Source organism: Triturus cristatus, chromosome 8 (assembly GCF_964204655.1).
Source record: "Triturus cristatus chromosome 8, aTriCri1.1, whole genome shotgun sequence".
NCBI classification, from domain to species: domain Eukaryota; kingdom Metazoa; phylum Chordata; class Amphibia; order Caudata; family Salamandridae; genus Triturus; species Triturus cristatus.
Genome location: NC_140591.1, coordinates 1,518,013,622 through 1,518,157,800, shown reverse-complemented (window position 1 = coordinate 1,518,157,800; position 144,179 = coordinate 1,518,013,622). Strand labels below are relative to the sequence as shown.

The 144,179-nt window shown below is 43.8% G+C and overlaps 1 protein-coding gene across 1 annotated transcript; it reads right to left on the bottom strand.

Moving 5' to 3' along the window:
• Positions 1 to 24,486: 24,486 nt before the first annotated feature.
• On the bottom strand, positions 24,487 to 99,045 carry WDR73 (WD repeat domain 73). Its single transcript, XM_085623351.1, has 8 exons — positions 98,917 to 99,045; positions 96,556 to 96,623; positions 86,415 to 86,503; positions 83,092 to 83,180; positions 79,664 to 79,731; positions 66,258 to 66,422; positions 43,824 to 44,195; positions 24,487 to 24,798 (listed from the first exon to the last, which is right to left on the bottom strand). Exons 1-8 carry the CDS (start codon positions 98,976 to 98,978, stop codon positions 24,563 to 24,565), a joined length of 1,149 nt encoding a protein of 382 aa, XP_085479477.1. The 5' UTR covers positions 98,979 to 99,045; the 3' UTR covers positions 24,487 to 24,562.
• Between the last annotated feature and the right edge of the window lie 45,134 nt (positions 99,046 to 144,179).

Genomic DNA, 144,179 nt, shown 5'->3' with positions numbered 1-144,179 from the left:
AGATTTTCACCATGAAAGCTAAAATCCCCCAACAGAAGACATTTATTTGATGCTAGCACATGCATGGTTATTTGTTCTGTCAGTTGATCCGTGAAATTGGCTCTAGATCATGGAGGACGATATATTACCAGCTATTTGTAGGTGATAGGGTGATCTTAAAAATTCATAATTCTATGCTGTCGTTACTTAAGGTGGAGACCCAGTACACAGTGAGATGATTTCTAAAGGCTATGGCTAGGCCACTCCCTGTTTTCCCTTCCCTGTCCAGATGTAGAAATTTATAGCTCTCTGGAATAGCCAGATTTATCAATGGGAGTGTGAAGAGGCTAAAGTCCTTTGTATGAAATGTGCGCAGAGGATGGGGCTATCAATAGCCCAATGCACTTAGTTGGGGAACTCCAACAAGCATATGCACTTGCAAAAGTACGTGGTGAACAGGGGCTCAGGTTTTGCGGTCCCCAAGAGGGATACTGGCCTCAAACTCGGTGAGAGGGCAGGTCAACCATAAGGAATGTAGGAACCCACCTCCTGTGTTGCTGGAGCCTTCTGAGGTCCTGCACAGAGCCTGTATGGTGCACAGGTGATGCTTTGGACGGAGAGGTAGACGAAGTCGGGCCCAGTCGAAGTCCAGCGAAGTCGAGAGTGTCCAGACGGTCGAAGGTCAGTGGTATCTTGATCAGAATCTTGTCCACGTCGAATCTAGGGTCCTACAGCCAGGTAAGCCCTTTTGTACCCACGGGAGAGGCTTGGATAGATTCAGGGGACCCTCCCGGGGGAGGGTCAGGGCAGTGGGGAGGTTACTCCAATGTCCTTTGTCCAGTTGCAGCCAACGGCTCCCAGGACTGGTTTGAACTGGACTATGCACAGGGACACCAAATGTGCCTCTCATGCAGACTTTCAGGCACTTTGGAAGTGCACCCACCTTGCTCCAATAGACTAAATCCTGTCTGGGAGGCGGTCACACCTCCCTGTGACAGGATGCCTATTGTGCAGCCTTCCTCTGCTCGAGCTTGGCTCAACAGCAGGAGGGCAGAAATGTGTCTCTAGTCGGCAGCAACCATTTTGTGCTGTCCGGGTTGGGAAGGCTGGTACCGGGAAGACCAGGGAACCCAGGAAGCTTGCTTCTGAAGGGTGGAATCATACCTCCCACACCAGTTACTGGTGTGGAGGTCTGATTCCAAGGTGTTTGATACCAAACAAGACATGGTTTGTGACAGCCGTTCTCGAGATGCTATCGGGGTGACTTATAGGTTTTAAGTGTAGTGACCTATAGATATAGACAACCTATATCTAAAGTAAGTGGTACATGCACCATCTTACAACGGCTGCAATGGTAGGCCTGTAGTTGCATTTTGCATGGCCTCTCATGGGTGGCATAATAAATGCTTCAGCCCATGGAAGGCCTCTGGGGTACCTATGCCCTAGGTACATGTGTACCATATACTAGGGACTGACAAAGGTACCCCATTATCCAATCTGGAGTGTACCTAAGTATATAACATAACATTTTAGGGAGAAAGCAGGTAGACTGGGGTCCTGATTAGCAGGCTCCCAGTCAGACTAGTCAAAAACAGTGTAACGGGTAACCATAGGTAGCAGACCCTACTTTCCTACACTTATCATTAGTAGTACGTTGAGGCAGTGCTTGGTGCTAACACCCTTTTGTGCTTATTGCTTTCTATTTTGACAGCTTTGTTAATCGTTTGCTTTGTGTTCTGTTATTGTATTGTCCTCTGTTGTGATTGGCATTTGCTTTAGAGATCTCAACAGAGCAACACATTTTTTTGAAGTTCCAGTGACAAAAAACAATTTACCACTGTCAAAAGTGGTAAATACCATTGTGCTAGTTCTTCTACCTTTTAAAGACACTAGTCAGCTCACTGTGGCCATGATTGCTCTTAAATTAGCACTTTCAGTGCTCACTTTATGTGATAAAGTCCCTTATCTCTGGACATAGAAAAAAGCTTAGCAAGCAGAAGAGAATCACGTTTTTCACCACATTTCCTACATAGCGGACTATGCATAGAGATCTGTCTATGAGTGTGTGCCTCTGTATTGAAGAATAACACCTCACTTCATTGAAAGGAGGTATGGGTGCAAACTGGCTCACCACCCGAGGCCTGTCTATTCTTCCAGAGGAGCAAATCTAGATATTGGAGGGTTACAATAGGCAGGGCAAAAAATAGGTTCTACCCTCATGCACAACACAAAGGCTTCCACAGGGAACCACTATGATGTATTCACTCCCACAAAGGCCAAAATCTGTTTTAGCAGTCTGCAGCTCCCGCCTCCCCCATGCGTGGCACCGCAGAAAGCCAGGAAAACACTAATCTTGACTTTCTCCAACCTCAAATCTCTCTTCCTCCCAGTTTCTTTAAAAACCAGTTAATGCAATCACAGGTCTTCTTCCACCGTGAGTGCCCAACTTCGCAGATTAGCACAGCCTCTCATGCACCAATGAATCATGCAAACACAAACACTTGTATCCTTATAAACTTAAAAGCATGAACTTCTGCATGTAAGATGCATAGCTGGAACTGTTTAACTTCCAAAAACAAAAAGAATAAGCAGAGCAATCTTAGCAACCACAACATGCTTCCCAAGGGGTGCCCTTCATGTGAAAGTATACTTTATTTGCCCAAAAAATTACTTTCAAGAATTCACAAACCTCAGCACAGCAATATCCAAAATAAAAATCTCATATGCAAGACTATTTTTGTCAGTGTTCAAAACACTGAATAATTGAGGAGTCTCAAATATTGATGGCAACTCTTTCCCTTTTGCCCTTTAATTGATTACCCAGTGTCAACCTCAGTCAAGCAGACATTATATTTTACACGCAAAAACATTATAATCTTCAAATGCAGTCTCAAAACAGCTTTGGCAAGAACTGCCATAGGGCTTTCTCATGACCAACAGCACTGAGGAAAAATGAATACTGCCCCAGTTCATTGGCACGCTGCCCCAACAGAAGACACTCCCCCAGTCAGTGCTGCAGGGTAAGAGGCTTCTTCTCTACTGCTGCTACTACTCTGACTCATGCACGAGGCAAGAGTAAAAACCACCTGCGTCTTGCGGAGCTCCCACCTTACAAACCTCTTTTCGGATTGCTCCACCTACGCCAGTGGCTCGGCTTCAGTCACTTCCAGCCTTCTTTAACCGACTGGAAACATACTACGTGAGCAGGCAGATTCCAGGACCACCAACGCATTCCTCGACAGAAACCCTTCAAAACGCATTCGCACTGTAAGCTAAAGTTTGACATGCGTGGTCATCCTCGGGTCATGCTCCCTTGACGTTTCTGTCTCAGCGATTACACCCAACACGACTCTCTTGCACAGCACGCTCTTCTCCTCTCATGTAAGGCAAGGCTCACTGCCAGAAGCTGAAGCACTGACACCAAGCCGAAAGCAGAGTCCACACACAACAGAATATTAGAGTGAAGTGAGGCCTCACACACCATTGCGAGACGAGAATGGGTCACCCCAAACTCTTTACTCGTATTTCTAGAGACCTTAAGTTTTCTACCCATCCTTCTCACTAGGCACCATGTGTTAACAACACATGACAATGCTAAGTGTCAGGCGAGGTGAGGTTGGGTGGTTCCAAGCTAAATTTCCAGTTCTCTGGGCGTTTATCCAACTCTAGACAGTCCGCTTCCTCTGTCGGGAACATCTCACTAACCTCCCCTTGCCCCTGCTGTACCCCAATCCAGCTGCATTTCCTCATTGGTACTTTTTAAATTCTTGCTGCCAAAATGTTTGTGCTGGAGGGCAAGCTTCAGCCACTAAGGTAAGAGGTATGTGTTTTATTTAATGATAGCCCCTAAAATACAGTCACAACAAGACAGAAATAGTTGGAAGACGGAGCCTAACAGGACATACCCGTCAGGCTCGTGCACATCACACAGACCCCAACATCCTGGGTATCATCAAATTCTAACAGCATTGACACTCAACATGCCACAGCATGTCCACTCAGCCCACGCATATACTCACGCCAAGACACTGCAGACTAATACCCAAATCACCAGAGACCCCGAATATCAACAATGCTAAATTCACCTACACCTTAAAATTCAACTACTAATGACCTTACATTCTCTGATGCTCACCTTCTCCAAAACAATGTATTCATTTCCCTGCCACATCTAATACCTTTCCCCTGCATATGCTTTACACCTCCACAGCCATTCAAAGCCTCAGAATGCTCTTTATCTCAGACCTACAAATGTACTCCAACACCGTCACAGAAGCATGATATCGACTATTAAATATAATATGTTTTCACCTTCCGTTGACTACTATTTGTTTGCATATCCGTTAAATAGCATAAAACCAGCACACAACCAAACAACTGTGACACTAGACGCATAATGAAGCAGAAGCAGGAAGGACCGGATGAATGTACGGCGAGCTTTTGAGACAGTAATGGGCGGGTACGGCGAGCAATGAGAAGAGAGCCAGGGTCCCCCTAGGTGATTCAAGCTTACAGTTACAAAGATGTTTAGAGGATACCTATACTGCTGAATGGGGATAGAGTGTATTCGAAAATAAGAAGTTGTTGTTATTTTCTATTAGCCTGTACAAGACGTCAGAGTGTACCCCTGTCCTGAGGAAGCCAACAAGAAATTGGGGGCTGAAACGAGACCGCGTCGACATACAGATAAAGGAGGAGTCCAACCATTCTTTTGAATGAAACATTAGTTATTTTGCGCACATAATTGATTGAGATAGAGGAGTGACACCTCTGGCGCTAAGAGGACTACCTCTGAATGTATCACTTAGATGTAGAAGTGTACATGGTAATGAAGTAGTTAGGGGAATGTATATGTTGTGTATATGATTGATATTGTATATATGTATTTTGTTGTTACTTATGTTTGATTAGTTTTTTTTATGTTTTGTGTTTAATTCAATTTGAATATATATGTCATCTTGAGTCTCGCCAATAGATATTTGTACCTGACAAATAATATTTGAATAATTGTGCTATCATAAATATTATATCGCCAAGGTAATTTGTGGTTCCTTGTGCAAAAATAAATGAGAGATTGATCCCTCTATACCATTTGTATTTTATACTATAGATGTTCTATGCCCAGGTATAGGAGGGTCATTTGGGCATACCCCTTGGTGTCCTGCTGGGTGACACTAAGCTCAGCAAAACTTTATTACACCGCCACATAGTCTCAAAGTTTGCACAAATAACATTTTAAAGGCATGCTATAATGGAATTCCACACAAAATCACGATAAATAGCTGGATGTTTATTGCCACAGGTAAAACACATCCAGTACAGCAGAGGCACAGAGTCAACTGGCAAAGAGAGAGCCAGGACATTCATGACATCATAACATTCTATTGAATTCATGGCATTCCATATTCCCATGATATCAGTCATGACCACATTTCTTCTCCCTTAACAATGAAGAATTGTTATTTCTCTAAATAACCCTGTTTCTTTTTTTCCCCAACAAAATTACAGAGAAAGGTGGGGAGGAATGATACAAAACAAAATGAACTACAGAAAGAGAAAGTAAAAAACAAAGCCTTGAAACTTCTTTGGTTTACATGAGACACGAACACTTTTCCTACTAACATTACTGTTGTTAGATGACATACAATTTTCAATAGTACAGTGTACATTGCCCTTGATCACCATTTTGGACTTCAAGACTGGGATCCAGAGCCACTCGAGTTATGCTTGATCAATATCCATCCCACAGTTTCACACAATTTCTTCAGACAACAAAAGCCTGAAGAGGTTCCTTGGATTTTGACAATCCCTTCTTCACAAGAATAGAATTTTTGATTCGTACCCAATCACCAACTTTCACTCTGCATATTTTTGTACTCCTTCTAGTATTCATTCTTTTCGCACTCATTTTAATAGACTTTTTACAGCCGTTTCCCATAACTCAAACATGTTTTTCTCTTTAGAATGTAACTTTACCCTCCAAAATGGACACAATTCTGTAGAAGCTTTTCTCACTCTCATTAACTCAGTGGGAGTGTTTTCTGTAGCAATATGAGGTGTAGTACGATACGACAAAACAAAGTCTTTGCTAGCTTGATACACATCCATATTATTTATATAGGAAGAGTGAAAATATTATACTAAGACTTTGTTGAAACTTTCTACTTTTCCATTCCGTTGTGGGTGGTAAAGGGGAAATTCTAATATGTTTGATACCACACCTTTTAAAACATTCTTGCATTTCTGATGAAACAAACTGAACGCTGTATCCTGTCATAATCTCATCAGAAAAACCTTCATGCATAAAAATGTTGAAAAATTAAATTACTCTCTTTGTTGAAGGAATACTAATTGGTTCTACAATGGTCTATTAAAAACCTTTGGGGACCGATAGCGCCCAAATAAGCCTTGAAACATTCAAACCATGGATTTCATTTTAGTGGTGGTTCACCAGGTTCTTGGAGAAAAGGAACTGGTCATGTAAAGTTTTGCATGTTGACAACAACAAACAGAATATGCTGCCCAACATCGCTGTTGTAAAATAAAAGCATGTAGATCACTCATAAGATTCTACATTTTGCATGCATTCCTAAAATAAAAACTGATTTGGTAAAATAAATCTTCACGTTGCTGTAATCATTCACGAGTAACATTATACTTTTAAAGTATGCAAATTACTGAAAATCTGACCAAAAACATGACAGGACATTAGTTTTAATGTTAAGGAAGCGTGCCAACCGCTGTGCTATTTTTAAATTAAAATCCACTCAAATGTAATAATTGGCTTTAAATATTGTGCCGATTGTAGTGTACAAAAAATCCAGAAAGATGCAGTAGATGGCGTTGTTGTGCTTTGAGAAAGCTTGTGCCGGAAGATAAAACGAGCTTCCTCTTATTCCAGCGTGGGCTTGAAGTAAAGGAACTGGGAAGACAGCACAAATAATCACCAGTCTCCAAGTTACAACAGTGCGAACTAACAATAGCGCTAAAGTAATCAGAATCTCAAGATGTAAGATCTGCAGCAGCAGCAAACCATCTATCAGGAAGAACAACATCAAGTGAGTCAAGAATTGACGAGCTAAAATGAAAAGAGATTTCGGGTCATAAAGTATGTCATATGATATACACACGTATTTACTTTTGACTCACGTAACATTTTAGTGGAGAAGATGTATTTCAGAGAGGCTGGCAATCGAGTCGAGTACGTTTTTGAAAACATGGGTGTTCAGTCGCGACTGCTACATTTTAAATGCGATGGGGCACATCAAACAAAACCCTTTGAAAATAAACTTACCTTTGATGATTTTTTGCAGCACACATTCAGCTCAGATGCAAATACTCTCGAAGTTCCTCATGCCTCCCACTGCTTCCTAGCTTGATAACAGCATCTAAACCAATCCAAGCACTGCTCTCTTGCTACTTACAATGCTAAGCAGCAAAAGAGCAGAGCTAGGATTGGCTGGAGCAAGCAAACACAGCACTCTATCTTTGATTGCAGAAGCCTGAACTGCGCATGTCAGGCTGGCCACAGTAAAAACACCGGCCAACTTGAACTGCGAAGTTTAGATGACAGCCTGTTTAGGTGCGACAGGGCACGGTTGTGCTGATGATGCAGTACATGACACCGAAGTCCTCAGACTTAAATAGTCCCCAAAGTGCTGAGGGATAACACAAACCAATGACCTCTGGCCTCTGCTATAAGTTATATAAAATAAACCTCACACCCTACGCAGATTTGGAGACCTCGTCCCGGATGGCCACGCCATAAGTGTGCTGCGGGCCACCATCCTGACATACCCACTGCTCCCAGAAGAGCCCCCTTCCCCGTTCTTCGTGATCATTGAAGGCAATGGGAGATGCCCAGTCTCCTAGCTGCACCATGCAAGCGTGGCCATATAGGCCCCTCAAGATGAGAAGCTTAGAAGTTACTGGGAGGCTGAGATGGGACGCCCACTGACTGACAAGATATGTAAGGTCTGCCTGCTGCGCTCAAACACCTCATTTCACCGAACCACTGCCACAAACTCATACACTCCAAATTTCTGCATAGAGCCTAATTGCACCCTGCACTCCGGTTTGACCCCACGAGATCTTCTGATTGCCCCAAATGTCATGCCGCTGGGGCAGACTTTACTCACATATCATGGATATGTGAACATATTGAATCCTACTGACGCACCATATTCTCCCACCTAGCTCAGCTGACAGACATTGACCCTGCTTCCGACCCACTGCTAGCGTTACTGATCTATGTGCAAGACATATAGAAAATGTCTAACATTTTACTGCCATCGCCTTATATCTGGCCAAACGCGGAATTCTCTCCACTGAGGAAGAAGATATTCACAACGGCTAAAGCCTGGCTCAACAGTTTGGTGAACTGCAACACCACCAGTAAATTGCATGCTTCCCTCCAACCTCCAGGTAGAAAGACATATGGCAACCCCTGCGTAACTACCTGTCGGCAATAGAGGGCGAACACCTGTATAAGCATGACTCGTGCACCTTGCAGCCCTAGTCTAATGTCTTGACGCACTTCACTCTCTGACCCCTTCTGGTTGCTTACCACTAATTTCCTCACCCACATTTGTCACGATTCATTGTCTTTAATGTACTGCTTACTATTGTAAACAATCTCTACATTGCACCACTATCTTGTACACACCGCAATACTCCCCCATATGATGGGCTGTCTGCCTTATCTACTGTATCTTGTTAAAATTATAAAGTTTATTAAAAAAAAAAGTTCAATAAAATAAAGAGTCTCGCTCATTTAAACAAAACACTCTCGCACATGTAATTACTCACAGCACCACAGAGCTTAAGCAGGACAGAGTCTTGATCACAGATCGTTGCCAATTTTGTTATGACGCAATCCCACACAAAATCTAAGATTATTAGGTGGATGTGTATTGCCACAAGTAAAACACATCCAGTACAGCAGGGGCCCAGAGTTAACTGCCAGAGAGTCATGACATCATAATATTGTATTGCAGTCATGGCTTTCCATGTTTCCCCGACATCAGGCATCCCCACAAGACACTTATAAAGAAAATAAAAATAAAAAGGGGACAAGAACTCTCGATCAATCATCAATATTCACCTGGCCAAGGGTCCACGGGCCTCGTATCTTCTGATTTTTTGTTTGCACACCCTTTCCAGTAATAGATCTCCTTTTTATATATACTACAATGGTTCATGCCTCCGTCACAGACCTCCAGTGGTGGGGATTCAGTATTTCGCCAATATCGGGTAATGACTCTCTTGGCCTCCACAAACCCACCAAATATCCTCCGATGGCGTGAATCAGTCCAGACCTTCATGATCCCCAGTAAAGCGACCCGGGGGTCTAGACCAGTGGACATGTGGTGCATACTTGCTACAGTGTTATGTATAGGTTGCCCGTATTTTATGAGCATGTCCAAGATCATGTGGTAGAAAGTCCCACTGGGTTGTTACAGTGCATATATGTCATGATAGGGTCTCAGCCCATTCTTCAGGGTTGCTAGGGGCTATAGTAAAACCTGTGGAGGTAACAAATCTGGATCAGTCTTAAATTGGAGGGGGTGGTCAACATTTGGGCTGACATCTTGGACTCCTATCGTCATCATCCATCTCTCCCACAATCCGCTTGCATGGTTTGCAATGGGTCAGGAGTGTTGATGGGGTGGGATTTATAAAGTCCCAAAATTCCCCCACTGCCCAGATGATCCAATATGAGTTTAGCCTCAAGTGGGTTATAGTCTGGCAATGCCGTCAACTCCCTACAGTATGTAGTCTGTGCACGTCAGATTTGGGGATACTGGAAGATCTGAGATTTATGTAAGTCAAATTCTTCAGCAAGCTGAGGAACGGGTAAAATATAATTATGGTCCCAAACATCCCCCAATCTGGAGATACCAATTAGATCTCCCAGACAGAACCCAGGCAACTGTTCCACTTGTTTTAATCTAGTTCAGCGCATAACAAATAAAAGGAGGTTCCGCCTAAATTTATTTATAATGCTAATTTTTGTGGGCACTTTTGCAAAGATCGGAGGATTAGTTTTATAAAAGTGCTGATTTAGTGATTTTTTTGCTAAGCGCGATATCCTGGGGAAAGACTTGTGGCAGCAAACTAGTAAGTCACCCACCATATGATACAACCAGCGTCCCTAGTTTGTCAAGGATTTCCAATTCCAGCCTCCAGGAGGAGTCATGTCAATCACCAAATAACCAGTCACCAATCAGTATAACGTGTGCCTCCCAGTAGTAAAGCTGCATGTCCAGTAAACCCAAGTCTCCCTCATATGCTGAAAGAGTTTCAGCATAAGAAATTCTAGGGACCATTCATTCCCTGAGGAACTTGGACGCCAGTTACGGTAGGTCTAAGGGAAAGTGGGCAGGAGATAGGGATAATTTTGTAGAACATAAAGGAAACAGGGGAGTAGAATCATTAATAGTGTCACTCTACGCATCGGGTTAAAGGGCACGGAAGTCCAAGTTTCCAAGCCCTCTTGGGTATGTCGTAATATCGATACAATATTCTGGTCCCATGCTGTTTGTTGATCCCTTGCACATGCCCAGATATTAAAACTGACCTTCAGTCACCTGTAGGTGGTTGGATTTGGGCAGCAAAGGTGGAATACCCAATTAACCGTTAGTCTGGGCGCGTCACTATAGACCTTCTGTATCAGTCGTGGCAGAAATATTTGTGAGTGCTGGAGATATAGCAGCATATTGTTTGCATCGAAGGATACCCTATCTTCTTAATCACTTAACCAAAAGAATCTGTCCATTTGCACACGTTTCCTAATCGACTAAGCCAATGGCTGGACCACTGGTGTGAAAAGGAGAGGAGACAGCCCTGGCTCATACCATGGATTATTGGAAAGAGGCAGTAAAGCACCCAGTTAACACTCACCTGTGCTCGCAGGACATTATATATGGCCGCCACGTAAACCACAAACCTAGGACGAATATTCCTCTTCTGTAGTACGTGTAACAAGAATGGCCAGTGCACTGCGTCAACAGCTTTTTCATAAGCCAATGTGGGTAAAGCAGCAGTGCTCTTAAGCCCCATATTTGGGACTGGACCATGTGTGACCTGTGTAAAGAGTGTCTCATACCTCAACCAAGCATGATACTGTTTTGATCCTCATGGAGCAAAGTCCAGACCACTTTCTCTAATCTAATGGCTAGGACCTTGGCCAAAAGTTTAATCACAACATTAGGTAAAGATGTGGACCTGTGCGAGGCGCAGTCATCAGGAAGCTTGCTGGGTTTGAAAATTGTAGAGATAGTTGTGCAGTGGAGGTCATCCGGAGGGGAGCCATTGTAATCTGTCTCCTGAAAGAGGTTCAATAGATGCGGTGTTAAAATGGGGAGAAGTATCTAAAAAAAAAAACTACGGTAAAGCCATTGGGCCTCCGAATCTTGCCATAGGGCGAGGCGGCTCTGGTTTTATGGATCTATTATAGGGTTAGTGGGCTGTCTACTTTGTCTCGGTCTGACTGGAAAAGGGATCTCATTGCCAAGTCTCTAGTGATGAGATGCAGCAGTGCCAGCGGAGGAGTCCTCTCTCTATAGAGCTCTCGATAATAATTTTCAAATCCTGCTTCAATTTCAACTGAATCAATAACTAAATGACCATCGGCTGCACAACTGCAGGAACTATACTGGTTCCTAATTCTTTTTGTGACAGTTAGTGAAGCAGCTTACTCGACTTGTTCATAAATTTTGTATTAGGACGTATTCCAGGTGTATTCGGCAGTATCTAATAGTTACCGCTTTAGAGTCTCAGAAAGATCTTCCAACCGCATCTTCACCCCTTCCATCTGCCTTGTGGTGTTCATGTTCTCGAGGTCCTGCATTTGAGTTTCTAATTCTGTGACCTGCCGCTCTCTCTTTAAGGCACACTATGGGAAGTGCCTGACCCCCAATGACGTTTTTCAAAGCCTCCTATAGGTTTATTGGAGAGAGCACAGAGGATGCCTATATTTCAAAGTAATCCCTAATCAATTCTTGAAGAACGTCCACAAATGAATCCTCCCTGAATCACCAGGCATTTAAACGCCAAATGCACATGAGCCACAACGGTAGCCACGGAACAGCAATTTAACAGGCACATGGTCAGAAATACATCTCAAAGAATTTAGACCCCATTATATCTAAACTGTCAGTTGGAACTAGTTTTGTAATGCTAAATAGTATGTAAGGAATATGCTACTTACCAGTATGCATCTGTTCTTGGCATGTAGAGCTGCAGATCTAGACACTTTTGCATCTGGTGTTGGGCCCGGATGTTTGCAGTTTGTTTTTCCTCTTGGAAAGTCTTTGGAAGTCACGAGGTCGGTGACTCCTCCTTTAGATGGTATTGCGCATGGGCTTCGGCTCCATCCTCAGATTGTTGTTCGCCAGCAGGGAAAGATGGAGCGTAGTAATAACAGTGAAGAAACCCATGTGTGTATCTAAATAAGATAAACTGGAACAGATACAGGTAGCCGGGGAGGCGGGTGGGCGTGTGTAGATCTGCAGCTCTACATGCCAAGAACAGATGCATACTGGTAAGTAGCATATTCCGTTTGAGGCATATGAGCTGCAGATTACACACTTTTGCATAGGCTATATAGCAGTTCCCAACCTTAGCGGCGACCACCGGTATCTGTTGCAGTGGTTTGAAATAATGTTTTGAGTACAGCCTGGCCCACACTAGCTTGTTGCTTAGTTTGCACATCTACACAATAGTGTTTGGTTAAAGTGTGCGGTGTTGACCATGTAGCTGCTTTGCAGATATCATCTAATGGGATGTTACCTAAAAATGCCATGGAAGCCCCTATCTTTCGTGTAGAATGGGCTTTAGGGGGAACGGATAGCGTTTGTTTTGCTTTGTGGTAGCAAATCTGAATGCATTTTACAATCCACCTAGCTATCCCTGATTTTGAGATGGAAAGAGACATATAGTTGTTTGGTTTTTCTGAAAGGTTGTGTTCTTTGGACATTGTAAAGTAAGGCTCGTTTGACATCTAGCATGTGTAGAGCCCTTTCTGCAACGGTCTGAGGTTGCGAGAAAAATACTGGTAATTCTACAGATTGGCTTAGGTGAAAAGGGGAAATGACTTTAGGTAGGAATTTGGGTTGGTACGGAGAACAACCTTGTTTTGGTGCATTTGAAGAAAAGGTTCTTGTATGGTAAGTGCTTGTATCTAACTGACCCTTCTAAGGGAAGTGATGGCTACAAGGAAAGCTGTTTTCCATGTGAGGAATTGCAGTTCGCATTTATGCAAAGGTTCGAAGGGAGGCCCCATCAACCTTGTGAGAATGATATTTAAGTTCCACACAGGTGAGGGGGGTACTCTGGGGGGAATTATTCTGTTGAGGCCTTCCATGAAGGCTTTAATGGCAGGTACTCTGAAAAGTGATAGGTGCTGCCTGTTTTGTAAGTAAGCTGCAATTGCTGCGAGGTGTAGCCGAATGGAGGTATAGGCTAGATTACACCTGTGTAGGTGGAGTAAGTAGCATATGATGTGTTGTATAGACACGTCTAGAGGATTGATTGTGTTGTTATGGCAATAAACAACAAATCTTTTCCACTTGGCAGCGTAGCAAGCTCTAGTGGTAGGGCGTCTAGCTTCTCTGATGACGTTTATACAGTCAGGGGGAAGGTTTAGGTACCCAAATTCTAGGATTTCAGGAGCCAGATCACAAGGTTGAGCTGAGCTGGGTCAGGGTGCCTGATCTATCCATAGTTCTGGGTTAGGAGGCATGGTGAGAGGTGTAGCTTTTGGTGTGGTACTACCGAGAGTTCCAGCAGCGTGGTGTACAACGGTTGTCTGGCCCACGTTGGAGCTACCAGATCAGTGTGAGGGAGTGCTGTTGTAGCTTTCGCACCACTAATGGAATGAGTGGGAGAGGCGGAAAAGCGTACGCAAATTTGCCTGACCAGTTCATCCATATCGCATTTCCTTTGGACAATGGGTGTGGGTATCTGGCGGCGAAGCTTGGGCATTTTGTGTTTTCGTGGGTGGCGAAGAGGTCTATCTGTGGATGCCCCCACATTTGAAAGAACGGATGAAGAACCTGTGGGTGAAGTTCCCACTCGTGGATCTGTTGTGTGTCTGCTGAGCAGATCTGCCACGGTGTTTTGGACTCCTGGGACATGTTGGGCTAGGAGAAAGATTTTGTGTGGAATTGCCCATCTCCATATGCTCTGTGCTAATTGAGAGAGCTGTGGAGAGTGTGTGCCGCCTTGTTTTTGAATATAATACATGGCCGTCATGTTGTCTGTGCGAATGAGTACTGCCTTGCCTGAAATCCGTGGTTGAAAGGATTTTAGGGCTAGAAAGATTGCTAGTCACTCCAGATGGTTGATATGGAGTAACTTTTGTTGCGGCGTCCATGTGCCCTGCACTGTGAGGTGTAATAGATGAGCTCCCCAGCCGGAGAGCGATGCGTCCGTTGTTAGTATTATTTGGGGAACCGGGTCCAGGAACGGTCGACCTTTGGAAAGGTTTGTGGTGTTCCACCACTGCAGAGAGTGATGGGTGCGACCGTCTACCAACACCAGATCTGTCAGTTTCCATTGGCGCGCTAAGCACTCTTGGAGTGGACGCATCTGGAGTCTTGCGTGAGGCACTATGAAAATGCAAGAGGCCATCATCCCTATCAGTTGCATAAACACTTGTGCTGGAAGGGAGTGTTGAAGTACGAATTTTTGTTGCAAAGCCTGAATGCTTGCAATCCTGGCCGGATTGGGGTAGGCTATTGCTTTTGAGGTGTCTATGGTGGCACCGAGGTATTGTTTTATGTGGGATGGTGTTAGCTGGGACCTTTGGTAGTTCACCGTGAAGCCTAGTGGGTGAAGTAGTTGGATTGTGGTGGCAGTGTGGTGTACACATTGGTTGGATGAAGTGGCTTTTATCAGCCAATCGTCCAAGTATGGGAAGACGTGAATGTGCTGTCTTCTGAGGTGTGCCGCCACCACCGCTAGGCACTTGGTGAATACCCGTGGTGCTGTTGTGACTCCGAACGGGAGCACTTTGAATTGGTAGTGTTGTCCGTCCACTACAAATCTGAGGTACTTTCTGTGAGCATGGTGTACTGGAATGTTTAAGTATGCGTCTTTCAAGTCCAGTGTGGTGAGAAAGTCGTTCTGGGAGAGGAGCGCAAGTACCTGCTGAAGCGTTACCATGTGAAAATGGTCTGAGTGTATGTATGTGTTTAGGGGCCGGAGATCTAGAATAGGTCGTAGAGTCTCGTCCCTTTTTGGTATTAGAAAATATAGGGAGTAAACCCCCAAATTTTGTTGATTGACAGGAACATGTTCTATTGCCTGTTTTTGTAGGAGGGAGATTACCTCCTGCTTTAGCAATGTGGAATGTTCTTGTGACATTGGGCGTTGCCTGGGTGGAATGTTTGGGGCGGTAGATGTTAATTCCAGGCAGTACCCTGACCGAATTATTTGGGTCACCCATTTGTCTGAGGTGATGGTCTCCCAGACATGAAGGAAATTTTGGAGTCTGCCCCCGACCGGAGTGGAATGGTCTGGGGGGAGCAGGGGAGGGAGGGGGGGGGGGGGGTGGGGAGTCATTGGGTAGGAGGTGTGGCAGAACGGGCGTTACCCCTGTAGCCGCCTCTTTGGTAACCTTTTGCAAAGGTGGTCTGAGTAGGGGACTTGTACGATGTGGACGCTGTGTCTGATGAGTAGCCTCTGGATGCACTCCGAAAGGATGAGCGGCGAAAGGAGCGTCTGGGCGGGTGAGACTGTAAGGCCCCAATGGATTTTGCTGTATCCGTGTCCTTTTTTATCTTTTCTAAGGCCTCATCCACCTTTGGCCCGAATAGATGTTCCTGGTCAAAGGGATGGTTAAGGATAGAGGCTTGTACTTCTGGTTTAAACCCAGATACCCTTAACCAAGCATGACGACGGAGAAGGACGCTGGTGTAAATGGCCCTGGAGGCTTGTGTCTGCTGCGTTTAGGGCACAACGTATAGAGGTGTTTGTGATTGCTTTACCCTCTTGAATCAACTCATTGGCTTTACTTTTATATTTTTCAGGGAGATGTTGCATTATGCTCTCTAATTCATCATAATGAGCCCTGTCATATCTGGCCAGCAGTGCCTGAGTGTTTGCTATACGCCATATGTTGGCGGCCTGGGATGCTGTGCGTTTGCCTGAAGCATTTAGCAGTTTTGATTCCTTGTCAGGTGGTGGTGCATCGCCTGACGCTTGTGAGTTTGCCCTTTTACGTGCCGTAGAGACCACTAAGGAATCTAGTGGCGCTGGTCCTCTAATGGAAGAGGGATCTGAGGGAGCAGATTTGTACTTCTTTTCGATACGTGGGTTAAGGACCCTGGCTCTAACTGGGTCTTTAAAAACTTCTGCTGCATGCTTTACCACCCCTTTGAGCATGGGCAGTATGGAGGTGGACCTCTGTGTAGTATTGAATGTGTCTAGGAGGAAATCTTCCTCCACAGGGTCATTATGCATGTCCACCCCATGATAATGTGCTGTTCTTTGCAGAAGATGGTTAAACCCTAATGAATCTTCAGGTGGAGATGGTCTAGAAGGGTAAATATCGTCTTGTGGGACGTTGGGGATATCTGGTATATGGTAATCGTCCCATGGATCTGGAGATCCTGTAGGGGTGGGGTCTTGTGGCACATCCCCTGTATCATAATATGGGTCCCCATGATCATCATCGTCTGGAGACGGAGTAGGGGAACGATGAGGTGGGGGTGGAGGTGGGGAGGGAGGAGGAGGTGGAGGAGGAGGGGAAGGTATTCTGAATGGAGAGGTAGCAGAGTCCTTCCTCTTTGGAGGTGGAGGCGGAGCAGGCTTCTCCAAATGCCTCTTCTTAGTAGAGAGCGTTAAATGTCCAGTTTTTGGATCCTTGGTAAGAGTTTTCTGCAAGGGATCCGGTGTAAATAACTCTGGTGAGGTAATTTGGTCCGTCGGCGCCGAAGGCGTCGGGGCCGATGATTTTTTGTGTTTTTCCGTGCCGGTTTGATGTTTAGAACCCGGCTTGGGACCCTCCGGTCTCTTGGTCGGCGCCGATATGTGCTTTGGCTTGGCAGTGTCGGTGCCGGTGGCCTTGTGTGGTTTGGTCGGCACCGAAGATGGCGTTGGTGCCGAGGGGCTGGGTTTCGACCCCGAGGGTTTCAGTGCGGAGCTCGGTGTCGAGGTGGAATCCGTCTTCTTTTTCGGTGCCAAAGTGTGTTTCTCGGCACCGCTGGCAGGCTGGCTCGAGCCCGAGCCGCCGGAAGGCTTACTCGGCTTCTTCACCGGGCCCGAAGGTGGGGTGTGTGAAGCAGTGTCTCTGGTCTTGCCTAGGCCCGGAGGCGAAGGCGTGACCGAAGCCTTTTTGGGTGTCGGCGCGGGTGTGGGAGGGGGTAGATTGGTACTCACGACCCTCTGCGCCGGGGTGATGTCCTCCACATCTGACTCGTCGTCCTCGGAAGCGCTGACGAGGTCCTCTTTGGTCCGATGATGTTCTGGATCGTCAATGTCGTCTCCGAAGATGTCGACTGGAATGGACGTCGAGGAGTGTGCCATGTTCCTTCCAGCGCTTCGGTCCCGAATGGTCTTTTTGGATCGAAAAGACTTACAGGCCGGACAGTCTCGAGCCTCGTGTTCTGGGGAGAGGCAAAGGTTGCATACCTCATGAAGATCAGTGTGGAGGAATTTGGACCCACATTGAGGGCACTTTTTAAATGGAGTTCTTTCCATGAGCCGGGACCGGAGCTTGGGTAGGCCCGAAGGCCGCCGTCGACGACTGGAACCGAAGGTTTGTGTCGATGAGGAGGCGCGTTGATTGAAGAGATCGTGATCGAAACAATACAGCGATTGGGGTGAGGATTGCGCGTCGATCGTCGAACTGGAAGCTGTTCGGAACCAGAGCGCGAAGTATCACATCCGAGCCCGATGGCGGAAAAAGCAATCTGAGGATGGAGCCGAAGCCCATGCGCAATACCATCCAAAGGAGAAGTCACCAACCTCGTGACTTCCAAAGACTTTCCAAGAGGAAAAACAAACTGCAAACATCCAGGCCCAACACCAGATGGCGATCTATGCAAAAGTGTGTAATCTGCAGCTCATATGCCTCGAACAGGTGGTTTCATGCAGGTCCCAGGTTCGCTAGATACCCACAAGTTCCATGGAAGACACCTGTTTACCCAAAGCCTGGGGGCCAACAGTTACAACAGCCGAAGTGGTCTAGTACGCTCTACCCAACAAAGCTTTGAAGTTCAGCGTCAGTATGGGGACAATATAAACTCATCACCAGGACGTCCATGGCACATCATAACACATTCCCTCTACATGGCAAATACCATATTTAAGCACAACTGCTCTGAGATGTTCTGATCTCCACTTGCTCAAAGTGCCAAACTTCCTTGTGTACAGTCTTACTTTCATTAACTCCTTCTAACTGTCTTCACTGGATTTCTTGATTTCCATTTCTGAGCTATATATTTATTAAACTACTTCAAATCGATTGCCTGTGTGAAGTACAAATAAACTGAAACATTTTTAATCTTAGTCTGCCTCCAGATTAATGACCACTCCATTGAGATAGCCTCTATTGAGCTACTCACTTATCTGTCAGTGTTCTCCTGCGTTTATCGACATCAGAACTCTCTATAAGCTTGTGAGTTTTTTCCACATCAGTCTCTAAAGTTGCATGATGTAATCATGTGCTATTCTGTGCACCAAATAAATAAAAATAATCCTAAACATATAAAGAGCAATCTAAAAGCCGAAGTTTATACAAAACAGGTAACACATAATCCTAAACAGTTCATTGTGGGATAATCCCATACATTTAATAAACCTATGCAAACCTCCGTAGCCTAAAATGAAGCAGTGCAAACGACATCATTAGCTTAAAGCTACATTCTCATGACTAAGCTTGCATCCCAAAACCTAAGTGTAATTCCCGAAAGCATAACTTAAGCATTTGAGTCTAAATTATGTTAAAGTGTTTCTTTTTACTTAGAACAATAATGCCTAACTTAGACATGCTTAAGTCAGCATGACTAGGGTTCAGCCCGCAGAGGTAAGGAATTTAATAAAATAACTGCTTGTCCATGGGACAGGTTGCTTTATAAATGTGCTTGCCCTGTAAAAACATCCACTTGTACCTTTGGTGCCACATAGTGCTGAGACAAATTATGGCAGAAATATCATTATATAAGAGCTCTGATAATAGCCTCTCTGATTATGCCAGGACTCATACTATAGTAGGGTTTGAATACTAGCAACCTCCTGATTTTGCCATCTTTCTGCAGATCTGCATACTGGGGCAGGAAGTACTGGTAAGCAATACTAGTTGCAGTGTTGGAATGCCTTTTTGAGTCGGTGCAAACCTACTAACTTGCACGTTTAAGGGGTTTTCCCAGCTCTTCTCTAATCATTTCCCATTCTGAGAAAGGTTAGAAATGTACTCCTGACAAGGGCAGAAGTAAAATTCTCCCATGGTTAGGGAAAAAAGTGTTTGGAGGTAAAGTGAACTTGTAAACGCTCAACAGATTTTCGTTTGAGCAACTCTACACAAGCATATTTGCTTGTGCTGAAATGCAGTTCACAAATATGTTCTGGCCTACTTCTGTAAATTCTTTTGAATCTGTGAAAGCCGCAAATCTGCACTGATGCAAGAGCATATACCATAGGTGAACTTATGTGACTTACTTTAAGAATTGGGTCTGGCGTTAACCAAGACCTTTTGTTTTGATTACATTCTCTCTGTATCTGCTGGCTTTACTGTGAGTAACCACATTCTGCTCTTTCACAAGGAGCATATCAGCACACAATGTAGTTTTGTTCAGTGCCAGTGACTACTGTTAAGGATGGGCAACATATTCTGTTCTGTCCGAGGAATTCTGCCTACTACACTTTACTCTTTAACACAGAGTTCTGGCCAAATTCCTTTTGGTGTGTCGCAAAATGTTTCTTCTGTGAGGCTCCAGAAAAATGCGAACTGGGGTCCCCTAGAGCAAATTTCTAACATGGGCGGTGCCAGCGTTCGCAAGCGGTCACGGTCAGGAAGCTCCTTCTTGAGTAGATTTGCAGCTGCTCAAGTAGATCTACTCGAGCGACAGCAAAAATCAACTCGAATGGGCATGCACTCTAGCGCAATACATGGTGCAATTTGTGCTGATTTGCAGCGCTGCCCGCGCTACCGGCACTAAATTGCAGAGCGAGCTTTATATTTTCCGCCCCTTGGCAGATTTCCGAAGAATCTCGCTGAGTTTTTCTGTAACCCCACGGAATTCCACAGAGTGAAACTCTGCGAGTTCCGCCCACCCCTAGTGGCAATATGTGCTTTTTGAGACCAAAAAATATTTTTGCTGTTTGCCAATGTTTGTTATAATGGGGAGGGCTCGGCAGCTCCCAAAAACAATAACATTTTACAAAACTATGTCAAAACAAGACACACATTGGCAAAATCAAAAGGCTAACCACCAATGTCAGACCTATTGGCTCTGCCAATGCTTGTTTAGCTTCATGTTTCCCATTATCTAGTTGCAACTAGTTCCACTGATTTTTCCGTTATGTATATTCTTGGGAAATAGTTGCATCCATTAAACACATTTTACTAGAAATGGTATCTAAACATTTCACAGTAGTTTAGCCAAACATTTCGTTCTTAGTTGCATTTTTTTGTGAACATTTTATTTTGAAAGCTTTAATTTGAAAGCAAAGAATCAATCTTGCTTTCATGCTTCTGCAAATATATGCATCTAATCAGGGAGCATTTTGGGAGCATTAGAAACTTGCGCACACATTTGTATAGTGGAACCACTGTTAGCAGTACAGTCCAAGCTTAATGAACCATAAATACAAGCCAAACAGCATGAACACAAATGTTACCTTAACTGCAGACAATGTCCTTCACTGATTCATAATGTGCTACTGTAAACTAGCGGCCAAAGGGTTTGTGCTGCAGGGGGTCCAGTCTACTAGTCCCAAGGACAAACTAAACATGAAAACCTGTTATCCTTGACCCCACACAATATGTCCTGGGTGTCAGGCTATAGGAATGGCACACCTCTGGTCCAACTTCCATGGTATTTGTAGAAAGAAATGTAGACTTTTTTTATGTGAAGATGCTTTCTATGTGCATGTGTCTCTGTGTGATTTTCCATTTCAGAAAATCTGCAAAATGGAGCCTACTCCAGTCTCTGCACTAAATAAGTGTATTCTTTTGTGTTCCCCTCGAGGGAACCATACTCAGGATGTTTCTGTAACTTTCAAGGTCCTGTGCTCTAGTCTTTTTTATGGACCTTTCATTAGTTAAACGGTCTATTGTATTTCAGTAATATTTTAACGTTGCCATTTCCTATGGAACCGTCCTTCATTACTATGTAGTAGCGTAGGTGTATCTAGATTATCTTATGTGTTAGAATGTTGATTGGCTTACCAGAATGATAAATTGCTAGTTCAACTCTATTGTGTAACATCTCACCAATATATGTGTGTGGCTTTTTCTGTCTAAAACCCTCTAAAAGATTCAGGGTTGTAGACGAGTCAGTCTTTTCACTTATTTCTTAAAAAGCAGACTGTACTAGTCGTTTACTGATTTATACACACTTTCTTAGCCTTTCTATCTGTGCAGACTCTATGTTAGACTGTCAGTTGATTTTTACTTAGTTCTGGCTGCTTTTTAGGTCTCGCCTACGCAGCGACCTTTAGCAATCGGTTCGGCTTTTCAGCCCAAAACGTGCACGCGTTCCATTGCCTTCAATGGCAACGCGTGCACGTCTGGCGATCCACTTGCGGGAGCGAGCGGCTGGCGCCATATGTTATCAATTATCGTGGCACCTGCCGCTCGCTCCCGCAAGTGAATTGCGCAGGACCCCTCCTCTCTCCCCTCCCCCTGCTGGGGCGCGAGGCGCGCGCACTTGTTTTTTCTTGCACAGTATCCATAGCCTCTCGCCATTGGCAAAGGTTATCTCGTCCAGGCCAGAGCATTCTAGTATTAGCAGGAAAATACAAGCCCAAAAAAACAACACAGGTGTTGATGGGACTCACATGGGACAATTTTTGAACGCGATGTCTTCGGAGACAATTGGATCAATGACGTGCATTTCGGGCTCATTTTTCATTGGCGCTTAATGAGGTCTATTGATTCCAATATGCTGAATTACTGTTTTTAGGATCGCCATGTCGCAACATGGAGTCAAGACACCGTGTTTCAAGTCCTCGTCTGCCACTTACCGAGTCATTGCATTCTGGGAGTTGCAGTCTGTGTTTCCTGCAATTGTACCAATTAGTCAAGCACACCTGGTGGTTATGGTTGATACAAGGAACGCCCAGGACTGGAACCGTGCTGCTCTGCCGAAAAAGAGATGCTTGGCGACCCCAGCGATTGACGACTTTGTCTAGCGAACTATCGTGAAGCATATTTTTCTGTCACTACAACTTATGTAGCGTGAGTTTCATTAAGGGGCAATGTGAATTAATAGACTGAACATTTTTAACTTATCTGCAGCTAAATTCAGACACACGCCATTTGGGAGCGCTGCCTTACCTTTTACGAATATGTCAGGACATCTTTAGGGGCTTGTTTCAGGCTGGAATGCACCGTATTCCCATAAAACCCAGTTGGCTTTTTTTTTTTTTTTTTTTTACACGACGACAGCGTAGTCCTAATTATATGTCATCTGCAAAAAAGGTTTCCTTAATTTCACTACACAAGTGATAAAACATCTAAAAGCTATTCACAGGGAGTTCCTCTCACAAGCGGCAATTGATAATTGATAATTTTTTCTTGAAAGTACGTTTTCTTTGACTTTTCTTTTACTGTGCATCGGGTGAAAAATATACACAAATTATCAGTTAAGTGCGCGGATCTTCAAAACGAACCAACTGACGACCGCAACTGGGAAAGCTTTTAAGTTTGCATTGAAGAAGCACCAGCATATGAAGTTTTCGTAAGCTTAATTTAAGGTACATTATGTAGTAAACCTGGAAATAATGTACAGTAATGCGTAGAACGTTTGTAATGAAAAAGAGTTTCACCTAAGGCATAATGTCTTAATTTCCACCCCACTTCTTATTTTCCATCCGCTGCATACCTACTTTGAGTATAGCCTGCTCAGTCAATGGCTGTCTGCCGTATTCTCTAGTTTTGTATCCGTGCAAGTTGCCCACATTTCATTTTGTAGATCACAATCTCTCCTTCTTTGAAACCATTTCTCTGCAGCCTAACAATATTTAATCTTTTCCAGCTTTGTCTATTCATCCCTCCAGTCCTGTGCATGACCTCACATTCCCCTCTGCCCCTTAGTAATCATCGCACCTAACCCCTATTAATGTAATGGTATGTGACATAAATAAAACAAACATTGGCATAGCCAATAGGTCTCGCCTTTGGGACCTTATAAGTGTTTAGCCATGCAACAGTTGATGTTGTTGCACTACGGATATTGTGCTGCATAACTAAATACTTATAAGGTCCCAAAAGCGAGACCTATTGGCTATGCCAATGCTTGTTTTCTTTGGTGTTGGAGCTTATGTTGATCCTCTCATTTTATTTTGATTTACTATTGGGGCATTGATTGCTATTAACTATACACTTTTTACATTCTTTAACAAACAACATTTTGAACACTCCCTTGAGGTTTAAACTTGGATCTCCGTCTCATGTGGGTCTATTTAATGGACTTGGAATTAGAAAGTCCTGATCCTATGTCTTGGTCCTCTTAATTATTTTAGAGCATCAACAATATATATAATCTTAAAAATACCCCTTAAAGCCATATCCCAAAGCCTAAATTGTGCCACAGAGAAAAGGAGATTTGAATGTACATTTTTGAAGTTTGCAAATACGCTTTCGAAGATGCATGTGTGTGGCAAACATTACCTGAATTATATAAGTACTGTTGAATTTAATTCTTCTGAAGGCAAGTACCTGTGTCTGCTTGTTTGACAGTTTGAATACATGTTTGTGTGGAGTTTCCATGGGTGATGTTTACGGGTTCGTGAGACTTTCCTAAGTACTGACTGGGGGTATCAATCCAGCTAAAGGATTAACTGGTTTTGCCCTATTACAAGCACTTGGGCCTTCTGTTGCACTTACAAGTCTCCCTCTCAACCTATCTCCTCTCTATGCACCATAGCCCAAATATGCCACATGAGAGTAGCGAGCCACGAATCGGCTTGTCACAAGTTATTTGCATCTAAAAAATGTGTCAAGTCAAGTTATCCTCATCGTATTCCAAAAATCTTAATGTAAGTGTAACTTCACAGTTCAGTGTGAGCAATAACATGCATGAAAGTAAGTCACACAGGCCACCACCGAGTCTACTATGACAGGAGTTAAATAGTAGTGCAGCTTGCATTGTACATTTAAAAGCAATTCAGAAGACCTGGAGTAACAGTAATACCATCAAGTGAGGACAGTGCAAGAGAAGGAAAACTCGGACACTATTGTAAACAGAATGAAGCCTCTTGGCGAGGGAAATGCGGTGGAGTGAGACTTGGCAGATGAATTAATGTAAATGAAAAATAAATGATTCATCAACAGACAGATAGAAAAAGATTTTAATTATAAAAATGTACACTCAAAGTAAAAATAATATCAATGTCCATCAATAAGAAAGTCTCAGCAAGCACTTCTGCAATCAACCCAGTCCCACACATGCAAAGACCCATCAGTAGCTGCTGATAATAACGCTCTTGGTTTCCAGGGATGCCAAACATGGGTTGTAACTTCTGGAATGTTTCCATCTTCACTCCTACCCTCAATGGCATGCCCTTTGTGCACGAATAATGGCTGCACCTCTATTCCGGACACATCCCAGGACTTTGTGTCATATACCTGTACCGTTCCATCCACTCCTAAAATACAAAATATTTGTGTTAGTTTGAGAAATGTATAAGCCAGTAAGCGGGCTCAATAATGGAAGTACTTGTTCCTGACATATGCCAGTGATGTAAAGGTTGTACCATTACACTTGGTTATAGCAACAGTTATAATCGTAGATCTACAGCAACCTCGCAAATAAGAAGTATTAAGAGTTATATAAAAACAAGATATGAACATCCTCAACCCATTGTTCAATTTAGTTAGCTACTAAGTTTACTAAAGAAGAGGCTGGAAATCATATGCTTCGAGTACTTAAAGAATCATCTAAATCAATACATCTTCTCTTCTTGAACTAACCTCATTGAACTAAACCAGACAACTTAAAATACAATATAGAACTCAGCTAAGCTCAGTAGTTACTTAGAATTTTGCCATGGCTCTGCGTTAAGTAAACATTTGATTGACAGCCCCATGACAGAAAATGAAATAATATTACAGTGTTTAATATTCTTTGAAGTGCGACAGCAGGACTCTAAGAATCTTAGTGCGAGTGTTTAGAATGTACTTCTACTGCAACTGTGAGAAGTGTAACACCAGGGATCTAGGTGCAGTGGTGGGGTAATCATATCGCCCGACGCCCGAACCATGTTGTTTTTATTGACGGGCAAGAAGATTTATTGTCTATTATGTCCGACGGACAAGTAGACATTAATCACGTTAAAACAACAGGCTGTGGGCACTCTGGGGCTCACAGCCAATCCGAAGCTTGCAGAGAGCCTTTGGCGGCATCTCATTGGCTAGCAGCCCATGACTGGGCTCTAGCCAGTGATTGGCTGGGGGAGTGAAACGTCACTCAGCTTCTGCAAGCAGTAGTCTGTGGCCGCCACGAGGCTTGCTTTCAGGTAAAATAAGCAGTTTTGCCCGCTACAGCATTGCTATTATTTGAAAGTGTGAGGTTGGATGCTCGCATAAAACTATACTGTACTTGAATTGTGTGATATTGTGACGGAGGTGCTGCGATTTTCTTTTATATATATATTTTTTAGCAACCGTGCGTGGGTAAAAAGATTAATTAGTACAAAAGCCTAGGCCTGGCCCACCTTGGCGCCTCAGAAGAGGTTGTCAAAAAAGCGTATCGCAAGCAGGCGCGCTGCGCTACCACCGCTTCATGGTGATTGCAGAGGCTTCAGACGTGATTAGTGACCCCAAAAAACAAGAGTTCTTCGACAAGTACGGTGAAGATAATTATGAAGGGCGTGGGTGCCGGGCTTGGTGGACCCAATGGCCGTCATTCAGTTACACTTTCCACTGCGATCCTCATGCTATGTTTTAGGCCGCAACCCTTTTGACACGTTCTTCAGTGCACGGAACGCAACGAGCGCATGGAAGTTGATGACCCATTTGTCAGCTTTGGGATGGGCCGTCAGTGGATTCGGTAACGGGTTTTCGCCGGGTGCGGCTAATCTTCCAGCCATAGGCAACAGAGACTGGCGATGCAGGGGCTCTAAGAAGGGGTGAAAACGCAATAAAAGCCTTGTTAAAAAGTGAATCAATGGTCTTTGAAAGACGTGTGAAGTACTAAGGTGCGACTGTGTGCGTGCCCGGGTAGCTGTCTCAGCTTTGGGATGGGGGTCGGTGGATTCGGTAACGGGTTTTCGCCGGGCTCGGCGAAGACATGATCACTTAATGTATTAAAACGGGTTTCATGTTACGTTTTTATCTACTGGGCCCGACCAAAGTTAGTCTCGGTGTGTGTGAAACTTGGGGTTGCATTTTGGAAAGATGTTGTTTTTTCACTGATATACAGCGGGGTATCATGACACTGTGCACCGAGGGTTAGGTACTTGTAAAATATATTTTAAAAAATTAAATCCGTATTCTTATAGTGCACTTCTGCATAGTGGATAAATGTTTGTTAAACGCAAAAAGCCAGACAGCAGAGGCGCAAGTAGAACCACATTTCGGGGGGTAGGGGGCGGCGGCTAATCTTCCAGCCATAGGCAGCAGAGTGGCGATGCAGGGGCTCTAAGAAGGGGTGAAAACGCAATAAAAGCCTTGTTAAAAAGTGAATCAATGGTCTTTGAAAGACGTGTGAAGTACTCAAGTGCGTCTGTGTGCCCGGGAAGCTGTCTCAGCCCGGGCTGACACACACAAGGGGAAGGGAGTGGGGGCTGAAGCCCTATGACCCCAATGGGCATTGCGCGCCTGCCATACAGGGATACCATTTCTCCTAACTCACTGGATGCAGCTGAGTGAGGGGTGTTCTCAATGAGGTGGGAAAGCACTTATTTGTGAAGTGTCAAAGTCGCTATGGATTAGTTACTTACCTGTAATCCTAGTTCTCTTCCAGGGGTATCCTCATCAAAGTCATAAGCATTAGAATATTCCCGCCCATGTGCGGGATCCCGGAAACAGTATATTATATGTGCCCCACATATATATATCCATACATATATACGTATATGTATACACAAGCAATTGCAGCCCCTAAACCCTAGAGCTGAACCATGCTGTAAGTAATTTCCACTACACATAAGAAAATAGCATTATAAACATGAGAAACAACATTATAACTTGTTTGGAAACTGTTTTAATGCTTAGAAAACAGCAGAAATTCTTAGAAAACACTGAAAGCATAGGAAGCTCCCAGGCTGCATTGCAAATACCCAGTCTAAAAAGACTGAAAAGCTAACTCATAGCTGCATAGCAAAAAACTGACACCGTGCCTTTAAGGCACACCTGACCCCCACCTTCCCATCATGCCTCAGGGGTGGCAGTTAGGTCAGTTGTTCTTTGCGGAGACTGAAAAGTCATGGCACAAAGAAAAATAATAACCTCTGAAAACTAACACACCTTTGCCCGGGGAGGCGGGAGGGTTGCTTATGACTTTGATGAGGATACCCCTGGAAGAGAACTAGGATTACAGGTAAGTAACTAATCCTTCTCTTCCAGGGGATCCTCATCAATAGTCATAAGCATTAGAATAGAATAGCGAGCCTCACCTCATCCCCCTGCGGGCAAAGGAAAGAAAAACAGAGAAGGAACAGAATGCTCAGATAGCTCAGCTACCCAAACAGGTTCCTCAAGGAGGCTTGGCCTACTTGGGCATCCGCCCTGGAATCGGATTCGAGGCAGTAGTGCCTGGTAAAGGTGTGGACCGATTTCCAAGTGGCCGCCTTGCAGATCTCTGCCATTGGAACGTCATGCAAGAAAGCTACTGTGGCCGCTTTCCCCCTAGTAGAATGAGCCTTAGGGGCCAAAGGTAAGGGCCTTTTCGCCAGCTGGTAGGCTAGGGTAATGCAGGAAACAATCCATCTGGAAATGGATCGTTTAGCCGCTGGGAAGCCTGTTCTCATGGCGCCATAGTTGACAAACAGCTGATCCGTCTTCCTAATGCTTCTGGTACTGGCCAGATAGAATTTAAGTACCCTCTTGAGGTCTAAGGAGTGGAGCGACCGCTCAGCCGGGGTCGCTGGATTCGGGAAGAAGGATGGCAGAGAAATGGACTGATTAATATGAAAATCAGACACTACCTTAGGGAGAAAGGATGGATGTGCCCTTAAGACCACTTTGTGCTGGTGAAAAACTGTGTACGGTTCTTTAGTACACAGAGCCTGGATTTCGCTTACTCTGCGTGCCGATGTAATGGCTACCAGAAAAGCGACCTTCCATGACAGATGCTGTAAAGAGGATTTGTGGATCGGCTCAAAAGGTGGGCCCATCAACTTGGATAACACTAAGTTCAACTCCCACGGAGGCGAAGGGTTTCGAACAGGGGGGTAAACTTTTTTCAACCCCTGCAAGAAGTCCTTGACCACCTGCATCTGGAAAAAAGAAGGTTGACTTGGAGACCTCCTGTAAGCTGTAATGGCAGACAAATGGACCCTGATGGATGCATACTTCAAGCCTGATCTAGCTAAGTGAAGGAGGTACGGAAGGATGACGTCCTCCTGCCCCTTTGTAGGATCATGGTGATTCTCCCTACACCAAATGAAGAACCTCTTCCACTTAAACGCATAAGACGCTCTTGTGGAGGGTCGCTTCGCTTCCTTGAGAATATGCATGCAGTCAGGCGGTAGACCTAAATGTCCGTATTGCAGGACCTCAGGAGCCATGCTGTTAAGTTCAGTGAGGGAAGGTTGGGATGCAGAATCCTCCCGCCCATCTTGGACAGCAAGTCCGGCCTGCAAGGCAGCCGCCTGTGAGGTCGAACTGAGAGATGAAGAAGGTCCGGGTACCACCACTGGCGCGGCCAGTCCGGAGCTATGAGGATCATCTTCATGTCGGATCTGAGCAGCTTGGATACCACCTTCGGAATCAGAGGCAGGGGCGGAAAGGCGTAGGCAAATGTCCCTGACCAGTCCATCAAAAGAGCATTCCCCCTGGTCCCTGGACGGTGGAATCTGGACGCGAAGGCGTGGCATTTTGAATTTTCGTCGTCTGCAAACAGATCGATGTCTGGACGACCCCACCAACGGAACAGGTCCGCCACCACGTCGTCGTGCAGCACCCAGTCGGGCTGATCTTCGAAGTGCCTGCTGAGTGCGTCTGCCTTGATATTCAACTCCCCTGGAAGGTGTACTGCCACCACCGAGAGGTTCCGGGCGAGCAGCCAGTGCCAGACCGCCTGCGCCTCCAGGGAGAGGGGGCGTGACCGAGTCCCGCCCTGTTTGTTCAGGTAAAACATGGTCGTGGTGTTGTCGGTCTGCACCAGGACTGAGTCGGTCTCGATTGCTGGGAGGAACGCCTTTAGAGCAAGGTGGACTGCTCGAAGCTCTAGCATATTTATGTGGTAGCCCTGTTCTTTTGCAGACCACTGACCTTGTATTTGGAGGCACCCCATGTGGGCCCCCCATCCTTGTAGCGATGCGTCTGTCACCACCGATTGCACCGGAAGTGGCTGGTGAAACGGGACTCCCACCAACAGATTGTCCTGACGAGTCCACCATGCCAGGGACGATTTCGCTACCTGGGAGAGAGAGATTCGATCCCCCCAACGGCCTGTGGACTGATCCCATTGGTCCTCCAGAGCCTGCTGCAAAGGTCTCATTCGCAGTCTGGCGTGGGGAATTAGAAAAATGCAGGACGCCATGGAACCCAGCAGAGATGCTACCTGCCGAGCTGACGGCCTCCGCATCTGCTGCATAAGCCTGCATTTCCTCTTCATTGAAGATAGTCTCTCCTCCGAAGGATACGCTCTTCCCGCGCTTGTGTCCAGAACGGAGCCAAGGTAGTGGATGGACTGAGTGGGCTGCTGCACGGACTTTGCCATGTTGACGTGAAGGCCGAGAGCGTGCAACTGTCTCAGACAGATTTGGAAGTCTTTCTTCACCTGCTGCTGGGATGGAGCGTTCAGCAACCAGTCGTCTAGGTACGGGTAGACGAAGAGACCCTGCTTGTGTAGGCAGGCCGCCACCACTGCCATACATTTGGTGAAGACTCGCGGAGCCGACTTGAGTCCGAATGGGAGGACTTTGTACTGGTAGTGCTTGCTTCCAACCACAAACCGCAGGTACCTGCGGTGATGTTTCGCTATTGCAATGTGAAAGTACGCATCTTGGAGGTCCACCGAACACATCCAATCTCCGACTTGCAGATGTGGACATATTTGGTGAAGCGCCAACATACGGAACTTCTCCTTGACGATGACTTTGTTTAGGAGACGAAGGTCCAGAATCGGCCGAAACTTGTGCTCTTGATCTTTCTTGGGCACCAGGAAGTACCGGGAGTACACTCCTTTTCCGACCTGCGAAGGAGGAACCCTTTCTATGGCTTGTTTTTGCAGAAGGGCCCTCACCTCCTGTTGGAGCAGTTTTAAGTGGTGAGGACGGGACCTCTTTGGCGGGATGTCTCTGGGGCGCGCTCGAAAACGTAGCGCATATCCATGACGCAGTATATTCAGCACCCAGCGATCTTTTGTGATGCTGTCCCACTCTGCTAGATGTTGTGACGCACTTCCTCCCACTGGAGTGGGCAACGGCCGTAGAGGAAGCCACAGCTCATGACTTTCCTCCTCTTGTGGTAGTGGAGGACTGTTGCTGGTGTCCACCTCTGCCCTTGCCAGACTTTCCGCCTCGAAACTGGGTTTTCCCTTGGGGCTTGCTCTGAGACCACTGAGGGGTTTGAACCCTCTGTTGAGGCCCCTTGCGTTGGGTGGGTCGAAAACGGCGCTTGAATTCCTTTTTCTTCTCCAAGCCCACGGCTTTGAGGGTGTCCAGCTCAGTTTTCATGCGCCCCATCTCCTCATCCGTGTGAGTGCCGAAGAGGGAGTTGCCAGAGAATGGGAGGTTTAAAATCCGTTGCTGTGCGTCTGGCTTGAGCCCTGTCAGTCGCAACCAGGACGACCTCCTGGCGCAGACGCCGTGTGTGTAAGAGTGGGCTGAGATTAGCGCACCATCCGCCGCTGTGCTAATCGACTGATTAGCCACCAGAGCCCCTTCAGTAACAATCTCCTCAAAGTCCTTTTGGTCCTCCTTGGGGAGCTTAGACTTGAAACGCTCCATCGAGTCCCAGAGAGCCCTGTCGTACCTGCCCAGAAGCGCCGCCGCGCTGGAGATTTTGAGGGCCGCAGAAGAGCAGGTCCTGCGTCCCCATGAGTCCTGGGTTCTGCTCTCCTTATCTGGAGGGACGGAAGAGGAGGCCGACGCCGTCTGACCCTTTCTTGCAGCTGCTACTATGACAGAGTCCGCAGGCGGGTCTGTCTTCACAAAGACGGGGTCAGAGGTAGCTGGCTTGTATTTTTTCAGGATACGAGCCGGAACGGCTTTGACGGTCGCCGGGGTGAGAAAGGTGTCCATGACTGGTTCCATGATTCCTGGGACCAAAGGCAGCAGCGGACGAGAGGCAGACTTTTGGTGAAGTGTTTCAAAAATCACCGACGTGGTGACTTGGGGGACTGACATCTCAATCCCCAGCTTCTGTGCTCCCCGCTGCAACACCTCCTGGTAGGTGTTGATGTCGTCTATGGGCGAGACCCTGGACACTGGGCTGCCCGAGAGCGTGGGTGAATAGTCCTTGATGGATGAACTGGAGGACGAGGAAGAGGACGATGATGGAGTCCTTCTCCTCTTCCGGCGATGATCACGAGCCCGTGACCCAGGTGAACGCTCCTTCCGTCTGGGGGAGCGCGATCTGCGTCGCCTGTCGTCCGGTGCTGGCCTGGGGGGACTAGCTCTGTCCACAGCCGCCACCAGCCGTTGCAGCGGAGAATCATGCACTGGACTGATGTATTCCCGCATCCTCCTTGTTGGTCCGGAGTCCTGCCAATGATGTGCTGGCAGCAGCCATCTGGGCGACAGATTAATTGTCTGAGTCTGAGGAGAAGACCTACGGGGTTGAACTGTAGGTTCTCGTGGATTTGCCGGTCGTGGAGAGGCCCCTGAGTGGGAGGAGGAATGGCGAGACGCCGACTCTGTCACCAGGACCACCGACCTGTCCGAGGCCTGTCTCGACGTCGAGCGCGGTCTTGACGTCGATCCGTGGTGTCGTCTCCTTTCTCGCCGGGACTCTCTCGACGTCGAACGACGCCTCGATGTGGACCGATGGCCATGTTCAGTGGGCGAAGCATGCCGCCTCGACGTCGAACGGCGATGTGAAGCCGACGACGGAAGCCTTCTCTCCCTCGACGCCGAACGCCGCGGGGACGCCGGCGGAGATGCTGCCACTCTCGACGTCGACACGGATGCCAACCTCGACGCCGAACGCCGCTTGGAGGACGACGGCGGAGGATCCTGTTGTCTCGACGTCGAACGCCGATGGAGCCTCGACGACGGAGGGGATGGTGCCCTCGACGACGGAGGGGTGACACTCCTCGACGCCGGTCGTCGCCTGGTTGACGACGGCGGAGGGTCCATGCTCCTCGACGCCGATCGACGTCGAGATGTCGACGGCGGAGGGTCCCTGCTCCTCGACGCCGAAGGGTTGGCGACGGCGGAGGCTCTCTGCTCCTCGACGCCGATCGTCGCCTGGTTGACAACGGCGGAGGTTCCCTGCTCCTCGACGCCGATCGTCGCCGGGTTGACGACGGCGGAGGGGTGGTGTCTCTCGACGCCGAACGTCGCCGGGTTGACGACGGCGGAGATGCTCTGGATCTCGACGCCGATCGTCGCCGAGTTGACGATGGCGGTCTGGACTTCGACGTCGACGACGTACCTGCTCTCGACGGCGAGCCCGCTGTCGAAAGCCTCTTTTTCGAAACACGACCTACCGGAACATCTTTTCTCAGCGCCGAGCCCGACGCTGAGGCGGAAGGACGAGAGGACTTGCTTCTAGATGAATCTCTATGCCTCTTGGAGCCCTTCCTCACCGGAGATCGGCCTCTGGATGGTTGTGCCAGGCCATGAACGCGAATTCGCTCTCTGTCCTTCAAAGTTCTTTTGGACAGGCTCTGGCAGTGAGTACATGTCTTGGAATCATGATCCTCCGGTAGACACAGGATACAGACCCTATGAGAGTCAGTCCTGGCCTTCTTCTTGCCACAGGCAGGGCAAGGATCGAAAAGAGAAGGCATTTTAAGATGGAAAAAATGCCCGAAAATGCCTAAAAAAGGCAGCCTCTTACTGACTTAGATGTAAAACGTCGAAGTAAGGGAAAAAACAGTTGAAAAACAGACAAAATTTTCTGACAAACTCAGAAAAAAGTGGAGCTCTGTTGCCAGGATCCTTCCAGAAGGAGCCGGAAAGAACAACTGACCTAACTGCCACCCCTGAGGCATGATGGGAAGGTGGGGGTCAGGTGTGCCTTAAAGGCACGGTGTCAGTTTTTTGCTATGCAGCTATGAGTTAGCTTTTCAGTCTTTTTAGACTGGGTATTTGCAATGCAGCCTGGGAGCTTCCTATGCTTTCAGTGTTTTCTAAGAATTTCTGCTGTTTTCTAAGCATTAAAACAGTTTCCAAACAAGTTATAATGTTGTTTCTCATGTTTATAATGCTATTTTCTTATGTGTAGTGGAAATTACTTGCAGCATGGTTCAGCTCTAGGGTTTAGGGGCTGCAATTGCTTGTGTATACATATACGTATATATGTATGGATATATATATGTGGGGCACATATAATATACTGTTTCCGGGATCCCGCACATGGGCGGGAATATTCTAATGCTTATGACTATTGATGAGGATCCCCTGGAAGAGAACAGATGTTACTGGAAGGGGAGAGGTTTTAACTTTACCATCCTGTGCATGGTCTTTTAAGAGGGTTGGAATGCTTTCCTTTTTTAAATCCTTTCATCTCTGGTAATGTCCATTTTCAGGGCCTTTGTTTCTGTGGAGCTTCTGAGAATCGTGGACCGTGTCTCTGTAAATCTCGCCTCTTGTAAGTAATCTTCTTAACAGTGATTAAAATATTTTTTTAAAGCATTGCTAGAGTGTTCAAAATGTTATTTTTTCGAGCAGATCGCTCTGAATAGAATAGAACTGCTGTGACGGACCGTGTGTACTGGGATACACCCTTGTGGCTGTAGGAATCGCGGGCTCCCATCGACCTCATCGCTGCTATTGGAGCAGTGCCTACTGCGCACCTTTCCATTGGTGGGAAGAGCAGATTCAAACTCCCTTTCACACCAGACGTGTGACAGAGATGCCAGATTGGGCAATTTCCCTCACAAATGGGTGATATTTTTCCCATGTGTGCGAGAAAATACTCAATTGGCCAGTGCCTTCTATTTTTCAAGCTTAATTTGGCTCATTGTGCACATTTTTTTAAGCTGCGGCGGCGCCTCAGCACTGCAATTTATCATTCTTGAGCTGCCAGGCTTGCAAAAAATTGTAAAAGGACACTGGCATTACTGGATAATGGGTAAGAAGGTACCCTAGAGGGAGGCGCAAAGGTGGCATTGCATTTGCGGGACTCACTATGATGATTATGTTTTGAGGAGGGTCCTGTCAATCTGGAACAGAGGCACGATGCGTAAATTGCACCATTCTCATTGTTTGCTCAGACCCAAAACGCCATGGCAGGAATTCAGACCCAGATCTGAATGTGGGGGAAAAATATATTTCTTTTGAAAAGTGAATGTTGTTTTCCATAGAACACAGTAGCTACCTCAATGTACTAATAATATCAAATTCTGCTATTTGTGATGTTGCAGAATTCTTCATGACACAGACAGTCTGGGACTATTTAAGTACTCTTTGTGAAAGAGAACCTGGCTGGATAAAAAAATGGCTTCCATGCTTAATTTGTGTGATCTTAGGCAAATAACTATCTTCAGACTCAAGAATGGAGGCACTTTCAAATGCATGCGTTCAGAATACCAGCCGTACAAAAACCGGTTGTTTTTTAATTAATAGACTACAATGTTCTATAATATTCTGTCCACATACAGTGTTCACATGACAACTGTCTTGCCTCTTGGTTCACTAATGGCATGCACTCAGTGTGGTTACTTACATCATAGAATTTCAAGACTTATGGCGCAGGCAAATCGAGCATGAGGGTTCCGTTTTCTACTTAAACATTTCTGACAAACACAATCAGTGAGATTCTAGCTCCGTGGCAGGGCATGAAACAGGCTTCTGTGTCTGTAGGGAAGCCAAAGGGGGTCCATTTTTGATCAGTAAATAAATATTTTCAAAACATGATGTGCACCTTTATTCCATAGGCGCATGCATTTATGATGCCCGCGCTTGCACACATCCTCATAAATCTGTGAGCCTAGGAAATGGTCCAGTCATCATTATGGCTGTTAGTTTTTCCTCTTATATTCACAATGCTACACGGCATCAGCCAAAAGCTTTTTGCTAATGATGCACAGCATGGGCAAAAAGCACTGGCAAAACCAATAGTTCAGAAAAGCAAGATCCTTCTCTGATCAGGCAGTAAATAAAAAGAAAATGGCACTGAAGTCATTCTGCTCGTGCAGCTTTCTGATAAATGTACATGATCATCAAGCATGCATGTGTAAGTGGTGTGACATGCGATTGCGTCATCACTTTTAGGTCTGGCTTTAGCAAAGACCTTTTGATTTTACTAAAATAATATGTATACTATTACTTAATGGGGCTTTCCGCCACCTCTATTCACCCATTGGTCTGTTGTAGTGTCATTCCCATTTTGCTTCCACCCACTACAGCACACAGCAATGGGGAAGTGGGTCAGCATCATTACTTATAATCCTCTGGTTAAAGTCACTTTGAGTAGCTGCAGTGCATTTTTCTCTTTCACAAGGTGCACATACACACTCAAGGAGTTTTCTTTAGTACCAGTGTTGCCAGATGTGATCGTAGGACACATTTGAAGTGAGCCCCTGGCATATTTCAGCTTTATCAGTTCCTATCTCCTTCCAACGCTGTTGTAAATTCTGTTAAAAGTGGACAGACTGCTGAAATTTCATGGCATTTCTGGACACTTTCACCAGTGGTTATTTGATCAACTTTGCCCAGGGAAAAAACACATTTTATGGTGTTTAATTTGCTGCATTTTTTAGAAATATCGGTGGGGTGTGTAACTTGGTTTTTAGCATTCAATATTTCTTTATACTAAGTACCCTCTTTCCTTCCATTTTCTTTCTTTCCTTTTTGTCTTCCTTCTTTTTTCCCTGCCTTTCATGTTTATCTTCCCTTTCCTTATTACCTTCCTTCATTCTTTATTTTTCTTTCCTTTCTTTTACCTTTCATTTTTTTCTTTGTTCATTCTTTCCTTTACTTTATCCATCAATCATCTTTCTCGAGCAGTCAGTTACACATGATTTCTAATGTTTTTCATTTATTTCTTTATTGGTAACATGGATGGTAGTTTTGCATTACCTTTATGTAAGCTTGTACTTTTCCAAAGCTCAAATCCTTGTTCTTAGTGTACATCTTTTCTTGGCTTCTAGGTCTAGAGTGCCAGCCAGTGTAGCACCAGCTGTGCGTTCACAACTTTGCATGAAACAGAATCACTACGAAGCGTAGAGGCAGCATAGAGGTTCATTGCACCAGGCAGCCGCAACCCTTGATTCTCGAAGAGTTTGGAAAAGTGTAGGAGGAAACCTGTATCATTCAAGATTTTGCGTAATTTCCTATCTGTGAAAAGTCTGTTGCTATAAATAACTCAACATTTCTGGACAGTGAGTTTTAAACTGAATTAAGTACAGTCTCATACTTGATCACTTTTTGTCCAGTTGACAGGCAAATATGTCTCAACAAAGTCTATTTAGCTTTGGATTCAAAAAAAGTAAAGACAGTGATAAAGATAGCCCAGGAGAAGGAAACCAAAATAAAACAACTGAGGTTGGGCCGTGTAGCTGTGGAAATGTGGATTTTCCTGGTCAGTTATGTCCCCTATCTTGGACCCCAACGGTTCTATGTGCATGTCACAAGTACATGTATGTTCCCTCCAGTTCCAGTTTTGATGACGCAAACACATGTGCGTCCACCGTCAACATGTCCTCTGTCAGATCCGCCATGAATGGGCTGGATATTCGCTTCCTAAGTATGAAAGGCCACCGACTTTATATGGCTCAGTTACTCCATTTTTACAGTTCAGGCGAGTAGGCCCGATTCTGTCCTCAAGCCTTTCCCTGCTCTCTGCCTCTGACAGCTTCAGCTTGAGCTCGCATCTGTATCCATGAACTTTGTCCTACTCCCTGTGCGGCTAACGGTGCCTGCCTCGGCCAGTTTTGCCTGCCTGCCAAGAAACCGTATTTCACCTTCGAATTATCTACTTTGCTCCTCAGCCGATGCATTCCTGTCTAGTAGTTTAAGTAAACATTCTTCCAGCTACCGAGCAAAAGGGCCCGGCCTCGCTGTCTTCATGCAAGTAATTCATAGCCCTGTTACTATGGAAAGTTTCTGCCCCTTGCATCTCATATAGACACTTAGACGCTTGTACACGCACTCACAGTCAGTATAGAATAGATTTTGTCCGAGAGCCCTTCCCTTGTGGATAACACAGTTCTTTAAACATAGGATATTAGATATGATTTGGGATTAGGTTGACATAACCCCAGACTTTTGTCTCCACATGTAGAGCTAAATGTCAAGTCCCTTTCTCCCTCTAGTTGCACGTCTATCACACGTCATGCTGCTACGCGCGCATCTCTGCCAAGTATTTCTGCTGACATTGCGAAATCATCTCCAGGTATCCACCCACACATGACAAATTACCCATTATCATCAAGTGGACGCCCACATGGACGCCCACCTTCACGCCTACTTACACGCCCACATGCTCTTATCTCATTCTCTCTTGCTCTCTTGCTTACGTACAATTGAGAAATGTATATATACTGTACTCTGTGAATAATGTTTTGAGAATATTGAGAATACTTTTCAGCCCCGTCCAGATCCTTTTTGGTGATGGAAATATTCTCCCTTTGACTCGAGTTATTGGAATAAAGCCCTTTATGAATCTGATACCACAGACTCAGCCTCTTGCTTTATGCATGATCTTATTGATAATATAAAAGTCTGAGAGCGTAATATTTTATTTACCACATAGCACTGCACAGAATCCTAACATAACTAAGAACAAAAAGTATGACGCTGAAAAAAGAAAACAAGTTTTTCAGTCACACTGGGTGGAATCCTGGCCATGGCTAGCCCTGAAGGAAAGTCCAGAGGGGGAAGGACCAAAAATGTACTGCACTATTTGCCAAAAATATCCTACTATAGCACTCAGCTATTCGGGTTCCGGTAGGAATGCATTCTTAAGTGGAGGTGACCAGTTGCGCATTGAACCAATCAGAGCTCATGAAACTAGTAAGGCACATATGACGTGTTTCACGGCACCGCCAGGAAATGAAAGAAACCGCTTTGCAATGTCAGACTCCTACAGCGAGTACCTCAAATTCCAATGTCCCTACAGAGCAGCCCCTCATCATGCAAGCACTGCAAAAACTGAAGGAAACAGAAAGAAAGAAACTGACCATCTTGTTTAACAATGCTTACCTAATTGCAAAACAAGGTAAGCCACTCTCAGACATGGACACCCTATGTAGGGCTATGAAGAAAGCAGGTGTGGATATAGGAGAAAATTATGCAAACCGCAAAAAAGCCTCAGAGTTCATTAGATGTGAGGCGGATATACTTCGACAGGACATCAAAAAAAGTGTTTCAAACTCTCGCTTCATCTGCATTATTGCTGACGGAAGCACAGATAGTGCCATCACTGAACAGGAAACTGTGCTGGTCAGAGTAGTCAATGGTGGGAAACCCTACACTCTATTTGCACATCTTGTTCCACTTGAACATGCACATGCTCAAGGAGTTCTGGACGGTATAGTTAAAGGAATCAAAAGGTTATCTTTGTATTTAGTAGATATGAGGTCTGCTGAACATCCAGGTCCATCACTAATAGCTGTCAATTTCGATGGTGCTGCAGTTATGATGGGATCTAAGGGAGGGGTTGCAGCACTCCTAAAGAAAGACATTCCTTTTCTTCTTCCGTTCCATTGTGTAGCTCACAAGCTTCAGCTTGGGATTCTAGATGCTGTAAAATCCCATCCCTCTATTTGTCAGGTTGAGCAAACTTTGAAATGGATTTTCAAATTCTATTGGTATAGTCCTAAGAGGCGAAGAGATGCCAAAGAAATTCCAAGAATAATTGATGAAAATTTTGCACATTTCACTGATGTTAAACAGGTTAGATGGGTGTCCAACAAAACCAGGGCTTTGGCAGCCATGCAACAAAACCTGCAGACAGTGGTTCTACACTTGGGACAGGTCGCAGCTGGTAGTGATGATTCTGCTGCTAAGGCAAAAAATTATCTCTCAGTTGTTACTAGTTTTACATTTATAAAAAACCTTTACAGTCTGAGAGATGTTCTGAAGCCAGTGTCTCAGCTTTCAGAATTCTTTCAGTCTAATGAACTGCTTTTATTGCATGTTCCACCTGCTGTAGAGAGGTGTGCGTTGACTCTAGTAGGCCTAAAGAGTGAGCTGGGTGAATATATGCAGCAGTTTAAAAACACTGTACCACCCTGAAGAAAAGAAGTTTGGACACATTTCTACTGATGGCTGGGAAATAAATGTATCAGGACACTGTCCAAAGTGACAGTGAACTCATTGACAGTATGATTAAGTACATTGATAAGAGGTTTGAAAATGTTAATAGCATGCCGGTTCAAGGTTTTCAGGCATTTGATTATACACTGTGGCCAGAAAGTATAGAGGAGCTCTATACATATATATTGATATGGAGGTAATTGTACAACATTTTGAGGTACTTTTCACCACAGACGAGAGGTTAGCAATTGTAGAGGAGTTTTGTGGACTTAAAACCCATATGAAAAGCTTTCCGACCAAAGGTATTCCTGTATTGCCTGCATATTCCACCCTGCTAGCAACAAAACCTTACTCGTTGACGAATATATTAAAGCTTGTGGAGATGATGTTCACATTCAGTGTATCTACAGCAGAAGCTGAACGTGTGTGTACTGCCATGAATATCATTAAGAATCCACTAAGAACACGGTTAAATCAAGATGTTCTCCAAGACCTAATGCTTCTTAAGGTAGAAGGACCCAACTTTGAGGATTATGACCCCAGCAGCGCTATTGATCTCTGGCTTACAACAGGAGGCACAAAGCATGTGTGCGGACATAAAAGGCCACATCTATCATAACTGTTGAAGTACTGCTAATATGAGTTTTAGAGCATCCTGCCATGCAATATCGTTTATTGTTGTATTTCTATACAATTTCTATATGTTTAGATAAAAGGGATTATAATATCGCTTGACACGTTTTCCTTTAGCATTATTATTGCACAGCATTCAATGGTTTACTGATTTTAATAAAGCAAAAATATATTAATGATTCTCTGTCAGCCGGAGCCCTTATGTATGATGTGCAATGGGGGTAGGTGGGACAAGTGGATTTTACAGGACATGTAGATCTCAGTGGCATTTTGTCCCTTGGACAACTAGATTATCTGGAAAATGCCACACCCCTGTAGGTGTGTTTTACAAAGTATAGTATGAGCAAAATGTTTGCATATTGCCAGTTGAGGACACAGGTGCCACATCACAAAGCCACCAGTGTCATGCTAGGAAGATATCTTAGCAATAGGGGTAGCAGAGAAGTCATACAATCCAACACAAAGTTGTAATATATTAGATTGGAGCTAGCCACTGATCCCATCCTTTACCAAGTAACTGCACCAATGATGTGAAGCCCAGGACACACTAAATGACTATCTGGGTACCCTTTGGTTGCTACCATGAGGTGCTTCCTTCAAACAACATCATTTGCTAAAGAATAGTCTTCATCGTAGAAGAAGATCAAGGAGTACAGCATGTCACAAATAGTTCTTCACCCTGGGTCCTGTGAACTACAGGGTTTTAAAACGAACAGTTTAGCGGAATTACTTTTTTCAACATACTGCCCTCACTCGCAGGGTTTAGCACATCCAAGTAGGGTGTCATTTTATTTGGTATGCAGTACCTGGAACAAGAAATAACTGGCACAACCATTCTATCTACATGACTGGCTGACAATGAAGAATTCCAAGCACTGTATTGGATTTCTCACAGATTCTCTCTATTGACCAGCCTTACGTTCTGCATTAGGAATGTCAGCAGCGATGAAGCAAAATGAATTATGTTAGGAACATTTCATCAACTAGTAAATTCAAAATACACCTGCTATATTTAGCTAAAGCTATGGATTTTTAATTGACAAGCATCATGCACAGTTATGTCAGTAGCATGAAACACACCTTTATCTGGAAACTGAAGTATTATAATGTTAAAAAAATATCTAAACGAATATACACAAAGGTCTATGATTATATTACTTTAGTAGTACTTAAGGGAGATTCTCTTCAAAAGATGTAAGTAGATGAAATAATCTTAACATAATGTCACTTGTCATTGATCAGGTTATCTAACCAGCCAAACTCTACTCTGCAGTAATCCATTCGATGAAAACTCCCACGTCAGTATTAATATTGGACATTTTAGCCGCCCAGTAACTGCAGATGCAGTATGTAGCTACCATATATTTCTCTGGTTTGCCACCCCTAACTAACCTGCTACATTACATGACTTCCTCCATCAGTCCAGTGCCAACCTGTTCATTTGCATACACGCCTCTCGTTTAGGCTTCCACTTTTTCCAACTGGGTTCACCATCAATTTAGCTTTTCTGCCTCTTGCTGTATATTTTACTTTAATCTCCACTGCCACTCTCTTCCTCTTACCTATACAATTTTATTAATAAATTAATTGATTAAAATGAAAAATATCCCCTTTTTCCGAGTTCAGATAATTGAGTTGGGGTTTACTCATTTGAAGCTCTCCCCTTCCAACATACCCACGAGACACTAGAAACATCTACAGTAAAGAGCAGAGTTGTCCAATTAGGCAGTTCTTTTTGCAAGAACCATCTCATGATTCTGTTGTAGTTTATATGTTTTGTAATCCTTTAAAAAAAAATTAAAGGTGGTTTTCCCTAAACTGCCCCAATTTGAACAGTCCAAAATATCAGCGTCTTCCCCTGACTGGGTTGACGATAGACAAACAATAAAAAGCGATTGACAGCAATGTCGCTTCAAGGCCCTGAACCTTATATCTTCCAAAAAAATAAACCCCAAGGATAAACTAGAAATTTAGAACTAACGATTAAAATCTGCTACTTTTGTCCAGATTAAGACTGCAAAGATCTGAGATTCTCTGGTGCAAGGCCCATGCTTTGAAAGATCTATTGGAGAAAACCTTAAAACATGGGTATTTAAGAAAGTGGTAAGCAAAGGTGTAACAACGACCTTGCCTCCTTTTTAGCTGTTTTTGTGATCTTTGAAAATCTAATGCCTTCTTAAATTCTAAAATGTAAACCTCACTCCAAGTTGGTCACTATATCCTAATTTGCTACTGTTCTCATAAAAATAAAGGAAGTTTGCAGTTTCTCAACCTTCATTTAACGGTTTCATGACACTGATGTATGAAGGGTTTCAGAACCTGGTTTGGGGGTGGGCACAAGGCAGATAGGGTTACAAGACCCCAACAGTGGTGTTACAAGTTGTTTACCACTGGTGTCCTGGGGTCCGTCCTACAATGCTATGAAATCTCGACCAAGTACAAGCCTTTCCAACGTGACTATAGATTGCATTTTGTAAAATTCAATGTCTTCAGAAGTGGAAATAGCACAACACAGATATTAGTTGGCCCTGTGCATCTTCCTAGTTAATATAGTTAAACTACAACAGTGGGCTTAAACATTATCTGTTGAGCCTCTCCACAACCACCTTGAGTAAAAAAAAGATTCATTGAGACTCCAAAATATCAAAATGGTCACAAGTCAACACTAAATGCTAATCCTTCACCAGGATACTTCCTTCACAGACACGCATAGAGCTACCACAGTACAGCTACCAACTTTAGCTTCAGAAGACACACAGTTAAAGTTGGAAGGTCACGAGGCTGCCCCCTACACCATATGCGATCACCACTGTATGGATAACCCTCATCCTCCAAACAATGCACACAGCAAGGTGGTAAACCTCTGCTGGATGAATCATAAATGCAGTCCAGTCTAGCTACATGCCCAGATGCCAAGTAATTAGAGAATGCAGCACTGTATAAATACTCAGTAGCATAACAATCAATATTGAAATGCCAAATATGTATTTCTTGCCACAGCCTTTTACCAACCGACATATTTTCACTTCCTAAATAGGGCTCCAGCTCCACAGTTTAAAACCCACAGAGCAAGACACATTAATTTACAGAAATTGCGATGTAAGGGCAGTTTGAAAAACAAGAAAGGGTAATTGCTAATGTAGAACGCATCTAAATTAGCTGGCACAGCTCATCTCCAGTACTGTCTGGGTCCTGCCATTCGTAGTTACAGGTCATATGCACCTTACACGTGTGATTTTGTGAGACTACGACACACCATAATTTCTGCTTTGAGTCTCCAACTATTCATAATAGCCCTTTTAAACACCCTTATTTTTAGGCAATATATTCACAGTTCAATACTTGCATTGTACATACAAGAGTGGTACATACTAGTGTGGTTAGTGATGAACAGAATTATTGATGGCTTCAATTTCTGGAACAAAAATCTAAAAAGTGTGCATAAATATCACTCTATGTATGCCTTGTACAACACAAGAGAAGTCTCTGAAGACATTTACCTGAAATGGCGAGACAGTCTTCTAAGATCGGTGCCCAGGTAATGCACATGAAATCCCTGCCAGTGTGCGCCTTGGAAACTTTGCACCGGGCCGCTTTCATTGGCATAGACACATTTCGCAAGTCTGTGAGCTCCACCCTCCCAGAGGAGGAGAGGCTTGCGATCATGTGCCCGGTGCCACTAGCATCCTGCGCCCTGCTCTGCAAACAGGCACACCACTCGTCACCATGTCTCAATGGGGCCTCCACGTTCGTTCCTCCACGCTGCTCGTCCCGGATGTCCACCAGATGCATCTGTCCATTCACGCAGGAAGCGAGAAACGTATTGCAGTCCAGATATTGAAGGTTACTTATGGCGCTGCTGCTATTCAAGCCTACAACGGACACAAACAGACACAATAAAGGTAAGCTGATTGAACCCAAATGTACATGGCCCTACTTTAAGGATCATGGTCTTATTGTTAGGCCTTTTTCAATTATTTGGCCACTTTATCTATAATGGTTTCAATGTACTGGCTGTCCAGCAGCTTGGCAAATCCAAACCGGAAAAAACAGCTGCTGAGTGGGGCTGCTGAAACTTTTCAAGAAGAAGAAATATGAAGGACAATAAAGAAAAGAATATGGCTGTAAATATTTGTTTGGTATTACAGCGAACAGTGCACATCATGAATATTTGTAAACTGCTAGTCTGTGGTTACACCAGCTGGTAACTGGGTGTACTAGGGAAAGCACCCACGTGTATTTTGACTACACACAGTAATTACTGAAAGGGTATGTGTTGGTATTGGACAGCTTGTGTCCACTGTTGCCCATTTAAACTAGGGATGATATACTGAATACTTTTACCCAAAAGCATCTGTAGAGTGGCTAAGATTTGGTACAGCAGAGTCCGCTAGTCAAGGTTGTAAGCTAGGTAGTCCTTTATGCACACTGCAAAGCTTATAAGTATGTACTGCACGTACAACCACGTGCACGATGTGCGCTCATATATCTCTGTCAGTCTTATATTGAATTTTATTTATTTATTTAGAGTTTGATATAGCACAAACTTGGCCCAAGGGCATTAGAGCCCTTTACAAGATGTGAAACTACAACAATTTCAGGAAATATACAAGGATGTATACAGGAGATATAAATACAGTAAAACTCAACATATAACACGGGCGAAATATACAATGGGGGAGTGAGAGGATTGTCAATGCAGTTCTGAGGTAGTTGAAGGAGATTGCGGGGCATCAGAGCGCTTTACAAGGGAAGCATACATGAACAAGGTTCGTGCATCAGATCATTCACTACAGCTCAGCAGCTGCAGAGCAATGTACAGCCTTATTCACCATTAAAACTCTTTGACGGAACACGACCAGGGAGGACATGGAGACAAACCGGACGTCACAGTGAGAACTGTGGCAGATAGGGATATGGGGCATTAATGGAAAAAGCGCGCTGACCTCATATGGCAGCCTCTCCAGCGACACATGAGGACAATGAAGGAGGTGGGTTGGAAATTTGAGGTGTATGGAGACATCCAACAAAACCACACAGGAGAGATCAGCATGGGCAGTCTAGTTCTGGGGAGTTTGCATTTTACTGGGAGTTTGTTGCAGGAAAAACAAATCAGCCCACCAGAAACATCCTACTTTGCTATGTTAAATGCCTTGAAAAAAGCTGAGTGGGCCAAAACACCTGCTTTGTCTAAGCCTCTGCCATTTGGTGCGGTCATTATTCGTCTTTCTAGAGAGTTCATTAGCTGGCTCCACATCAACAAACCCAATGATGCAGATACACTCGCATAAGGTGAAAAGGATAGCCAATGAATGCTCAATGACATTTATTGTGTCTCACAGCTAAGCAGATCAACGAAGCCAAGAGGTTATCATTTTATTTTTTAACAGATTGGGGTTCGGATGGAGGAGGTGGTCTATGCCTCTCCTCAAAACATAAGTGTGGCCAGAGGGTGCTTTTTTAGAACATTTTCCCGGTATGTCGACTAAAAAGCTGCAGGTTTGCAACAATGCCCAAGAGCAGATTACTCCACACCACAGTATGCAATGTATGTGCTCATAAACAATGACACAACTGATTAAATAAAGACTGATTGCATCACCTGCAACAACTATATCGCAAAAAGAATAGTCAGTATGATCGAACAAAACAACAACGGCTTTTTAATAAAATCCCGTGCCAAGGGAAAGAATAATCTGTAATAAATACCGTGGCATCACCTAAAGCCTATGGGAGTGAAGAGTGCATCACAGTTTCTGTTCCAGAAAAGAAAATGTCATCAGAAAATATATTTTATGTAATCGTGATTGAATTAAATGCAAGGCTTCGCTTTTACCATGTGAATAGGAGTGTTGCTCCAATATTCCATGACGTGGGAAGGAAAATATTTCCCTGTAAACATCTGTTGGCAGTGTGCATTGCTGTAAATTCTCATGTTCTGCATACTCCTGCCATCTAGTGTTGGGCTTGAACATTTGCAAGTTGTTTTTCTTTAAAGGTCTGAGTCACGGATGCACTGTTAGCAACGTGCACGGGCACCCATTGTTTTCTGCACACCGGGAGAGCAGTCTGGAGGGGCAAGAGAGCGCGGTTTGGTGCTCATGTGTACCGTGAATGGAAGTTAGTTCATAAGAAAGGGAAGAAGAGGGCGAGCGCATGATAATCTACGTACTAGACACTACAAACACATTCTTACAGGGCAAGCAACATTTCCCATTTGTAGCATGCGTTGCTGTAGATAAACATGCTCTGCATCAGGCGCGCAACACCCATTGGGCTCACCGGGCTTCAGCCCCCCCCCCCCATGTGTGTCAGCCCGGCTGAGACAGCCTTGCGGGCTGGCGTCCGTCTAATTGCAGCCGGACCCGAGTACTTAACAGGTCTTTAAAAGACCATTTACTCGTTAATAAGGCTTTTGTTGTATGTTCACCCCTTTTTACAGCCGCTCTGCCTTTGGCTGGAAGACTTAGCCCCCCCGAAAGTTTTGGTTGGCAGGCTGAGGAGTACTATTGTGCATTTATTTATAATTCTAGGAGGCTCCAGCCCGCAAAACAAAGCACTGTGAATATATGTCAGGAGATTTCAAATAGCATCACACAAAGGATACCAAAGTTTAGAAAATGAAATGTATTGCACACAGCAGAAGACAAGCTGCATGCAGCATAAGAAAGGCTGCCACAAAATGTGTAACATTATTCAGTATACAAGGGCTTACTTGGACTTCCAAAGATGTATAACAGAGTTCAACGAGCATGGCAACGGCAGATAAGTGTGGCAACAAGGGAGCGAGAGGCTGATGGCAGAGGAAGGTGAGAGGGAGGGAAGGGCCACGGAAGAGGAGGGGAGGGGACACAAAACAGTTGAGAAAAAAAGCGAACAACAGGAGGATGGTAGCAGAGGAAGAGAATACCAGAGAAGGCAGTTGGCAGAGATGTGATGGCTGAAGATGGTGATGGCAGGGTAAATTAATGGTAGGAGACAGTGAGGTTTTGACAATCAAGGAACACTAGTTAAATAAAATATTGAAAAGCTGCAGCAAAATAAACCGACTTTGAGCCTCAAAATCCCAATTTTGGTGCTGCCAAATCCGGGGAAGGGGTCGAGGGTCTGTTTAGAGGAGAGAATTATAGAATGAAAACTCAAAAATGAAGCAGGCCGTTTTATATTGTCTGCTCACACGTCAAGAGTATTGAGAAGTGAGATTGCAAAATTCACCACTCTACCCTTTACTTACACAATAAAAAAAACTTTATGTGCTCGGTACAAAAGCCACATTAATAATAGGACGCCGAACGTAGCGAATGACCAAAACATCTTACAGGAAGGAAAAAAGTTAAGATTATGATTTTGGATTTTAAAAATAGCATATGAAAGAAGTGCTATCTAGGAAACCACCTGAGTTGGAGCTCAAAGGATAGCTGTGGCTGCATACCGATGTGAAGCATTGCGACTGCCCTCAGTCTGATTCCAAACCATCGGCAGGAACGTCCGCATCTAGGCTGGCGCATACTGGGGCTGTGCGGAGCATACTAAAGCGAACACCTGATAAGAAGAGTAAGATGGGAGAATTCCGAAAATAAGTATGGACATGTGGTAGACATGTTAATACCACAGCTGTGCAGGGACAGCATGCTTTCCCTGGGACTGTGCTTCAAATATGGCAGGAGTCTGTGCAATTGACTTTGATTGTTTAAATAACTTTGTTTAATTGTGTGGTGACAGGGGTAGTAGCGCCTACCTCTCTGCAGCGCTGGTTGGAGCGTCCGCTTCCTCAATGTAGGTCGAGCGGTGAGCAGCGGACCCAGACTGCTTGTTCGGCTCGTACTGCCCCTGTAGCCACTTGCTTCATGACGGAGGTAATCCAAGCCTATAAATATATTTTGTTTACATCCTCTGCCGAGCTATGCCTTGGCCGCTATCATGTTCAGCAGGTCGAGGTACCGTCACTTCCGGAGCAACCTTGATGGAACTGAAGGGCTTTCCGGTAGTTGGTACGATAACGGAGTGCAGCCGCTGGTGATTTTGGAGCCTAATACAATAATAGAACATTTAAATTGGAAATTGGGCTCACTAACTTATAAACACGAGATACAAAAACTGAGCATTTATGAAGCAAGCAATGGTAAAAAGAATGACCGCGTTAACAAAACTGCAAGTGACGGGCTGCTTGGGAACGAGCCTCTGCATAGGCTTAACATCGTTAATTCTCGTAAAATATAATTAATCTCCCCATGCCTATCCAAAAGTCAATGTGTCTGTCTGTTATGTAACTGGTGGCCTTTTACAGCACTGCAATACTATTCGGTCAAGTTTGCGCTATTGCAATGCAATAGGTCTCGCAGTTACACGAGTTAAAGCTATTGGCATTGTAAATGACAATGCCAATAGGCATTGTTATTTGCAATGTCAATAGCTCAAACTCGCGTAAATGCGAGACCTAATGCATTGCAAATGCTTGTTCAGTGTAAGAGTCTGCGTCCAACGGAGATTGCTTTCACTTTGTTTCCCGTCACCCCGTGGCATATTGGAACAAGAGCGCACTGAAGCTGACGAGGAGGGAGTGGGAGGGGGGAGTGGGGGCGGGCACAGTGGTGCAGCCGCAGTTGTAAAAGGCAGGGAGAGGGTGAGATTGAGAAAGGGAAAGATAGGGATCAAAGGAAACAAGGACGAACAGGAAGGAGAAACAAAATAGATAGAAACCACACGAGGCAGCGGTTTAACACCTAGCTTGACAATAACAAGCAAGAAGGGGGTGGCAAATGGTGTGCACTTTGATGTCCTCAGTGGCCGCGCGGCTCACTGAGGACATCAAAGCGGCCGTGAAAGTGATCAGGCAGTGCTTTTCAGGCTGCCAAATGGTGCGCGCGCCTGGCGCACATGCACTGTATTTGGAGGCCTGAAAAGCACTGTTTGCACTTCCAGATCCCCTTTTTACAAAAGCTCTCGCGAGAGCAGTGCTAAAGCGCTGGCTCAGGCGAGACCTAAAAAGGACTTACAAGAGCAAGAGTGCAGGGGCTCAAAAGTGGTCCCCAGGACCCTGGTTAAGGAGGAAATTGAGATTCCACATGGGCGTGTCTCTGAGAGGATGATACATTTGAGGTCCTCCATGAAGCCTTCACAACAGGGTGCAAAAATGGGAGGAGCGTTACTTGTTTTTAATGTAAGCAGGTATAACGGCTTAATGGAGCCTTATGGAAGTATATGCGAGACCTGATTCTGAAGATGGAGAAGGTAACAGATCATATACTGGACAGGTTTAAGGGGGTTCAGGTGTTTAGGAAAACAATAATGGATACATAGCTTCCATTTTCCAGTGTAGGAGGCTCGTGGGGTAGGCCTGCAGGACTCCCCTACGATGCCTATACACTCCTGTGTAATGCACAAGTAGCCAAACTCTTGGACCACTGGTACCAGACCGCTAGTTGGTGCGGTCTTGGGTCTGGGTGTTTGATTTGCCCTTAGCTCCTTGTGGGAAAGTCTGGCGTGTTGGAGAGCGTTGGCTCCCGTGGGAGTAACGTCCCCAAATCGGCACACCGTGTCAAGTTTTCAATAATGTATATAAGAGTCTTGCGAAGGATTTCGATCAGTCGTTAATTTTATTTTTTTATTCTTTCATACTATTGCATTCATAGTATTCGTGTGTTAACTTATTTCGGGCTAACGCCCTTCTTCAAGGGACTTTCATTCTGAAAATATCAAAATAAAGCAGGTCGTACTAATAGCACAGGATGAACATCATTAGTTTGATGTAACAGACAGTGAAAAGTGGAAAACCGTGATGCAAAGTGAGTGAACATCCGAAAATTGTGCGTGGCGCGATTACCAAAAATGGTGAATTCATAAATTACTAGGTGAAGACATGAATAAGAGTGAATGAGAGTCAGAGAATTGTGCGATGCGCAATTTAAAAGGTGGTGGAATCCTCGCCACATTTAGCATGCGTAGCGTGTGTCTAAAGGAGTCAATATCAATGCACGGTAAATGTAGTGCCCGCGGTAATGGCAGAAATGTCCGGTACACCGGGTGTTGTGAGCAGGTTCACTCTGCGGTTTATTATGCGGAAAAAGTGCCAGAACAATTGCTCACTCGTGTGTTTGTCATGTCCAAATTTCAAAATGGTGCAATTGTGATACGTGCGATTGAAAGCCCACTCCCTGCATGCATAAAATTGAGCTGTGCGGTCTAACCTTTGTAAACACTCTCTGTTTACATGAAGTTGACATGCTTCGCCGGAGCGAAGTGCGAGTTCAACAAACTGTCGTGTGGACGTGAAAACGAGGTTAAAACTATTATCAGACTATAGGGTGGCGCGGTCGGTGGAAAAACTACAGCAAAACGCATAATATCCTTACCGTTAACTCGGTGATGAAACACATACGGTGGTGTTCTGGTTCATGCAGTGAGGTGCAAATTTGGCGCGTTACACATATCGGAAGAGTTCCGGTCATGTCATCGTGAGGGAGAGTGAACTGAAAAATTTGTGTTTCACTATCTTTTACCTTTTGAACATGACTTCACTGAATCACCCGGTCCAATACCATATGATTTCACCTTGCTTATAAATTTGTATTTTCACACAGCGCATGTCTGTTTACACAGTGACCCAAGCGTAGCTTTGTAAAAATGTTTATTTACAAGAGACGTTTTGTTGTTAAGATCAATTTAAGATAACTTCATTGTACACACAATATCACAAGCAGCGTACTCTACAGGAGTCTTTTTTATCAACCTTTCATCACGACGCGGTACCTATACAGCACAGTCTGTTTTCTCTGTTCACTCTCCCTCACGATCACATGACGGGAACTCTTCAGATATGTGTAATGTGCGAAATTTACACCTCACCACAGGGCTGCATGTCAGGCACTGCTGTCGTTCCGTAACAGACCTCTCTGACGGAATACTCCTCTCTGCCCCCAAAGGGAAAGGACACAATTTATATGTGCTAGATGTAACTGTGTGGCAGTATTATGTCTAAAACGTTAGGAACTGTTGTTGAACAAGCAAACAGTACACTATGTTGTTATATATTCTGAGCAACCTTGTACAAGATGCGCAGACTAAATCCCAAGAAGAGTCCCAGAATAACAAACAACATGTACAGCGTATTCCTACGTATTATAGGTGGCTATGCAGAGCAGAGGCAGCCTAAAACATCTAAGACAAAAATCTAAGGGAGAACCAAAGTGTGCCCAGAACGAAAATCACTACAGGACAGTACGCATGACCCTGGTGGAGATTTTTTAAGGGCCGGTAGTTGCAGGAGTTGGGGGGGGGAGGATCCTCTTCATCCTCCTGGTCTGAGCTGTAGGAAAAGACAGCCTGTGGATTAGGTCAGTAGGGCAAAATGCCTGAAGGGCCAGTATCCTCACCTTCCTTGACATAGAGAAGGGCCTGTTCTCCAAAGACGTTGGGGCCTCGTTGGAGGATTGCTATTGTATTTTCTGATGTGCCCAACACCTCTCACTTCGGTATCAGAGGGTCGTCTTCGACTGAAAGCGAGGTAGGCCTTGTATGTGGCATCATCATGGTCGGAGTAGAGGCAGAGGCTGCAGACCTTGTGACGGGTGGAGGACAGATACTTTGCATGTCACATGGGGTAGTACTAGAATGGCATCTGTACCATCACTGTGTGCATTCCCCTTGAATAATTTTTTGAAGACAAGGAGGCACATGACTTTGGAGATACACTGGCAGTTGGGGAGTCGATAGAAGGGTGTCGGTCTCCAAAGGGTGTTGCTGAAAAGTGCACAGACGACAAAGGTTTCTCGCAGTCATTAGTGTTGAATTTGACCTTGTGAGCCCTAATAAAATGTGGGAATACATTTGGTCTCGGAGCCTTGTCAGTACATGTTCAAACCGGATGGGAAAAAATAAGTCACAATCTAACATGGAGTCTGTGCCCAAGTGCATTGCCAACCAGAGGTGGAGTCAGAGTACACCCCACAACCCAAAAAGACATTTTTAAAGAAAAACAACTCGCAAACATCTGAGCCCAACATTAGATGGCAGGAGTATGCAGAGCATGTTTATCTACAGCAGTACATGCTTAGAACCTAGGATTATGAACATGTTAAAAATTCTAGAAAACTGTTAACAGTTGACGCACACCATGATCAGAACTACAACATGCAATATATGTGCTCTATGAACAAGTCTGACAGGAATATTGGTGATAAGGTCGGGCAGTTTTTGATTCACAGGAGCAGCTCAAATATGCCAAGACTGCTAACTATACTAATCACTGTACAAGAGGCCTGCTAATTCTGAGGGAACTGCTCGGGAGGCCATAGGTGTTGTACATTTCTGATCCTACCATATCACGCCTCATGCACTTGTTATATCAGGTTACAGATTCTGCAAGTTTCGACCTATTGCAATATGTAAAGTATGTTTGTTTATATACATCTTCAATATGTAAAGTACAGACAGTCATAACTCTTTTAATAAGCACTGGCAAGGCCAACAGGTCTGGCTTGTTTAACAGAAGGTGTTCTTTGTAGTAAAGACTGCATATTGTTGTGCTACGTTTGGATGCAATAACAGAAAACACAAACAGACAACAATATGTATGCAGACAGTAGTCAAATGTGCCAACACACAATGACACACATACAGTAATACAATACACCCACATATAGGGGAATAAAGACACAGATGGATGTTGATAGAATGCATGAATGTGTTCTGCTAGCTTGCTTGCAAATGGTGGGTCTCGGTATGCTTCCGGCTGGGCTGCACAGTGTTACCTCTGGCTCAAGTACAAGGTCTCACAACATGATGTCTCCCACTATCCTGCTCAGTTACATATTGCCATGTATGCTGTTGTATACAAAGACATTGCCCCTCACTCTCACTTTTCTGTGCTATTATGTATTTAGATACTGCCATGGTGAGGAAGCTGTATAGGCTATTTTCTGGCCAGATATATGGAAGTTTGGAACCTTCCTGTTTTTACGACCAGTAATTAAAATGAAGGTCTTGGCCTCATTAGTTTTTAGCCCTAGTTTTTGCATGTAACTCACATAGACATCTTGTAACTTTTGAAGGTCAAGGCCCGTGCGGGCAATAAGCACCGCGTCATCAGCATACAGGAGAATTGGGGTTAATTTTAGGGACGTCTGGTATTGAGTCCAGCAGGGGGACTTCCACCCCATTGGTGTAAATAGAAACAAGCATTGGCATAGCCAATAGGTCTTGCCTTTGGGACCTTATAAGTGTTTAGCCATGCAACAGTTGTTGTTGCACCAAGGATATTGTGCTGTATAACTAAATACTTATAAGGTCCCAAAAGCAGCCAACACGATTGTCACATAAATCCTCTCACTTTGAAGTCAGAGAAAAAAAGTAAAGCCCAAGCTCCAGGAAGACAGAGCCTGACATTTGACCACTGTCTTTGAATAAACAGCAAATGTGACAGAATAACAAGATTTAAAGCCCCGTTTACAGAAATTCAGTACTGTTAGAGTATAGTAATTAGAGTTTGGATAAGGAAAGGGACGAACTGAAACTGGTCAGCCTAAAAGAAATAAAGTCAGCAAACAGAAAGCAAGAAAATGTGAGTTACAAACTACAAAGCCAATGGTGGGCAATGGGTGGAATGCATTCCCACAGAAGGTTTCCGAATGTCCTCAAGATGTCGTCAGCAAACTGGCTTCCACTTAATCCCAGTTAATGTAAATAAAGCAGGATTTCAAATGCATGGATCCTGTTTGGTGTATCCGGGGTGATGTAATAGTAAACATTCTTGGCGAAACGTCCCAACAACTTTTATAAAACGAGACAGAAATCTCAAACCCTGCAACATGCTTAGACGACTTCCATGTGCTGGGCATGTCTACCAACTGAGATGTGTAGGTGGTTGGTAAAAGACTCCTACTTACCTCCCAGAGCCCCGAATATCTAACACACACACTCTAGCACACACAGGTTGTACCAGAACACTGTACCAGCAACATCATTACAAACCGACTCGAAAATGCTGCAAGACCACTCTAATGGCACTTTATCAATGACGGTAACATAACTTATGCAATAACTGCTTATAACCATCTGAAGCTTCGTACATGTTTTATAAAGTGGCGTGTGAAAAAGACGACTACTATAGGATGAGCCAGGCTGATCGGACTACACACGAGTCCTTCGCCCACCACGGTAAGCCTGGGAGGCTGTCACATGGAGAGGGCAGGTCAGTGCTGGGAGGGGATTCAGCAGTCCTGGAGTCAAACTGCTCTGTAAGAGATCTTGCTGATGATTTGATCTAAGGCCGGCTGGGAAAATGTATGGCGATGTGTGGGCAGGAAGAGCAATGGACTGCGAAGGTCATGGAGCAGGGCAGCCTGGGAGAGGTACAGGCATGGAGGGGTGTGGACAGAGACATGTGGGCAGAAACGTGTAAAAGAGAATTGTGCGGCCAGGGAACAGTGTGGGCTCGGAGAGGTGTGCGCTGGGAGAAGGGCGGACAGATAACTGCGGGCTGGGAGAGCTGCTGGCAGGAAAATGTGTGTGCAGGGAATGGTGCAGGCAGGGGGAGGTTCATGCAGGGCAGGATGAGGTACGCACTGGAAGGTGTAAGCAATGAGAGGTAGAGCAGGGACCAGGGAAAGGTACGGGCAGGTGGCAGGGGGGCGGGCAAAGATGGCGAATGACAGGTGCAGGCAAGGAGAGCAATGGACTCAGAGGTGTAGGCTGAGAAAGGCGCTAGTTGACAGATGCAGGCTAGAGGTATGCAAACAGAAAGAGGTGGAGGCTGACATAAGTGGGGGCAGAGAGAAGTGTGTGCAGAGAAAGGTAGAGTTAGTTCGAGGTACGGGCAGGGAGAGATGTTAACAGGGAAAAGTATGGGCAAAGTGAATCCGGTAAGCTCTATCATATTAACAAGCACGCGAGTGGTGCATGCGTGCGCGAAGCAGAATGAGAAGAACAAGCACGCGAGTGGTGCGTGCGCGCAGCCTGCTCTTTTTAGAAGCACATACTCGTGCTTGTTGCGCGCCCCTGCAAGGTGGATGCCGCAACAAGCACGAGTATGTGCTTCTAAAAAGAGCAGAGCGACGGCTAAAGGTCTCCTATGCAGCGCATGCACGCTGCGTAGGCGAGACCTAAAAAGAAATGGGGCGAGCATACAACGCTGCTGGACCCCCCTATTAATTGGAAAAGCCCTGGTGCATTCCCCATCTCTCGTGTATTTGACGCAGACTGTGGCTTATGAGTAGAGCTGCCTAATAAAAGATAAAATACACTCCTCTATGCCCATTTCTTCCATTATCCTCCCTAGATGTTGATGTGCCATGCAGTCAAACGCTGCCGACCAGTCCATAAACGCCAAGTATAATCTCTCAGATTTTACTTGATAGTACTTGGCGATCAATAGGCTTAAATTAAGGCACTGGTCCTGAGAGCCCATTCCCTTTTAGAAGCCATATTGGACTGGAATTAAGACCTTATTATTGGCTGCCCACTCCTCTAGACCCTTCCCATTAGTTTTGCTGTGCTATCTATCGACGAATTGTCCTATAGTTTTTGGCCTCGGCTTTGTCCCCCTTTCTTGTTGATTGGAACTAAGATAGACTTCCATGAGTCTGGTGGGCCCACCTTAGATATTACATTGAAGACATTTGTCAGCACAGGACCCCATAAGTCTGGCTGATCAAGGAAGAAATCTATAGGGGTACAATCCGGTCCGGGCGCTTTGTTGCCAGAGCACTGCATAAGGGCTTCTCTTATCTCTTGATGATCAAAGATCAGGGGAGGATTACTAGGGTCACATATAGGTAAAAACTGCAGTTTCGCCCCCTCCATATCAGGATCAAATATACTGGAAAAATATGTGAACCATGATTCCGGGTCTTCATGACAGTCCAATGTTAATGCTTTTAAGGAAAGGGGCGTTAATAATACTCCAGAAGTCCCTAGGATTTTCAGAAATGGCAGCTAAATGGAGTTGTTCCCATGCTTCTTCCTTTAGGGATTTCTTTCTGATCTTCCTGGCCTCATTATATTGGAAACAGCATATTTTTACTAGGGCCGTATCTCTGGTGTTTGACCCAAGGGCCTGATGCAGGGCTTTTATGGACTTAGTGCAGGATTAGTCAAACCTTCTCGGCCAAACTATTTCAGGGCTCACCTTTTTTCTAAATAGTTGGGACTTGATCTACGAAAGTATAGAATCAAAAGCCATGATTACCTGTGTTGGGCTGCATATCGTTTCTAAGCACGTTGTAATGTTATTTTGATTTTTTGCAATTATATTCTAGACAAAAATTGATTTATCTATCATGGCCCATTTTAGGGTGATCCCATTTGTTTTAGTTATCGTTGGTTTAACGTGTCTTGGCTGCCTCACGTGCTCCTGCCCAATTCAATTTGGCAGTGATTGCAGCGTGATCGCTAAAATGTAGGTACTTAACCTCACAGCTAGAAATGAGTTTTATAAGGGGTTCGACTATAATTATATCATCAATCGTTGTACCCTGATGTGGAGTGCCAAATGTTTTTGCAGCATACCCGATGAAATATCGGCCGGGTTGCAAATTTCTAAATTAATAATCACTAGTAATCCATTCAGGGCTTCCCCATAGTGATTATGATTAAAATGATGTAAGGGATCACCCTCAACATCATTGAAACCACATGCTGTTGAGTTTGAAAAGTGAAAGCAGTGTATATTAAAATCACCCAACCGCAAAATATTTGGGGTATATTTTGAGGTACCCAGGCAATTATTAGTATCTTCCTCTACCTGGTCTACAACCTTTTTCATATCCCCTGTAAAACTGTTATTAAAAAAATTAACTGAATGAATAGTGTCCTCACCTGGGTCTTTTAAGAGCTACAAATGATAAAAAGGAGAGAAATTATAATTAGGGCTCCCGGTTTTATGGTATTTATTTTTTTAACATTTCCGTCTATTTATCCATATTTATTTTTAAGTCATTTTATCTGTATATATCCGCATTTATTATTGTCGCAAGCAAAAAGACGCTGCAACTAGTATTTTTCTACATTTATTTAAATAGACAGTGCACACGGTTGTTATAGGTTTAGCTATATGTACATATGCGCCAAATTAAGTAAACACAATATGATGTGTTAGAGTCTATTACAGACATTTGTAAGACAAATGTTGTGTATGTTTCATGCAACATCCAACAAAAAAACTTTTCTGTTAGATCAAAACAGGACCTCACATATGAGAAATGGTAGTGGTGTCAGAGACATAGCTGCCAAGGTTTCAGATTGCTTATGTGTGACATGTTCAAGGTTTCAGAGTACTTATGAATGACATTTAACTACTACATATATGACACTAACAGTGATACTTTTGTGAGCATAATCAACGAATTTAGTACATGGAAACAGATAAACATGAGAAATTACACTCATTTGAGCAAGGACAAGCTATGACAAGAACTTGAATCAGCTGCAAAACACCTGATCCCACTGCAAAACGATTGTATACCCACAATCTACTCTACTGATCTCACACGTGTGATCATTATTGATTCTTGCAGAGCCATAGACAAATTGCATTTGACAGTGTAAAATTGCTAGATCATGTTTGGCTACAGAACACCTACCTTATCGCACTTTGTTCACCAATCCAACTCCTTTTCTTATTGTAATCTGAACTTTATTGCATGCTTTGTTCCTAAGCACAAACATCACTGATTCTAGTGCTTGCTCCGTCGTGTAACAGGCCACTTACCAACGGGAAAATCCTGCCTAGGGCTATAGTGTCTAAGCTGCAATGTGAAACTCACTGCTGACAGCTGCTCTGCTCAGAGCTGCTCACAGACAGTGCTGTACTCGAGTCTGTCGGGCAGTCGATACACTACAGTGCTCTAACCTGGGCAGAAAAGGCCCAAGAGCAGGAGAATGGTTGTAAGGAAAGTTGCAAAACTATCGCAGAAAGTTCACTGGTAGGCAGTCCATCTACCCTTAGGTCGCTGTGTGTCTGGAGGTAATGCCGTGAGAATCACTCATCACTCAGCTTCCATTAATGCAGCCGGAGGCACCGGGGCACCAGACCCCCCTTCGCTGATACACCCGGTTTGCTCAGGGGTGTCAGAGGCATAAAACCGTGAAGAAAGGCACGGAAGAAAGTGAAGCTGCCGCCGCTGCTGAAAGCAGCCTCAAACTGCTCTGAGCCTCGTGGTGGCGGCGGTGATCAGGAAGACCAGTACTCCTCAATGGACCGAATGATGTGTAGTCGGGGCTCTGTAGTAGCCATGGTGAGAGATGCCAATGTCCCAATTTGAAGTCTTATCGTTATCGGGGGATATCGGACAGCCCCTGAGCTGGTAACTTCTGATTCTCTATGCACATAGGTATTGGGGAAAAAATAAATAATCAGGAGAGGGAGCCATGTACTGTGGAGAAATAGGTGTCCCCTTCCCTATACGGGTGATGTGCTCCCCACGTCTACCAGCCCCAATGCGGATGTGATGAAGGATAACCAGGACCTGCCTGTGTCAGTGGAGGGACATCGAGAGCGTCACCGGTCCACTTCAGAGATTCATTACGCTGTTCCAGTCACCCCCTCATCACCGTCAAGCCCACCAGGAGATCGCCCCACAGTGTAGCAACTAGAGCATCTGTCCAAGAGGGGGAGGGGCATATATACAAAAAAGTGAGGGGCTCACCATACACAGTGCCCGTGACCATTGTGTATCTACCCTGATGGTCTACCAAGGTCCAAATAGGGGGTAAAGCGCTGAATCAGAATGAATGTACCTCTGGAACCCCTCACTTAACCGAAATGGAACACCTGATTGTAGTCTTATCTGCCCAGGCAAGAAACTTTGGTGCCTAGATGTGTTTCCTGTAGTAGCAAAATGTCAGCTTCTAGTCCCCTAGCGTGTTTTAAGACCCCCTCCCCCCCCCCATTTTGATCTTATCCAAGATGCCTCGGACATTCCATGAAATCCCATGGATGCAACCCATGGGATCATCCAGTCCTGTAGGACTCATAGTGTGTTGAGGTGGTAGTTTCAATATCTCAGTGAGCGCTCTGATGAAGGGGCATGCTGCAGGTCCATATATATATATATATATGAAACACAAAGCAACATATTATATTCCCCTAACCACCCCCCCATACTTCCAAAAACAATAAGTATCTGCCGGAGGATATGCCTATATGTGGCCCCAAGAGGGCGTACCGCTCGGCCCGTCCCAATGGATCCCCATACTCAACCAGCTCAAACCGCTAGAGATGATAGAACAACTGCCTCCAAGGTGTGAGGTTGGAAATATTCTAGTCCACACCTCAAAGTTTGTAGACATCGTCAGACTCACGCTTTAGTACCAATATCTTGTGAGGGGAAAGCCACTTTGGGGACAAGTTTTGGGAATGTTCCCTTCGGGCTCAAGTCTCTCCATCCCGCCGGGAACTCCCCCTGGATGATTTTGATCTGTTGCATCGCTTCACTGAATTGTTCAATAGGCGGGTTGCTCCTATCTCCCTGCGAAGAATCTGAGTCTATGCGTGGCAGTCTATGCGGCTTCAATGTCACCCTTTCATCGGTACACCGGAATACCTCCTCAGGAGACTCAAAAAAGAATGTCTGCGAGTTGAAGATGCTTTTTAGACGAGTTGGGTATAATAGCATATATTGCAGTTTGACTTCCCGCAGGTGTTGCTTTGCTGCCATTAAAGATTGGCGTTATTGTTGTACCATCTTGGTATAATTTGAAAATACTATTATAGGGTGAGATTGGTAGGTGACCTTGTCTTAAAGCCGGGCAAATTTAAGTATTGCATCCCAGTCCAATTAACTCAAGATCCTGGCAATCACTGTTTGCAGCCCGGGGGGTATGTTTCTGCACCAAGGCCATAGTGGGCCCTCTGCACCACAAATCACAAGGTGAGGGTCTCCTCAGGCACTACTGAACAAAGCCACTGGCCCAGGAAAAGTTGTCCATTGACTGACTCACACAACGCTCCAACAAGCCCACAGACCTTACTTCTGCGTCTTCAACTCTAGCCAGCTCCTTGATCACGGCTGTGAGAATAGTCACCTTCTTTTGTAAGACAGTGACAGAGTATTCCACTCCAGAAATCCTTGTCTCGGTCTCTATAATCCATTCAACAGCTCTCCTAAGGTCCTGTTGGAGCAAGGTGACGGTGGAACCCCCACCACCCCACGATCGTGGCGTTTAGCATATCTTGTGACTGGGTAATGGCCGCCAAGAGCATTACACTGTCTGGGGCAACTCCCTCATGTCTGCACTCTGCAGGTGCAAAAGTGGACCCTCCCTCCCCCTCCCCCTGGTTGGGTATACTCACCCATTGTACGTTGCTTGGTGGCAGAGAGCACCTGATCTTTTGCCATGGTAGCTGACGAGGACTGTGACTCCACGTATGCCGCTTGTCGGTCTTGGGCCCCACTGCGGACCCATTCAGACCCCCCTACAACAGGACATAGGAGGCAACATGATAAGTCAGTGGCTTGTGTAGCTGCTGTCATCTTCGAACCAACAGGGTCAGCAGAGGCCTGTGTAGGAGCCAACCATCCAGTCGCAGACTGCCAGTGGGCATTCTGCCGCAAACCACACCAGGACCTAGCCTGGCCTTTTCTGCAGGATGAAGCCCACTCTTAGAGTGGCTCTCTAATGGAGTCCCACGCGGAGTATTGCAAGTGCCCAGCTCCTGCCCCAATGAACAAGAAAAGGAGGCATGGATGAGCACAGGGTAAGGCCAAGCAATGCGACTGCCCCTGGCTCCAGCCAATACGGTGTCTCCAATCGTATTGCCAGTGTCTGTTTTCTGGGGCCCTCTCTGGCATAATATTGCAGGTATGAATCCTCATTGCAGAGTGTGTTGACCAGGTCTAGCCAATCCAGTTTTATTGCAGGGCATTAAATATTCACTGCTTTGGAAACCTAGTATCCAGAGATGTAATGGGGTGGGGGAAATCCTCTAGTCTGTGTCAGCTGCCTCGGCAATCCAACCTCTTCTGCGGTACAGTGAGTCAAGGCCTCCCGCCTATAACAGACTGTGGTGGCGACCACCACCTAAGCTGCTGGGCCGCCTCCCAGTCACGCTACAACTCAGGGCTGCTTCGCTGGGTACTTCCGACCAGTGTCTTACGGGGCCAAGCCTGACCCCAAGTGGACCACCGCGTGGCTGAAAGCCCCTACTCCCTAGCGGTCCTTCCGTCAGTGACCTTAGGAAGCCCTAGACCTGGCACAGGCCTTCTGCCTCTCTCTCCGCCGCCGCCGCAGGCCCGGTACTCTCCCTCTGGGCGGGGGGTCATGCCAACCCCTTCACAAGCCGCTGGCGTCATCGTCAGTCCAGCTCCCTCCAGTCCTCAGCAAGAAGCCCCACACCTCGCCACCCCTCCACCTGGTGTTCTGGGTGGCGATATCAACTCCCAATTTCTTGGCTTCTTGCTGAGGACTGGAGGGAGCTGGACTGAAGATGACGCCAGCGGCTTGTGAAGGGGTTGGCATGACCCCCAGCCCAGAGGGAGAGTACCGGGCCTGCGGCGGCGGCGGAGAGAGAGGCAGAAGGCCTGTGCCAGGTCTAGGGCTTCCTAAGGTCACTGACGGAAGGACCGCTAGGGAGTAGGGGCTTTCAGCCACGCGGTGGTCCACTTGGGGTCAGGCTTGGCCCCGTAAGACACTGGTCGGAAGTACCCAGCGAAGCAGCCCTGAGTTGTAGCGTGACTGGGAGGCGGCCCGCTTTTATTTCTGCCCATAGGATAGCCCCTCCTGAGTGCCTAGACTGTCTAGTTCCACCGCCAGTAAAATTACAGGCCCCTTATGAGTTTAAGGTTTGTCATCTTAATGTGAGATCGTTGGTCAAACATCATCTGGATATTCACACCCTACTTATGGAGGAAAGTCCTGACATTCTTTTTATGTCGGAGACATGGCTGCATGAGGAAGCTTTGGCTGCGGTCAACTTCGCTCTTCCCTCTGACTATGCAATATACACACATAACCGTAACTCGCGAGGTGGCGGTATTGCTGCCGCTGTCAAATCCTGTTACTCATGCCTATGGACGGTCTTGGATATAGTTGGCTGTGAAAGTGCCCATTTTTGTATCTCTGTTAGTCCGCATTTTACCTTCTCTGGACTACTAATCTATCGGCCACCGGGGCCGGATGCTGCTTTTAGATCTGCTCTCCCTGAAGTTGTCAGCGCTCTAGCTTTAAGGGCTGCTAACTTTAGCATTATTGGTGATTTAAACCCTCATCTTGATGCTTCCCTTTCTCCTGCGGCAAGCAGCATCCTTGCGATTTGGAAGCTCTCCAGCTACCCCAGCTGGTTAAACATTGCACTCATATTGGTGGGCACATTTTAGACCCTATTTTTACCAATTTAACTATGGTGAAAGTGTTGCCCCCCAGGCCTATGGCCTGGACTGATCATCATCTCATAGAGTTGCACCTTTGGATCGAGGACTCTCCTTTTAGAGCAGCCGCGCCTGTGTCCCTCAGACGCCCATGGAAAAAATTGAAGTTAGCCGACTTTCATCGGCTTCTTAGTTCATATCCTCTGGGCTCCTTTACCGATGCTGAGACGGGCTATGATCTCTTCTGCAGCTGGCTGACTGGAGCCTTAGACTGCCTGATCCCAATGACCGAGAGTAAGCGCCGTCGCGCCGGACCCAGTCCCTGGTATGATGACTCACTTCGGCTCTTAAGGAAATCGTGTAAACAAGCAGAAAGAGCCTGGCGTAAGTCATATTTATCTGATAAAAAACTATTGTATCTTGCCAGGATAAAAACATATCACAGAGCGGTCTGTAAAGCCTGTGTCGCCTACTTCTCTCGTGAAATTAATATTAGCACCAATCCTACTAAATTAATATTTAAGGTGCTTAAGGATCTCACAGCCAGTAGAGCTCCAGTCGCTGACATTTGCTCTGCCACTCATTGTGAGGGCCTGGCAGCATTTTTTGTGGAAAAGGTGGAGGCCATTTACCGTTCTTTTCCTGGCCCATCTGCATCTTTGGAGGAGCTGGATTCCGGCCCGAAGACAACTATGTCTTTGCGCACTTTTCCTGAGCTTTCGATGGAAGAATTTAATAAAATCGTGGCGAAAGTTAAATCAGGTTCCCCTATGGATCCTCTACGACCTGCCCAATTCAGAGAATCTGCGACACTTTGTTTTCCTCCTTTATGCGATCTTGTCAATTTATCTCTGATGTCAGGCTCTGTTCCTGACAGGTGGAAACAAGCGCAGGTGATGCCTATCTTAAAAAAACCTGCTTTGGATCCTTTAAGATTTGAGAACTATCGTCCCATCTCCCTCCTTCCTTGGGTGGCAAAACTGACCGAGGCCCATGTTAATACCATTCTATGTAACCATCTCCACTCTGCCAATATCTTAGATCCTTCTCAGAATGGTTTTCGACCTGGCCATAGCACTGAGACCGCGCTTCTTTCTATGGTTGAGTACCTACGAACTTTGGTGGACACTGGTCAAACGGCGGCTTTAGTGCTTCTAGATCTCAGTGCCGCGTTCGACACCGTCTCACACGCAATTTTACTACAGCGTTTGGGTGAGGCTGGTGTCGATCACGTGGCACTCGAATGGTTTAGATCGTTCCTATCTGGCCATACATTTAGGGTTGTCACCCCTCCCTTCCAGTCCAAACCCTATTCTATCACACAGGGTGTTCCACAGGGGTCGGCTCTCAGCCCCACACTTTTCAATATCTATGTGCAGCCGCTGGCTGCTGTCGCTAAGCGCTGTAATCTGACTATGGTGTCTTATGCTGACGACACGCAGCTGGCGGTTGCAATAAGTGGGGCGTCTGACCTAGAGGCCACCAAGTTCCGTGAGGGAATCAGGTCAGTGGCCTGTTGGATGACAGATAATTGCTTGCAACTGAATGCAAAAAAAACCGAGGTGCTTATTGTTGGCAAGCAGAGCCATTTGTGGGGTGATCATTGGTGGCCACCTGAGCTTGGCCCTACCCCTCTTCCTGCCACCGAGGTGAAAAACCTAGGGATTTGGCTAGACTCCAAACTTAGCTTTGTCTCTCATACTAAGAAAATCGCTGCCATGTGCTTTGGGATTCTTCGTAGGCTTAGACCTATTTTCAAATTCTTTGATGCCCCAACCAGACAGCTTATTGTACAAGCTACTATCTTGTCTCGGTTGGACTATGCGAGTTCCCTTTTGCTCGGAGCTAATCAGGCCGAACTTTCTAGACTCCAACGCGTTCAAAACGCGGCCGCCAGGGCTCTGGTGGGCCTGCCGAGATTTTGCTCGGCCAAAAAAAACATCTACGGACTTCACTGGCTCCCTGTTTCTCAGAGGATTAAGTTTAAGTCTCTCTGCCTTTCGTTTAAAATTCTCAAGCACTCTTCCCCTCAGATTCTGGAACATCTTATTTCGCCACATGTACCATTGCGGTCCTTAAGATCTTCAGGGCTTCATCTGGCTACAGTTCCTCGCTTTAAGAGGGTTAGGGTCGGTGGCCGCTCTTTCAGTGTGCTTGCTGCCAAGCTCTGGAATTCACTTCCTGCCTATATTCGCGCTATTGATGAACTTCTGATTTTTAGGAAGGCTGTTAAAACCTTCCTTTTCCCCCTGGATGCCTAGCACTGTCATGGCTTGTCCATTGGTTTGCTTGTGTGCCGGTTTCCTGTTCAAGGAGCGCCGGGACGCCCCTTTGCTGGGGCAGCTGTGCGCTATATAAATTCGGATAACATAACATAACATTTGCCCTCTGCTTGTCTCTGCCTCGCAAGCCTCGAGTGGGTTGAATTCTCATGGTTTCAGTATGGCGTGGACTAGGGTTGTGTCCAATTAGAAGGGTGACCGCTGGGAGCCAAGTAACAATGCCGCCGCCATGTAAGCTGGACGAGCCACACACCCTCAGAGATCCTTTTGAGATCAAATTGTATATGTTATTGGTTTCACTTTTTTTATTTTTTGTTTTTAAATGATGTTGACGTTTTCCACTGTGTACGGTTGGGAGCAGGCCCTGAGGCTTGCTCCCTGATTCATGCTTTTCAGTTATTTCCACAGCCAACTCCATCATTTCACCCAAGTTCTTGGATGGGATGCCACATGCTGCAGCAGTTGATTTGATTATTTATTACAAGATTCAAGTTCTGCAGAGCCCCTTGTGGCGATAACCAATAAGTACCTGTGTCCAAGTAAAGTTGAATAATGAAGTAGCATTGATGTCAAAGTAGAAAACACATCTACATCTGAAACAGAATGAAGATATCATTCTCTTAAGCAACCTCTAGGTTACGTATGCAGAGTAACAGCCACGTTCAAGATCCCAGCTTGCTCTTATGCTAGCTAATTCTCTTGAGGTTATGATCAGAGGTGGGCGGAACTCGCAGAGTTTCACTCACTGTAATTCTGCAGAGTTACAGAAACACTCTACGAGATTCCGCAGATTTCCACCAATGAGCGGAAAATATGCAGCTCGGGCAGCAAATTAACGCTGGTAGTGCAAGCAGCGCTGAAAATCAGCACGAACAGCATCATGCTTAGTGCAAGACCGCATGGCCAACTGCAGCTTGAGTAGAAAATCAACTCAAGAGGTAGAAAATCAACTCAAGCGGCAACAAATCTACTCAAACAGCATCCCTCTTCGACCGCCAATGTCTGGAAGGCTCCGTTGCGACTGGAAATTGTGTCAGGGGCCGGCAAGCCCCACTCTCGCTCGTAAGCATGTGCTGTGGAGCCTCTTATTGTTCTTGTGAACAATGTGAGACGTGAAAGGCAGAATAATTCTGCCACGTGCCAATTGGTAGGAACTAATTCAGCAAGCGGAATTAGAATGCCGCCAGTGCCTAACTTCGTGAAATAAAAGCACCTAACAAACATGGTAAATTCCTTCAACTCTACTATGTAACTACTAAGCATTCAGTGCCAGCAAAGGCAGCTATACTCAAGACATACAAAAGATAATTCTGTTTTTTTGAAGAAATGAAATGTCAAATTTAGGACCTACCTAGTACATAAAGATGTTTTTTAGACTCCAATTCTGTAATCCGCACATCGTTGACCTTAGCCCCATGAAGCACACAAGGGATCCTTGTACATATGGTGTCGATTCTATGCCAAAGGTTTTTGCCTCCATTCTCTGTGTGGATTGGACTCAGAGGCTTTATCACATCTATTTAACAAACAGCACAAAACAAATGTTAAAATAACCTATAAAAGCTTTCTTAAAGGGGATACACCATTCAAAAAACTAAATGTTAAACAATCGTACAACAAAGCAATAATTTCAAATAATTTTACAATTACATTTTAAGTTAAAGAAAACCATGTAGCAACCTTGTTGTTAAATTGAACAATTAAAAAATTGAAAAAAATTTCTCTATACCTAGTAAGCATTATTATAATTCTGGAACACACTCGTTATGTAGTATTGAGAAATGACATGCCCTAGATGAATGGTTCTTAACCTTTTGACTTCGGAGGACACCCACTTAATATTTATTGGAACCAGGGACCTCCCACTAAATCATTATTGTAATCTGGGGACCCCAATGAGTGGGTACAGCAACTGTCTACTTGCGCTTTCATGCATTAAAATCAGAGGTATAGCTGTCAATGGTGCAGCATGTGTAGTGGAACCACAGTAGACCAGAATCAGGCCTCTGCATTTTACCACCTAACTGGGGGAGAGAGGTGCAATTTTCATTGCCTGCATTAAGACCCATTTCACATTGTTACATCACTGAAGTAAACACTCCATACTGCTTCAATGAAAGGCAATATGTCTATTTTAAAAGAACAACTAAAACCTTACGTACCCATAGTCTAGGTTTGAACACTCGCTGAGCAAAAATCAAGAAGGCATGAGTTAGAATACCAGCAAGGCAGACTCAACCTTCCATTACATTTAGTGAAAAATATTTGGTAGGAGTGTACAGTACTAGCATTAGAAGTCAAGATTCTTATCAACCTTTGAATGCAACACCAAGTTCGGCAGGGCCTGTGACAGGTAAGCCATGCACACGTTGCATAGATCTTTGCAGCAAGTAGAGCCAAAAAGCAAAACTGTAAAGCTTTTACAATTAGAAGTTTGTAAATAGTTCCCATTATATTAAATTAGTTACAGCTATTTTTTTCTTTTGCAAGATTCTGAAGCTCAGAGGACACAAGCAGTGCTGACTATTTAGTGACGAGAATGCAGACAAAAGGCAGAGAGTGCCGCAACAATGACAGGCATCAGGTTGCGGTTGGGAAGAACCATTGGAGCTTAAATGTCACTGAATAATGCAAGAGAGAGTTCAGCCATTTGGAAAAGGAAGTCACTAGAAATCCACAAAAAGCATAGGGAGTATATTCAAACAAAAAGACAATTGTAAAACAGAAATGCTGTTAATATTTTTAGTGGGCAGTGATTGAAGAAAAAGTAACTAATGGAGCTGTCCTAGAAGAAACCAGTGTAAAAAACGTCTCAAGATGCAGTTTGCAGGACGTTTCCCAATCTTGCCGATACTATGTCTTCGCTGGTGTAACAGAAAAATTCAAAAGTGACAACAAGAGCAAACCACATGAAGCATGCATGTTACATGAAGCTGCAGTTCAAAAACCCCAACAGACCTGCATAATCAAATTGATCACATAAATACATGAAAACAATATCGGGAACTTCAACATTCTATTCAATACAACACTTCATGTTGCAAAAGACGGTGAGGCTTTTATTAAGTTTCCAAAACTCTGCACACTGCAGAAAAAGAAAAAACCTGACTGTAATTAGGAAATTTATACTAACGATCATGCATGCTGTAACTCTGTAATGCAAGTTCATAGACCATAAAAATTACAATCCGATCACAGATAGAAAATGCTAGGTTCCTCAGTGTTCTGTCAGATGGGTCAACTGACAAAGGAAAACCAGAACAGGAACTGATTTATGTACGATTTGTTTGTGAAGGCACCCTTGTTACCCATCTGTGTAATATTGCCAGCATGAAAAGCCCCACTGCGTCCGGAGTGAAAAATGCTATTATTGCTTGGTCTGCAAAGCAGGGGCATATCACTGGATATTCTTAGTCAGAAATGCATTGGTCTGAATACAGCCAGCGCTGCTGTGAACCTGGGCACTAAATCTGGTGCTGTGAAGCAGCTACTGGGGAAAGTCTCCACACATCAAGGGTGGGACAACTGCGATCATATTGCAGTTGTGCACTGTGAAGCTCACAATCTAGAACTTGCTGTGTGTGATGTTATCCGGATGTGAAGAGGTACTCAAAGGATGTTTCAAATTATATTATTATTCACGTAAGCGGAGAAGAGAACTTGGAGAGATAGCTGAGAATCTTGAAGAGCAGTTAAAACATTTTGGTGGATTGCAGCAAATCACATGGGTAGCAAGTCAGCACAGCGCAACAACAGCGCTTAAGAAAAACTGGGAGTCATCAGTACTTCATCTTGAGCATCTTGCTGCTAGTAGTGATGAATATTCACATAAAGCCACGATTGCTTCATGACATGAAGTCGGAGACATTTCTTTATTTCTTGCACTTCATGATAGACTTCACAGAGCTGCTTCAGCAAGTGTCCAAGGCATTTCAACAGGAACACAGTCTTATATTCTGAAGTTGGAAAAAGGATTGAGGTGCTTCAACAGAAGCTAATACAGCTGAAAAAAGCCAGGAAAATCAGAAACACAATTTCACATGCTTTTTAAAAAGAATAATTTTGCAGCGGTCCCACTACTTACACTGGCAAAGCCTGCTGGTAAAGGCAGCTCTAGTGTAACTAGGGTTAAGGAAGACACTGCTGAGTTACTAGAAGGTGCTGTTTCTTTTATAAATGACCGTTTTGGCAGAGTGAGATGCTTCTCTCCGTCTCTCCACCTCGACCACCGTCATAATCCTGCATCCTTGCCCTGCTGTTATCACCAATGGACGGCAGTGGAGCTGGGAGTGTGGAGTCACCCACTCACCCCTGTGCTTTCTGCAGTCCTGCTTAGGCTCCGGAACACAGCTGATGAAGCTGCGGCAAAGAAGTGAACGGAGAGACCTGGAGAGGTAGCGGCCAGCCTGACTGCCGTGGCCACCCGCCTTGCAAAATCGAGCTGTCACACCCCTGTGGACCAGGGCGGCACTGCCTGGAGGAGGCCACGAATAGCCCAACAAGGAACACTAGCCGGTGAGCAGCTGCACGCGCCTGCGAGGCAAAAAAGCTGCGGCCCAGTGGGGCCTAGCGTCTGCCTGAATCGCCCGACTTGCTAAGGAGGGGCATACCACCGGACAGCACGGTTATAACGCAGCAGCCCTTCGGTCCACAGCACTAGATGGGAAGAAATTCACATTAGCGGGGGCACAGCACCACAACTGGAGAAGACCTCCCCTGGCTACAGTGCCTACCTGACCAGGACCAGCCCTGGAAGCAGGCTGGACCAGATTTGGAACATGTGCCCTGAAGGGCACCAGACCCAGTAATTACTCCAATCCGGCTGACCAAAGGGCAGTGGAGGAGAACCCCGGATCGGCAGGTTGAGCAGTCCACATTTATTACAGGGTAGAGGTTCAGCACAGATCGGCGGACTACGGGGGCACCCAAGGAGTTCTTAGTTGCTCCTACCCCCACTCAGGCTTCCTCTGGTTGTGTAGGACGGCTGCGCGGAGCACACCGAAGGAGGAGACGAAAGAGCAGGGAACATTAGCACTTGGCTCGCAGGGGATGGTACAGACAGCGCCAAAGAGAAGGAGCGCCGCCCAGGAGATCACTTCTTTTGGAAGTCCGCAGAACATTGGGGATCCTCGCGCACCACCACCCAGGCGATAACCCTGCCAGCCTGACTGGCCATGTCTACGACACGCACCAAAAAGGAACGGAGCATCAGGGAGATGCACTCTAGGCCGAATGGGACAACTCCTGGGGACCGTGCCTCTACAGCTCTCACACCCCCCATGATGCAGAAGGAGGATCAGGAAGAAACGGTAAATTGCTCCTTCCTTGAGTCGCTGTTCACTTCTCTCCGGGAGGACCTCCCTGAAGTCAAGAAGGAACTCTATAGGGACATCAGACAACTCCACCCTCCGAAATACCTTAATCATGAATTATCAAACACTACATAGCCACATTAAATCTGAGTTAGCCCTTTGGAGGCCAGATAGGATCTCTTGGTTAGGAAGAGTCGCAGCTCTCAAAATGACTATTCGACCCAGGTTTTTTTATCTCTTTCGAACGCTTCCTCTAGCTCCCCAAAAGAGATGAGCCCGAAACTACAATCTGAATTGCACCATTTTGTCTGGGCTTGGAGGCTATCTTCTCCCGGGCTCTGGGGACCTTGGGATACCAAATCTGCAACTCTACTATCAAGCAACCCACCTGCGAGTGGAACAGGGCCGAGTCAGATCAACATTGGCTCTTTCAGGACCACGCGGTCGCTGGCACATCCCTATGGAAGATCCCCTTTTAGGTCTCGGTGAGCCCAGCGCATGCGCTGGCTCGGAGAGACATTTTGTAGGTGAGTTTTCAAAGTGCTGCTGGCTGGCCTAGCGCTTGCGTTCACGCGCGAACCGCCAGCCTTCAGCAGCACTTTGAAAACTGTGCTTTAGCGCGTCAACGCGATCACTTTCGCTTTCAGAGCGATCGCGATGACTTTCGCTTTTACGGCCGCGCTGCGTTACTTTTACTGCCAATGCTTGTTTGTTTTATCTCGGCTGCAGTCCACCAGCCTAAATATGGAGGTATGTTCTTGTCACACATTTTAACACCTCCTGTATTGTGCTTTCATAATACAGTAGTGAAAGGCATTTGCACGGGACAGTACACTATTTGCACCCCATGCCATCTAATAGTGTCAGGGAAAACATGTAACCAGGCTCAGTGCCTTTACGTGAGCCTGGCTCCTGGGTCGGGGGTCACACACCTCAGAGGGGAGGTCTTGACTACCTACCTAACTTAACAGTTTGCTGCGGGCGGGCACCTGATTGGCTCACACATTCCTGCGATGTCCTAAAGCAGTCCCCCACACACGGTGGCATTCATGGGTAAATTAGCAGGTATGTGATCATCAGATTAAAGTAGAACAGTGAAGAATTGGACGCAGTTTTAATGCCATAAGTAGATAAAAATCCCAAGCTAATTTACACAATTTCTTGTTTCTTCCATGCAAAAAAGACTGAGTTAATATGTCCGAGTTCTCATCCTATAAGTGGATCTTCTGTGGTTCAAAAGTATGTATTAATAGCTGCCGCAGATGTGCAATTGTATTCCATTGCTGTGACACTTAAATAGATATGGCCCTCTAAGGCGCCCCGTGTTCCCGCCACAGCCTGAATAGCTCCTTTGACATAAAACAGTGTGTCACTGTGTTATCTTGTGCAGGAAAGCTGCGGTTCATTGCCTTATGCATCAGACGACGCGAGTGGGACCCCGCGCCTCTAATAGACTGATTGAAAGAAGTGCTGATGAGGTGAAGTGCGTCATACGTTCAGCGGCTGCACAAGCACATTGGACAGACGGTAATTGTGATGGGAGTTGTCGACTCGCCCCCCCCCCTTCACACCCTGCGATTAAATCCTCTGTTTGGAGGCCACGCGCAGATCACCACAGACGCCGATCCCGCTTTGTGGTGGCCACGCGCAGATCACTGTTTGCTTTAGACCTCGATGTGAACGCAAGCACGCACAGTCCTGATTAGTTTTTCCTCTGTCTTTCTTTAGATTAATCTATATATCATCGACAGCCGACCCATCCGGCATTACACAGAGATTTTTACCCTTTTAGTAAGTGATGTATTGCCTTCTTACTCCAAATACTCTCCTGGCAAAACCTAGATTTATGAACACTGACCCTGCACCTTATCCTCACAGGTGCCCTTTTTCCGCTCTCGTGTATAAGGAGCCACACGTGCCTTAAATAACTTCAGCCTCTCTCTGGAGGCGACCTATGGTAAATAACAGCTCCTTCCATCGTATAGATGCATTTTTGATCTGTATGACCAGTCATTCTTATGTTCTTCCCTAGATCCCCTCACCCACCCCCACACCACAGTCCTGATGAAGACTCCGGTGTAAGGATTGTAAATAGCCTACTGATATTTTGGGGCTGAAACATCGACATTTTTTAATCAAGCCAGCTTGAACAACAGAGATGTAGTACTGTGGTAACATTTGAGACCATGGCTACAAAACGTTTTTGTGTGTAAATTGTGACTAAGAGGCTCGATGAATGAGCCACGTGTTCTGTAAGTGATATATCCTGCGACTTGCAAATGCTATTGTCCAGGGAGCAGAAATCCCGCCCTCGTGGAAGGGCGCTGAAATTGTCCCTGTATTTAAAAAAGGAGACAAAACAATCCCAAGTAACTACAGACCAATCAGTTTGATTGATTCGGTCCAAAAGATCGTAGGCCGCATGCTTCTTTACTTAATCCAAACTTGGATGGATGACTACGACATCTTAAGTCCAATCCAGGCAGGGTTCCGCTCCCGGACGAGTACAATTGACCAAGTCTTCCGTTTTGTTAACCTATACTGGAAGACGGTGGTCTTGGGGAAGGGCGCCCTCTATGCGGTCTTTGTGGACTTAAAAGCTGCATTTGACCTGGTCCCAAGAAGCAATCTTTGGCAGGTCCTGAAGGAATTGGGAATTGCACCCGAACTTCTCACCGTGATTATCCGCTTACATGAGGGCAACGCTGCCAGGGTGCGCTGGGGTGGTCCGGGCGAGGTGACTGTCGACTTCCCGGTTGACAGGGGAGTGAGACAGGGGTGCGTTTTGGCGCCAACCCTGTTCTCGCTCTTCGTCAACGGGGTGGCCGGCTGGCTCTCCCGGACCCCCACTGATGCGCCGATTTTGGCAGGAGTGCGTATCCCTATCCTCATGTTCGCGGATGACACGCTGATAATCTCTAAGACCCCTAGCGGTCTGCAGAAGGCTGTTGGGCTTTTTGAAGAATTTTGCATTGAGAGGGGCCTGGAGGTAAACACGGGGAAGACAAAGTTCATGTCCTTTAATGGATCAAAAACCTTTAGAGGGAAAATATACATGAACAACCTTCCCTTGGAGGAAGTGTCATCATTTACATATCTAGGGATAACTTTGCAAAAAGATATGCGATGGGGTTGTCAATTAGATCGTGCTGGCTTACAACATAAACAAAAAGCAGGGGCACTTCTGGCTAGATTCAAAACTTCACTTACCAGACCAATCTCTCCAACTCTAGAAATTTATGGAACTATGGTCCTGGGCTCATGCCTATATGGGGCTGAGCTCTGGGGCTTTAGCAACCTGAATAACCTGAAAGTTCTAGAAAACGCTTTTTTGCGTAAAGTCACAAACCTTCCTTCAAGTACACCACTACGGCCGCTATTATTGGACTTGGGCAAGAAACCTCTGGAGCACCTGGCGAGGTTACGCCCAATACTATACTGGCGTCGTCTCTGGTGCACTGACAAACTAACCCATTATAGGAGTGGCTTTATGGATATTATAGAATCTGACAGGTCCCAAAAAATACCATGGCTGCTAGGAATAAAATCTACTCTGGGAAGTCTAGGCCTGATGGATCTCTGGAAAAACCCAGCAAACTCTGTATTCCCATCTAAAGAAAACTTGAAAAATGTGTATTGGGAATGGGTATATAAGTTGGAATATACCCAAGGCCTTTCTGCCCATTTAACAGCCCGTTTTCTTGATTTAAAAGTTCTTCCCCATTTAGAGGACTATTGGGACATGATTGAAAAAACCTCCGATCGTAAGCTATATTTCCAGTTACGGGTGGGCACATTACCCACAGCCGATTTCATCTCTAGATGGGAGAAGCAAGGCAGCAAAAATGATAAGTGCTACAGATGTACTGATTTTTGCGAAAATGTCGGACATGTCTTATTTTTTTGTCCTATGTATGTGGTACCCCGTAAAAGATGGATACAACCAATGTGTAAGCTTCTGGGTACCAGAAGATATGCCATAGCTCTTCGCATTTTGTGCACCGATCCTACTCCCCCAATATGTATAGCAGTGGCCAAATTCTTAGGGTGGGCCTGGAGTATAAGATCAAAAGCTCTGAGGCTTTCGGCCAGCTCCTTGCTTCTGAGCTAGCATTGATTTTGCAAATACACCATGGTGAAATATCTTGAAGCTGAGAGCTGGAGAGTTGGGGCGTGATTCTAACGTCTAGCTACCCTCTGTATATAACAATTCATCATGTTTATCTTTTTAATTTTCATTTTTAACTCAAGCTCGTCGGCTATCTACAAATTTAATTGTAATTTTAACTTTTTAGGTAATTTATGTGTATTTATATGTAATGTTTGTAAATGTGCTTTTATGACTTAATTGCCGAATAAAGCTAATTGAATTGATATATTGTTTTGATGTACTATACACATTTGCAGTCACTACTCTACCCACACTTAAATCACTATCACCCCACCCTATATTCCCCTTCCATCCCCACCTAGCGATATCATTGTATATAATATGTGATCAATATCAATAACAGATCAATGCTCAGCGTGAATTAAACACAATGAGCAGTATATATTTTGTGTCTCAGTCTTGAATTTATATTTATGTTGTGATTTTGAGATTGTATTATCGCTTTCTGGGACCTCTGTTCCTATGTACTGTCCTATACCCAGGACCCAGATACTAATTTGGGGTTTACTCTTCTTAGGTAACTAGGCAACAGCTGCAGAGCAGTCCCCAGGTAGAGCCAGTCATCCTGTTGTGTCAGAGAGATCCCTGACAAGCAAGGAGTGGGAGGACATTTATTACAGGGCCCCGCCATACCACTTGCAACATGGCTCTTACTGAAACACTCACTAAAGTAACAACATAATGGTATTTAACTCCAGAACGCCTGCACAGGATCAACCCAAATGTGAGTGCGACCTGCTGAAGAGGGTGCGACTTTGGGAGTTAGCTGGTGCACTTACTTTGGGCCTGCCCATATATCCATATATAAGCCTAGTGGTCAGAAATGCTTGATGATATTGACCTACATCAAGACACACAGCTCCCTAGATTATCACCCTTTCCCTCACTAATCCAGGGGCATCTTTCAGAGAGCTGTGGGGCCCGTATAGATCTCTTCTCACGCAAGAATTTCGAGAAATGAACTGCCTCAAATATCTCCGATCCTATGATTATCAGAACCAGCCCCAACCACCGACAGTAACAATGTCTCACGAACGAACAGAAGACTTGCACATTATTACATGACCAGTTTGAGTAATTTGGGGGAGGAGGAGGGAGGAATCGGGGAATGTTTGGTCTGATACTTTTAAATTTGTACACCAAGATTTACAGTATCATACAATTGCATTACCTGTATTACCCAACTCTGATCAGCGCTGTATTTTCTGGTGTTAAAGATTAAAAAGATTTAAACAATTAAGGACTAGTTTCCGAAGCACATCGCTGGCAAGCGCACTCTTTAATATTTTTGATTTCACGTTGTGGCCAGACTTTAGTGAAGAGATTAGAGGTTTTGGCGATCGAGAATTTGAGGAGCTGTTTATGTACTACAAAAAGATACTTCATGATGAAATTCAGTCTGCCCCTGGAGAGTTGCTAGATTTTAAACTGTACATCTTTCATTGGGTGACACACAAGCCAGTGTCCACCTTCACTCAGCTACTGAAAAAACCTCCCACAAGTTAAACATGTCCTTCCAATTTTAGAAATCATACTTTCCATCAGTTCAACAATATGTGAATGTGGGATTAGAAGCAAGAACCGATTCAAAAATAAGCTTTGTACCTGCCTCAAAAGTGACACACTGTCTGCTTTAATGCAAATCCAAGTAAATGGACTGGAGGTAGACACTTTTGATCCAACCCCAGCAGTTTTGCAATAGCCGTCAAAATACCCAGGACAGAGACATATTATGGGTCACAAACCTCACTGAGTCTGAAGTTGGCAACTAGTTTATTGCTATAACCTCTTTGCTCAAATTAGCACCATTTTCCTCAACAAGCAACTCCCTGTGGCTCTGTGTTATTTTACCATCCACTATTTGGCATTTGATTTCTTGATACGAGGCAGTGTATCTCTCTTCTCTCAGCAGCTACTTAAGACTGACCAGAGGATGTTAAAATACATGCTGCCAGTCATTTACCACTACAGAAATATAAACAAAAACATTCATTTGGCAGTGCAAACCGATTAAAACATGAGCTGCATCCTGAATCAAAGCTAATATATCAGCATTAACGCAAATACAAGTGGATAGTGCGCAAGTTGATACTTTCATCCAACTCAAGCAGTCTTGCTTTAGCTAAAAGCAAACCCAGGGCAAAGACACATTACTGGAGACAACATTCCAGGTTCAATATGGAAAACTGTCCTTATTAGAAATAACAATGACTTGTTCTGGCTATAGTAGTCTCTTGCCTCAGTCTGCATCTGAAGGTTGACACTTCTAATTCACACCGGACTCCTGTGTTGGCTACCTAATAACCTAGATCAATGACTTAGACAAAGTATTCCAAGACAAAAAGGATTCCAAAGACAGGAAGTGTTGACTCTGTAGAACACAACCTCTATTTCTATGTTTAGCCCAGAGCATCAGCATCTTCACTAACAACTAAGTGCCTGGTATGTTCAGAGATGTTATTTCAGTGACATGTACAGTTTATGGTTTATTTTAATATGTTAGTATCCTCGAAAACTTCCACCATGATAAACACATCTCAGAGAGGTACTTAAGTTGCAAATTGAAATGTGTTGTTTGCTATCATTTGGTGGGCCAAAGTTTTCTTGGGTTGTTAAGCGGCTAATGTTTTGAAGACCAGTTTGTGGGTCAAGTATATTGATGTTAGGTCGAGTAGATAATTCTGGGCACTAGAACCGCAAGTCTAGTAATATTTTTTAAAGATGTTTTTAAGGCCTGAAATGTGATGAAATATTTTATTTAATTTACAAAAAAAATCTAAATCAGAAGGTTAAAACTTTTCTAAATTCAATTGAGGCCACTCATCATCCATACTTTATTCTGTTTGATGCACTTACACTGCTCCCCTGAATCAATCTGAGGATACCAACTTAATTTTTAGTCTACTATTTCATATTTCTTCGTATTCACAAAAGGTTTTTAAATTTTCAATTGTACATTTTACTTCTTTATTTATATACACTTTACACTTATAGACTTTATTACTGTTAATATATTTAATTTTCTAAGCAGTTGCAGACCCTCGGAGTAGGCTTTGCGGACTCCCAGGGGTCACAGGCGACACAGACAATCACTCTGTGAAGCTAATACATCGATAGATTACATGAACAACAATCATCGTATCTGGTCCCTACTGAGAACATCACAATGTTTTTTTCCTGTAATCATCAATGCATGTGAGAATCCCTGTAACTATGATTTCCTGTTTATTTATTAATCCGCAGGAATAATGTTAAAACCCTAACTATCAGATACGAGGTGATGGAGTGCTGCTAGTTGGATACTTACACTCAGCATATTGCAAGTATCATTTCACACAGACAGTAGTGCACAGCTCTAAAGTTGGATCCACGAACCTCAATACATGCTGGAACCTTCTGACTCACATTGAGGAGTAGAGTACTGTGGACCCAAAAGTTTTAAACTACGCATCAGATATTTCAGCTGCTATTACTACAAGAGTTGGACATGGTTTTAACTTTCCTTACTAATCCTTTGACCTGGTGTTCTGGGCACCGCAGGCAGGGAACGCAAACCTGTAACTAGAATCATGTTGATAACCAGCATTGCCCAGATAAATGCAACAAGAAGTGGCAAACCTTAAAAATGATTTCCTTACAATTTGGCCTGTCACTTTTTACCACAGAACCAGTGATGACAATAGAGTGCCTCAACCAATTCCAGTTACATAAGGGTTCCTTTACTGGAAAGGTGCCCTGCAACCCCAGGTAAAGATGTTCTCTGAAGCCTGGCTCCGCACAAGAAGTGTCAATGAAACCTTATCCGCTCCGCGACCCATTTAGCTTCTGCATGGGCCTTTAAAAGAATGCTCATTGCGTCTTTATTGTAAATCCTTACAATAGTTCCTTTTGTCACCTTAATACAGGTTCACAACATTTGAGCTAACCATCACCAGTTCTGAACGTTGTTGAGAACACCCGATTGGTGCCACTGCATCCTTTCACTTTTAATGTTGTTCACTTGTCCACATGAAAATCCGTATTGGGAAAACTGTGGTAAAGAGAATGCAAGATACCAGAAACCATGGTCACTGTGCCACTGGATTCAAGCTAGCCTGGCTGATGAGGGGTGATACCCCAAAACCGGTCCCAGGATGCTTGTTTCCAGTCCAGGGAGAACCTTAGCTGTTCAGACTTGACTGTTCCCATGGGGAGCACAGTCATGACTGATTTGCACATGGCTGGGTCCAAACTGGGTTGGTATGGTGAGCAAAAAAACCCAATGGATTTAACCCCGATCTGTGACTGGGGGTGAATGTTTAGCAATGTTCAGCATTCCGTCCATTTTTTTGTGTTGCGAAAATCTTAAAAGAAAACAGACAAGACAGACATCTTTTCACTTCAAAACTGAAGTCCTAAATTGAATAGCGTCTGCTACTTTCATTCCTGAAAAAGACAGACTCATAAATGAGAATCAATCATGAATCAATGCAGAAATATAATTTGAGCAACACAAATCAAGAATACATGTCTGGGTCACTGGCTGGCTCCATCTCCTCTCCAATCATGAGTCTGAAATAACCATTGGATTTAAAAGGAGGCATTCTATCCTTGTCTTGAGCAGGCTTAAGACACAGCAGCTAATACTGTCTCTTTTAACATTGTTCCATTTAAAAGTAAATGGTTGCCTGAAAGGAGGTTATTCACTACTTCATCACATTTAAGTGTCAAAAAGACCTAGATTGCCAGTCTACACATGAATCAGCCCCACAAAGTTTACCAACTATCTAGAAAGATGTAGCATTTACACAGTTCACAAAACTACTGTTGTGGCCTCGAGGCAAAGGACTGCTTATCTACTGGAACTAAGCAGTGCCGTGTGGACCGGTGACAAACTAAAATGGAAGGATCTTAATTTTACATTCAAAGGAATCAAGATTAGATGTTCTTTACACCTCCAATCAACAGCTGTCCCCACATTGAGGATCTAAGAACACCAGTCACATTTCACCACAGAAAACATGTTATAGGGAACTTGCTGCACCCATTTAATAAAAATAATAATAAAGTTACTGGGATTTAAGGGGTTTGCTGCAGATACTTCGGAACAATGACCTGGATGTAGTTTAACATGTTAAATAAAATCGTGAAGTGGACTGCCTCCTCTCCCTTCAGTAACAAAAGAAATGCAGCCATAGTAGAATTTTGTTTGGAGGCAACAAAGACATATGATGTAGTTCTGGGAACTATGAGAGAAGTGTGCAGAGAGAGGTTATCAAAATGAGCAGTACTTACCACTATCATCTGCTGCTATCTGCCAGACTTGCAAGGACCTACTGGCAGGTCCGCTTGTTAGCAGCAAACTATAAAAACATAAAAAGAACATCAGAGTCAAATAATTTGTTTTATTTCCTCTTCTCATAGCTTTACATCTCTTCTTGACCTTTCTTCCTTTTGGTTTGTTTATCACCTGACTTTTTCGTTGTTTTCTGGTGCTTTTTATTCGATGGCTATGGTGTTTTGGTTTACATATTCTGGTACGCCTCTGATCCCAATTAAATGGTTGGTTTTTAATCCGGGGAAAAGAGACAGGATCGCAGAGAAGCATTCACAATCTTCAAAACCTGGATCCCAAACGTAAGCTTGCACACTTGTGATTATTGTGATGTTTAAAACAAAATGTATGTTGCTTTCCGAAGGATAATCTTGAAAGGCCGGGCACCAGCATTCATGACTATCAACAGAGAAGAAAGCTGTGACTTCTTGGTAGAGACGTTATCAGATTTAACTGACACCCTTTTGCCCTTTGACCTGAATTGGTCATATTATTCTTTTTCTTTCTATTCACAATGGTAAACGTGTAGGAAGGGGTCAATCTAATATCCTTTTGGGGAAATATGATCCCCTGCAGGATGAAACAATATTCACTTACAGTACCAGGCCATGCACAAAATCGTCAGACAGACATTGTTTTTTAAGAGGAGAAATATAACACTTTTCAAGGAAAGACAGGCATTATGCCACAATTAGTATCCCAGATCAGTTGGTGTGGGAGACATTTCTCTGACAACCCAGGTAGTCAGTGGACAATCTGAAGGGAGCATCTTTAGAAGAAGTGATTAGTAGACTCAGAAGTCAATCCAAGGAGTAAAGGTCATTTTGGTGCCTTTGGTATGGCTCTGGGACTTTCTCTGAGGACATCTGGAACGGGAAAAGACTGTTGCTGGGATTTTCCTTCTTAGGCATGGGACTCTGAATATTTAGCTACACTCTGGCAGTTGGCTTGCAAGAGACATTCAAAGTGAAGTAGGTGATCGAATGGCATGATGAGAAATGTAGGAGACCCACTAGTAAATTAATGAAGGAAAAATCCCAAAACAAGGAAATAGGATATAAAATCAAATATAAGTTGAGGGAGGAAAAATCAAAAATGAGAACAAAAGAAAATAATAGTCATTCCAAAGAACCGATGCAGATAAACAATGGACAAAAAACGAAAAGCAAAGAAGAAGCATTAAAAATAAAGAAGGAGGGGAAATAAAGAATAAATCATGAACAAGCATTTACAATGCAATGGTCTCGGCATTGTTAAAGTTAGAGCTATTGGCATTGCTCATGACATTATTTTTGTTTATGTTTTTGTTTTTAAAACAGTTAAAGAAACGGCATTGTTATTTACAATGTCAATAGCTTAATCTCTCTCAAATGCGAGACCTATTGTATTTGCACACACAGACAGAGCCACCCACACAAAGCCACCCACACACAGAGCAACCCACAGAGCCACCTACACAGAGCTATTCACATAGAGCAACCCACACACAAATAGAGCCACCCACACAGAGCCACCTACACACACACAGTTACCACACACAGACAGAGTAAGATTTGTTCAAAATGAAACTGTTTTTTTAACAGTAGATGAAGCAAAACCCTACACACTACTAATACTTGCTCCAAAGATTATATATTTACCACTGTATTATATTTTAGTGAATATCCACAAAATTGGGCACTGTCCCTTTTCTCACATATAATATACAGTGCAATGTGATTAACAAACTTATAGTTAGCTTTTGAAATGTTTCTAAATACTCGCAATCTTGCACTAACGTACCAGAGACACAATATCAATAAGTTATTGTCCAGGATAACACAATTTGGCCAGATAAGGTAGATGGGATTAAAAAGGCTGTCCCTGATTTCACAGTTTCCAACAAGTCCACAGGATCACAACTGGAACGACACTACTTCTGATGGCAAGACAAGGCACTGCCCTCGTGACGGCAATGGTCACTGTGACATGTGCACACCCAGTTTTAGAAAACACTCTCCATGTCCAGCATATTTTAGAACAGTGGTGCAGCAGATAGCACGGGTGGCAAGGCGCACGGATCACGAAAACATTAAACTAATTTGGACTACCCAGTGCAATTATTTTGATGCCTGATCGGAATTTTTCACCATTGAAAAAGCACGGATCCAAAGAGGGCGAGTGGGTCTGGATCCGGGGTCCAGATGCGGGCGCCTGGAGAGCTAGTCTGAAGTGAATCCGGGAATGACTCGGGGACAGGAGCCAGAGGTGTTTACGTCATGCGCACAGAAGTAGAGCACGGGTGGCACGCGGATGCGGATTGCGTCACAGGAGCTGCTGAGGGGAGGAGTCAGGTGAGTGGAAGAGTCCGCTCGCTAGCCCCCACCTACAGTGAACAAGTCATGGTGTCTTCGGGTACGGTCTGTGCGCTCGCGTTACACAAGCCTGGCATTTCCTGACAAGCTGGCATGGCGTGGGGTAAGCAGCTATCTCAGTCAGAGACTCATGCATGTCCTGCAGCCAATGAACTGGCCATGTTGTCCACCAGCCAATACCTGGAGACCATACCAAAACAAGCGGTTTGAAACTCACTCTACCTCTTGCAATGTCGACTTGAGCGCGTGTATACGCCGCCCCCCCAAGAAATATTCTCAAAATGCACAGCGCAGACACCGACAGCGGCATAGCTGACACCGACCCCAGGACCCCGCAGGAGCTCGCAGACTTTGTAACCATCTTTCTCCGAGGTCAAGCAGAAATGCCTCGGAGAAACGCAGCGTCATTTTCGGATTCGGGCCGTGTTTTTCTTTCTCTCCTCTTCCCATTGGCTGGAATATTTACATTCCAGAGGAGAGAAAGAAACTAAAAAACACGCCCCCGAATACGAAAAAGACGGAGCTTAAATGGATAGACGCCCCTCTCCTTGAATGGCTGGCCTCCGTTTAGGAAGCCAGCCAATGGAGAAGAGGGCGGGTTCAAGCCCCACTACTGAAAAACGTTAAATCTCGCCAAGCGAGACTGCGCAAGCGCAGCCTTCGCTAGCCAAGACCTAAAAAGGGCATAGGGGAAAATACAACCAAGAAAGGAAGTAAGATATACTGGGAGATCTGAAGAAAGAAAGGGGAAGCATATTAGGGGGTAGTGCACCCACATGGAAAAGGTTAAGGTACAGAAAATAATTATAAGCAGTGGAGAAAATGATGAAGGGTGAGTGATAACAGAGATAGAAAGCACAGAAACTATCATTAGAAACAAGTGAGAGCCAAATAATTAAGGGAGTTTTGGGAGAATACAATTGAAAAGCACTGATAGCAAAACCACAATGTTTTTCATCTGCAATGCAAAATATGTTTGCAGATAAAAATATTCAAAGAGACACTGAACACCATGTGCATTAACTGGTACCCACCTGGTGTTTGGTACATGTTTTAGGCTCCATACTGGCTGATCTGACAAACACCCATGCTGCACCTTGAAATCTCGTTCTGGGCACAAACCCTATAACAAATGTTAAATAAACATATTCTAAACCTCTCTTATGAAGGGGTACATGACATAAAAAGGAAAATAAACTACACGTTCAGAGCAGCAGATTATATGATCCTTGTGTAGAAAATTTAAAAAATATTCATAGGGAATGTACAAACATGTAGAAGAAACAAAGGAAAAGGGGGCAACCAAATGCATGAAAAATGAGCGCCAGAGGCCTTATAGAGTGTTGGTGTGCTCTATCAAATTTTAAACTGAAACAAACTGAAAACAAACAATGGAATAGAACTAAAAATGTAATGTGGAAAATATCAGGAAAATAAAAAACTGAGAAACACAGGAAAATATAAAAACAAATTGGTGAAATGCTAAGAAATACCACCTCAAATGCCTAAAAAAAATAAAAACAATCAGGTAGCAAAAGCAGAAGCAAACCGCTGTAGATTCACATGCTGTGATTACTTCAACTGTTGGCCCAGTTAAATCCAATTACCTATTAGTAAAAACGTAAACAGGGCAGAGTACTTTTTATTTGCACGATTTCACATATTCATACATTACTTTATGTGTTGGCCCAGTTATGGCCAATTCCCCATTCCCCAAGGGCAAAGCGGGACAAGTCTTTTTTATTTGTACCATTTCACATACTCATAAATGACTTTATGTGTTGCCCTAGTTATGTCCAATTCTTTAGTAGTAAAAGGGCATAGAGAGCACAGTCCTGTTTATTTGCGCATAAATATTCTTGGAATCTTTCCATTTTAGATGTTTTGGGGACTATACACTCAGGCAATTATGAGTTCTACTTTACGTATTTATGAATCCCTGGAATGTTATTACAGGAGTATTACTGATAGGTACACAGATTTATTTCAGGCCCTGCCTGGATACGATTGTGGTTTTGCATTATGGCTGTAGTATGGTTTTTGACTGAGTCTGGGGTACTAGGACCGAATAATTAAGGGACCCTTGAACTAACATAATTGAAACAAAAGTTACTTTATCTCTTTGACTCAGTGAAAGTCAACATAAACTTGTTCACTTTTCAAATCTATGGTTGGAGGAATAAATATTATAGTTACAAAATTTCAGCATGGTTAAAAAAAGAAATTGCTTGACAAACTCCTATAATTTTCACACAACAAACCCTTACCAAACTTAGAACCACAGCAGCAAGAACAAGATCTAGTTAACAATATTACAACAGCAAATTCATTAGGGCCTTATTAGGATGTTGGGCGGACCGCCAACGATAAGCCGTTGGTGGTAGTCTGCCCAACAGCTGGGGTATTGGTCCAACTGGCGAATTATGATGCCGGCGGTCGGAGCGATTTGGGCAGGGGATAAAGACTTCTGCACCAAACAGGCTCAAGGAGCCCATCGAGGCGGTGGTCGGAGTCTAATCCCTACAATGGAAGCAGTGCCCGCAGAGGCACCGCAGTAGGGATTAGGATCTCAGTTTCTGACAACTTTTTTATAGCGATATGACCGCTATTAAGAGGCTGTCGGAAAGTGACTTTGGTGGCCCCTAGCATGGCCCTCGTCACCCATGGGCCTCTGCTATGTGTCCAGGGGGTCACATGTGGTGCCCCCCCAAACATCTAGGCACCACATGGTGCCTGGCACACGATGCATGGGTGTTTGTAAACATGGATTTTCCACAATTTTAAACTGCATGTTTCCGATTGCTTTCACGGTGGTCTGACAGTATTATGGTGGGTGGAGCCACTGACTGCATGTCGGGCGGTATACATCCTGCAGCAATGGTGGTCAGATGCTCGTCAGACTGCCATCGTAATGCGAGCCTTTAGTTTTTTCTCCAGTAGGTTTGTTCACTCTGCAGGCTTTATTTCACAGTATCTTAATATTTTAAAGTAATAAGGAGTATTGCAAGGGGTGCAACCAACAGGACTGTATGCATCATTAAAAGCATTCAGAGCTAGTGCAAACCTTTAATGTCCAATTTTTTTGTATTTCTTTAAAACTGTCTTTCCTTAAAATTAGTTTTACACGAGTTGGTTTCCTCCAATGCGGTTTCTCAGTTTTCATTTTTCCATTCATTCACATACATCATGTGCATACACGTGACTGATTGCAAAGTTGTACAGCAGAATACTATGCTATGGAGCAAATTGAAGTAGGTTTTTTATTCATTTTTCATAAAGTTAGAACACAATTCATTGTGTGACATGCAAGTGGTACTTCAATCTGACTTGCTTTCCTAGACCGCACTCTAGGAGTGAACCGTGACTGTTTGCCTTTACACCCCTCAGATTCGAAGTATAAGGCGGATGCCTGGGTCCTGATGTTTGAAGCATTACTGGTAATACTCTTCCCAAAGACTGCCCAAATATCCCAGTCTTCTTTAGGGATAGGAGACCTAGCCAGACATTTGAACCAGTTTCTTAATCTTTAACCTTGCTTCTGCAAACTGGAGGTCTTAGCTTTCAAGTGGAGGTCTTAGCTTTCAAGGGAAATGATTCTGACCTTAAAGCATATACAACAGAAAGTCCATTAGAGCTGTATCTCACAATAAATAATAATTTTTCACCAAAGATAATATCAAACAACTCGATTTGTACCATCCCCACTAAAATTCAGACCCGTTCTATTTATCAGCACGTTTAATTGGCTGAGAACATCTCTTGCGGTAAACTCAATGTAAAGTGCACTTTATTCAAATCCATTTGAAAACAAGGTTTTAATCACGGTCATAAGGTAGCCTCCCATTAAATACATGTGAGCAGCTTCAAATCCAGCATAATGTCTAATCCATACTCCCAAATAGAAGATGGAAAATTCCCGGGTTTGGACGGCTAGGATGCTGATGTGCCATCACAGTTTAGGATGCCTGTCTTTGGAACTCCTTGGGCCCTCTCCTGCAAACCCTTTCCAGATTCTAAGAAACCTTCACTCCTCTGTTAACTCCTGCCTCTGCTTCTCTCTTAACCTTCCAATATTTGTTTACCAATGTTGCCACCTTTGCATACTTACATTCTTTATGTCTGCTTGTCCCACTACATTCAAGGCCTCCATTTCCCATGGAGTTCAAACCTTTCTACTTATAAAAGGAGAAGCAGTGGAGAACACAAGAGAAAAATGTTTTTTTTTTGAGTGGGTATTACAATTGTGAAGGGGACAAGCACATACCTTGCACTAAACTGTGTAACACTATTGACACTGAGTGGGACTAAACATCATCTCTTCCAATCTCTCAACAATACACCGCCATGATGTTTTTACCTGGTTCTCTTTTGCATACAGTTTCTGAGGTAACTGGAGCTCAAGAATTTCTATGCGTTTCCCAATTTCATATCCTGCAACGCAGACAGCTTGCAAAAGAAAGAGAGATTTATGATATTAAATACTTTTACAGTTTGTAATGGTGCCAGATTAAAACCAAACGCAGGCCAGATGTCAGGAAAAATGCACAGACCATAAAAGGAGTTGGCAACTAATATGTAGCTGCTAGTTTTCTAGGCCGATTAGAAATGGTTTACTTTGTCTTCTGCAGGGACGTGGTTTCATGCTTTCACTAATATTAGTATGTCTAAGGTAGTTTAAAAGCTTGAGCACCCAAGGATTCAAAGATAACAAGCACATTAGAAAAGGATCTGGGCGGAATGATCCATTGGTTCCTTCAAAATCAGTCAAGAAACCAAGACTTGGACAGCATAATGTTCACTGGGACTAACAAGTTTGTCCTTTTCTTGTCTCTTGTTAATACGGTCCATTCATAGCCCAAAGATTTGCTCTTTTTACTAAATACCAATTTTGGGATGATTTTTCCAGGCCATTTAGAAATTATTTTAAAATTTTAATCATATGATTTGGCCAGTTGTCTGATGAATTATGCTCGGAAACAAACAAATACAAATAATGCTCAAGAACCCCATTCTGCATCCACAGAAATCCAAAGAAAATGTTTCAACAGTTACTGACCTTCCTTTCAGATCAAATACTCTACAATTCATTGTCAATTCTTTTAGCACATTTAGAGATATTAAACTCTAGCCACCTTCCAGTCTTAAAGTCATCCAAACACAAGGCACTGTCAATGTGATTGTCACATAGTACTACTGATAGGTTCCCTGTTCCGTCATTCTTCGACTGATTAAATGTAACATTTCTCAGAAACAGATCGCCAGGCGAGGGATTAAAGAACTACATGGATGACAAACTGCTCTACACGATTCTGTCGAATTAGGATTCCGACCAGTTTTCACTGCATGTGACATCAAGGATGGATTAATGAACAGATGTTATTCCTTAAAAGTACAGAATCCCTCATACATGATGACTGCATTATTTTCATGGTGTTTGAAGCATGTTTGCATAATTCTTCGGGATCCAATTTTCCATTCAGTCAAACACAAGTTGCCGTCCCCTTTTAATAGGGTGTAATCAGGTTTATGTAAAATCTGCTAAGCAGCTAAAAGCAGCGCCCTCAAGCTATCTTGGGCACCATTTTTAAGAATGTGATTTATTGCTGTGATCCGGTTGCATATCTGCTACCACCGGAGTGCCTCAAGCTATGGAGGCTCGAAAGTAAATGTACGGGGTGGTAGTAGATTTGTTAACCAGATCACTGCAATCAACCACATTGGCACTGAGATCACGTACATATCACTCTGAGCAGGAAGTAGGCTATGAATGCACATATGTACGTATATTATGCTTGGGGTACTAACGCACCAACACTAGGGAATGTGTGTCTGTTTGGAGTTGCCGTTTCTCAGCCTTATTCATAGTCGTTTTGGAATGATCAAATGACAGTTAAACAGAAAACCCATGCCAAAAAAAATGGGCTTTGTTTTTTTCTTTTTTACATATATAAACAGTCCTTGACGCCTGGGTATCATGTTAATTGTTGCATGCTTACACCCGCAACAAATTCTCCTGGAGTCTGACACGTCTGAAGTGAATTTTCTAATGATATGCACAAATGGTTGATATATACAAAAAAAGCCAGCTTCACTTTGGCTTTCAATGTACCCCCTTCGATAGACAAGCCTGTGAGCAGATCTAATAGTATATAACAGATAATCAGATTTTCTGGTTCTCACCAGATTGGAAGTATGACCTTTGATCTTGTTTTCTGTTTGTGTATGTGATTTATGTGTCATGTTCTTTCTTGTGTATACCCCACTCTCGATATGTTCAGAGTGTGACTCCAAACGGTACCATCCACTGCCTGACCAGCCTACCGGTATCTCCTAAAGTCTAGGGTAAGGTGTAGGATCTACATATACTTACTTTAGCTATATTAAGTATTCAATTGACTTTATTTGGAAGGTTTTCCATCCATAAAAGTAACATACAAATCACAGTCAACGTTTCATTCTGTTTAAAACACACTAGATGTTGTTAAGAAGTTAAAAATGCAAAGAACATCCATTAAAATAAGATTAAGATCCATGTGCCTTCAAAGTATGTCACAAAGTCTACAGGAATGAAAGTTTCATTTTACAGATAATTAAAATAAAAATATATACATAGTTCAACATCATTTATCAAAGTAGTAAAGTGCTACGTGCCCTAACTGCATACTTTAAAAAAGTACCTACATGTAGGCATGTTTCATGGTCAGACAGAAGTTTAACACGTGAAAACATAGCTCTACACTGTCTGAAGTAACTATATTCCTTTTTTTTTTTTTTAATGGAAGAATAACCTTGTATATAATTCATAAAATTTGCAAAAGCAAAAAATGTAACATAGTTTGACCTGACTTCTTGTCACACCGACGGGGTATCGTAGCAAGGTTTGGTTGGTACCCAAGTGGGAAGCGCAACAAATATTTTACAGTGTCGGCACGAAATCTAAAAACCAAGGAGCGCGCCCATCTCCTGCAAGGTTGATCTAAATAAACAGGAAGTGGCATCGAGTCACATAAGGGCAAATAGGCAGCGATGTGTGATTTACCTTCCATATTTTTAGCCGATTTTCCTGTGCTAATTCATAAAAGACAGTGGCTACTTCCTTTTTATTAATAGTAGAGCATAGATCTTTCTCTATAAACGCCTTCTGCATACCAATCTTCCCAATTCCGAATTGATATATGTCACCCATGGAATTCGGAGGCTGTTATCGCAGGAGAGGAAGTCATTTATTATATCTCTTGTGAGTGCGGCCTTCTCATTGGTCCATATCAATACCCAAAATAATAAGGGCCTCATTCTAATAAAATAATTTATATACATTAGGTTAAGCTCATTATGGCAAATAATGTTAGGAGATGAGATTGGTACTCCAAGGAGTCGCCTAGAAAACCTGTTTTTTTCATTTTGTATAGTTTCACAGTTCACAACCCACCTAATTTTAGAACCATAAGTGGCAGTAGGAACACATTGAAATTCATAAATTTGCATCATAGCTTTCAATTTTCTGCCACCACAGGGTTGGGAAAACAGTGATCCAATTGCCTTTGAAAATTTTGTTCTAAGATATGCAATATTTTGAGACCATGCCCCCGAGGCAGAGAACATGACACCCAGATAAGGAAAGGTCTTTACACTGGTGAGGGAATGTTCACCTATTTGTATGCTAGGCAATTGAATACAGTGTGAGCCCCACATGCCATAATGTGTAATTTAGTCAAATTTGTTCTAAGATCAAGGGTGGTCATAAAATCTGTAAACGCAGATTCTAAAAGGCGCAATGCATTTGGGGTTCGGGGCATTAACACAGCATAGTCCAAATATAAAAGTGTGGTTAGAGGGCTCCTCTTAACAAAAGGGACGTCGCTAGTTATCCGAGCGAACGTCGAGTAGAGAACGTTAATGTACAATATAAATAAAAGTGGAGCCAGCACACACACCCTTGTCGGACACCTCTACCAATCTCAATATCTTTACTTATTGTCCCATTGTCACTTAGTCTCACTTTTGCTCTTATATCCATGTGAAGATATGCGAGAAAGTGGACATGGGGTAGATCCATGCCATAAATTAAGTAATAGATTCACTATAAATATCTATTGAGTAATGTTTTTGATGTTCTGAGTCACATATTAAATGTTAATACACCTTTGCTTTGTGCATGCGGAGTTAGCTGTTCCTATTACCCAATTGGGGATTCACCACAGTATTTGACTTCAAGTGTAAGTCAATATTACCCCCCCCCCCCCCCATATTTTCATTACAGGAGATGCTCCTTTACAGTAAACCTGGTTGCATTGAACGCATGCACAGATTGTATAACCTGTGATTCCCCCTGCAATAGTTTGTCTTCAGAATCCACAAATTTAGAGGCCAGGTAGGATTCACCTGAGAATATGTTTTGTGGGTAGCACTCACGTCACTACTTAGGGTTCACTGAACTCTTAGGCCATTACTATAGGGATCCACTAGCCCTGAAGAATGCCCCAGAACTATTAGGCTAATTATCAAGGGCAGAAACATGTTGGCGAAATAAGAGACTGGCTTGAGTCATCGAACTCTATGATACCCGTCAACAAGAATTGTTTTTAATATACCTAGAGTTCCCACGAATAAAGGTGACAGCCGAGGAACTCAGAGGTATTTCTAGTTTGTCTGGATCCCGATCTTGTTCAGTAGATTTATGAAAGAACTCCTTCCTACCGTCAAGTCTTCTCGGAGGTCGAGTCTGCCTTGGTAGTACGATCTTACCGGGGTGGGGAGAAGATGCCGATGATGAAGCATGATACTAATATGTGTGCGAGGCATCCTCTTCCATTAAAGATGCCCTCCCAGTTTTAAACAGTCCCACACTGTACACGGTAGGAGTTTATTGACTAACTAGGGCCTCTATACCTTCTCTGTTCTCACTGGCACCCTACCTTTTTGTGATTTACGAGTTGTGTTTTGGAGGTATGTACGGGTGCCCCTCTCTTTTCTCCCCTTCTCTCTTTCATGGTATTGGATGTTACCAGACTGATATAGTATATGCTATATGATGTTTGCATGTAGTATTTTACGTACTTAAGGCCACTGTTGTTCAAATGATTTCTATTACATTGTTATTTCTAGCGCTTTTACCAACTTTTTACATTCATCTGGGAAAGGGTTTATGTAACTGATACAGGGTGCTATGTACTAACGTGGGATATGGTTGGTTTCTCAAAACTTGTTTAGTCTCTGGAGGCTGCTTTTTTTTCTTTGGGTGCATATCTATTGCGGCTTATTTGAAAATCTTTCATTGTTTCTGATCTCTCAAAACGAAGTTTCTTGACAATGTTCAAAGGCATTAATTAAATTTACCACAAACACATCTGACAATATGGTGGAAAAGTCCTAGATTATGTTCCATGTTGAGCTACCTGCAACTGTCTGGACCTTACGTGCCCAGGGATTGTTCAATTCCAATTTTAAGAAATAATATATTCCTTGGACGAACATTGGGAGACATTTGGCATGGAAAGGTTGCCTCTTTTTTAGGTTATTGAGTTATTTCAAATGGATTTCGGCCTTCGTAGTAATCATTTTAAAATAACATTTCAAACAAAATAGAATTTTAAAGTGGGTTTATATTTATTATTAGTATTTTTTTGTTTGTTTTTAAACGTGTTTCATTTTTGTTATTGCTCTCTACTGCCTTTCTTAATAAGTCACTTTTACTTCCTGTTAAATAGCATGGGCCATTGTGGTCTTCATGTCACCGCCTTCAATCAGACATACTGCCACACCATCTATACTAATTCCCGGCAAAGAATTACCAGACGATTCTGCATAAAGAGCACACATAGCAGGCCCCATTTCCAAATGACCACCAATGTGGCTAAGAAAAGAAACAAGCTAACTTACCTTTAAAGGAAAATGAAACAATTAAAATAAACAGACTGAGTGGTAAAGCAGCAGAGCTAGCCGATTAAGAACTGGAGAGTTGGAATGAACGCCTTTTGGCACTGCACATGAAGGACAGGCCCGAGAGCCGCCTACTACTTTATCCACCACATATATCAGTATTTATTAAAATACAAATATCGGTTTCTTCTTCCCTTTCAGTTCATGTTAAGAAAAACGTATTTTTCTATTTTAAGAAAGAACTCAAAAAATCCCTGGAATTAAAGGAGGTGAAAAAGGAACCACAGGACTTACCATTATACCTAACCGGAACCCAGTTTGTACACAGAATTAACAAACAATGGTACATTAAGATTCATTCATTCATTAGGGCGAGTATCCCAATACGACACATTCAACATCCAACTAAATCTGTGATCATATTTATGTATGTTTGCATTTTGGATGGTATTTCTATAGCACAAACCTAGCAAAAGAGCAGCAGAATGTAAACTATCTCAAGAAACATCTTTGGAAAACACAGTTAAGCTACAGAACAATTAACATTGTATTCATAATCACACAATGATACCCTCAAAAACATCTGGTGGAAGTAGTGAAGATGGCATGGTGCTTTGAGATGCATAAAATATACTCTTGAAACAGATACATCAACGATAAGGAGCAGCCCTTTAGAAGTGAAGCAAAAGCCATTCATTGTAATGGTGTTTCAATATCACCATTTTTGACAGCCAGCGTTTTGACCTAGGGAGCCTAAGTCAGTGGGTCTCACAGGACATAATAGCTATATGTCTAGAGACGTGTTAGAAGCACAAAAGTGGTCCCTATTAGTAAGAAATGAATCCACTGAAAATCATGATGGAGTGGGATTAAAGAATTCTATCCCAGAAAGGATTAACAGAGAAGTAATAGGGAATAGGCCAGACTGGAAGAGATGCAGAGAAAGACGATTTTACAATATGAGAGAAAACTAAACAGGGAAGTGGAGATGAGGAATGGGGGGGGGGGGGCAGACTACTGGGTAAGATATAGGGAGAAGATCAACGTTAAGAGGGTTACAAATCACAATACTGCGTGCCAAAATATTATCCTGCGACAAAATTCAGTGCAGGACATCGACTTCTACTCTATTGTCAAGGTAATTATAGAAGAGTAGATTTTAAATCAATATCTAATATATACACATAACATACAATAATTATAATAATATCATCCTGGTACATAGATACGGTGCATATCCTGTACTAGATATAACAATATCAAATAACTGGACATTGATCTAGAACAATGTTACGAGAAGATAACCATATTTCTTTCTGCCTTGGAAATATGATAAATGTGCATGCTTTGGATTTTGTGAGATCCTAAACCATGTTTTTTTAGTTCTCTGCAAGTTTACAACTCAAGTGTTTGTCTCTCTGCTTCATTTTCCTCTCTCCTTCGATCATTTTGTTCCCTAGCAATTAATGTTGTTCAACAAGTAAGATTGTCTTGAGTTCAAGCATCTAGTTATGAATTAGGTTTAACAAACTATTTGTCAAATGTACAATTCCTGAAATGCACAATCTCCCTTTCATGCTTCCAAGGTTGTTTGTTAAAGTTAAGAGCTATCACGCAAATGCTTACCGACAATTAATTTGTATTAAGTGAAATATAAATGATCATTTTGTTATTTCCAGAAATATAAAGCTGTCAAGCATGGGTTACATACAAAAATATATTTTTGTGTGGCTCTCTCTCTAAACTTTTCCTTTTTATAACCCTCTTTCCAGCCTATTGGTCTCACTCTGTCTGATAAGTAAAGGAATTTTAACGTCTGAAATCTACATACATAGCTACACTTTCATTTAATGTAGGTATCTTAGTGTTTAACGAATCGTGAATCCTATGAATACTTCAGGAAATCTACAACTTGTAGCAGATTTCCTTGACTATTGCATTTCTATCAGGCGAAAAATTCTGCACAAGTAAATAACATGCAAACTTTTTTCCCTATATAACTTATACTTACTTGCCTGTGGACAAACCTCTTCTGATTCTTCAAAGTTTTCACTCCACTTTTCCTGGAAAGGAGCATAACCATTCCTTTGACATGGAACAAACCTGAGTTTGTTTGAAGGGTGTGAAATTACTTGGACAATAACTCCCAATAAAAGCAGAGGATACCCATCAGACTGCCACCCTCTGGAATGTCCACAATCCAGCCCCCACTCTTAACTTCCACTTCCACCAGAATGGCAGATTTATCACATTTGGAAGTTCACTTTTACAAGTGTAAAAGCATGCCAACCCTGAATTTGGGTATCAAATTGTAGATTTTACTTTTGTAACTTACTGAGGATCCTCTTTCTCTTCCCAGACACCCTCAGTGTCTTCTCTCTTACCTCGTTTATGTATGTATGAGACATCAGTATAGTCCAAACTTAGCCAAAAGGCAGTGAAGTTCCTCTTATTGTCCTATTTCCTATCTTTATCTACTTCCAAGTGATTGTGGTTCCTTTTTTCCGCTAATATCCATTTACTGTGATGTCACCTTATATCTTTAGGCAACTATTCCATCCTACAACTCCCTTGGCTGATTTAAGGTTTCTCACTGAAGCATATTTGCCAGCAGCAAATTGGGCATGGCACTCCCTCTTTTTTTAACCATAACATTACTACTGCTTACCTTTGATTAGATTCCGCATTCCTATGATATCCCTCTCTTAAAACCAATTCACTACAAAAATTTGATTTAAACCTATTTTACAAATGTTTGCAAGGGATGACTGAATTTCAATGCAGCAACACCTACAGTGTTGCTCACGTTAGGTCCTTGCTAGAAATTGCTGAAACTGTCAATGATCCCCACCGTTACCTAAATACAACCCCTATACTGCTTTCTTAAGCTGTACTACTGACACACTTCCTGATGCTCAGTTATAATACAGTGAAACATCAACAAAACAGGCACAGCCGAGACACCTAAATCGTAATCAGATGCTTATCACCAGAAAGAAAAGAGAATTCAAAAGAACAACATTCTAGAGCCGTTATAGCAAATAACAAATGTGGAATTGGGACGGAGGCAAAAAAACAGATATAAAACATTATGAAAGTGACCATTTAATTACAAATAAGGTTAAACAGTGAGGATATAAAAATACATTAAAAAACTTTAGCGATGGAGGACATAACACACACTCAAATCTGCCCTTGAGTGACTGTTCTCCTTCCTCTTGAGATAAATCATTATAACAGGACAAACAGTAAGTAGAATAGAACTGTTTTCCATATTTGGAATCAGATTCCTAAGAAGGTAAATAATTCTTCATCTCCAAGTTAGGTAGGTTTTTCTGTGATTTTTCAGACATCAGGACACATTCAGCAGCACCTGCATGTTGCCTGCATTCCGAGCACCAACGTGCAGGCGAGGGGGCTTTTTTATTTTAGATTCCAGCTAAGTCCAAAACAAAGTCCAAGTTGAGGAGTCATCAGGCCGCCTTTAGATTGAGCATCCTGAATGGGAGCTATCTGGAACCTCACATCTAGCTGCAAATGTAATGGAGGGAAACAAAGGCTCACGGCTTGTTATCACTTCAAAAGTGTTTAAGAGAGGCATGCTTGTGACTTCGTTAAGTCCCTGTGTATAAAAGATATGCATGTATTGCAAGAATGTAAGGCGTGTTGAACCGTCCCAAAAGTTACACAAATAATTTAAATACCATTATTTTGTTTTTGATTTCTTTTATGATCCCAATCCAGGGTGTTGGAGCGCTTTACATGACACATACACATAATACATTGACAATAAATCATAAGTGTATAAATCATGGTACAGGATGTTTTACATAGGGCAGTAAGGGTTACAAGGTGTAGGAGTCACATGTCCTTCATAGCTTACTGTGCTATTTTAGAAGGATTACAATTTATGAACTGCAAATAACAAGACGAGCTTTAAGTTAAAATTCAGGTACCCATCCACATAAAAGAAAAATCTGTCAGCTGTGTGTCACATGATGTGCTTTGCAGGAGACCTATCAATCCTCCATGCTACTCCGATTCAAAACTAGTACTCAATAAAATACGGTAACCTTCAGAGTTATCTTACCATTATTATTATTCCCTGATATTTACTGGGCACACAAAGATCTATGCCGCAGGTGCCTTAACTCCATAAGATACTTTAAAATGCTACATTTCAACTAATTAACCACACACCAGATTTACTGCCAAGTTTCTCCTTGTTGCCAATTTCTTTATCGCAGAGCTTTAAAAAATAGACATATAAGTTGAGGCCCAGAATTTGCGTTGGGGTTGCGTACATTTTTTGACAACTCTGACGCTAAATATTATTGTTAAGTACTCTAATGCACTCAAATGTACTCATGGTAGGTCTGATGTCACTTTCTGTGCAGTCATGGGCTGCGATTCCACTTCCTGTGATGCCACTTGTGTTTTCACGCTCGTGAAGTCACGTGCCATGATGTTATGCACCATACTGCCTAACTAGGTTAGTCCCCCCCCACTTCTTTTTTTTGGACTTGCGCCCTGCACATAAGTGATTCTTTAAGTCATTTTCAGATTGTAAACTGTCTACATCTATAAAATTATTTCTAAACTTTCTCTTTTCTACTTACTTTTTTCTCCAGTCCATTCAATCACTCTGGTTGGATCCTGGAGTTCAAATGCATGGAGATCGTTATACCTAAAACAAAGAAGCAAATGATTAAAACCGGTAGCATACTTATACTAATGAAAATCCCATGGACGTATTCAAGTCTTATATGTGGATTGCTGGAAGACATTGGACTCCTGGACCTGGGTCTTCCCTGGAGGAGTTTTGTTTGGCAGTTATACGATATCCCCGACGCAGATGCTTAAAATTGTCCTTTTACCCTTGCACCATTGACATCCAGATCTACAATCAGATAATTTGGAGGACAGAACAATTATCTTGGGTGTATGCTGCAATAAGTATTCAGAAACATTAAAAGGGAGTGTTGCAAAACTACATCTAGAAAGAAGTTTGACTTATCCGGCAAAAGCTCAAATCCCATTCAAGCTTCCCATTTCCAATTTTCTTTCTTTCTTAAGACTATGAAGTCAGTAAACAAAACACCTGAGAAGGACTGGACTATAAAGACGAACAGTGAAATCACCAATAAAGACAATTTGTTCTTTCGTTTGAAAATCTTTTTCTTTTATAACTTTTAGACAGCATTGTTTCAAAACACCAGGTTCGACTCCATCAATAACTTTACGTGGGCAAACTGGACTAGCAAATCAACCACCGCCAGAATACCCAGAGCATAGCAGGCTACTATGTAGCTAGTGAAAAATGATCGTCCTCTCAAGCATTCAATCCAACACCTTTTTAGGTCTGGCTACTAACAGGTGAGCTGCTGGACCATCTCTAGCTACCAAGTCTTTTTTTAAAAAAATACATTATTTACAGAGAAAGTGTGGGCAATTGACAGCTTCAATCTGAAATTACCTTTCATTGTTGTTTTTATTTTGTTGCCATTGCTTGGATGAACTGTCCATAAAGGCAATAGCACCTGAACCTCTATACAAAGTTAAAGAAATAGAAACATGTTTTTCTAGAGGTCTAAAGTTGACATAGAAGAGTTCCAGTCACAGAAGCTGGTGGATTATGTTTAGGCCCAGTGTGTATAATTGTCAGCAGCCTCAGCTAAATTAAGAGTAGGCCTAAGGGATTAGCAGCTAACCCTCAAAGAACAAAAATCTTTGGTGTTGTGGGAATTCTTAATCAATTTTTCAAGGCCACAGGAGAAACAAAGAGAAGCCAATCCTGTGTCTTAAGACAGTGCAGGATTGTCTTGCTTAAGACATGACCTCTTTTACGTAAAGTCTAGCGACTGCAGACTATCGCATCTTGATTTGCCTAGTTTTACCTAGAATTAATCCACGATACCCACCATGATGTGATTAAGATTTAAAGGAGCCAGACATGTAACAATACTTATTCTGAAAGGTTTACATAGTCATAGGTTTCTATGCAATTACATTAAGTACAGAACACAAACAAAATTACTTCTTGCTCTTAGCCTTAAATACTACACAACTCAGTGGGCCCTATTTTATTTACCTTAGAGGAATGACATTTTGAGTAAATACTGAAAGGGTGTGAGAGCATGGCCAGCAGGCTACATTCAGATCCTTAAAGAAGTTGCGCTAAAATGAGGCACCTTTTGAGCAAGGCTCCTCGTGGAGCATCACCCCCCAAGCTCAAGGACAATGAATGTCTGTGGGATATGGAAGACAAACCCTAATCATGGTCTGCGGTTTTAAGTTTAAAGAACTCTAGACCAAGTGCATTAACCTGAACTATCATACTCTCTGGTGCGAATCTACCAACTACATGTCAGACAGGCCTTAACATCCGAATTGCTGAAGCTCTGTTAACAGCAGATGTAGCAAGCCAGCAGGTATGCTGGATGAGTGTTGTTATATTTATATTCTGGAATTCCACATAGAACCTAAAGACTCTTGTGGTCGAATTAGCCTTTTATCCTCACATTTATAAGCACCGGTTTAAAATATTGCAAAACAGAAGAATAAAACAAAAAAACACATAGAAACGTGCACGTATGGGTTGGGAAAAAGGAGGACTTTAATGGGGCGTGACAGTATTGATTTGACATTTTTTCGGTCTAGGAAATGTCCTCAGTACAACAACCCACTTCACCACATCCACTTGTTTCTGCAGTGTAATACAGCGCTAACTCGACCCGAGCACCAGTTACGTTACACAAGGACACATTCGTTTTTGATAGGCACGGGGAGATTAAGTGATTTGCCCAAAATCAAAGGCTGTTGAGCTGACGCCAAGAGTAGACTCAAACGTCGTCCCACAGCTCCAACGTCGACAGCTCAGGCTGTTACTTCCGCAAAGCCCAGCCCCCACCTCCACTTCCCCCCGCCCCCCCTAGCATCCCTTCTAGGAATGTTCCACACCGGGCGCCCTCATCACTCACAGCCGGATAGACTCCACGAGCCACTCTTCATACTCGTCCTCATCAGAGTTAGCAGTTGCCATCCCTCCAGCACAACACCTGTGCGTGGACACAGAAGAAGGACTATAGGACTGAACAGTCCGATAGCCCTCTGGCTTCTACTGCAGAAGCTACTCCATCTTTGACTACTGCTGAAACGCGTTCTAATAGCGCGGACATCTTGGAATCGCTTCCAAGAATCCTCACGATATACTTATGCTGTTATGCTCCCCCCAACATCTTCATTAATTAATACAGTTATTTTTGCATTATTGCGTATTTTAAAGAAAATTCTACCCGTGAGGAGGAGATACTGTATGAGAGAAGTCCGGGCCTGCGTAATGCACACAAAAGTACATATTCCACATACTGGATTTCTGTTTAGACTGCCAAAGAAAAAGTATTTGCATTTAGTGCTAAACTGTTCTGTTGCCAAAGCGTGAAATTGCTCCTCTGCGCATGAGCATTCCACATCCCCAGTCACGGAAATAATAGCAGTATAAATGCACGTGAATCACGAGTGTTGTATTGTGTTGTACTTGTAGTGTGGAATGTTGGGATGGATGATGCTGTGGAATGTTGGGTGAGTGAGGTCGGGCAGTTGGAGGATGGGCTAAGCAGCAGGAAGGCTGCTCCTGGTGGGGATCTCTCTGTAACTTTATCTTGAACCTTCTATCTTAATAAATACTATCCTAAGTTACCCTGGAACCGGATCTTCGTTTGATTACAACATATTGCAAACACTGTTTATTCAAGTAGATTGGAGATGTGAGGCGCAGCGGGCAAAGCAGCTAACTCCATAGCGTGGGCACCACTTAATAGAGCGCATCTCTAGGCAACGTGTGTGTCTTCTTCTTACCACGTTTCTCAGTCAAATGCATCGGCCATTTGTGTGTGATTTGGGTTCTGGAAGGGCTGGTACACGGACAGTAATTTGAGTGAAATGCCTTGTATTCTTATAAACACATTAATCTGCCTTTATCTTACTTTATAAATAGTTGTGATGAGTCTAGACAGCATTACATTTCTTAAGACATTTTCATCTTTGCTGCTTTCAGTTACATTTCTATAGGGATAAATACATGATTTTAATGAGAGATTAATGAGTCTTTTGTTTTCGTTTATTGGAAAGTTTTTAGAGCCTCTGTAAACAGTGAGAGCTGGTTTACAGTATGTGGTTTTTGTTGCTCCTTCCGTCCCGTTGTAATAGGGCCTGTGGCACCGCACTACTGTAGGAAAGCGTATGTGTGTGGTGTCTCTCGCGAACTCATGCTCACACAGGTGTCGCGTTATTTTAGAAGAATCTCCCACTAATAGGGTCCCCGTCTTCCCTTTGTAAGAGGGCTAATGGCACAACACTACTGGAGGAAAGAATACTTTTAAGACTCTTGAGTCTGTATGTCGGAAAAGCCTATTGAAATAAAAAAAGTGAAGCATTCTTTGGTGGATTAGGAATGTTTTTAGGGCAGGTGGATATAATGAAGTCTTGGGAGCATTAGACTTGCGTGTAGGTGAAGATGGGTCTAAGGAGTGTGAGATGAGAGATATTGGAGGTCACACTATTGAAGTCTATGACACTGATGGAGAGGAGGCCAACACTACTGGAGACCTGCAGCTCATGGAACTGCTGTAGAATACTTTCACTACAAAATTGTTGTACCACCCACTGGGCTCAAATGGAGGAAGCGTATGCTGCTGGCTGAGGACCAATGGCATTGACATGGTTTTTCTGGAGAAAGTGCAAATTGCTGTAATACTTTATTGGCGAGGCACAGCTGGAGGCTACCTTCTTTGCTGGGGCCTTGAGGGCTTTCAATAGAAGAACACAGCAGCAACAGTGACATTCCTGCAGACGGGGCACTGCTGAAAAGAGGTTCAGAATGGCAGGAGATGACTGAGAAAGCATTCACACTAGGAGTGTATTGCAATGAAAGGACACTACTGGGACAGGAATCTACTTCTGGGATGGGGTTCATGCTGACACTCCTGGAAGAATCCTTACATTGCCAGACGGGGATTACCACTACCATTCTGAGGATCGCATTGAAAGGGCACTGATGGGAGGGAGCTCACACTTGAGGTATTGCTGGAAGAGGAAGAACCCACCATCAGGGCACTCCTGGATGGGTATTCATACCTACAGCACAGTTTAGGAAGGAAGAGAACTGCTCCTTACAATCACTCCTAGGCAGGCTCTTATGCTACAGTTCAGTAAGGGCATTCACACAGTCAACGCCCTGCTAAAAGTAAGCTGTCACTGAAAGGGAACTATTGGGAGGGAGCTCACAGTGACACAGGAAATGACATGCAAGGAAGCCTGCACTGTCTTGCAGGGGTTGTTTGCCCTGACAGGACAGTCCTGAGGGTGAGGGGGTCCCGATTGCTTAGGCTAAGAAGACATCTCAGGGAGGGCATATTTGCCAACATGACAGTCAGGAGTTTGGTTCTAGAGCAGCAGTCTTCAATCTGTGGGGTGCGACCCTTGAAGTCCTGGGAAGGGGTCGCGCATTTCCAGGCCTAACTTGTGCCTGTAATACAAAACGTGCTTTTCCTTTTGGACAAAGACAACGGCCCAGATCCTTCATTCCGATCGTTAAAATGCTTTAGCTGAATTTAATTGAGTCTCGTGCTGTAAAACAAAGAGGCCTGTTAAAACAATCCTTCTAGTAAGTCTTCATGCCAGGGTGCCTGCTTGCCTGAAAGACATGCAAATATGCATTAGGAGTTAATCTGCAAATGTAAAGGGTGCTTGAGAGTGGTTCCGGCTTTAATTGCTTGAATCACTCTGAGCCATGTAATGGCAAAGATGTGTTTTTTTTTGCATGGTGGTGCAAAGAGTTAACAATTGGGCTGTGAAGTGCATGCTTTTAACAATAACTGTATTTACACATTGCTTAGTACCCCTGGGGAGGTGTTGAAGGGACAAGTATACAAAAAAAAAAAAGTATTACTTATGGTCTTATATTACTCAAATCTACATTTTGGCAGCTCCATTTTATCCTAAAACTATTTGCACAGTTTGTAGCAGTCTATATTATAATGTGTGTGATGCAAGTATAAAATAACGACTTACACATTCACTGTGCTTTCCATCACAGGCTGTGACCTCATAGACCTAAAAATACACAAGCCACTGCACCAACCAAACTTAATTCTGTGTCTATCCGGTTACACATAGACCTCTGCAGTGCATTAAATAATAAAGGTTTCATAATGTACTGCAGTGCATTTCCCATTGAGTAAATTTAATTTTTAATTTAAGCACCCCATTATTTTATATGTAGCTACCTGATGGTGAAAGACCTAAAAAACGAACAAAATATTTTGGGGCTGATTCATGAGAGGCTTGCGCTGAGGAGCGTCACTTTTTTTTAAGCTTTGGCAGCACAAGCATCTCAATCATATCTATGAGGTGACGCAAAGTCACGTTGCGTGGCTTTGCATGGCCTCATTGATATGAAGTAAGACAAAGCAGCGCAAGTCGCTGCGTTGCCTTACAATATGTCAAGTAGGCGTTCCATAGGCATTGCAGTGGCTGGTCTCATGCAACACCCATGGATTTTGCTGCTGCACCAGATTTGTAAAACCATATAAACCTGGGGCAGCGCCAAAACCTTACGCTTCCCCACAGTAGGCGTAACAAGGAGAAATGTTTTCATTTCTCCTAGTTTTTCCTCGTTCAATGTGTGTTTCTCTTTGTATGTGTGCTGTATTCTGCAGCACACATAGAAAGAGGAAAACCCCTCTCAGGATTCTTTTTTTGCAGGAAGGTGCTCTTTCCTGCACAAAAACAATCCTGCCTATGTTGGCGTTAGGCAGCAATTTGTGCGCCAACGCAGGGGGAAAGGACAGGAATGCACCATATTTCATAAATAAGGTGCATTCCTGCCCTTTCACATTGGCGTAGGGCAGCACAGCAAGAAGACTTGCGGTGCTGCCCTATGCCAATGCCATAAATGAGGACCTTTGTTTTAGCCACACCTTTGACCACGTCCCCATGCTCACTGACCTTTGGTTTGCTAAACACTGTTTAATTTATTTCCCCAATATAAAAATGATTTGCAGTGGGAATTCGGGGCGTTTATGGTTGTCGATATTTGGCAATGATGAGGAGTTTTTTGACAGGGGGTCTCAGCATCAAATGTTTGAAGACCTCTGTCCTAGAGTAAGGCACTGCTGTCATGGTGTGTACACTATAGAGAACTGCTGGGAAGTAACTCAGTGACCTGGCACTATTAGAATGAGTTCACACACCCACTGCAAGGGAGTTTACAGTGACAGAAATGCTGGTGAATCACTTAGACAATGAGTAGCTGAGGCATTGTTAAAAATGGGAGTATCTAGTTGGCAATGGTTTGCACCTTTGTCCCAATAGGGACCTTTCCTTCTAGTCAGGATAAGGGGGATACACTACTGAAATAACCCCTGCTCACCCACTTGCTAGCTTGGCATGAGCAGTGAGGCTTATCTCAGAGGCAGTGTGTGAAGCATTTGTACATAACATACAGTAATACAGTGAAAGCACTACAAAAGGACACCACACCACTTTTAGAAAAATAACGAATATTTATCTGTGCAAACAGGACCAAAATGAGAAAAGACCAACATATATTATTCAAAAATATGTACGTTGCAAGAATTACTTTAAAATACAGTTCCTTAAAGCCACTAGCACCGCCCGGGGCTACCGCAGTGCTGAAAACAACAGAATCCAACAGTTCTGGCCAACCGTGTCAGTGCGGACTGGCGTTAGTGTCAGCAGACTCATAGACAGTACCTTTGGTTCCGGCCTACCATGTCGGTGCGGGTCGTTCATGGCAACCGTTGTGATGTGAAGAGCAGTGGTGCAGCGTGCGGTGCCCTCAAGTCGCGATGCAGGCAAAGGCTCAGTGACGGTCGTCAAATGACGTCGGTGAGACTAGGACTGCGGTGCGGAGTGAGGCGGTGCTCGTGGCGGTGCTGACAGGTCATGATACAAGCGACAGTGACGTTTGATGGGAGTTGGAATCGGTTGGCCCAGACTACAGTGTGGGACAGGGCAGTGCGTCCTGTGACTAACGAGAAGTGCCCCCAAACCACGGTGCGGTCATGGGTGTTGAGGTCAGCGGGTAGCGTCGTTGTCAGTGAGACCCGGACGGTGGAGTTAAGCAAGGTGGTGCAGAGTGCGGTGCCCACAGGTTGCGGTGCAAGCAGCGGCTTGGTGGCGGCGGCGGTCGACGTTGCCGGTGAGACCAGGGTGCGGTGCAAAGTGCGGCGGTGCCCTCTGCGGTGCCTTCAGGACACGGAGCCACAGCGGTGTTGGTTGCTTTCCCCCTCTGTGGCAACTGAAACCCATGGTTCCAGAGACGGCACCCAGAGGTAATTGAAGTCTTTGCTGTCCCTGAGACTTTGTGAACAGGAGGCAAGCTCTATTTCAAGCCCTTGGAGATTCTCAGTGACAAGTGAAGAAAGTTCAGTCCAGTCCTTTCACTGCCCAAGGCAGAATCGGCGACTGCAGGCCAACCCAGCATAGCACCAACATAGCAAAGGGGCAGTACTCCACATGGCAGTTCTTCCAGCTCTTCTTCTTGGCAGGTTCCTTGATCCAGGTGAGTTCTGTGAAGTCTTTTATCTCTCTGAGACTTCCAACAGGAGGCAAGCTCTATTTCAAGCCATTGGAGAAACTCTTAACAGCAGGATGGTGAAATTACAATCCAGTCCTTGAGATGCCCAAGGCAGAAGCAGCAAGCAGAATGTCGACACAACAGAGCATGCAGCAAAGTGGCAGTTCCTCCTGACAGCTTTTCCAGTTCTTCTTCCTGACAGGTTCCTTAGTTCAGCAGTAATCTCAAGTGCTGAGGTCTGAGCCCCAATATTTATACCACATTTTCCTTTGTTCTCTTGTGGCAAAAGACTCTCAGCTCAGTACAAACCAGTTCTGTCCTCTCTGGCCCAGCTTCCTGGCATGAGGTGGAGACAGCATTGTCCAAGGCAGAGCAGGCCCATTCAGGTGCAATGGAAATCTCCTCCCACCACTCTAAATGCAGACCAGGCCTATTCAGGTGCTAGGGAAATCTCCTCCCACCACTCTAAATGCAGACCAGGCCTATTCAGCCCAGCCCTGACTCATCCAGGAAAGGCAGGACACACCTCGACCCTCCCTCCCCAGTGGCTGTCTACAGTGAATGCACATCCCCAGCCCCTGTCACTCCAAAGCTAGACAGTTAATCCACAACCCAGCAGAGGCACACAGAATGGCTAAGCAAGAAAATACCCACCTTCTAAAAGTGGTATTTTCAAACACACAACATAAAAATCATCTTTACTAAAAGATACATTTTTCCATTTCTCTATCTCATCCCATTCTATCCTATGGGTCAGATAGCCTGTCATCAGCAATGTTCCCTTAAATTTATTCCCTCTGTGTGCGGCAGTGTGAGGTCCCTGTGCATTGCCGACAAGTCTGTGTGCACTGAGGAACTGATCATGCATGTGAGTGCTACGCTCAGCTATACAAATCTGTAGCAATCGCCACTCCAAACTTTGATTTACAACAATAGTGAAAACAGGTGCAGTTCACACATACAGCTGCATTTAATAAGGTCTTGACACAGTTTTGTATTGTCAATACCCTCCGTCACGACATGTATCGTTTACTCTACTGGCACCTGCACCCCAGGTTTAGAAAAGGATAGGACTAAGAAGGCTGTACCATTATAAGATGTTGCTGAAGGTAAAGTGGTGTCCTGGCGACAATGACATGGAAGGATTAGAGCTAGTTAATGCAGCCTTTATGGCCCCAGAAGGGGGGTTGGGTTGGTGGTGTTTGCATATGACTCGAAATCATTCCCCAAAGCAATCCTAATGGTGAACAAGTTATAAGTGACTAGCAAAGAGAGTGGTGGTCGTCTTACCTGCAAGAGCGTGAACCACTTCTTGGAGTTCTGAATCAGGGTGATCATGGCCCGGTAGGAGAAAGGGGTCTTGGCATGACGTCTGTTGTTTTTTTTCTGCTTTACCTTCTTGCCTTGCTGCCCCCGAGTCTCTTCCCCTTCGCCCCTTCACCCCCCTTTCCAGGCTCTCCTTCACAGAATCCAGGACCTCCACCGGTGTTCGGTCTGTGGATTTTAAACTTCACATTATATACTTATTAAATCTGTCCAGCAACATCATAAGCGACCCCTCACTTTTGGACAGACCCACAATACCACTCTCTTCAGTGGCATTGCTATCTGCTGATCCCCCATGAAGCTGGGACCACAGGTGGAAGTATTTTCTCATCATACTCGTGTGAACCAAATAGGGCAAAACGTGCCTGTGAATTTAAACAATTTGGAGAAGTGCTTGACTTAGGCTATCAAAATCAAGTTTATACAGGTACTAGCTTCAGACTGTGACATTGAGAACCTTTGCTTGGAGTTCTTGAAGCTGAAAATTGGGCGTCTCTAATTCACAGTCTGCATAAGACACAGCCTCTACTTGGGAATTGATTGTGGGGTGAAATCCCGCAAGATGATGAGTAGGTGCAAAAGTCGCTGTGCAATGCATAGATATTCATGAGAAGTGTCATTTTATACCTAACATGAATCAGTTGTGTTCCAGTATTTTGCATCTCATTGGGGTTAATACGAAGCCAAAGAAATTGGGATTCTAGCACCCAACTAAAAAAATAAAATGTTAATTATCTCACTTATAACTGCCGTATCATATAAACACGATTTTACATGAACACACATATATTGCCCCCTATGGGCAGACCTAAAGCAAAGTAGACAGAAGACCTGCCAACTCATACGGTGACACCATGTGCCACACAGTATCAGCTCCATTCACACGGTCAGCCAGTGGTTTGCGGGGAAAACAGGCTAAAAACCACTGTAAACAGTGGATTGCTAGCTCGTTTTTTAGGTCTCACCTACGCAACGCGCATGCGCTGCTTAGGAGAGATCTTAAGTCATCGGCACAGCTTTGCGGGCAAAAACGTGCACGCGTTGCATTGCTTCCAATGGCAACGCGTGCACGTCTGGCGATTCCCTTGCGGGAGCGAGCGGCGCCATATGGTAGCAATTATTGCGCTCGCTCCCGCTAGAGAAACGCTGCCTGCTCTCGGCTGCACTCCCCCCACCCCCTACTTGCGCAAGGCGCACGTGCTTGTTTCCCTTGGCATTATTTTCCTTCTCCTCCTTTCATTCTCTTCCGCCCCCGTTTATTTTATTATCTGATTCCAGTCTTTTCCACAAAGTATTTTCCTTCCTTTCACTCTTACTCTCGAGGCCTCTATTTACTTCTCCTTTCTTTAACATTTCATTATCTGTATATATCTCGCTTTTCTGTCTCTTCTTGTGCAGCAGAGCCCCCCTTCAGCATAGACGAGTAGTATCTGGTCATTAGGGCATGGGGGGATTGACGAATCCGGTTTCATCCTGCCTCTTTTCTAGCCACTTCCCCAGACAGGGCTCGGGCAGCCAGGTGACTGACACTTACGGCTCATCGCCCAGACACGCTGTGTGCTCCTAGGCAGCGCTGAGAGCGGTTTACAGGCACCAGTCATCCGTGGTGCCCTGAGGAGCGGAGGGATCGCTGGATACTCCGCATCTTGGGATCTGTCGGAGCTCATCCGCTAGTTCACTACAATGGGCGTGTGCCCTCAGGCAGCGACGAGGGACAGTGCAAGGCGGCCAAGTTTTGACCCTCGCCGGCCTCCTTCGGTTCAGCAGATGAGATGCCAACTGGGTCCCCCTCGGTGGACAGAGAGGAGAGCCGCGGTGCTGAGGGGCACCGCATCTGAGGCTGGCACAGAGCAGCCTGCTGGTCGTCGCTGGGGTCTGCTCTCTCCACAGATGGCATAGGGACTGGCCCACCCTGAGGAAAGAAGAGGGCCCCACGGCCCAAGCGGCTAGAGCTGCAGTCCCTCGCAGGAGGAGCCGGCGCTTGAATACACCACAGTATCTCTGGGAGTCTGTGCCGCCTGTCGTTACCCATGCAAGGAGGGGACAGGCATCTCATGCCCTCGTCCTGCATCTGATGGTTCAGGGCACACTCCGGGGCCTCTTGGCTCAACAGATGGGATAAAGACCAGGCTGCTGGGGGAGGAAGGAGCCGCTCTGCTGGGATAGCACATCTGTGCAGCTTCAGTCCGCGCGCTTCACTCCAGAGCATTTTCCCACCATGGATATCAACAAGATGGTAAGGAGCTCGCAGCTGTTCGCTCAACTTTGTGCATGCACCGGCCTGTGGGCGCTACTTGTGCATAGATGTGTGTCTTTCTTTTGACTTCCAGTGGGCACGTGGTGAGCGGGACAAGCCTCCAGTGTGTCTTCCATCCGGTGTAAACTTACTCAGGGATGAGCCAGCTGTGAGTTAGGGTCTCAGCCTGAATAAAAACGTTTGTTTTCAACAGGTTTGTAACAGTAGAGAGGGGGCACGGCTACCATGTTTAGTGACAGGGAGAGGGGCCCGTCCAGGAAGGGTGCTCCTGCTGTCTGTGATGGATGTTCAACCCTGAGGTCAGATAGCGCCGTCACTGCATTGTATGCATTGTACTTCATCAGGGAGGGCTGCAGTTGCGTGGGTCAGTGAATTGTGTTGGTTAAATTGGTAGGCAGCTGTGTCATTATTTGATGCTGAGTTCAGGTTCTATATGATTGCTGGCTTGCTTCAGTTAGGGTGGGTTATGGATGGTCGTTTTATTCAGATGGGGGCTGTGAATGGTGGACTGTGTCAGCTAGTGTGGGTTGTAAATGGTAGCTTGGGTCATCTAGGGTGGGTTGTGAATAGTGGAATCTGTCAGCTAGGGTTGGTTGTGAATGGTGGAGTGTGTCAGCTAGGGTGGGTTGTGAAGGGTGGGTTGGGTCATTTTAGGGTGGGTTGTGAATGGTGGCTTGTGCCAGCTAGGGTAGGTTGTGAATAGTGGAATCTGTCAGCTAGGGTGGGTTGTGAATGGTGGAGTGTGTCAGCTAGGGTGGGTTATGCATGGTGGATTCTGTCAGCTAGGGTGGGTTGTGACTGCTGGCTTCTATCAACTAGGTATGTATGTGACTGCTGGGTTCTCTACATTAGGGTGGGTACGACTGCTTTCCCCTCTAGTAAGCACTTAATGTGTTGAAAATGGGGGTAAAGACCCAGACATTTTCTTAGGATGCCTTGTGCTAGGGTTGCTGATTACCAAGGGTTCCACAGGCCAAAGGCTCTTTGCTGCTGCCAGGGGTAAGAGCTGTAGTCTGCGACCTCTTTCATGAATCAGTGCTGTGGGGAAGAGCTGTGCCACGGGTCAGTGCAGTGCTGTTGGTAGTGAACCCTGTGATGGGCCAGGGTAGTGGTCATGGAGGTCTGGCAGGAGTGAGTGCAGCTGTCCGGAGACTCTGCCATGTGTCAGTAATTTGGTCGAGGGGCTCTACCATGGGGCAGGCCAGTGCCACTGGAGCTGTCCTACTAGTCTGGTCAGTGCTATGGTAAGGGAGCTCTTCCACTGTTCCAAGTCAGCGACATGCACATGGTGCCCTGCAACGTCAGTGGTGTTCAAGGAGCACTATCAGTGTTCCAATAAGTGCCCTGGTAAGGGAGCTCTGCCAGTGACGGTGCCAGCTCAATGCTGTGGTAAGGGAGCTCTGCTAGTGACTGTGCCAGCTCAATGCTGTGGTCATGGTTCTCTGCCAGTGACCGTGCCAGCTCAATGCTGTGGTCATGGAGCTTTGCCAGTGACCATGGCAGCTCAATGCTTTGGTCATGGAGATCTTCCAGTGACTGTGCCAGCTCAGTGCTGTGGTCATGGAGCTCTGCCAGTGACTGTGCCACCTAATGATCATTTTGTTTATTTATCCAGTTGCCTGAGCTTTAACTTTCAGGGCCACACACATGACATTGTAATGCTATTAAAGTGTCTTAGATAACTAGATAATTTATGGTGTTTTTCTCTGGCATAAGTACAAACGGGAGTTGGGCATCATTAAATTACATGGACTTTTAGGTCTGGCTTGACAGTGCAACTGTCACCTGCCCTTTTAACCTACGCCAATACTATTCTACAGTTATTTGCTTCCACACATATTTATCCATTCCCATGCGATCTACTTGTAATGGTTCACATTACCTCACAACATTCTTTTAAAGCCAGACCAGTTGGCATTGGCAATACTTGTTAGGTATGGGTTTTGACACTGTAGCTGTCAAGTCGACCTGTTGATAACAATATACATATAAACAAATGAAAGTGGGGGTGCACAAATGAGATAGTCCAATGAGCCAAAGCGATGTAATTAAATGTCCTCTTTAATTCAAATTAAATTTCGGTAGAAAAGGAATGGTCAGCCAACGCGTTTCATTCCCTCAAGGGGAACTTCATCAGGGCTTAAATCAATGTGTATGTTCTTGGAAGTAGAACAAATCTTGGGATTTTCATGAAGTATAGTATATTTAACATATACTTAAGATTTCGGCAATCGCCTAAGCAGGGTTCCTAGTGAGACGGCGTGTTCCTCGATATACATAGAATAGGTTTTGGGTCTGCCCATTTCAACCACTGGCTTTCTTCGACCATCCTCTTTCAGCCTTTGGCTCGAAAAGTTGTCATTCGCATCTTGGCTAAGCCCAGTGGAGTATTCTTCTCTCATCTACTGCTATTGACCGCTTGAGTGTGTCCTTCTGCCTTCATTCCATTACATGCATTGAACAGCAAGAGAGATTACTTTACAGATACAACTCTATCTGTCCACTCCTGATGGCTACCTCCTCTGTGACTCGTGCTAATGTGCTAATGCTTCATGCGTTAGCATATTAAACCCAGATTTGTCAGCCTAGTCAATGCTTGTTTGCTTTACTCCCCATCCTCCGCTGCCTTTTGGTTAGGTTTGTGCATTAAAAATACCACATATATTTACATACATAGATACATACACATATACTTACTTAAATAATGATTTTTGTTTGTTCGCTTTGCTATTGACCTTGGTTGTTTTGAGTTATGTTTGGTCGATGCTAGAGCCTCAGGTACAAGACTAGAAGGGTTATTTTTCCCCCTGTACTCAGGAGGCCATTTACTGCCATATATAAGGAGGTTATTGCCCGGTCAGTGGCGTACATATTGATTAATACCACTGTTGACTGGCATACTTGCATATCCCCTCTTAGTTTAGTGTGGTGAGGTGAGATGGAGCTCACTACGTGGAGGCAGGGTAACAAGGGTGGGTGGAGTTGTGGTGCCAGACTCTCCCTTCATCACAGTGGAGTTGGTCCAGGAGCGCTTGAGGTTTGATGAATTGCCCATTTCCAGGATGCTAATTGTGGATTGTATTCTGACATGCTTTGGAGAGACTTAGAAGAAGCAATTATACCAACAGCCTTATTTCGTCTATGTACAAATTAAGAACAACCTGTTACTCAGGTAGCCGCAGTCATACTGGCTCCTGCTGGTGTGCATTTAGTGGTTCAAGTCACATTTGTGTTGACTCGTCACCTCTCCGCAGAGTTATGCAACAAGACTCGCTCTGCCAGAAGTTGAGCACCTGGACGATGTGAGGGTCTTCGCTTACTGGAGCTCAGGGTTGACCGCTCCAGCAGCTCATCTTTCTGATAACCAGGGTTCCAAAATGAGTGAGGTAGGGCTGTGGGAAATGGACTAAGAAGCAGACAGCCAGCATTCTCACTCCAAGACTCTAAACCAGCCCAGTTCTCAGAGGCCCACACTGCCTTGACATATCAGTTTGCCACAGCTTGGAAATGCAAGGGAACATGGAGGCAAAGTTTGCTATCTCGTTAAATTTTTTTCCTCCTTCCACATATTTTCTTCACTGTTAGGGGTGGTGAGTATTTAATTAGACCACTCGAAAGTGAAATCCCATAATATGCTATAACATCTGAGGGCAAATGACTCGCCAACATGGAAGGATTCCATGCACATGAAATTCGGCATTCCTGTACATGTGCAGGCAATGCATCTTTGCAGTATTACATCTGCTCGCACAACCAATAATTAAGTGGCCTTTCAAGAAACTTTTAATTTCTTGTTCAATGACTTTACCACTATGTTGTGCAAGTAAATTCCGATAACCAGCATTTGCAGTGCCTCACTAGACCAGTTGTTTTAATGTAAAACAGATTCATACTTATAATATAAATGTATTTTTGTATCATTTTGTTCTCAATACAGAATATTACAGGCAGTCAAAACCAGGATTAATGCCTCCTGTTTTTTGTGCTTTGTGAAAGGTAGAATATGGCTATAGAATATTGAGTTCAATATTTTATTTGTAAAGTGCTACAACTCTTCCCTAATGCAGTTTACAAATTAAAAGCCACAAAAGGATATGGTGTGTTAAGAGAAATGTATAATAATTGCATTTTAGACCGAGGGAGGAGATGAGGCCCAGACTTTTATTAAATAATCTTTATTGTTTTAAAGAGGTGGCTCCGGCGCTAGAGCTCCCTCTCTTGTAATTTGGGGAACCAGGGTCGAAACCTGTCTGGCCCCGGCTCAATAAACTGTGATACTGGGTAAATCTCTTAATTTTCCTGTGCCTAAAAGAGAAAAGCAAATTGTATAACGTAGTCTGATTCTGTGTTAACCTCATGGATGCTCAGGACGGCTCCCGGCCATTATGAGTCACGGTAGTCGTGTGCTCATGACGGCCGGGAGCCGTCCGACCGTTGCCGCTCCGCCCACGCGCGGCTAATTCCCCGCCTGTGAGGGTGAATTAATTAGAGGGCAGAGTTCGGACGGGTTCCGGCCGTCATGAGCACACGCCCACCATGATTTATGACGTCCGGGAGCCGTCCTGGGTACCTGAGCGCCACGCCTAGCCCCGCTCCCCCTCGCACCGCGGCGAAATTTGCCTCGCGGCGAAGGAGTTAACGTTTTCTAATGCTCGTAGGCCAAGTTTGCACTATAAAAAAACTGCAGAAATAAAAAGTCTGACAATCTGCAGAAGAGCTCCACAATTAGGGAACCAGTGATGCGTCTGTTTCAGAGCTGGTGTAGATTCACCACTTATCTTTACTCCCAGCTCTACAAGTCGGACTGGTTTATCCATAGATGTACAGCATTGGCAATATTCGGGCTCGATCGCTTCATGATTTTGCCTTCTGATGCCGTGAGTTTCAAGTTTATTGTGAGTCTTTTTCTGTCAGCTTACTTCACTCTCACACTGCCTCTTCTCTATATGTAGTATCAATATAAATACTGAAATAAATCTCAGACTTATTTTTAAAAATCTGGAATTTCTAAACCTCTGGAGTATCAAACTTTGGAGGAGCGTTCTGATAAGTGTTAGTGTTTGGTTCAGATGTAGTCAAAAGTGAAAGGGTAGATTTAGGGAGCATGTTTTAAGATTAAATATGGGGTTAAAGTTTAGTTATGGGGAGGTTTAGCGTTAGTGTAAAGAAGAGTGTTTTATGGGTTTGGGGTGCACTAAAGTCTCTCACTGTTTCTGTGAAAGGGAGAAAAAAGGAAATCTGAAATTGGCGACTTCCGTTTCTTTGACACGAAAGGGAAGGAGCCTGCAATATTTGACAACGACAGTAGTTCACTGGCAGTTGTTAACATTTGTGTTCTATCCTGGAACAATTACATGAAGCTTTCCTTTTCATGCGTGACTCGCTATCTCATACAGACCAGAAATAAAAGTTTGTGGAGTTGTTATTAATTACTCTATGAACTGGAATCACTTAGTAATGATTTTTTTAATTGTGCGTGCAAATTAATAAAATTATATATTTTAAATAAAAACACATTTTGATATAAAACACAAGCATTGGCATAGCCAATAGGTCTCGCTTTTGGGACCTTATAAGTATTTAGTTATGCAGCACAATATCCTTGGTGCACCAACAATAACTGTTGCATGGTTAAACACTTATAAGGTCCCAAAAGGCAAGACCTATTGGCTATGCCAATGCTTGTTTTTTATGTCCTCATTCTGCCAACTTTCTTGCTGGTGTTCCTCTCGTCCCTCAGAAGAAGAAAGGAGGGGAAGAATGCACAGATTACTGCTGTTTCCTCATTACTTTCCCTTCCATTGCAACCTGGGTGGGGTGGTGGAGACGAGACCTCCAGCATATGTGGCTTAATCATCGGACCCGCTTACTGTTGTTTCCATTCTACAAACATTGCCCAAACTTTCTCCAGACTTTTAACATCACAAATAATATCCATTTGGCTCATATAGTTAATGATTCTGAGGCAGTCAGCAAACAGTGGGGGATTTTCAGATTTCCAGAGCCTGCATATCTCCCTCCTCGCCAACACGATCACATTAAAAACAAATTTAGTTTTAACCGGATTTGATCGTATACAAACTTCTCGATACAGCCCAAAACATATGAGTCCAGGTCTTACCTTGATTTGTTGACCAATCACTTCCTTTAAAAAATTACATACCGATGTCCAATAGGGCACAATCTTCAGACACTGCATAAACATATGAAGACCATCCGCCGAAGCAAACATACATCTTGGACATGCATATATATTCCCAGTGACTCTTGAGAGCTTAGACGGAGACCAGAATATCCTGTATGTAGTAAATAAGTGATTTAGCCTATGTGAGATGGGTTTCACCACTGCCTGTAAGGTGGAAAAGGAAACATGCCACACTTGCTTTAGGTCTCCTTTCCCAAATCCATCTGCCCACAGGTTCGAAATATCTGACATGCCCTTATCATCCGCCTCTAGAAGGGCCCCGTACCAGAATGTGACTTCCTCTTTTTTGTGGGCCAGTTCTCATCACCTGTTCCATCCAAGACTCCTCGTCCACTTTGACCCACTCTTGAGTGGCCCACCAAGAGTGTAAATGGTAGTATTTAAATCTCATTAATTGACCCTTGGTGCAACTACTTAAAACTTCCCAGCACACTAAACTTGGTCCCGTTCTGAGGTCTGCCCAGTAATGGATTTTAAGGGCTGACTAAGCTGACCCATCAGACAGGCAGGAGTACCCGGGGAGTCCCAAATCGGTGCCCAAGACGAATAGTATGGTATTCCCAACCTCCTCTGAAAATATACCCATGATCTTAAGACAGTTTCCAAGATCTTCAACCTCACCTTTTTGAAATATTTTGGTTCTCCATATTTAAATAGGAAGTGACACTGACCTTTACTTAAATCCCCAAGCATTGCCTCAAAAAGGAACCCCACTGGTGACCTATCTGGCTTGTTTGCTAAAATACGGACTTGAAATGGAAAGCGTAACAGTATATAAGCGGATCTGTTAGGGCCAATCCCCCCACATCCAACCTCCTCCTTAGTTTTTTCCATGATATCCTGGGTCCCTTTGAGGCCCAAATAAAATTACCTATTTTCCCCTGGAATTTAGCTATTTCCTCCCTCCAGAATGTTAAAGGAATGGAATTAAAAAGAAAGGTAATTTTAGGGAGGACAATCATCTTAATCACATTAACTCTGCCATATATATTTAGAGGTAATGTACCCCTGGTGATGTGTAACCAGCCAGACAGCTCTCTGTTACCCAGCACCCTGGCTCTAGGGAGGCGATATAGGATTTGCACGGCCTTCACCATATTCTGTGGAAAACCAAAGCATTTTAGAGTTTCCCAGAGATATGCCCAATGCACTTGATCGTAAGCCTTTGCTGCGTCTATAGCCACCACAGTCAAAGGCAAATTGTGGGCCTCTGCCATATCAATAGCCCCCATCATCAGATACGTAAACTCATTGAGCTGCCTCCCCGGGATAAAACCTCTTTGGTCCGAATGTACAACTCCCCTAATGACCTGTGCTACTTTAGAGGCTTCAATCCCTGAAATGATCTTGTAATCAGTGTTCAAGAGCCATATTGGTCTATATGAATCAGCTCTTACTGGGTCTTTAATCTGTTTCAGTATTAGGACTACCGTTGCATCTGACCAAGATAGGAGTGCTGCCTCACACTCTATATATACTGCATTAAATACATCTTTCAAAGATGGAATTAATTTGTCTATAATTTGATTGTAGATCTCAACTGGAAGGCCATCTAACCCGGCCGCCTTTCCTGCCGACATTCTCCTGCATTGTGCCCTAATCTCTTCCTCTATGATCTCTGCCTCTAAAACTCTCTTTTGCGCCCTTGTTAATTGCAGAAGCTCTGTCTCCTTTAACCAAGCCTCTGTACAATCTTTTCTTGGTTGTATATCTTCTCTATATAGGCTACTCATATACCTCTGAGCTTCTCCCCTGATATCTGCATTTGTATTAATCCCCCAGTCTCTGTATTCATCAGATTCACTATGGAGTTCCTGGCCTTATCAGCTTTAGCCTTCCATGCAAAAAGCGAACTACATCTTTCCCCATAAGAGAAGTGCTGGAGCTTGCCAACTTTCCAGCTGTCAAGTATACTTGATTTCCAGCTCGTTTTTGGCGTCTTTTAATTGCAGATGTCCATTAAGGAGTGTGAAAACACCCTAGAACATCGGCACCAGCCACAGTAACCCTTTTCTTTTTAGGTGGGGTTTGGGGTCATGGTGATGGAAAAAGTGCCTCATAGGTATTTCAAAACATAAGGCCCCACCCCCTCCAAGTGAGGAAATATGAATTTTATGACCAGTTATGTCCCCTATCTTAGACCCCAACGGCTCCATGTACATGCTACAAGTACATGTATGTTCCCTCCAGTTCCAGCTATGAAGACGCAAATGCATGTGCGTCCAACGTCAACATGTCCAATCCAATCCAATCCAAACAGCTTTATTCGACAAAAGTCATAAAAGCGAGACAAAACAAGTACAGGTACAAAATACACAAATAATTTAACAAGAATCAGTGTAAAAGCGAAACTACTTAAAATATTTACAAGTTTTAAAAAGCATATGATAAAAAGATCATTGGGTAAAACATACCAGAGGTCTGACTTTACTATCTGATACTCTTAGCTCTTATAATCCATGCCCACCCCAGAAATTTGGCAACCCCCACAACAATTACCGGGTCAGTGCAAGTGCGAAGGAGCCTTCCTGCTTCAACACTCTGTCTAGTGCCCAATAATAGGCAAACGGGTTTCAACCACACACGCCTCGGGGCCGAGTAAGCAGGGCATACAAAAAACATGTGGGCTAATGTTTCCACCTGGGATTTGCAAAAGGGACATAAATTACTTTTCTGGGGTTCCCACTGGGCTACAAATGAATTTAAGGGCAACGCTCCCACCCGCATCTGGAAAAACAATTTCCTATCAAGAACTTTGGTTACAAGATCCCAAAAGTGTTCTAGCCTAGGGACGAGTTTGATGTTCATAAATTCGTCCGAAAGCGAAAAGGGTTTAGTGGCAGAGAGTACCTTTGTGTTTACCAGCTCCCAGTATTTCTCCTTCAAGAGAGCTTTAGATGGAAAAATAGCTGCTGTAGGGTTATCCCAAAGTTCGCTCAACCCCAAAGCCTCAAGGGATTTTCTAGTTTCGTTAAGCCAAGCAATCTTCCGGGAGCCCACCATCGCCAATATGTCAAGAAAACCCTCTGCATACTCTGCCAACGCCGGAGTGGTCCATCCGCCATGAATGGGTCGAATATTCCATTCCTAAGTATGATTGGCCACCGACTTTATATGGTTCACTTTTCTAGTTTTAACAGTTCAGGCGAGTAGGCCCTGAATTCTGCCATCAAGCCTTTTTTCTGCTTCTGCCTCTGAAATGCTCCAGCCTGGACCTGCATCCGTGTCCATGAACTTTGTCTTACTCCCTGCGCGGCTAACGGTGCCTGACGCGGCCTGTTGCCTGCCAAAAACTGTATTCAGCCTTCAAGTTATCTGCTCCGCTCCTCATCCAATGCATTCCTGTCTAGTAGTTTAGGTAAACATCCTTCCAGCTACCGAGCAAAGGGCCCGGCCTCGCTGTCTCTATACAAGTAATTCATAGCCCCTGTTACCATGGAAGATTCCTGCCCCCTCGCATCTCATGTAGACACATAGACGCTTGTACATGCACTAACAGTCAGTATAGAATAGATTCCGTCCGAGAGACCTTTCCTTTTGGATAAAACAGTTCCTTAAACAAAGATATTAGATACGATTTGGGATTAGGTTGACCTGACCCCCCAGACTTCTGTCTCCACATGTAGAGCTAAATGTCAATTCCCCTTCACCCTCTAGTTGCACGTCAATCACACGTCATGCGGCTGCGCGCGCATCTCTGCCAAATATTTCTGCTGACACTGCAGGATTCTCTTATGGATCCACCCACTTGTGACATCATTTTAAATGACGTTTCTAGTATACGCCTGTATTTACGCCTACTTTCATTACGTATGTGTATTCTTATCTGTATTATCAGCTGTTACGCCTCCTGCATCTGTCTTAATGCAATGCTTTTCATATATATATTGTTACTTGTCAATAATGTATTGCCTATCCCTTCCTGAACCTTCGTGGTGATGGAATATGATTGCCTGGTTCGAACTATAATTCCTTTGTAAGGAATAAAGCCCTTTTCAGAACCTCTAATACCACGGATTCTGCCTCTTATTTTGACTGAGTTATTCTTACTAGACTTTACCGCATAAAAAATAGTACAGGTAATTTAAATATTTACCACATAAATTGGCGCCCGAATAGGGACACTTTCTCATCTCACGCGCCGGAGGTGCGTTGCAGGCCCGGTCTCCTGCCACAGCTGGACGGACAAAAACGCGTACCCGCAGGATTTCCTGTATCTCCCTCCGGCCAAGCGGGGGTGACTGAGGCTGCGATCAACACCCAGACGAGGCGGTGAGAAGTGCGAAGTATCCCGACCAGAGCCTAGCTGAGAGAGCAAGATCCGAGGTATACAGAGGCCCACCAGGTTCCGAAGTTCCGAGTCGAGTCGAGTCCAGTCCGGTCCAGTTCAGTTCAGTTCCGAGGCCTTCCGTTCCGTGCTACCCGGTGAGTACCATTGCTGGGGAGGCAGTTAGACGTGCACATTGGTTTGTGCCGGTCCTGACGGGTTTGGGTACACAGATCCGGTCTGCACTGTTTTAGCAGTGTATCTGTACTGTTTAGCAGTATATCCAGTATGTTCATATGTATATAAATCAGTATTACCTAGTATTAGTACTATGTCAGTAACTAGTTTTCTTCTAATTATCATTGTTCGTTAAATGTTAAATGTTAAATGTCAAATGTTTTAATGTGTTTAAAAATTGTGGTATAAATGAGTGTTCATTATTGTGTTTATTGTATTAAATTGTGTCCAAGTCCAGTTTGAGTAAGAATCAAGTAGCAAGGTTTAAAGATGCCGTTCTTTTCAAAATTAAGACAGATCAAAACTAGAAAAGGAGTACTCGAAGAAGCTGTTCCCATTCCACCTAGGGACACTCCAGGGTATTTTATGTATCATAAACATGGCCTAGATGCCGTGTTATATCTTGATCTATGGGTGGACTACACCAAGGATTTAGCAGAGAGTCAGAGGTGGCCCGCCGCTGGGACATGGGATGCAGATTGCATCATGAGAGTAGAAGAAGAATTATGGAAAAAGAAAGCCAGACAGTCACAGAAAGATGCCATTGAGTTATGGCGTAAAGAATCGCATAGGCGCACAGAGAAAGCGCTCAGACTGGAAGAGAAAAGTAGGGAGAACTCAAATAAAGCCCGAGAAAACGTATTAGTTGAGGAAGGTATCCGAGTAAAAACAGAACAAGTAGACCGACAACGAAACACTCTTATGAATGGTATGTATCCTCTTTTGGCCGAAGGTTTACCTAAGGCCACCCCGGAAATACCGAAAGATTTGCCACCCCCATTACTCCCGATTAAAGCACATCCCAAGACCGCAAAATATATTTTCCTTTCCTCCTATTTAGACGATGTAGCTCCGGAATATGTTAATGTTCCACCACACACGCCACCTGTCGATGGTGCTCAACGCCGAGAACATCCGCCCCCAACTCCGCAACCACAAACTCCTCCGCACAATCCCACAGGTCCATCTGTTTCCACCGCTTTTCCTGCATCCACAGTCTCTACCTTACATCCCACGAATCCTTTCGTGCCTAGCACCTCAGAAGGTGCGACAGCAATTTTTGCCACGCCACCATCACGAAGTAAATCGTCTCTTAGAGATTTAGCAAACCAACGTACACCCCAAATAGCAACGTCCGACATGTTTAAAGAACATCTTGTAGATTGTAGATATGATCCAGTGCCCGGTAAAAATGACAGAATGCTGCTATCATCACTACGTATACGACGAGCTTCAATATATTTAACGACGCTACCAGGAATGATTAAACATTTAGACAATATATATCGCTTTGTCCAAACAGGGCAAGGCCCTGAAAGTATTGACGAAGCCATGGAATACCAGAAAGCGGATATACAGAGACAACTGTTACGTTTCTTCATAAACTGCTTGATCAGAGACAGAGATAGGTCCGAGGTAGACCAGGATGAAATGCAAGTACTTACCCGATGGGGTCAGAATATATCAGAGGGAAAACATGATAAACAGACATGTATAGTAGCTATGTGCCGAAAGATCCGCAAAGAAGTAGAACGAATACATAAAGCCAGATTGGAGGCAGACAAAACTGAATCAGAGGGAGAGGAGGAGGAAGAATCAGAAATGCCCACAGGACAATTAGAAACGATAGCCTATGTAGGTAGGGGAAGACCTTGTAACAATACCAGATACTTTAATGACCCGATACGTCCGATACATCCAGAATGTAACAGACATTTTCAAGCCCCTATGTTAAATACGAAGTCCCCTGAACACTTATTCCAGGCTGCTGATAAATTACTTCACGACCGAAGGGGGTACCATATGCTCGATTCTATGGATGAACAAGAATTAGCCAGGTCAGCAGTACAATGGGCTGACAGTTCTGAAAAATACAGTGATGATGTGTTGGCACACACGTTTTTGAATCTTACCCCAGACGAACAGCGTTTAGCTGGTATATACATGATACAACACCTCGTTATATTATATAGAAGTCAACACTCCGATCCTGGTCCCCTACCTGATATACTGATAGAATTACTCACGAATAAATGGAGAGGTTCAGGTACTGATTTAATTAAAGAAATTCTAGAATATCGACACCAGTACATTGTCTTCGTATGCCCAGAACATGTTTCAGTTCCCCCCAAGTTGGAAAGAAAAATGTACCACATAGACAGACAGAATCCCTTACGCGAAGTACACCCAATAAGAGGTGAAGACAATAATTTTAAACGCGTGTTTGTGTACGCGCCCATAACTAAAATTGAATTATTAGAAATGAAGAAAGTAGTACCTAGCCATGACAAAGACCCAGCAGGTTTCCACCGTGAGATAAAAGACATGTTACTCATGGGAGAGTATACTTATCCCGACATTATGAAAATATTGAAAGTTTTATTGCCTGCCGGTATTTACGAGAAACTCAAAGAAAAGGAATGGGAGGTGGGAGACCAAAAGATAGATTGGACAGCATTAGAAAACGAAGAAAAGGCCCGAGCTGCAGGTTCAGGGCTTGGGGAAAAGACTACAGCATTACCAGGATTATTAGTGCAGGTACTACCACGTTTATTAACTACGAAAAAGGAAGACTGGGGTGCAATTTCAGCCTGTAAACAAAAACAAGATGAAGACACTAGTGATTTCTATTCCTGATTTGAAAAATGTTTTGGTATTAATAGTGGCATAAAAGCAAGTAGTGAGACGTATCCACATCTGTTTGTGACAAAATTAGTTGAAAATTCCCTGCCCCAAGTTAAGAGTAGAGTATTAAAATTCGAGAGTACTTGGCAAGGTAACACACCGTCACAGATGTTACAAATGTTACAATATCATCACAATAGAATTAGAGAAGAACAAGAACATGAACAAAGACGTATGAAAGACACGAAAATGAAAATGCTTGTTGCTCAGTCAGTTCCAGCTGACGGTCATAAAAAGGGTACGACACAGTCAAATGATTCAGTAGGTCCTGTTAGAGGGACATGCAACTATTGTAAACAGCCAGGTCATTATATACACGATTGCGCAGTTCTGAACATAATATCTCTACGGGTATAACGAAAGAGAGACCACGTCCGCCTAGACAGGATCAGATCCAACAACAAGTACCTCAGAATATACAGCCTATGCCAGCTGTACAACAGACCGCACCACAACCACAACAACAACTACAACAACAGCCACAGCCTATTGCTGCAACACAAAACACGACACAACAGATGTACCAGTATGCACAAAATGACTATCCAGAGTATCAGCGCTACACATGAAATAGCCTAGAGAGGGAAGTTGGCCTACCCCTTATTGAGGTTCCCGTAGATCAAGAAGGTCCTTACGTACAGAGTCAAGTATTAGGGAAAGACAGAAAGTTTCTACTCGATACAGGGGCAAGCAGAACAACTATCAGTCACAGCGAAGTCCCAGGGGCACCCCTCTCAGGCTCACAAAATATTTCCCTTGGTTTTTCAGGAAAGCCCACTATTAACGAAGTATCGCAACCACTTGCATTCACAGTCGGTCCATTAAAACGGACTACAGATCTATTGCTTACGAAATCATGTCCAGAAAACTTGTTAGGTATAAAAACATTGAAGGCTCTAGGAGCTGTAATATGTTGTTCTCCGGAAGGAGTACGACTATTTTTGCGTGACTTTAAAGGTCACTATGTGTCCAGAGACATGGATCACCGGTTACAGAATTTACCCACACATTTATGGGCACAAGGCCCCACTGATGTAGGTTGTATGCACATTACACCATATCGAGTCACACTCAAAACAGGAGTAGTATTACCACGAATACGACAATACAAGTTACCCCCCGATGCTGTTGTGGCTTTACTGCAAATCATTGACGAGCTCATTGCACAAGGAGTGGTTGTGGAAACCGACTCCAATGTATGTAATTCCCCGATAATTCCGATTCTTAAACTAACTGATCCAAAAGCACCACCAGTATATCGATTAGTTATTGATCTGCGAGAATTAAATAAATGTATTGTACCACAATACCCCGTGGTCCCAGATATCTCTTCATTGCTAACAGCCATAGATTCAGAAGCAACGTTCTTTACTGTAATTGATCTCAAGAACGCTTTCTTTAGCGTCCCAATCGATCCGGAAAGCCAATATTTGTTCGGATTCAGTTTAAATGGACGAAGTTTTAAATTCGCACGCGCACCTCAAGGATTCACAGAAAGCCCCAGCATCTATAGCCAAGCACTGAAAAGAGAACTTGACAGTATCCACATGCCAGCTAACACTGCCCTGCTTCAATACGTCGATGATCTGCTGATCACCGCACGAAGCGAACCTGAATGTGAAAAAGCATCACTGACGGTTTTACATTTCTTAGCCGACAAGGGGCACAAAGTGTCCCCTTCGAAACTGCAATTCTGTGTCCAGCAAGTTGTGTACCTTGGGCACTTGCTGTCCAAGGGGGGAAGACAGCTTACACCCGACCGTATCCAGTTAATTGTTAACATGCCGCCACCCAAGACACAAAAGGAGGTACGGGCATTCATAGGCCTCACTTCGTACTGTAGGCAGTGGATCCCTCAATATGCATTTCTAGCGAAACCACTCATTCAGTTGACAACACAGGAGGCAGCGACATCGACTGTCCTCCCTTGGACTCAGGAACATACACAAGCTTTTGAAAGCTTAAAGAAAGCTTTATGCCAAGCACCTGTTTTAGCAACGCCATGTTACAGCAAACGTTTTACACTTTTTGTTACAGAACGTGAAGGTACTGCTTTGTCAGTACTCACGCAGGAACAAGCAGGATCACACAAGCCATGTGCTTATTTTTCTAGTACATTAGACCCCGTAGCTCAGGCTCTTCCTGCGTGCCTGAAATCAGTCGCAGCAACAGCTTTAGCAATCAGACAAAGCGATGCCATAGTGTTAGGACATCAATTGACAGTACAAGTACCACACGCAGTAGAGGTTCTCTTGAACCGGACCCAAACACAACACTTGACTATAGCAAGACTGACGGGTTATGAATTGACATTGTTCCAGCCACACATAGAAATCAGACGTTGTAGTACATTAAATCCTGCCACACTTTTGCCATTAAGTGGAACAGACCCATTGGCACATGATTGTATTGAAGTTATTACTATTACGACGAAACCCAGACAAGACTTGACAGATATTCCATTATCAGATCCAGACCTGACATTATATGTAGATGGTTCATGCATGAGAACAAATACAGGAGAGTTAGTGGCCGCTTATGCAGTCACAACAGATACTGAAATTATTGAAACGAATTGTATCGATACCTTGTCAGCTCAAGCAGCAGAGCTCATCGCTCTGACACAAGCCTGTATTCAAGCCAAAAATAAGAAAGTCAACATATACACAGATTCACGTTATGCATTCGGAGTCGTCCATGACTTCGGCGTACTTTGGCGAGAGAGAGGTTATTTAACTTCTCACGGTGCCCACATCCAGCACGGTCCCCTTATTCAAGCTCTGTTAGATGCAATACATCTGCCGACTGCAATATCGATTATGAAGTGTAAAGCCCATACAAAAGTGACTGACATTATTTCTCAGGGTAACGACCTAGCTGACAGAACAGCTAAACAGACTGCTCAGAATCAGACTCGTCCAACTGACACGACAAAGACAATAGTTCCGACACCAACACACTGCATGACAGTTAAGGATCCCGCCCTTGATGTAATTGACATACAGACACATGCTACACCAGAAGAAATAAAGAGATGGACTGAATTAGGAGGGATCCAAACAGATCAAGGATGGATGACGAAGGGAAAATCTATATGGTTTCTCCCCGACTCAATGGTTCAGGTCATCATTAACACAATACATAGTCCAGCGCACCTAGGAGAGAAAGCTATGCTAGACAGTATTCAACACATTTGGTTCAATAAACACTTGCGAGCAGCAGCTAAACAGAAAGTACGTACCTGCATGATTTGTTGTCAGTTCAATCCAGGAAAAGGCGTACCTGTAGAACAGGGTGGATTTCAACCCCCCGATCACCCTTTTGAAGTCCTCCAGATGGATTATATCCAGATGGTACGATGTCGAGGATTCAAATATGTCCTCGTAGTTGTATGCGCTCTTTCCAGGTGGACAGAGGCGTATCCCGTCTCAGATTACACTGCCCCGACTACTGCCAAACAGTTAGTTCGAGAATTCTTCCCACGGTATGGTTTGCCCCGTATCGTGTACTCAGATAATGGCCAGCCGTTCTCATCCGAGCTAATGAAACATGTTTCACTTCTGTTAGGCTACCAATGGAAATTCCACTGTGTCCGACATCCCGAGGCAGCAGGTCTCGTGGAGCGACATAATCAAACTCTGAAAATTAGACTGTCCAAAGTATGTAGAGAAAAAGGTGTCGACTGGATAGTAGCTTTACCGGTTGCGCTCTTTTACATGAGAATGGTAGCACACTCTCGAACAGGGCTATCCCCGTATGAGGTGATCTTCGGTAGACCACCAAATATGTGGGGGACGCCTATACCTCGTAAAATAACTGATGTTGATTGTAATATGCTGACAGATTACCTGGCTTCCTTGATGTCTGCACTACAATCTTGTCGTTCACAGGTAGCTGCAGCTTTTCCCGATAACACTGAGGTGAAGCCCCATGACGTGGTTCCGGGAGATATTGTACTTGTAAGGAACTTCGACAGAAGGAACCCGCTGGAGCCTCGCTGGCAGTCGCCTAAACTCGTCTTATTGACCACAAGGACAGCTGTGAAGATTGAGGGACGTAAAGGGTGGTTGCACTCGAGCCATATCAAAAAGTTTCATGGACTATCATCCGACTTGAATTTTCAGCCCTGCATTCCCTCACAGACTGACTCAAAACTCCCCCTGGTTGACAAGCCAGAAAAGGAAAATTATAAACTGAAACTAAGGTCTAGCAAGTCAGACAATTTGATTGTTTAAGTCCTCTCCAAGGTGAATCGGTTGAATTTGTCTCTGACATGTATCCTCTAGACCGAAATAGAGAGAGAAATAGACAGAAACAGCTCAAGAAACATGCGTACTGTAAATCACTTCGTAGTCACTGCATAGTGACATTGTTAATTATGTTTTTTCTAAGTCTTCTGATTATTATTTCCAGTATATTGTTACACATGTATTACCCTATTTCCAAGCGTGCTTTCAATGCTACTGCCGAACATTCTTTTAGCGAATTACCCCCGCATGAGTTGTCCTATAGATTTGCGCTGCGCAACAATACATTCATTAGTATGTTACATCATTCTCATCAGACCAGCAATGCTACAAATTGTTGGATATGTGGCCGACTCCCTCCCTATCAGAAATACAAGGGAGTTCTGCCCCTCTTTCCGTATCGATTCACACACAATGGCTCCTGTGGAGCATGGTTTAGTTTGATTAATTCCCTAGATTCAAACACAGTAGTTTATCAAGACAGCTGGGTATGGGGAAACCTGAACCTAGTTTTACTTAAAGTCTTCTACCCTAACAAGGAGGGACTTCCCAAAAGAACAGGAACTGATCTAGAAAATGAAGTATATGGATTAGGTAACTTTACACTTAATCTCATGATCCTGAATGTTGAATCCGAAGCTACACCAATCTTGCCCGCTATGTCAGTATTTCCAGTTAGAGGCGAATTATGTGTAAGAAAGAATGGTTCAATACACATGGGCCATAGTAAATGTACCACTGTAATAGAATTCAGTGATAAAGGCAAGTCTACATTTAGAGCTTCTCGTCACTCCTCCCTACATAGGTACAGTCACTAATAGTAAGCTGATACGTAGATTAACTAGAACCCTTGAAGCAGTAGTGAATGAAACTACTTCCGCCTTAGGCAACTTAACAGAGGAGCAGTCTGCGATGCGGATTGTTGTTCTTCAAAATCGTCTTGTCCTTGACGTCATTCTGGCCGATAGGGGCGGAGCTTGTAGGGTCATCGGATCAAGTTGCTGTGTTTTCATACCAGAAAACGCGCCGTCAGTATATAAGGCCATAACTCGACTTCATAAGATCGTAAGCCAGATACACCAGAATCCAGGCACCTGGACTTGGTCCGGTTGGTTCTGGAGCGTGTTGTCAGCCTGGGGATGGAGGATCCTATCCTTCCTAGGTATTGGCTTTCTCATACTATTCAGTTGTTGCTTATGTCTACAATGTGGGCCAGCGATTTGTGGTCTGTGTGCCACATCGTGTATCCCGCCTTCAAATTTTCATTCAAGATTTCGGAAGAAGAAAGAAGAACAAATGATGCTATATGAACAGATTGATGGATTGATGAAGATGGATATTTCATAAGGGTCCGTAGGGGACAAGGAGGGAATGAGGAAATATGAATTTTATGACCAGTTATGTCCCCTATCTTAGACCCCAACGGCTCCATGTACATGCTACAAGTACATGTATGTTCCCTCCAGTTCCAGCTATGAAGACGCAAATGCATGTGCGTCCAACGTCAACATGTCCTCTTTCAGATCCGCCATGAATGGGTCGAATATTCCATTCCTAAGTATGATTGGCCACCGACTTTATATGGTTCACTTTTCTAGTTTTAACAGTTCAGGCGAGTAGGCCCTGAATTCTGCCATCAAGCCTTTTTTCTGCTTCTGCCTCTGAAATGCTCCAGCCTGGACCTGCATCCGTGTCCATGAACTTTGTCTTACTCCCTGCGCGGCTAACGGTGCCTGACGCGGCCTGTTGCCTGCCAAAAACTGTATTCAGCCTTCAAGTTATCTGCTCCGCTCCTCATCCAATGCATTCCTGTCTAGTAGTTTAGGTAAACATCCTTCCAGCTACCGAGCAAAGGGCCCGGCCTCGCTGTCTCTATACAAGTAATTCATAGCCCCTGTTACCATGGAAGATTCCTGCCCCCTCGCATCTCATGTAGACACATAGACGCTTGTACATGCACTAACAGTCAGTATAGAATAGATTCCGTCCGAGAGACCTTTCCTTTTGGATAAAACAGTTCCTTAAACAAAGATATTAGATACAATTTGGGATTAGGTTGACCTGACCCCCCAGACTTCTGTCTCCACATGTAGAGCTAAATGTCAATTCCCCTTCACCCTCTAGTTGCACGTCAATCACACCTCATGCGGCTGCGCGCGCATCTCTGCCAAATATTTCTGCTGACACTGCAGGATTCTCTTATGGATCCACCCACTTGTGACATCATTTTAAATGACGTTTCTAGTATACGCCTGTATTTACGCCTACTTTCATTACGTATGTGTATTCTTATCTGTATTATCAGCTGTTACGCCTCCTGCATCTGTCTTAATGCAATGCTTTTCATATATATATTGTTACTTGTCAATAATGTATTGCCTATCCCTTCCTGAACCTTCGTGGTGATGGAATATGATTGCCTGGTTCGAACTATAATTCCTTTGTAAGGAATAAAGCCCTTTTCAGAACCTCTAATACCACGGATTCTGCCTCTTATTTTGACTGAGTTATTCTTACTAGACTTTACCGCATAAAAAATAGTACAGGTAATTTAAATATTTACCACACAAGGCCCTGCCCCTTCTCCTGACATGGTGAAAAATTTGATTTAGTTCCAGGATTGACAGTGTGAGAAAATTGCAATAATACAGACTGACCTGTGACATTTGTGACCCCGAACCAGCACTCTATAGGCTGTGAGTTATTTTTATATGCTGGAATTTTTGCACCCCTGCCAGGTAAGGATGGAGGTTTATAATGGGCCACGGAGGAGAGTTCTAAAGTTGAGGCTGATTAAAGTGTGTGATTCGCACCATGCCTGTCAGTGTTTCCAAAAGATGTTCACAATACTGTGCATCCAATTGTTAGCCTCTCTGCAAAACGCTCCAAGCAATGGTGACATAGTAACTGTGAATATATGCAAAAGCGTGTGAATGAGATACAAAGAACCTTAAACAGGGTGAAAGTAAATGAAAAAGCAATCCCTACAAGATAGAAGGTGATTGTGACACTCTAAAGACCACTACGCCTTTAACAAATCCCAGTAACAGTGACGCTTCTTTTTGCTGCGCCCCTCTGAGAGACGCTCCACCTTTTCATCCCCATGGTGACAAGTAAGATTTCTCCTCTTCTGGCAGCACACTTGACTCATGAAACAGACTGAGGAGCGGACACTCTCTGTTATAGAAGGGGATGGAGAACAAAAGAACAACTGTTTGCAGTCCAGTGCAGATCGGGGAGTGAATAGAGGTTAGTGAGCCAACAAATTAACAGGGAGAGCTGAGCCAAGGAACTGCTCTGGCTCTAAGAGCTGCGTACAAGCCAAGCCCTGAAAATATTTGACATCTAAATTGTGCACTATGTATTTCTTTAACACACAGAAGCATTTCACCTTAGCACATCACTTTATTTGCAAAGCATTTGTAAAAAGTGGGAATTTTTAAACATGAAATAAAAAACCTTCCTAACTGGTCCCTGATAACCATGCTATAAGTGAACAAAGAGGAAAGTTGGTTATCATATATGCAGAATATGTGGCCTAGATTTTTATTTTAGACAGAGCAACTTTATAAGCTATTAAATCAAACACAAGACAAGTTTTTTTTGTACAGCATACATCCTGAACTCAGTTATTTGAACATGGTCTTATATGTGATAACGAACAAAAAAGTTGATGAGTGAAATAATGTATTTGCCTAGGATCACACAATTTGGTCAAGCAGAAACTGATCCTGTTTCACGCTATGCACTTCAGCCACTAGATTCACATCTCTTACTGCCATCAAAGGTTAATGCTTTAGGCTTAATTCTTAAAGGATGTGATTAGATTTTGGTGACAGGCAGAATCCACCTTTTATTTTGCGCAGTTTTACCCAGCGCTTTAAAGCAGATACCATAAATAAAGTTTTTTCAGCGCCACTGCCAACAATACATCCATCCATTCCTTTATCAGGCTCCCAGAGGCCACTGTTGCTGCTGAATTCTTGCAGGCCACCCACTCGGCAATAATAATGAAAGCAGCATATTAACAACTGCCTGCTCAGAGCTCTGTCATCCACTGTAGCAAAACCCATGCAGATAAGAGAAAGACTTTGCAAGTCCTTTCACAGGGATTCTGCTCCTCTACCCCACCTTGTAAACTCGCTGTCACTGCAATTCAGCTATAAGAAAGTGAGCATTTTGTTGCGCCGCTCACAAACCATCTCCTGGTCTTGCATGGAGCAGTGAAGTGTGCGCTTTGGGAGAGTGTGCATTCACTGGGGAAAGGCAATGGGCGCGCCCGCTCGTGCGCGCATCCCACAGAGAACATTGGTCATCAGTGAGGATGTGCAGTTTGTTAGAACTATACATGAAATGTGTCCTTAGTGGCTCATCCACTGCTAGCATGTAGAGTGAGTGTCTACTATCTCCAAATTTCCAACTAGGTAGCTGGTTTTGCGGTCTGAGAAGAAAGTAACCAAGGCTGCTGCAAAGAGAGTGTGCAATTTTAACACATGATGGAATGTTCACTACATAACTATTCAGAGAAATATGTATGATGGTGATATTAAGATTATTAAAAAATTATCTGGCATAGGAAGTGCTTGTGCTTGTGGTGTGCATATGAAACATACACAACTATAGATTCAGGGTCCTATTAGGAATGGCTTGTAATTCTCAGTAGCGTTTGTAACTTGTGCAATTACAAATAACACAGAAATACTACTGGACTTGAGTCTGACCCAGAGATGTTGCTGGATTTAAGCAGTATTCCAGTAACCTTGACTTACTGATACCTGTGGTTTTTGGATTTCAATGCAATGCTTCCGTGCCAGTTGAAATACAGTGCTTCAGTCTTGGTTGTTCATTCACAGATCATTGTAATTCACTGTATTAGAGTACAGTTGGTGTGACTCAAGACTTCAGTTCCCAAAATGAATTTGTTGTTAAATGAAAGTCCTCAATTAGTGTTTTGTGTCCCTGAGGATATTCAACAATAGGGTAATTGAATGGTTAGTGTTTGTCTAAATAATCCATACAGACAACTGTGCAGTGAGCAGCACTGAAAAGTCACTATTAAAACATTTAGCATGTTTTGATATTTGTTTACAAAGGATTCATGGTGACCCTAAGAAAATAAGTAGGATGTGACATAATTGATGCTTCTGTTCTACCAAAAAGGGCCGTTCCGCAGGATCAGTGAAAGGAAAAGTGGATTCAGAAAACTCTGTTTCAAAAAAATCCATCAACGGTGCTCACCTGATCTTTCCATAATTTTAGATTTATTCTGTGAATGTAATTAACATAGTAATATAACAAGCAAAAATAGTGCCAATTATTGGTAAAATAGTATGCTCACAGCACATAAATTGCCCAAGAAAACAATAAGCAAGCCAAATTAAAAAAGCATAGCCAAATTATTAGATTGAGAAAAAGAGTGCTCTTCACAAAGCCAATGTGTTCTCAGTGAGCCCATAAAATGTGCTTGTAAGGAAATGCTTATTTTTGTAGGTCACCCCCTAGTTTCTGGACTGATGCTGCTGCATGTAGACTATGAGAGTGTACAGAGGCCTGCTAAGTAGACCTCAGCATCTGTGCTCTTACCCTTAAACTGTTATGTTGGATTGGCCCATACCCAATTGGCTAAGGTAGCTATGGTGTAAGTCCCTAGTAAATGGTACACAGAGTACCCAGGGCATGTAAGTTAGAGGGTCACACCCAGGGACTGCAGCACTGGCTGGCCCACCATGGATGTGACATGAGTAAAACGAGATCCACAGTCTGCCTTTTGCAGACTGGAAGAGCAGTTGAAACTGCTAGTCCAACTTTGCCATTTAAAGTATTGGCAAAGCCAGACTTTCCCCTGGTACATGTGTAAGTCACCCCTATGGAAGGCCTATCGAGTCCTAAGGCAGGGTGCAACATATATCAAGGGCAGAACATGTATTTTAGAAAATGCTAAAACGCGAAACTGTTGTTTTTACTGTGAAAAGGCTTGGTCGTCCGATTGGCAAGGACAGAGTTACATGCTAACCCCTCAGCTGTGCTTACTCCGGAATGATGCGACCTCTGGGTTGGGTTAGGGAGCTCCACACACCAGGAGAGGGGTCCTGCTATATTGGAAGAGGGTAGAATGGTGCATCCTGGGATTCCCAGATGCCATACTTCGCAGGAAGTGGTCATCAGATGGGAAGGATGTACATCCAAGTCCAGGCACACATCAGAGTCAATAGACAGTATGTATAGTCTCTACACAAATTGTGCACAATCATATTAATGATCCATGAACATATGAAGATAATGTTGCTTTGTCTTTAATTCAGTATTCCATTCGACCAAAACAAAACCAGCCGACACGTGTTTCGTCGCATTTGGAAATAGTTCTGCGACTTCCTCAGGGCTGAATGGAGAAGAGAAAGGTCTTTGTAATCGCGCTGCCGGTGATAATTCCAACCCGTCTGGGCTATATCCTTAAAGTGGGAATGATCCATGTACGAAAGGAACCTGGTAGCTCATTGGATACCAAGTACATCCTGCCCTGAGGACATTTTATGAGCATAGGTAGGGCACTCCTGGCACCCCAAACTCATCTTTTGAGTGGGCTGATAGAAGGACAGAGGAAGGATTGCCCTGATGCCCCATGTAACTGGCAAAGAGAGGCTGCACTGTTGTGGACTGCACCTGGGGCACGTGGTGGCTACCAAAGGAGAGGGACTGCACCTGCTCAATAAGAAATCTCCAGAACCCAGCCAAAGCGAAGAGACTCCATGGGCCAGCTTACTTGCATCCTGTTCACAGAACAGGGGAACAACAGCTAAAGAAGCCTGCAAGGACAAAATGGTACCCCTAAGTCTTTGCCCACCGAAAACTGCTGGGACCAGAACCAAAGTTGCACCCCAGATCATTGAACCCGGGAGTGTCATCGAAATGCATCAGGGACCTCCAGATGACGAGTTATCCACCAATGAAGAATTGGCCGGTGACTGGGATACTGGGCGACTGGTAGTCCAGTGATGGCTGGACTTCTGTTTCGACCCCATGACCAGGATCACCTCACCCCCTTCGTGGAACCAGAAGTAGTTGCAGCAAGACCCCTGTCAACCACAGTCTTAAGCATCTTCAGCATCCTTCATCCCTTGTATCAGCATCACTTATCTAGGAAAGTCCTGCAAAGGATTAAAGGGCCTGGAACTGACTGAAGACTGCTTCACCTGCTGAGGTGACTGTTTCTGAGGAACCTGACTGGCTCCCTGCTGGAGGTGGTTGCCTAAAGCGACTCCATGTGATTGCATTACTTGCAGTCCCAGAATCCTGAGTTAGTGGCTGAAAGGCCTGGGCTAGTTCAAAATGTCACACATAAGAAGAGACGGCTTGTTAAATATACCTGTTCAGTGTGAGTTTGTCTTTCAAAACTGCTGAAGATGCTGTACATGTTGTGGTTGAAGGGAGTGTGCATTTCCTCTGTGCTCTCTGCAGTCTGGTCCACCTGGTATCTTCCATGAAACAGTTGTCAGTCGACTACCACCAATTCAGACCAGCACAGAGTGCATACATTGCAGTTACAGCATGCCCAGCCACATTGGGAGGCCCACAGATGGAAGCTGGATGGGGCAAATGCAGCCTTGATAGATTGAGTCCAGTGGCATGGTGAGCAGGGGACCCACGTCTGGACATACCCGTCCCCCTTGGGGTGACAAATACAAAAAGAACAATTGATGGACAGAATGCAGAACAATGTTATACAGTCACCACAGTACAGAGATCTGGGTCTAAATCCATTGTCTTTTTGCTCACAATGCCATTCCAGTTTGAACCCAGCCATATGCAAATCAATCTGGACCATGTGCCCTATGGGAACAGTCCAGTCTGAACTGCCAGGCCAGGGCTTCACTAGACTGGAAACAAGAATCCCACGACTGGTTTTGGGGTTTCTCCCCTCATCAGCTGGATAGCTTGACTCCAGTGGCATGCAGAGCACAGTACCCATGTCAGGGCATACCCGTCCCACTCGGGGTGTCAAATTCAAAAAAGAACAATTGATGGACAGAATGCAGAACAATGTCATACATTATGTTTTATATATGTAATTGTAAAGTGCTGTTGTCTTACCTCAGTTATTGTCCCACAAACAGTAATAAGTGTTTTAAAGTTGGCTTCTTTTGCTGTTTTTATGGGTAATGCTGGTGGAGCTGGTGGTTGCAATAAAGATTCTGCTTCTTTTATAATTGTTTCTGGAATTTTGAAAGGAGGTATCCTTGTAACAGATTAGAGGTGTAGCAATGGGTTCTAAATTTTCACCTTTTTTTGCGAATCTTTTCATGGGTTGTTTCGAGAATAATTGGATCTGTAATTGTAATTGTAATTGTAACTGGGTTTTGTATCGCGCCAACTCACCGACAGGTCTCAAAGCGCTACTGACCAAGTACAGCACAAAAGGTGGAATAAGAATATATAGATATCTGATCTAGTAACCGACTATTGAAGCGGGAATGCGTCTTTAAAAAGTAAAGTTTTCAAGGACTTCCTAAAGTGGAGAAGATTGGGCTCTCTGCGAAGTGCCTCCGGTAGCTTATTCCAGATGATAGGAGCCTGCACTGAAAAAGATCTGCCTCCTTTTGTTGTTAGCTTGAAACGTGGTCGGGATAGCAAAAAAGATCCGGACGATCGCAAGGCGCGTTTAGGTTCGTGTATTTCGAGCCTTTCTTTTATGTAAGCTGGCGCCTGTCCGTGGATTGCTTTGTGGCAGATACACATACTTTTAAATTCAACTCTCTGCACCACAGGCAGCCAATGTAGTCTGTGGAGCAGAGGGGAAGCATGAGTCCTCCTCGGCACTCCAAAAATCAGACGTGCTGCGTCATTCAGAATAATCTGAAGACGGTTGATGGAGTTCTTTGGAAGGCCGAGGTACAACGCATTGCCATAGTCTATTCTAGACACTATTGTGGCAGAAACAATGGTTCGCAGCATATTCCTCGAGAGCAAGGGGGCGAGTTTACGTAGTTGCCTGATCAGATTGGTACAGGAGCCGACTACAACGGATACTTGGTTGGCCATCGAGAGTTCCTGATCGATTTTCATCCCAAGACTCTTGACACTAGGGCATGGTTTTGGAGTAGGTCCTAGTTCTTGTGGCCAAAACAAGTCGTTCCAGGGGGAAGTAGAGGTTGAAATTACGAGGACTTCCGTTTTGTCTGGATTGATTTTCAGCAAATTGGATGACATCCAATTCACTGTAAATCGTAGAATGTCTTGGGCCATTGACTGAGCCGATGGTGTATTATCGATACTCAGCAACAGCTGAGTATCGTCGGCATAGTTGAAAACTTTACACTTCATGTTTGCCAGGGACTCTATCAATGGTTGTAAATAAAGATTGAATAGGAGCGGAGAGAGCGCTGACCCCTGCGGGACTCCACAGGCTAGCATACCCACATCTGAGACCTGGTCTGCCAACTGGATCTTCTGCGTCCTTCTTGTTAAGAAGGCTGTTAACCATTTGAGAGCTTGCTCTCCTATCCCAAACCTAGCCAGTCTGTCCAAGAGCAGTGCATGGCTAACAGTATCAAACGCCGCTGAAAGGTCTAATAATATCAGGGCGCCTGGCTTTTTACTGTCAGCCATGCATCTTAGCTCGTCCAGTACCGACAGCATTACTAGTTCTGTGCTATGGTGGGCACGAAAACCAGCTTGCCGCTCCTGGAGAAGATGGTGAGATTCCAGGAGGGCTGACAAGGATTTTAGTACGTGCTGTTCTAGTACCTTTGACAGAAATGGCAGCTGGGAGATTGGCCTGTAGTTCTTCAGGCTAGTTGGATCAGCTCCAGGCTTTTTTATCAGGGGTCTGACGCATGCCTCTTTGAAGGTAGATGGTAATGATCCAGTGGCTAGCGAGGTGTTTAAAAGGTCTAAAATCTGGTCTTCTAGAAACGGTATTGCTAGCCGAAGGATGTCAGGCGGGCAGGGGTCAGCGGGGGAACCAGATTTGGTGGATGCTACAAGTTTTCTCAGAGTGGTAGAGTCAATGTAGGGGAAGCTGGTAAAAATCGGGGTTAAAGAGTCTGAGAGGGGCAGTTGTTCAATGTGAGAGACTGGGTTATCCTTCTTGATGTCAGACAAGATGGTCGCTACCTTTCCGAGGAAGTATCCTTGAAAGGTATCGCAGTCAATCAGGATGTCTGCCTTTTCCTCCTTCTTACTCAGCTCTTTCAGAATTTGGAAAGTCTCTCTCTGAATATTAGTAGCGTTGTTAATGCGCATCTCATAATAGTCCTTCTTGGCTGATGTAATAAGCTTTTTATATACTTGAAACGATGTTCTGTATGATTCCCTGTCGATATCCTTTTTAGATTTCCTCCAGCATCTTTCGAGATAGCGAAGCTTTCTTTTTTGTTCACGTAGACCTTTGGTGAACCAGGGGGCTCCTTTCTCTACACCTTTTATTTTTTGTGTCTTTTCAGGAGCTAGCTCATCGATTGATTGCCTAAGGATGGTTATTATCATATTATACTTTGAGTCTAGATTAGTACTATCAGAGGGGATTATAAAGTTCTGTATGTACTTGGGCAGGGTTTTGGCTAGGGTCTCAGAATTCACTTGTTTCCATTGGCGCACTTTTTTTGTTTTTAACGGTAGTTTGACCTGGTAGATATCTTGCGATAAGTCATATGAGATAAGATGGTGATCTGACCAAAAACAAGGTGAAATACTTGTGATGACCGCTTTTGGTGTCGAAGACCAAATGAGATCTAAAATATGGCCTTTTATGTGAGTTGGAACTTCCACAAGTTGTGTCAGTCCAAGGGCGGACATGATGGTCTGTAATTTCTGGACTGACGGATCTTGATCGCTTTTATCCCAGTGGACATTGAAGTCGCCAGTTACCAGGATATTTTTATAACGTGTGCATAGGTCTGATATAATTGGAAAAAAGAGATCATTGAACATGGGGGTACTTTGGGGTGGGCAATATACTGTTAAAATAATAAGACAAGAATTGTTCATGGTAATTTTTATCCCCAGTAGGTCAACGGTATTTATGGTCTCAGATAAGATCTTTGTTACCATATATTGCCTTTTGAAGATCGTTGCTACACCCCCACCTCGGGCCCCCTCTGGTCGATTATGCCAGATCATATCATACCCACTGGGAAGGGCGGCGATGATATCCGGGGAAGAGGCATCACTCAACCAGGTTTCGGTGAGTGTCAGGATATCGATAGTCTCGTCCTGTAGAAGGGTGAAAATTTCTAAGTGGTGTTTCTGCAGTGACCTGGTATTGAGGGTAGCCAGCTTCAAAGGGGTTGAGCGGCTTAAGTTCTTACAGCTAGAGATGTGCATTATGTTGTTTTCCTTGAGAGTAGCACATACAATAGGAGATAGGGTATACCTGTCAGAATTCAGTCCTAGGAGATCCGCTGAGGTATAGCAGGTGCGTGTGCCAGAGTCCCTGAGCCCTGAGCCCGGTCGTGCGCGGACGGGCGCAGACAGGCAGGACTCTGGCACGACTCCGGCGCAGGTCCGGCGCGTCCGCTGGTCGCGTCCGCTGCGCGGAGCCATCACTGTCTGTTTTTATAGCGCTGTCGATGGCCTCACTAACCCAGCCCGACCCAAGATGGCCGCCAAACCCGGCGCCCAGCGCTCTCGGCGTCAATACTCAGCCGAGAGCGGGACCGGAGCTGCAGGGAAGGGGTAGGAGTGAATTCTAGGCGCTGCTAAGCGCTGGAGGGTCTCAGCACACCAAATAAGATCAAGGTGTGAAATTTACATAGCAAAATACCAAAACTGTTAAAAAACACGGTATGAATACAAGAAAAGACAGGAGACCTCCCGGCTTCCGCCTCAGGAGGGAAAAGGTGCGTGTAATGTCAGAATTCCCCGTTACCAACTCCTGGCGCCTTTTATAGCGCTGTGGATGGCCTCACATACCCAGCCCGACCCAAGATGGCCGCCAAACCCGGCGCCCAGCGCTCTCGGCGTCAATACTCAGCCGAGAGCGGGACCGGAGCTGCAGGGAAGGGGTAGGAGTGAATTCTAGGCGCTGCTAAGCGCTGGAGGGTCTCAGCACACCAAATAAGATCTGGGGCGCTAGTGGTGCACCATGGATAGACTCCATTATTTTTTGGGGTCGTTATATTGACGATTGTCTTTTATTATGGTCTGGCACCCATATTGAATTGGAACGGTTTACTGCTCATCTTAATTCTAATACCTTTGGCATGCAATTCACCATGGAGTATAGTTGTACGAACATTACATTTTTGGATTTAGAATTGTATATAAAAGATGAGAAATTGAACAGTCGACTTTTCCGCAAGAGTACCGCTTGTAACACCATTTAACATGCAGACAGTCATCATCCCTTACACCAAATCAATGCAATCCCTTATGGTGAGTTTGTAAGGGCCAGGAGAAATTGTAGCGAGGAAGCAGAATTCAAAAATTGCATCACAGACATGAAACAAAGATTTCTAATGAGGGGCTACTCAACACGTACTCTCAAAAGATCTGAGAACAGAATTTCCAAAATGAAACGTGATGTCACACTGTTACCTAAGAACCAAACATCGAACGGAAACCAGAAGGTCCGTATGATTGCAGACTTTAATGATCTCAGCCATATTCTTAGGCGAAGTCTCAATAAACATTGGGGCATCTTACAGAGTGATAATTCCCTTACTAGTGTCTTATCAAATCGCCCCCAAATTACTTTTAGACGGGGCTATACATTATGTGCCAGATTAAGTCCTACTGTTCCTAAGTCTACCAACATACCTTCTTGGTTGATCCCTCACACCATTGGTTTCCACAAATGTGGCTGCTGTGGTGTGTGTAAATGGGCCAAACACAGAACCAAATCTTTCCATGGACACAACAACCGCACCTATGAGATTAGATCTAATATCAACTGTACCACCAAATTTGTCATTTACATAATCGAGTGTACCTGTGGTAAACAATATGTTGGTAGTACCATTAGGGCTCTTAAAGACAGAATCAGCGAGCATGTCAGGGCCTTACATCAACAAGATGTGAGATATCCTTTAGCAATCCATGCGGCTTCTTGCCCTACACAGAGCTCACGCAGAGTCTTCCAATTTTTTGGAATAGAAACCATTGATCATAATCCCCGTGGTGGAAATAGGGAATTAAGATTAAGAAGGATTGAGGCAACTTGGATTATGCGTCTCCAGACAGTGGAGTACGGACTGAATTTCGATTCCGAGATGCAATATTTCCTTGGCTGAAATTGGGTATAGATACCTAGTACCTCTTCATCGAGACTTGTTCCTTTGATATGTTTATTCAACAATATCTGATACTACCTATAGGACAGCATTGCTTGATTCTATTGATGCACTGTCCACTACCTTGTTTCTATATGAACAATTGTGTTTGTTATTTTCATTTTCCGCACGGCTTTCAATGATGATACAAATGAAATTCTTGATTCTATGTATTTCAATATATAACATGGTCTGCGTCTTCTGGACACCCTAACATTTTGTGATGTGATGCAGTATTTCATGCAGTCAAAGCTAATGCTATTTTATATTTACTTCTATGTGTTGTGGCAGGCTTCATTGCCTTTGTGTGATTAATTTTTTTTTTGGTTTGTGTAATATTGGGAGTTGTCATTGTCCATTGTTTTATTCATCTACTCGTGATTTAACTCTACGTAGTACTGTTATTTCGACTTATTATCTTTTCACCATTTTTGTATTGTGCTTAGTTTATCCTGTAGAATCAAGCACAGGATTTTATGTCAAGCAATGTACCAACAGTTTTCACACAATGTTTCGAAGCACTTATATGTATTTATGTTTTTTGTGTTGTGACTGTGGCTTTTCCACTCAGTTACATATGTGATCGATTTGTGGGATTTGAGTTGGGTTTTGTTTTCAATGATTCCATTATATGTTTTATATTTTGTTTTTTCTTCATTTTCTGGTACACAGTGTTTTGTCTATTTGGGTGTTGGTTTTTAATTGTCGGCTCTTTCTTCCGTGTACTTTTCGTCCAGTTTGGTCTTTCTTTTTGGATACGTGTTCCTTGTTATTCACTTTCATATGCACTAGTTAATTATCCGTTCGTTTTCATACTTCAGGTGTAGCGCGGTCATTGTTGGGGACGCGCTCTAGTGTTCGCGTTGTTAGACTCTACTTTATCACTTCCTGGTTCTGGGTGCTTACACTCACACACGATTGCATTTGCCGCCAGGACGGGTCCGATTTTCTTACTTGCAGTGAGTACCTAATAGTTTCACCGGTACAGTCATTCCCCCAGAGGTTTTTGTTGAAATGATATTGTGATCCCTGACCGGGACATTTACCTTGGATTTTTGTCTTGATTAGATTTTCTTCGTGTTTTTTCTTTGTTTATAGACATTCATGGGAAACACATACTCGTGTTCGTCCCTTTGACAATTTTTGTCTTCGAATCTAACGTATACGTTTTGGAGAAACTCTTTTACCCGTCAATTTTAGTAAGTATTACGCTCACCACTTACTTTTCTATGAGGTCAGCGGTTATTTTACTTTTCTTTTATTTTCTTGTCTTTCACACCATGTTTCTACACCTGTTCTAGGCACTATAGATGATTGTTTCTTCGCTTTACTTGCGGCATGAATACTTTGGACCTTGAGTAAGGTGAGCGTTATTTTGCATCCACGACATGGTTTAATTGGACCATGTTCAATATATACCGGTTCAGGTGATTATTGACAGATATACTCCCTTCCTTGTTTTCCTATTTTATCGCAGTTTGATTTTTTTGCCCCATTATCCTGCTTTTGCGACTTTGTAACCAGCCGGGTTGGAATTATCACCGGTTTTGGGGTAAGATAAGTTTTTATTTATCCTTAGTTTGTGGTTGTGCCTGTAATAGATTGTCGTGCGTGACTCACTGCGATATCACACTGTTTCCTCCCTCCTTTTTTCCAGAATTCATTTCACTGTAGCAACTTTATTCAGGTACTTTTTCATCATTTTGGGTTGCTTTTTCTGTATTGACCTGTATTTCTTTTTCTTTCTTTCGCATTTCTTCTCGGTGGTATTATTTGACGATCGCTGTCTTGTCATCTTGCTTTTTCTTTTCTTTTTATTACCCAAATTGTCATCACTTCACAATTCGGGTGACTGACTTGGTCTTAATTCCTCTTATCTGTTCACTTGTTCCCATTGGTTTTCTTTGGGATTGGGCCGTTGCTTGCTATTTCAGGTTATGGTGATATTCCGTTATTAGTTTGGAATTTCTGGATATATGTATCCAGTAACATAAGTGGGAATGTTTACTAATGGTGTATTCTTAACAATTGGAATTGTTGGTTTGTCTTCTGTTTTAATGTAGGGTGTTTTTCCCAGGTGGTGTTGGTTGACCGCATCACTATTGTGGGATATGAGTGGTGTTTTTGCGTTCTCTTACCCACTGTTAGCCTGTACATGATGTTTTTTTAAATTGTTTGTCTTGTTCCCAGTCCTGAAGAGTCGTGGGTCACCATACCCCGACGAAACACGTGTCGGCTGGTTGCGTGTCTCTTACAGAATAAATAATGCACAGCTCTACTTCAGTATTCTCAATTTATCATTGGTGTATCATGTTGCATCTATGCATTTGAACTTGTATCTGTGCACAGGATCATTTTGTATCCTTGTAATCCTTGTTTGTTTCGTAATTAGAATAATATTGTTTTTCACCATGAAACTGCATATTAAAATTCTATTGTTCTCCTTTGTCAAAGGTACGTAGTCTTCATTGTAGCAAGTAGCTTTGATAAATCCATTCGTGTCGGCTAATGCTATATGATAAAGAACTTTGTTTTTTTTGTTTTGCTGTTTTATAATAGGTTTTCCCAGTACATTTGATAACTGTAGCTTTTAATCCTTTTCAAAGTAGTCTACTAGTGTACCAATTGGGTTACTGACATGTAGTAAAATGCAATAAAAAAATCTGCGAACTTGAAAGTCAAATTGTCTTGCGCATGTAACTGAATCTTCCTGTATTAATTTACACTTTGTTTCCCAAGGCATATTTTCAAGCTCTTCATGTGTGCATTCACTAAGGTTTTGTATTCTTAATAGTATATTTATTAAATGGTGCTATTTCGTTTCTGCTGCAGATACAGTTAGAAAAAATGTTGGTATTCCAAGTTGTCGTATCCTAGCAAAAAGATCTTTTTTGCAATGTTCCCAATACTGTGGGGAACTGCGAATAGTCTTTAGTATTTTGTATCCTTCATTGTTTTGTAATATGTTTTCTAAATTGTATTTTATGTCTTTTGCAGTAATAGATTTCCTATGTGTAAAATGTTTGCGCAGTTATAAGTTAATTTTACCTTGTATTTGTTTTATATGTAATTTCTTTAGTTTAAAGAAAATATTAGTGATAGACAACTCCTTTATTCCCATTGATATATTGTACTGTAATGTACAGGTAAGTGTCTATCTTTGATATTAGGTTTTCGTTGCCCACAAAAGATTGTTGGAAAAGCTAAAAATTCTGAATCTTTGTCTTCATATAAACCTCTTGGTGTAGTATGTTCTGCAGGTGCTAAACTTAAAATATCAATACTATCTATGGTAATAGTTTCATTTGTCAACATAGTATCTAGATTCCCTGCTGCTATATTTTCCAAATTATCTGATGAGTCATTTGTTTTTGAAGTTTCACTGCATTTATTTATTTCTTGCGGAATATACTTTCAATTTGGATCAACAGTAATTCCATATTCTTTGAACATGGGGCTATTTATTGCTAACCATAATGCTGCTAGTTTAACTCTATTTGGTCTAACATTTTGAAAATGAGTATAAGATTTATAAGCTAACTTTCTTGTTAATTTAATAAGAATTGTCATATCATCAGTAATTTGCCTCGGTAATATTGTAACTGTTGTCATAACATCTGCTGGTACAATAACTAAAGCACCTGATAATTATTTTTGAAACCCATGTGGCAATGTTTTAATTTGTAGGCAGGAAATTCTTGGTGAAACTAATCTTTCTTCTAAATTACGTAAATGTAATTGTATTGGAACTTTGGAAACTGCATTCCATTAAAAAATTAACATGGTTGTATTTTATTGCTATTAATGTGTGAATAGCATGTCTTGCATATGTAGGCAGTTGAGTTTGGTGTTATATTACAATGTATAAATGTAGCATTTGTGCAAATGTTGTTAATTTTCCTCATTGATTGTTTATGCCACATTTGATTACAAATAGTACAAATGTATTCTGGACCATAAGATATTTCTTTGTGGAAGTTTCTAATCAATTTATTTGTGTTGTGTGTTTTCATTTGTGTATTTGACTGACTGATTGTTGCGTTGTATTTTTCGCTATTCTGTATATGTAATGTTTTTGAAGTATTTTAATATTTCTAACGGTGAACTATTTCTTTTTCTTTTTAATGAAATTGCTAATGTGTTAGTTTCAGAATTAGTAAATGGTATTGTTTGCAGATTTGGTTGTGTAATAGAGAGAGGTGTTGTTGTTGAGTTTTCATCTGTAATTATATTAAAGTTAATGTTGGTAGGTATAGTATTTTCTGTTTGCGCATTATGAACAGCTGCATTGCTAATTGTATCTATATATGTCTGTGTGTCTTGTGAAAATAATGTGTTTGTTTTAGTAATATGTGCAGTTGATGTAACTGTATGTTCACTTCTATTTATATATGTTTGTTTGTTATGTGCAAATATTTCGCTTGGACTATTTTGTTGACATTGTCTCTTGTATTTTAGTTTTGCAGCTTGAAGTGTTTGTTTTTTAATTGTACTTATAGTTATGGGAGTTAGTTTAAATGCTACTGAATTTTCATGTGGTACTGTAATACTGTTGGCAAGTTCATAAATATATTGCACTAATCCTTCAAAGCTCATATTTTGAATGGTAATACACGTTCCATTTGGATGAAGCATTCCTTTGTTATCTCGACTATGTGAATCAAAAACGAAAAAAGCATATTCATTTTTGAAAATTGAAATAGTATATGCATTCATGCATAGTATTATGCCCGAATGTAAATTCATTGTTAAATTTAATGCACTTTTAAAATTGGGCTATAAAGGATCAATACGATGAAGTATGGCACCATAATAAGATGTTCCAAATGTAAGCGAATATATTGTGTTATTGTGTTGTATATATTTAGGTAATTCTTCTGGATGCATATACATTTGTTTAGTAAGTGCATGTATTTCACTATATATAAATAATCTCCTAGATCTATAATGTAGTGCAAATCATTTTGATTCCAAGTGTGTGCAGGTTTATAGTAGTTATGCATAACAGCAAATACACTATTTGTTAGGCATTGTTTTCCTCTTGAAACAATATAAAAAACATTATTACCTTGATGATAATTCGCTTGTATTATTTTATTCATATTTAATAGTTATTTGAGGTACTTTATGAGTATTATAAAGTAGCAGTAACC

Coding starts and splice junctions, on each gene's coding strand:
- WDR73 (XM_085623351.1), bottom strand. CDS start 98,978: ATGGCAACTGCTAACTCTGATGAGGACGAGTATGAAGAGTGGCTCGTG. Junction 86,504..96,555: donor TGAATGGACTGGAGAAAAAA/GTAAGTAGAAAA, acceptor TTCTTTTGCAAG/CTGTCTGCGTTGCAGGATAT. Junction 83,181..86,414: donor TGTATGCAAAAGAGAACCAG/GTAAAAACATCA, acceptor CATTTGTTATAG/GGTTTGTGCCCAGAACGAGA.